At 40.9% G+C, this 124,193-nt stretch overlaps 1 long non-coding RNA gene, 3 pseudogenes and 3 gene segments (V, D, J or C); 1 reads left to right on the plus strand and 6 right to left on the minus strand.

The window, feature by feature from the left end:
* The window catches only part of LOC129013261 (probable non-functional immunoglobulin heavy variable 3-35), a 9,403-nt pseudogene extending 3,614 nt beyond the window's left edge, over positions 1-5,789 (minus strand).
* Positions 5,790-17,658: 11,869 nt separating this feature from the next.
* Positions 17,659-18,344, minus strand: LOC129012406 (immunoglobulin heavy variable 3-66-like; annotated as a pseudogene).
* Positions 18,345-42,071: 23,727 nt separating this feature from the next.
* LOC129012407 (immunoglobulin heavy variable 4-59-like) lies at positions 42,072-42,586 on the minus strand. The segment is given in 2 exon segments: positions 42,072-42,421; positions 42,505-42,586. Coding segments are annotated over 2 exon segments (417 nt in total).
* Positions 42,587-63,873: 21,287 nt separating this feature from the next.
* LOC129012408 (immunoglobulin heavy variable 3-7-like) lies at positions 63,874-64,345 on the minus strand. The segment is given in 2 exon segments: positions 63,874-64,196; positions 64,300-64,345. Coding segments are annotated over 2 exon segments (369 nt in total).
* An 11,242-nt stretch (positions 64,346-75,587) lies between these two features.
* LOC129013262 (homer protein homolog 2-like) lies at positions 75,588-94,153 on the minus strand (annotated as a pseudogene).
* On the minus strand, positions 89,759-91,632 carry LOC129013263 (immunoglobulin heavy variable 3-43D-like). The segment is given in 2 exon segments: positions 89,759-91,152; positions 91,256-91,632. Coding segments are annotated over 2 exon segments (471 nt in total).
* Positions 94,154-103,240: 9,087 nt separating the features above from the next.
* Positions 103,241-109,709, plus strand: LOC129013265 (uncharacterized). Its single transcript, XR_008493818.2, has 3 exons — positions 103,241-103,319; positions 105,025-105,194; positions 109,555-109,709. It is a non-coding gene; the product is annotated as an uncharacterized LOC129013265 (long non-coding RNA).
* Positions 109,710-124,193: the final 14,484 nt, after the last annotated feature.

Consider the following 124,193-nt stretch of genomic DNA (forward strand, 5'->3'; position numbering starts at 1 on the left):
GATGCACAGAATGCCACTACAGTAATACACAGACCTATCCTAGGCTCTCACGCTGTTCATTTGCAGATACAGTGATTTCTTGGCATCATCTCTGGAGACGGTGAATCGACCCTTCACAGAGTCTGCATAGTTTGTGCTACCTACACAACAACTCATAAATGAGACCTACTGCAGCCCTTTCCCAGGAGCTTGATGGACGGCAGCTCATCCAGTACCTACTAAAGGTACTAAAGGTGAATCCAGAGGCTGCAAAAGAAAGTCTCAGGGACCCCCAGGATATAACAAGCCTCCCAAAGACTCCACCAGAAGCACCTCACACTGGACACCTGCAAACACACAGATACCCTGGTCAGAATCTGCCACACATATCCACTGTTTCTCTTACTCGTGTCCACTCACACTCAATATCTCTAGTTCTCCATGAGTCACCTTTTACATTAGCAACAAGGAAAACCCAGCTCAGCCCAAACTCCATAGTGAGTCCTCTGTGTTCAGAGACCTGACTACCAAATGGAAACTCCTGGTACTTCTGGACTGGGGCTCTTCTCCCGTAGACGCAGGCAAGGCTGGTTTTCATCAGGACAGTGAGGGCCCTATTTGCATGTCTCCTCCTCTATAGCAAGCTCTGGGGTGGGACACCAGAGGAGAGAGCCGTGTCCAGAGCAGATGTGAGAATCCTGGAGGAGCTTAGTGTCAATGACAGCATTTGGGAAAATATAATTTCTTATTATGTGATTTTGCCATTAAAATTACTTAGCAATTATTATTTCATTTATTTTTTACATATTTGTACAAAAAGAAATATAACTGCATTAAGCAAACTTTAAGAGACATGGAGAGATAAATAGAAAATAATAAAAATTAGGAGAAGACTTTAGCACCTCACTTTCAATAGTGGATAGAACGTCATTAAGAAAATTCTTAAGAAGCCAGTGGACTTGAAAAACACTATTGAACAAATTGACCTAATAGACATCTACAGAACCTTCCAAACAAGAGCAGTGTAATATGTATGCTTCCGAAGCAAAGACTAAATATTCTCCATGATAGGTCACATGTTAAGTGAAAAAAGGACTCTCAACACTTAAAGAAGTAATGCCAGCCATTCTCTAACCTTTTCAAAAATTGGTGAGATGCCAACCTTCCAGTCTTTCTATAAGGCCAAAATTAGCGTATTTTCAGTAATAGACAAGGTCACAAAAAAGTAAACTACAGACCAATATTCCTAGTAGACATAAATGAGCCCCCTCCACACACCAAATAATAGTCAACTAAGTTCTACAGGACTTTAAAAGGATCATACACCATGACCAACTCACATTTATTTTTGAGATGCACAGACGATTCAAAATCCTCAAATAAATACATTTGGTATGCCAAATTAAATATGAAGAAGAAAGTCCCATTAACTTCTCAGACAGAAAATAACATTAAAAAATTTCAAGGTTTCACCATAAAAACTCTACCCAAAATAGAAATACAAGAAAATAACCTAAACACAATAAAATTCATTATGAAAAGCCATAGCTGTTATCATACTTCATGGTGAAATGTTAAAATATTTTGTCTAATATCTGCAAAATGGCAAGAATAAACTTGGAGGCATTTTACTCTCAGACTTCAAAATTAATTACAAACATAATCAAAACAGGATGGTATTGGCATAAATACATATAGAGAGCTCAGAAATAAACCCACGTATTGATGGCAAACTCATTTTCAAGTTGAGAACCAATATGAAGGCAAACTGATTTATAACATTTTCTACGCAACGGCTAAATCATACTCTCTCCCAAAGAGGGTGTTAGACAAACTGGGTTTTCACTTGCAAAGAATTAAGAATTTTTGGTTAGAATAAACACAAAAAATCAACTCTAGATGGGTTAAACAGTTAAATGTATAGCCTGAAACTGTAAAATTCTCTCCCACCAAAAGGTTAGCAATGATTTCCTAAATTTAAGATTAAAAGCACAGACAACAAAAGCAGAATTGAAGGACTGGAACTACATCAAAATATAAAGATTTTGCAAAGCATGGAAAAAATTCCAAATCTACAGAATGGGAGAATATAGTTGCAAACCAGGCATCTGAAAAAACTGTTAATATTTAAAACATACATGTAACTTCTACAACTCATTAGCAAAATCGTAACAGCCTGATTGTAAAACCATCAGTTTTATATGTAAAAAAATTAAGAATTGTAGATGTCATGTTAAAGATTCTCCATGTATAATAGTAATAGTCTGCTTTATGATATACTTGGCTCAGCTATACTTTGTAGTTATTCAAATACTAATCTAGGTGGTGTTGCAAATTTACTGCCTAGATATTTAACCTGTCATCAGTTGACTCTAGGTTAGGTAGAGTGTCATTCATTACACAGGTGGGCCTGATTCCATCAGAGCAGAACTAGAGAAGATGAAATTCTATGGTGATTCAGCAGCTTCAGCTCTGAGACTTACAGCCTGCACTTATTGAGGGTCAATCTTATGGACATTGTACTTCCCCAGCCATGCCTGAAAACTGTCATCCACTAAATCTTACAGAAATGTGATGTGTCCATCTGCAGCTTGTCAAATCTGAATAACAGATAAAAAGAGACTCTAAAGTAAAATGAAATTATTTGAAGATGGACATTGCAATGGGAATATGCATGGGTTCACTCAGGCAGGTAAAGAAAGATAAAGGTTCAAAGAAAAATGAGGAGGGTTACATAAGCTGTTTTGAGACAATTTCTCCGGGATAGAAGAATCAATAACAAGGGTGGCATCAGTCCAATCTTAAACAGAGAGTTGCTGGGAAGATTCCTCAGAGAAGTAATTCTTTTAAGGTTGTGGGCACCTTTGTGCAAGATTGTGGTTTTAAGAGTCTATTTACGATAGTTCTTGGTATCAGGGATATGAGCATGAGAACATTCCGTCACGGCCTTTCCCAGCTTCATTCAGCAGAGTTTTAACACAAGTGACCCAATTTTGATTCTGACAACTTTCTCAAGTTTTTTCTAACACTATTGTTTAAGAAAGTGACTCTGTGACAGTTTGTACAGCACAGGGTGAATTCCATATTTGTATCTCATTTTGACCAAACAAGCTTGTCCCCTTCAGCTCCCACTGGCCACATCTATTCTGAGATGAGTCTCCACACAATGTAGTGGAGGGCCCTGAGCAATGGGAGAGAAGAAAGTCCCATCAGCCTCCCCAACGTGGCTGCAGGAGCCACAACCTGAGACCCACCTGAGCTCCAAGAAAAGGGCTTGAGCCCTGGAATTTAGACCACACAGAGACAACATCTTTTTTCAGGCAGCAGGAAAAGCAAATGAAAAAGGGACAACTCAAGAAAGAACACAGATTGGGAGCAAAAGAAGCACCAGATCAGTGTTGATGCTGATTTGCACACTTTAGTGTCAGGAGAAGGGTCAGATGTGAAACCTGTGAGGTTCTACATGACACTGACCCTGGCTCAGTCTCTCTATTTTTTAAAAATCCATAAAGCCTGTTCTAGTCATGGAATCTCACTGAGGTGTCTTTCCTGGGTCTGATTGGAGAAGACTCACCAGGAACGCCTGAGATTCCTCAGGAGTCTGATCCTAGTGACCACGATTGAGGACTTTTCATCTCTGTGAGAATCAATCTGCATTTCGTGCAGGTGAGAATAGTTAGTTCCTTACATTAAAATGATCTTTTTTAAATATGTAGAGATGACACTGGTAGGCACAGAATTCTAAACTTAGAGCGGTTCCCTGGCGAAACTGTCAGAAGAAGTTGAAGTCCCACATCCTGGAAGGAATCCAGCCCCTAATCTCCATGTGCACCTCCCTCTGGGGTTGACTCTGATCAGTGGGTCCTGAGCGCCCCCTGCAGCTGATTTCCCCCCACCCCAGGGTTCCTGCAGGGAGGTTTCTGGCTGGGCTCATACTGACTTCCCCTCACCATGTCTCTCACACGGCCGAGTCCTCATCTCTCAGACTGTGCATTTGCAAGTACAGCATGCTCCTGCCATTGTCTCTACAGATGGCGAATCTACCCTTCAGTGTCTGCATAGTATAGGCTACCACCACTAGCACTAATGTATGAGACTCACTCCAGCCCCTTTCTTGAAGCCCGGTGGACCCAGTTCATGTCATTGCTTCTCAAGGTGAATCCACAGGCTGCACAGGAAAGTCTCAGGACACCCCCAACCCCGCCACAGCTGTACCAAGTCTCCCCCAGACTCTACCAGCTGCACCTCATACTGCACACCTGCAAACACAGAGACATCCTGGTCAGAAACTGCCACACATATGCACTGTTTCTCTAATATCCACTCACAAACAATATCTGTAGTTCTTCATGTATCACCTCTTAAAATAGTAACAAGGAAAGCCCAGCTCAGCCCAAACAACATGGTGAGTCCTCTGTGTTAAGTTCTGATCACCAAGTGAAAACACCTGGGAATCCTGGCGCTTGAGCTCCTCTCCCAGAGCTGCAGGGTCACGGCTGGGCTGGTTTTCATCATCAGCAGAGGGAGGGAACTATTTGCATGTCTCCTACTATATAGGTCTCTTGGGCTGGATGTCTGAGGACAGGGCAGGGCACAGAGCAGATGAAGTTTTCTGGTGGCTGGTGGGGCTTGAAGACAATGATAATATTTGGAAAAAAATGTAATTTCTTATTAAAAGATTGTGCTGTGGCAAACACTTAGCATACATTATCATAACACATGAAAATACATTGTCAGAGGCAGATGCCCATTGGTCCTCCATTTACAGATGAGAATGTAAACCCAGAATCATAAGGGAGCTATGAGATGTGTCCTGGAGCTCATATGTGACAAGAATGGGCTCCAGGATCGGGGTCTGTGCTCCTCTCCACCGGATCCCACTGCTCCTTTAACCAACTTTAGCCCAGAGTTACACACACCTGGTGTGGTTTGAAGAAACCCTTCTTGTAATAAAAACATTAAAAAAAAAAAAAAACTGCTGCATTTCAGAATCTACCAAAAAATACAGATAGGGCTAAGGGTTATTCATTGTACATTCAGAAATATCTGACTTTTTATGTGATTTATCCATCTCCCTCACACTGTCCCTAAGAAATTTATACACGTATTTATTTGTAATAGCTTGAATGATATAAAATTATAATTAACACACAAAATGTACAATTTGGAAATTATTGATGTAACCATCACCATTATTAAGATAGAAAACAAATCAATTACCCTCAACATTTTCTCTTGTTCTCTTGCAACTCCTCCTTCCTCCCTCTTTTCTCTCACTTTCTCCATTCAACTCCCAACCTTCATGTCACTTTAGTTTCTATTCTGTAGAATGCATAAAAGTGTAATCATACAGGATGTAGTTTTTTTTTTGGCTTATTTTACTTACATGTACTTGTGAATTTAGTTCGTTTATGCGTCTATCAAACGTTCATTAATTGTAATGATGAGCAGTATTCCAATGAATGATTTTGTTTTCTGCTTTTTGAGACGAAGTCTCGCTCTGTCGCCCAGGCTGAGTGCAGGGGCGCAATCTCGGCTCAGTGCAACTTCTGTCTCCCGGGTTCAAGCGATTCTCCTACCTCAGCCTCCTGAGTAGCTAGGATTACAGGTGCGCACAACCACGCCCGGCTAATTTTTGTATTTTTAGTAGAGACGGAGTTTCACTATGTTGGTCAGGCTGTTCTCAAACTCCTGACCTCATGATCCACCCGCCTCGGCCTCTCCAAGTCCTGGGATTACGGGCGTGAGCCACAGTGTCCGGGTGAATTTGTTAAATTTGGTGTTTAATCTGACATCCTTCTGGATTTGCTCACACTGGAACGTAAAAGAAAATAATTTCCAAGACTTACTTGTAGCCAAAACAAAACCAAAAATTTCCCGTCACTAAGCTACACCTACCACTGGATTTTTAACTGACAAAAGATGAGCCTGAAAGAAATCACAAAAGCAGCTAATTCAAGGAAAAGCCAGCTGAACTTAAGACCACAGTTACCACGAAGGCAGCTTCTCCAACTCCTGAGCTCAAGCGATCCGCCCGCTTCGGCCTCCCAAACTGCTGGGATTCCAGGCCTGAGCCCCGCGCCCGGCCAGGGAAGGCAACGTCTAAAAATCTTCTCACCTCCTGTCACCATTTCAGTGACAAAATCCCGAGTTTTCAGAGGACATGCCGAATCCAGCACAAAACATTGACTCTGAGGAGCTCCCGACGCCGCTGGCGCCTCAGCTGGCAGCAGCTGCTCCAAGTTCGGACCCGCGGGCGGTGGCGGAAGGGCCTTCTCGCGGGCGTCGGGCAGCAGCTGCAGCCCTCGGCTCGGCCGCGGCGGCTCCGCGTCCTTCCTGGAGGCGCCGGCGCGAGGTCCTCACACCCAGGCGACTCAGTGGAGGCGCAGCAGCCCAAGGAGCACGGCCCCCAGCGCCCGCGCCCATCCTCAAGAACTGCATCTGCGCAGGCCCAGAGCGTCCTCCTGGGGCAGGCGAGCCAGGATGGCGCCTCCTCACTCCCAGCAGGCGCCCCCACGCGGCCCGCGCCGAGCCCAGCAACCAGGGCCGCGCGAGCCTGTGGCGAGCCTGCGGCGCACCTGCGTGGACACGGGCTCCTCCGCCTTCCCCGCAGCCAGCAGCAGCTTGTGCCGCCCACCTCACTCTGGCCAGGTCTTCCTGCAACTGGCGCCGGAGGCTGCGGCGGGAGGGCCCAAGGGTCCTTTTCAGAAGACGGGCTTTTTATGAATTTTAACTCAATGTGAACAAGCTGCTTTCCTTTAATAACGCTATTTCCGTCATACACTGGCAACTTAACACCTGAAAAGATAAGATGTTATAAATAGGACTTGTTCATACTTTATACACGGGATATCCATAGATAAATAAAACAAACACACAGACAGAAGAGATGATCATTAATCTCGCCTCCCAGTGCGCACAGAGGCCTAGAAGTCTGCACTTTCTCCTCCTCTCTCTTACCCAACCAGAGCACAAACACAATGTGTGTTGATCAAGCAGGGATTTGGCCATTCCTCCCCACCCCCCACCAACATCGAAATAAAATAAAACACTACATGTAATTTTAACAAAAAGATATTTACGAAATTTATTATTTTACTACCTGTAAGTTTAACATATACCAGGCACTTCAGAACATCTAGAAAGACTAGATATTTCAAAAGAACATTTAGCATTTCCAGTAATGTGTACAATAGCGAGGAATAAAATGCACACAAGAAAACAATGACAATGATATGAAAATGTCTTTTAAATATGAGCAGTCTGGCATGAAACCCTCTTCCCTTCCTGCCCAGGTCTCCCCTCCATGTCCTCTCACCCACTGAACGAACGTGGACGTGTGGTTACTGTGTCCCTTACAGGGGTGGTCTAATAACTCCATTTCAAATGTCATTTCCAGAAGACACCCCTTTGCTATGATTTTTTAAAAAGCACGTGGTAACTTATGGCCGGGCAAGGTGGCTCACACCTGCAATCCCAGCACTTTGAGAAGCCAAGGTGGGTGGCTCACCTGAGGTCAGGAGTTCAAGACCAGCCTGGCCAACGTGGCAAAACCCCATCTCTACTAAAAACTACAAAAATTAGCCAGGCATGGTGGTGCACACTTGTAATCCAAGCTACTCGGGAGGCTGAGGCAGTACAATTATTGAAACCCAGGAATCTGAGGTTGCAATGAGCTAAGATCCTGCCACTGCACTCCAGCCTGGGCGACAGAGTGACACTCCGTCTCAAAAAAAAAAAAAAGAAAAAGAAAAACAAAAGACAAGCACATGGTAACTTACAAGGCATGTAATTTTCTGACTCTATCATACATTGGGAACCTCCTTACATCTAGGCGGGTTAGATGCAGCAAATGTTTACTTTTAAAAGGTCAGGGGAAGGTCGAGAGCGGCTTTTTCAATGTGTCATGCACAGGCCTTCTAGAAAGGGCTGGTAAAGGGTGGTGGGCATGTCCAGTGGGGCAAACGTGGAGGGTTCTTCTCTGTTTCTCCCCATCCATGTCAAGGTCTTGTAGAAGAATGATCACCATCCGGTGGCCGCTACCCGTTCCCCACATCGTCTTCCAGGACTCTGCTAACATTTCTTGCCCTAAGGCCTTTGTCCCTTGCCAGGACTGGGTGGGTCTCTTCCAACATGGACAGGAGTCACCCCAGGATTCAGAGCTCCGGGGCTGCATGGCCTGAAGAGAAGGCGGATCTAAGTCCTAGACTCCGCTTCCCGGCGACCCCACGCGTCCCCGGAACGCCCACGTCCCAGCTGCCCCCTCGCATCCCTGGACCGCCCACAACCCGCCAGCCCCCGCGCGTCCCCGGACCGCCTGCATCTCAGCTGCCCCCGCACCTCTCCAGATCGCCCACGTCCCAGCTGCCCCCTGGCATCTCCAGATCAGCCACGTCCCGCCATCCCCCGCGCGTCCCCGGACCGCCCACCTCCCAGCAGCCCCGCGCCTCCCGGACCGCCCACTTCCCGGCAGTCCCCGCGCATCTCTGTGGCAGCTGCCCAGTGCTTCTCGCCCCGCCGCGCCCGCCCACCCAACGGCGCTGTGTCCAGGTAGGTCAGCGCGGACTTCCTTTAGGTTGTACAGGGTTGGGCCTGGAGACCCGGAGGCCGGCGGGGTCCTGGCTGGGAGAGGCCGCCGCTGCCTTCAGGTTCCCGAGGTGGGCAGAGAGGTTCCCGCTGCTTTGAGGTCAAGGCTGCTCGGTGGCGGCCCTAGCAAAGGCTCCAGTGTCTTCAGGGCAGAGGCCGGGCCTGTCTGGGGACCCCCGGCTCATCTGAGGCTCAGGGCGGAGGGTCCAGTGAGCTGACCTTGCCCCGCTTCTCACCACGCGCCCAGTGTCACTGTATTCAGCCACCACTGCACAAAGGCGGCACAGCTCTGTGCCCTGAGAGGCCCCCTCATTCCCTGAGTGACTCCACAGGGAACACCGGGTGGGCCCCTGGATTCACAGCCCTGTAGGACGCTGCCCAAGGGGCCCCCTTGCTCTCCCACCACCCAGAACACCGAGCCCGTTGTCAAGGCTGAACCATCCGCGGGCAGCTGGGACCAGGGAACATGGTGAGGGGCTCACGGCACCTGACGTGCAGATCCCAGTAGCTGGATGCGGTTCTGCTAATCACTAACAGGCTTGCAGGCTTCCCCAGGAATCCACCCATAAACTTCACAGAACGCCGCGTCTATGAACCACCCAGTATGTGCATTCAGTTTCTAACCTCACTCTGGTCCAGAATCTGCCACCTGCAGGATCCAATTAAAAAGAGCGAGATCTGGTACAAAGATAATTGTATTAACCATAATGGTGAAGGGGAAGTGACCGTATTCCCATCCAAAGCAACCACTTCAATTTTGAAGGAAAGGCAGGGCTTTAAAAAAGGAAAAGTTGATAAGAAAGGCATGCAAGATTTGGACTGAGAACCAGGTCTGTGCCTCTTGTTCTGGCGGCTCTCTGGCGTCCCGGTCCACCTGGATCTTGGGCTGGCATCATCTCGGCAATGCCTGGGTTGTTAACTAGCAACCTTGAAGTCACCTCTGGAATTTTGCATCAGGGTCTCCCGACTTTGTCTATCTGTCTCAAATTAGCTTCCGGAACGTCCAAAAAGGCACATAGTTCAATGCAAACATAAAGTTAGATTAATGTGAAGGGAATATTTATGGTGAAAGGGAGAAAGGTGGATTCTATTTTAAGGCGTAAGAAAATTGATTCTGCTGTTTGCCTCAAGATTATATCTTTACACCCAAGAGAGACAGAAAAGTTTAACCTCTCCTGCCACCATGTATGACTTCCTTGCTTCCCCTTTTCCTTCTGCCATGATTATAAGTTTCCTGAGGCATCCCAAGCCATGCAGAACTGTTTGGTGTGGAGATTACTGAAGAAGGGTTTTACTTACTACTTGACAGAATTCCCCTTGGTGAAGAGGAAATGTCAGAGATCTTTAATTCATGACGATGTTGGATTATTGGCAGTTGGCTCACTAAGGATCCCATGTCCAAGAGCAGGATTCTCCTTCCAAAGTGTGGGTGTGGACTTGAGGAGCAGCCTTGAAAGATGGGGCTCCTAGACTTTATAGAACCTCCTTTGATTCCTTGGAGGTTTGCAATCTCCAGGTTGTCCATCATCCAGGACTTTGACTGTTTGTGAGAAAGAGTGCTTCCTTTTGGGTGAAGAATTCTGTATGAATTTCCTAGGGCTACCAAAATGAAATACTACAAACTGGGTGGCTTAAAAATGACAGGATTGTATTCTCTCACAGTTCTAGAGACTAGAAGTCCAAAATCAAGTGTGAGCTGGGCTGCACTCCCTCTGAGACTCAGGAGAATTCTTCCTTGCCCTTTCCTCACTTGTGGAGGTGACTGGTAATCCCGGACATGCATTGGTTTACTGCTGCACCACTACTTTGCTTCTGCTGTCATATGGCACACGGTATGTCTCTGTCTCTGTGTCCAAATTTCCTTGTACTTAGAAAGACACCAATCTTCCCACATTGAGGGCCTGCCCTGCTCAAGTAAGACCTCATTTTCACTAATAACATCTCCAGCTACCATATTTCCAAATAAGGACATGTTCTGAGGTGCTAGTTGTCAGGACTTTGACATATCAATTGGGTACACAATTTAATACATGACAAACCCTGTTACAGAGCTATCATGTCTAGTGTCTTACACATTTTGTTTGGAGGGGGAGGGTAAAAATAACAATGGACTCCTGTGTGTTCTCTGATGATAGCAATACCAATAGCTAACATGTAATGCCTACTAGTTGTTAGGTACTAAATATTAACCAATTTCATTCTTACAACAACCGTACTTTACATATGAGAAAACTGGGATATAGGAAGTAACTGGCCCATTGTCCTCCAGTGAGCAGTGGCAGAGACAGTATACAGAGCCAGATTTCCCAGCTCCAGAGGCCACATACTTAATACCACCCTGCCTTCTGGACAGTCAGGACAAGCGATTATGCCTATGCTAACCATACTGTGCTGACAAGTAAGGTTACACTTGAAGTGTGGCTTACAATAGAAGGTATAGAGATTACAGGCAATCCATGTGTTCTGGTTATTTGTTCCTATTAAGTCTGAATTAAAATGTAAGTGTGAAATTTTAGGTTTCAAAGAGTATAGAAAATAATATTAAAACCTCAAAAAAATAAGTTTAAAATGCATTTTGAAATTAAGCTTCCTGTATATAATTCCCCACCGTCAAATTCCATTTCGTTTCTATGGAAAACGTGTGTCATAGTCAATCTGACTACTTAGAAAGGGCATAGCTTGTATGTATTGGAAGGGAATCCATTAAACTGGAGTTGGAAATATTCTGGAGTCTCCGGAATTACAGTAGGTGTTTGTTGGAGCATTATGGTGCAAGGACCTAGGAGTTTTTGAGAAGGTCAGTATTACATTCTCACTTAAAGTGCAAGATACCAATAAAATCCACAGCAACTGAAGATAGCAATTAACAGTATACCAGCTCTACTATATATGAAAGTCTTCCATGTGTTAGGAAGTCAACTAAACCATGCTGTCAGAGGGTCCTGAGAGAGGGCATCCATCTCTAGCAGAAATATGGGTATCTAATGCTTGCATAGCTTGAGTTATATTGTGGGACTCATCTTGTATATATATGCAATATTCAGTGTTCATTAATACACAAGTGTTACCTTTGGCTGTAGTTGCAATACCTAGGGTCATATAGCTTCATAGTGTCACTTGTCAAATCTGTGAGGTTTCTTCAGTAAGAATGATGATGGCATGGTAGCTGTTGTTAAAGGGACTGGTGGTATGCTTAGCCAGGGCCTCTACTTGTGATTCTAAATCTCTGACTGCCACCTGGGGGGAAGAGCTGGCTAGTGGGTGGAACAACTAGGATGTCCGTTTATGAGAATAGTGTCTGTCTTTCACACTTTTCCAGTTGACATAAAGAGAATGCAGTTTGGACACTTATGTCCTGGGATATAAGGTCATATCCAGTTGCTTTGTTTCGTCCAGTTGTAAGGAAAGTAGGGCCAGCCATGAGTGCCACAGGCCTATAGCTAACCCCAGAGGGAAGAACAGGTTCCACTCTGCAGGCTGGCATTGCCTTCTCATCCCAGCCACATGTTAAGGGCTCAGTTACATTGCTGAGGAAGCAACCATTCCATATCATGAGTGACAGTGTAGAGTATGCTGTGGTGTTTCTTCATGCATAGCAGTGCTTGACCAATTACTTGGATTCGCACCACTGTCAGCCATCCTACCTCACTGGATATGGCATAGCCTATAGTGGGAGTGATATTAATGAAGTGTCTTCTGTTTTTATAATAGATGGAAAAGATGGCTTCTCCAATGGGTGGAAAATCATAAGTTCTTAAGTTGGGAGCTTGTATTATGCCAGGGCAGGCCTATAGTGGAAGAAATCGGCGAACTTTTTACAGAACTAACTATGTTTTCTTTTGCAGGGAAGCCACCATCTTCCACCCATTCAGCAAAAAAGATTAGTTTTAATAAGGAGAAATAATGTACTTATAACTATAGAACTCATTAAGAATTTCATATTAGATCCCATTTGTCAATTTTGGCGTTTGTTGCCATTGCTTTTGGTGTTTTAGACATGAAGTCCTTGCCCATGCCTATGTCCTGAATGGTATTGCCTAGGTTTTCTTCTAGGGTTTTTATGGTTTTAGGTCTAATATTTAAGTCTTTAATCCATCTTGAATTAATTTTTGTATAAGGTGTAAGGAAGGGATCCACTTTCAGCTTTCTACATATGGCTAGTCAGTTTTCCCAGCACTATTTATTAAATAGGGAATCCTTTCCCCATTTCTTGTTTTTGTCAGGTTTGTCAAAGATCATATGGTTGTATATATGTGGCATTATTTCTGAGGGCTCTGTTCTGTTCCATTGGTCTATATCTCTGTTTTGGTATCAGTACCATGCTGTTTTGGTTACTGTAGCCTTGTTGTATAGTTTCAAATCAGGTAGCGTGATGCCTCCAGCTTTGTTCTTTTGGCTTTGGATTGACTTGGCAATACGGGCTCTTTTTGATTCCATATGAATTTTAAAGTAGTTTTTTCCAATTCTGTGAAGAAAGTCATTGGTAGCTTGATGGGGATGGCATTGAATGTATGAATTACCTTGGGCAGTACGGCCATTGTCATGATATTGATTCTTCCTACCCATGAGCGTGGAATGTTCTTCCATTTGTTTGTATCCTCTTTTATTTCATTGAGCAGTGGTTTGTAGTTCTCCTTGAAGAGGTCCTTCACATCCCTTGTAAGTTGGATTCCTAGGTATTTGATTCTCTTTGAAGCAATTTTGAATGGGAGTTCACTCATGACTTGGCTCTCTGTTTGTCTGCTATTGGTGTATAAGAATGCTTTTGATTTTTGCACATTGATTTTGTATCCTGATACTTTGCTGAAGTTGCCTATCAGCTTAAGGAGATTTTGGGCTGAGACGATGTGGTTTTCTAGATATAAAATCATGTCATCTGCAAACAGGGACAATTTGACTTCCTCTTTTCCTAATTGAATACCCTTTATTTCCTTCTGCCTGATTGCCCTGGCCAGAACTTCCAACACTGTGTTGAATAGGAGTGGTGAGAGAGGGCATCCCTGTCTTGTGCCAGTTTTCAAAGGGAATGCTTCCAGTTTTTGTCCATTCAGTATGATATTGGCTGTGGGTCTGTCATAGATAGCTCTTATTATTTTGAGATACGTCCCATCAATACCTAATTTATTGAGAATTTTTAGCATGAAGCATTGTTGAATTTTGTCAAAGGCCTTTTCTGCATCTATTGAGATAATCATATGGTTTTTGTCATTGGTTCTGTTTGTATGCTGGATTATGTTTATTGATTTGCGTGTGTTGAACCAAAGAGCTTCTGCACAGCAAAAGAAACTACCATCAGAGTGAACAGGCAACCTACAGAATGGGAAAACATTTTTTCAATCTACTCATCTGACAAAGGGCTAATATCCAGAATCTACAATGAACTCAAACAAATTTACAAGAAAAAAGCAAACAACCCCATCAAAAAGTGGGCGAAGGACATGAACAGACACTTCTCAAAAGAAGAGATTTATACAGACAAAAGACACATGAAAAAAATGCTCATCATCACTGGCCATTAGAGAAATGCAAATCAAAACCACAAAGAGATACCCTCTCACACCAGTTAGAATTGTGATCATTAACAAGTCAGGAAACAACAGGTGCTGGAGAGGATGTGGAGAAATAGGAACACTTTTACACTGTTGGTGGGACTGTAAACTAGTTCAACCATTGTGGAAGGCAGTGTGGCGATTCTTCAGGGATCTAGAACTAGAAATACCATTTGACCCAGCCATCCCATTACTGGGTATATACCCAAAGGATTATAAATCATGCTGCTATAAAGACACATGCACACGTATGTTTACTGTGGCACTATTCACAATAGCAAAGACTTGGAACCAACCCAAATGTCCAAAAATGTTAGACTGGATTAAGAAAATGTGGCACATATACACCATGGGATACTATGCAGCCATAAAAAATGATGAGTTCATGTCCTTTGTAGAGACATGGATGAAATTGGAAATCATCATTCTCAGTAAACTATCGCAAGAACAAAAAACCAAACACCGCATATTCTCACTCATAGATGGGAATTGAACAATGAGAACACATGGACACAGGAAGGGGAACATCACACTCTGGGGACTGTTGTGGGATGGGGGGAAGGGGGAGGGATAGCATTGGGAGATATACCTAATGCTTGATGATGAGTTAGTGGGTGCAGCGCACCAGCATGGCACATGTATACATATGTAACTAACCTGCACATTGTGCACATGTACCCTAAAACTTAAAGTATAATAATAATGAATAAATAAATAAATAAATAATAATAATAATAAAAAAAAGAAAATGTGGCACATATGCACCATGGCATACTATGCAGCCATAAAAAATGATGAGATCATGCCCTTTGTAGGGACATGGATGAAGCTGGAAACCATCATTCTCAGCAAACTATCGCAAGGACAAAAAACCAAACTCCGCATTTTCTCACTCATAGGTGGGAATTGAACAATGAGAATACATGGACACAGGAAGGGGAACATCACACACCAGGGCCTGTTGTGGGTTGGGGGGAGGGGAGAGGGATAGCATTAGGAGATACACCTAATGTTAAATGACGAGTTACTGGGTGCAGCACACCAACATGGCACATGTATGCATATGTAACAAACCTGCACGTTGTGCACACGTACTCTAAAATTTAAAGTATATAAAAAAGGATGATTTCCTATATTTCAAATTAAAGGCACAGACAATAAAAGCAGAATTGAAAGGCACAGACAATAAAAGCAGAATTGAACTACATCACAACAAAAAGATGCTGCAAAGTGTGGAAAAAATTCCAGCCTCCAGAATGAGAGAATATAATTCTAAGCCGTGCATCTGAAAAAGTGTTAATATCCAAAATATACATGCAACTTCTACAACTCATTAGCAAAATCATAATTGGGTGGTTGTATAGTGGTCAGTTTTACACCTTAAAACATTTAAGAATATAGATTTCATGTTAAAGATTCTTCCCTCTGGGTAATGGTAAGTTTGATGGTACATTTGGTTAGGGTAGACATTGTAGTTATTCAATCCAACATTAATGTAGGTGATGTTAGCCGGGCACAGTGGCTCACATCCTTAATCCCAGCACTTTGGGAGGCTGAGATCAGGAGTTTGAGACCAGCCTGACCAATATTGTGAAATCCGGTCTCTACTGAAAATCCAAAAATTAGCTGGACTTGGTGGCCTGCCCCTGTAATCCCAGCACTTTGGGAGACTGAGGTGGGTGGATCACCTGAGGTCAGTAGTTTGAGACCAGCCTGACCAATGTGGTGAAACACTGTCTCTACTAAAAATACAAAAATTAGCCAGACATGGTGGTGTGTGCCTGTATTCCCAGATACTGGGAGGAGGCTGAGACAGCAGAACTGCTTGAACTCGGGAGACAGCGGTTGCAGTGAGCCAAGATCACGACATTGCACTCCAGCCTGGGTGACAGAGTGAGACTCCATCTCTCTCTCTCTCCCTCTCTCACTATATATATAGTTATGACTTTACTTAATAGATGATATTAATACTGTCATCAGTTGACTCTAGGTTAGGTAGATTGTCATTGATAAAATGGATGGGCCTGATTCCATCAGAGCAGAACTGGAGAAAATGAAATTCCATGGTGATTCAGCCGCTTCACCTCTCTCTGGGACCTCCAGTCTGCACTTACTGATGGCTGATCTTATGGACATTGGCTATTCCTAGACATCTCCAAAAACTGTCATCCTCTGCGTCTCACAGAAAAGTGGCATGTCCGTCTGTAGCTTGTCAACCTGAATAACAGACAGAGACTATAAAGTATAATAATATTTTTTCTAGGATGTGCATTTCAATTAAAATATGTATGGGTGCATTCAGGTAGGTAAAGGAACATAAAGAATTAAGGAGAACATGTGCACACAGGGTGGGGAACATCACACACCGGGGCCTGTAGTGGGATTGGGGGAAGTGGGAGGGACAGCATTAGGAGAAATACCTCATGTAAATGACGAGTTAACGGGTGCAGCACACAACATGGCACATGTATACATATGTAACAAACCTGCACTTTGTGCACATGTACCCTAGAACTTAAAGTATAATTTTAAAAATAATAAAAAAGAATTAAGGAAAAATGAGGAGGGTGACAGCAGCTATTTTGAGACAGCGGTGTAAGGTTGAACAGGCAGTTGCTGGGCAGATTTACTTGGAGAAATAAATCCTTTAAGGCTGTGGTGGCCTCTGTATAAAAGGTTGTGGCTGTGCAGTCTATTTATGATAGTTCTTCTTATCAGGAATATGTGTGTTAGAACCCTCCTTCATGGCCTTCCCCAGCTTCATTCATTAGGGTTTTAACACAAGTGGATCCATTTTGATGCCGATAAATTTCACAAGCTCTTTCTAACACTACTTCCGAAGAAGATGACTCTACAGTGTGCACAGAACAGGGTTAATTCCACATCCACATCCCATTTTGATCAAACGAGTTTATCCCCTTCACTATTAACGGCCAATTGCATTCCCAGATGAGTCTACACACAATGCAGAGGAGGGTCCTGAGAATATGGGGAGAGAAGGAAGTCTCATCAGCCTCTCCCGCGTGGCTGGAGTAGCCAAGCCTGAGCCTTGCCTGAGTTCTAAGAAAATGCCTTGAGCCCTGGAGTGTAGACCACAGAGACCATGTGTTTCTTTTTCAGGAAGCAGGAAAAGCAAATAAAAAAGGGAGAACAAACACTCCAAAGAAAGAACATGTATTGGGAGCAAAAGGAGCACCAGATCATGCTGATGCTGACTGGCTTTAGGGTCAGAAGGGTCATACCTGAACCCTGTGAGCTTCTAAAGGACACTGACCCTGGCCCAGCCTCTCTATTGGCTGTGATCAGAATCCCTGCCGTTCTGGTCCAGGAATCTCCCTGAGGTTTCTGTCCTGGGGCTGAATGGAGGAGACTCATCAGGCACCCGTGAGCTTCCTCAGGACTGCGATCCTGGTGACAATGGTTGAGAACTTTTCATCTTTGTAAGCATCAATGTGCATTTGGTACATGAGAGGTTATGTCCTCATATTAAAATGATCTTTTGAAAATATGTAGAGATGACATTAGGAACCACAGAATTCTAAAATTAGAGAGGTTTATTACAGAAACTGTTGGAAGAAGATGAAGTCCCACGTCCTAACAGGAAATCAGCCTCCCTCTGCACCTGCCTCTGGGGCTGACTCTGATCAGTGGCTCCTGAGCGCCCCCTGCAGCTGCTTCCTCCCAGTGTTCCTGCAGGGAGGTTTGTGTTTGGGCACACAGTGACTTCCCTTCACTGTGTCTCTCGCACAGTAATACACAGCCGTGTCCTCCACTCTCAGGCTGTTCATTTGAAGATACAGCGTGTTCTTGGAATTGTCTCTGGAGATGGTGAATCTGCCCTTCACGGAGTCTGTGTAGTATGTGCTACCACCTCTACTAATGGTTGAGACCCACTCCAGCCCCTTCCCTGGAGCCTGGCGGATCCAGCTCATCTCATTGCTACTGACAGTGAATCCAGAGGCTGCATAGGAGAGTCTGAGGGACCCCCCAGGCTGTACCAAGCCTCCCCCAGACTCCACCAGCTGCACCTCACACTGGACACCTGCAAACACAGAGACACCAAGGTCAGAAACTGACACACATACCCACTGTTTTGCTCACTCATGTCCACTCACACTCAACATCTGTAGTTCTCCATGAATCACCTTTTAAAACAGCAACAAGGAAAACCCAGCTCAGCACAAACTGCATGATGAGTTCTGTGTGTTCAGTCCTGATCACTGAATGGAAGCACCTGGGAAAGCTGCAGGGTCAGGGCTGGGCTGGTTTTCATCAGGAGAGTGAGGGCCCTATTTGCATGTCTACTACTACATAGCAAGCTCTGGGGTGGGACGCCTGAGGAGAGGGCAGGGCCAAGAGCACATGAGAGCGTCCTGGGGGATTCTGATGACAATGATTGTGTTTGGGAAAATGCTGTCTTATTTTGAAATTGTTCTGTGATAAACATTGAACAACTATCACATTTTTAATTATTTTTACCTATGTATATAAATTATGTTATTTAGGAGTTGGTAGTTTCTTCATTTACAGATGTAAAAGTGAACCTACACATGGAGGGGCTATATATTTGTCCATGGGTTTATATCTGGCATGAGTGAGTCCTAATATCTGGGCCTATGCTCCTCACAACTGGCCTCAGTTGCTCTCTGAACCAAGTCTACGACAGAGCTAAATGGGCCTAGTGTGGTTTGCAGAATCCACTTCCTGTCATGAGAACCTGTGTAATTTTCCTGCATTTACCTAAAAATACAGAGACAACTAGGCGTCAGGCAGATAAATATTTGGTGTATATGATATTTAACATATTTATTTGTTCCTTCCTATCATCCCTTTTTTGTCTAAGTTTTTAGTTGTTTACTTGCAATAAATTTTATGAGTTTTAATTGACAGATAATAAAATTCACATATTTACCCTGTGTAATAGTAAACTTTGAAAAAAATCTCTATTTTAAAGAAGGTGACAAGTCTCCTCAGCATTTCTCTTGTCCTTTTATATTTTTTTGATTTTTCTCCTTCCTTCTACCATTTCCTTGTAAAACTACTGATGTTTTCATATTTCTTTATACTAGCTTTTATTTTCTAGAATTTATAAGAATGAATAATATGATATGTACTCTTATCTATTTGGCTTATTTTTCTCAATAGAAATACTGGAAATTAAACCTTTTATGTTGTATGTGTTTCTGATAAATAATGGGTAGCATTTCAGCCAACAAATGTAGCATAATTTGTTTTTCTATTAAGTTGCTAATTGGTATTTGAATTATTCATTACTCTGGGTCTTAATAATAAATATGCTACTCAGTTTGGTAATGTACATAGATTATAAATTATATATAAATTTTATAAATATATTTCTTTTTGCAACAAAAAAACAAACGAGAATATGCTATTTGGCAAATTTTCTTTAATATTTCAGATAATCAAGTTATGCAATAGAAAACAAACCTGTAAACCAAAGAGTATCTGAGACTAATCTCAATAGATTTAGGAAGTTCATTTTCCAAGATTAAGGACATGCCTGTGACACCACCTCAGGGAGTCCCGACGACATGTGCCCAAGATGGCGGAACACAGCTTGGTTTTATACAATTTAGGGAGACATGAAACATTAATTAATATATGTAAGATGTATATTGATTTAACTCAGTAAGGCAGGACAACTTGAAGTGGGGAGAGAGCTTCCAGATCATAGGTAGGTATGACACAAATGCATTCTTTTGAGTTTCTGATTAGCCTTTAACTAAATGTGCAATTAAAGGAATATTCACATGGGCCTTAGTCTGGCTTAGCGAAACAATGGAGCAAAGGTAGCAATCAGATATGCATTTGACTTATGTGAGCAGAGAAATGACTCTGTCTGTCCTTGGTCCACTAGGGTTCTCCTTTGGGTCAAATTTTGAAGGAGGTATGTAGCTTTTTAAAACCTTAGTAGCTATCATTTTAGGGAAAGAATGGAGGTGGGTTTGCCCTAAGCAGTTTTCAGCTTGACTTTTCCCTTTGGCTTAGTGATTTGGGGGTCCCAAAGATTTCTTTTCCTTTCACAAACATGGAAATCTTGGGAGAAACAAGTTCTTGTAGAGAGAAAAAAGCCATGGTGTTAGCTAAACTGAGGCAAGAAGCTGCCACATGACATATAGCCTATTACAAGATAAAACTACAAACATGTTGGATTGCTTAAATTCCAGTGTGGTAAATGTGTTGCAGTGTGAAATTCTTAGGAACCATATGCTGAAGGGCACTGATAAAGTGCATTAAATATGGCCTGAGAAGGACTCCCTACTTCTTTGTTTCAGTCCTTGTGGACAAACTGTAACCTACCTGAATAGGTGGACAAGATTGAAAACCTAACTTAGGAGTATGCACCTGTAACAATAGCTGAGCCTTAGCCAATTCCAGCAGCCATACCTCAACCAGTCATACACTCTTGAGTGTGCAAACTGTGTTTAAATAGACAAACACCCACCTGTAACCAATCCACCTTTTTCTGTACCTCACTTCTGATTTCTGGACATTGTTTTTAAAATATATATTAATCTTCTTCCACAACATGGCTGCACTGAAGTCTCTTTGAATCTGCTGTGATTCTGGGGGCTGCCTGATTCATGAATCATCCATTGCTCAATTAAACTCCTTTAAATTTAATTTGGCCAAAGGTTTTCTTTTATCAGCATTCCTATCCAGTTGAATCCCTTTGCTCTAGAATGGGGACAATCAGAAAAATCTTCATTTCCCAAAGTGTCTGTATGAGAGAGAAGGAGAACCCATACTTCTGAAATGCATTCAGACCGAATCCCTCATTAGCACTACAGAACCAAGGAATTATCTACCCTGCAGGGGCAAGCCACTGAAACCGTGCTTCCACAGGCACTTGTGGAGCCCCAGAGGAAATGAAATAAAAACAGAGGTTCTCACCAAAGTTCCATGGACCTGTACCTCCTCTCAGTCATGGAATCAAATCCTTAACCTGCAGGGCATGGCAATACAGAAGGTGATGAGAACAGCGGAGAATATTACAGCTGTGGGAGGGAACAACTGGGAAAAACAGGAGAAAATATACATATTTAACTCTGTAGACTTCAATCTATTTCCATGTTAATTAGGTGGAATATTTCATAGCTAAAGACCTGATCTAGCATGAGAAATGCTAGAGAGATGACGCATGGAGAATGCCACGGTGGGAAGCTGAAGTTCAAGTTCTGCTGTTTGTTTACTGATACTTGTCTCCTGGCATGTCCAGAACTTTACGAGTACAGAACTCCTCTAATAGAGAAACAAACTCTCACAGGACATGGTCCTCAAAATGATCTCACCTTCAAATGGAACATTAACAACCTCAACGTTTTTTTGGGTTTTGCCCTCAGCAGGTTGAATTCTTGGCATGAATGTGTCTCTCAGTATTTGTACACATTGGATTGATAAAATTATTTTTGTTCTACATCTTCCAACTATTAAGATATCTGAAAACTCTAAAATTTTCTTTTTTCAAATTTCGTTCTCATTGACTCATTGGGTTAATTTTTTTTTCCAGAAATAAAAATGAAGCCTCACTATTTTTCACAGGCTGATCTCAAACTCCTGGGTTCATGTAATCTTCCCACTTCAGCCTCTCAAATTTCTCGGATTATAGGTGTAAGCCACTGTGTCTTAATTACTTATTTTAACTTTTTAATTGCATTTTTGTTTTGAAATAAGTGTAATTCAGGTGCTGGAAAAATTTTATCCTCAGACTCCTCTGCAGCAGCTCCAGGGCTGACATCTGTGTTGAGTGGGTTCTGGGCCTGCCCTGCAGCTCTGCCCTCACCCTGCAGGGGAGGATGCTGTTTGGGCTCCCAGAGCATATTCTCCCAATATCACTCTCCCAGAATGAAGGGGCTGTCCCCTGGTTCAAAATGCTCTTTCAGCAGCATCTTATGTTTTGAAATTATCTCTTAAACAGTGATTTGGCATCACTATACCCAGGAAACTGCAGGGGGAACCCAAGCACAGATTTTATGAAACCACCAGAGAGTCTCTTCCCTGGGACTGTCAGATGCAATGACACAATCAAGATCATTGGTGAGTCCAGAAATTTTCATAGAATTCACAGGAGTCTCTTATTTATTTTAGAATTCTCTATTCAAAGCTCACACCAAATCGACATGGCTTAAAGCACACATGTACACACACATACACACACACACACACACACACACACACACACAGTGGTATGGCTGAGTTTTACAGTAATTGGCTCCTAATTTGGCATCTTTCCTAGTGCAAACCAAAGAGTTCTGAGACAGATCTCAATCAAATTAAAATTAATTTTGCCAAAGTTAGGACATGCCTGGAAGAAAAGTAAAAGTAATCACAGAAACAGTGTGTGGTCAGTGCCGTTTCCCAAAGACAGTTTTTAGGGCTTTCAATATATAAAGGGGAAAAGCTGGCTAGAGGGGAAAGAAGGACGGTATGAGAATTTACATGTTGTAATGAAAAAGAAGCGCATAGGGAAACAGAAAATTATGTAATTCTCCTGCAGTATTTCAAAAATGAACAAATAGTAGCTATCTGTGAAGCTGTTTAACCTTTTATCTGTGGCTATTTTCTTAGGAATGAAAGGAAAATCAGTTTCTTACATGACTCATCTTTTAGTTTTTTTTTTCGCCTCATGACAGAATGATTTTATACTTTCCCCACCTTTTCTTTTTCAAAATCTTTCAGAGAATGTATTTTACTAAAAAAATTTGTCTCTGGTCTCCTGTGTTGTTGTATCTTTCATGGGTTGGATGGTTTATTCCTTGATAAATAGGTCCCAGTTTGTTAGGATAGCTCACTTTTACCCATATTTCAAATGTTGTGAAGTCTCACAACCCATTAATAAAAAAATAGGGGGAAAGAGAAGAAAAGCATATAAAGGAGGAAATAACCAACAACAAAAAGGGGAAACAATCCTGGAAACTGATATAAGCCTTGTAACTATGAAGGCTGTACATTAGTAGGATAAACAACAAATATCTGATACAGGTCTCAGTCAACTTAGGAAGTTTATTAATATGGTTTGTCTGTGTCCCCATCCAAATCTCATCTTGCACTGTAGTCCCACAATTCCCACGTGTCATTGGAAGGACCCAGTGAGAGGTAATTGAATCATAGGGGCAGGTCTTTCCCATGCTGTTCTGATGATAGTAAGTCCTGGTTTTATGAAGGGGAGTTCCCCTGCACAAGCTCTCTCTTGTCTGCCACCATGTAAGATGTCCCTTGCTTTTCTGACATGATTGTGAAGCCTTCCCAGCCATGTGGAACTGTGAGTCAATTAAACCACTTTTCTTTATAAATTACCCCCTCTTGGTTATGTTTTTATTAGCAGCATGAGAACAGACTAATACACTTATTTTGCCAAAGAACCCAACCCTGACCAGCCTCAGGAGGTCCTGAGACATCTGCCCAAGGTGACTGAAGTACAGCTTGCTTTTATGAGACATCAATCAATATATGTAAAATGTACATTGGTTTTAAATGTAATATGAGACATCAATCAATATATGTAAAATGTACATTTTTTTTTCCTGTAAGGCAGGACAAATCAAAATGGGGGCTTGCAGGTTAGAAGTACATAAGAGACATTAGGTTACATTCTTTTGATTCCTTTATCAGCCTTCCACTGAATACATAATTTAGTCTGGCTCAGTGAGTCTTCATTTTCATATAAATGATAGTGTAGAGAAAGCAATCAGATATGTATTTGTCCAGGTGAGCCTCAGAGGAATGACTTTGAATAGAATGGGAGGCAGATTTGCCCAAAGCACTTTCCAGTAAAGCAGCCTTGTTGTCTGGAATATCACCAGAAGTTCTTTGTCTCATGGACCTGAAAATCAAGGATGCAGACCCACAAAGGGTGAGGTTACAGCAGAACTTTAATAGGTAAAAGAAAAAAGAAGAAAGCTCTCAGTCACAAAGAGAGGTTCCAAATGGGTTGCCGTGCTGAAGTAAAATGTAAGGATTTTTATAAATGTGCTCATGGAAAGAGGGTATCTTATCAACATAGGGTGCAAGAACAGTTAGGATAAGGTGTGCCATCTGCATAGAGCGAAGTCTCTGGCAGCCTCACCTCACAGTTACTTTATGCAGATGGGCTCTTAGCTTGGTCTACTCCATGCTGCTTATCTCCTTCCACCATGCATGTGCCAAAAAGGGGAAGAGGATTTTCCATGCCAGGTCCCAGGTACCTCCTTGCAAGTGCGGGCATCCCAAACCTTATGCAAGTTTCCAGCTTTCCTATGTTATAGTGCCCCCAGAAAAGGAAAGGAAAGTGCTCATTAAGGCCCACTGTTTTTACTAGGACCCAATGTATGTATGTGAAGTTTGGTGATTACACCTAGAAACACCCTCTCTGTGGCAGAGTTGCTTACATATGTTTTACAGCCTGGTCTTTCAGGCTGCTTTTTGTTAGAAGTGATTTCTTTGAACTGCGTGCAAATAGAAAATAAGTAATTGCCAAGCTGATTTTTGTTAGAAGAAAAGTTTTTGCCAGAGACTCTTTCATGCTATCTACCGAAATATTGTTTTTCTATCTCCTGTAACACCAGCTTGACTCTTCCATTTAGCTTAGTGATTTTGCAGTCTCAAGATTTATTTTCCTTTCACAGTAGGCAGGTATAAAAGAGTTTTTGTATATAATTATGTTGCTTATATTAGTCTGTTTTCATGCTGCTATAAGGACATACCCAAGGCTGGGTAAATTATAAAGAAAAAAGGTTTAATTGTCTCACAGTTCTGCATGGCTGAGGAGGCCACAAGAAATTTACAATCATGATGGAAGGGGCAGCAAACACGTGCATCTTCACATGGCTGCAAGAGAGAAGTGCCAAGTGAAGAGGGAGGCCCCTTATAAAACCATCAGATCTTGTGAGAACTCACTAACAGGAGAACAGCATGGAGAAAACAGCCTCCATGATTCAATTATCCCGACCTCGTTCCACCCTTGACATGTGGGAATTATTCCAATCCAAGATAACATTGGGGTGGGGACACAGAACCAAACCATATCATTGATTTTATTTTCTTTAGAGTATAAGATGTCTAGCTGTAAGAAAGCACAGTTTAACTTCTGGTCATTTTAAATCAGGAAAAATATTTTGGAGGCTTATGCAAGTATACATTTTTGTAGAAACTAATATAAATTTTAGAAAATAATATAAATTGAAAAACAAGTGGCCAACATTAGACTATAATAACAGAAGCACTATATTTTATTTTGAAACAATATTTCTCTCTATAATTCCCCAACGTAGAGACACAATCATAGTAGGGCAAATTTATTTGTAATATAAGTTTTAGGTTTATTATACTTGGTCTGATTTTTTGTATAAGTTGCGGCAAAAATAGTAATTTAACATATTAGCTCTCATTTTTCTATTTTTTTTGTACGTAGGCTATTTAATTCATAAATTGGCCTTGCTGGAAATTTTTTATAAGAAATCTAAGGGTAGAATATTTAAAAGCCTAAAGCTCAGCCAATGTTTTATCTGTGCCTTCAGATGGCTATATGAATTGGGTTACTTCCTCTTTTTTCAAGTTTCCAGGACAACTTGGGATTCCTGGGCCTATCAGAGAGTAAAATTATTGACTTACTACAGCTCAGGGCCCTGAACAAAACAGGTTACATGCCAGTTTTCCCAAGGGGCTTTTATCAGCTATACAGCTTAAATTCATTTTATAAACTAAATATGAAAATATGTCATTTAAGTTAAAGTCTCGGTAAAATGAGCATTGTCTCCAATTGTGCCCTGTTATGGAAGAAAGCAGATTTATACTGAACCTATGTGAATTAATATTTTGATATGACAATACTCACAGTTTTCCAATTTTGGAGAAATTATGTAGAGAAGAAGAAATTATGTTTTTAAATTTTCTCACTAGAATATACTATACTCAATTGTTAAAAATGATGAATAGCTTAAGAGTATTTTTTTGATTCTGAAAAACACAATATAAGTAATTTGCAAATGCTTTAAAGAATAAACCATAAAATTTATTTCAGTCTCCTGTTAGTTCAGTTCATGCAATTAAGTCCTGTCCTTCTTGATGTTAGATTAACAATCATCATAAATGCATCAGGTCTCAATGAGAGTCTTGGAAGTTTTTCTCTCTATATCAATGGCACAATTTATAAAATTGTCACAATTGTATATTTAAGAGTACCCCTCAAAATTCTATAAATTATTATAAGCCACCTGATAAAGAATCAAATTAAAACAATTGTGGATGGCTGATGTTTTAGAATAGCCATGGTTAAAGACAGAATTGAGGAGAAAATTTGGTTATTTCTGCAATGAACAAAAATTTTACATAATAATCATAAGTACTACTGACAAAATATACTGATAAATCAAAGTCAATTGAATCTTATATCATTTAAGAACATATACTCTAATTTATATGAATATACTCCAATTATATAGTCCACATTTATACAAATATAGTCCAAAGTTAAACACCATTTCAAATTTGACATTGCTTCCTGTGTAATTTAATTATACCAAATAAGCTAAATATGTTTCTTTTTGGCTTCAGGGGATCAAATATCAAAAAAGAATAATGAGGTCAAATGACTGAATTTAGAATTTTATTTTGTGTAGCAGGTCAAATATCAAAAGTTTATTTACAACACTTGATATTACAAAATGGAATTACAGATTATTATAAAGTAATTAATTTAGCCAAGTGAAAACTTAGTGATTTCTAAAAAAAAGCAAAAACTTTTATTTTTGAAAGAGAAGAATTAATTTTCTATACAATAACCCCTTATAAGAACAGCATGACAAAAATTAAAACTATCTCAATTCTAAGAAATAAATCTATTAAGTTATAATTACTTTTACCATAAAATATAATTTTCATAGGTCTTATAAATTTTTATAATTTTTTTAAATTAAAAAGCAGATTAGTTCTTCAAGAAACCCTTGTCAATCTGTCACAGGGGCCCAGATGCTAGACTTCCATTAGTGTGCATTTAATATTAATGCTTAATTTACAAGAAACTCTCAAATAATTTTATCTCTCAAAATTAGCTTTTACAATCTTACAAATCCACTTCTATAGTAGTCCCTGGGCCTGGAGTTGTTGAGTAGTTTCAATTTCTGGCCTTATGTCTTAAGGGTATGATGAATTTTTATTGTCATTTTCTTCCATGTCTGTAGATGGAGCTTTAATTGCTGTCAGTGTTTAAGATTTAGCAGGACTTGGTGTCCTTTTTATTTTATTTATATATTTTTTCTGAGATGGAATCTTGCTCTATCACACAGGCTGGAGTTCAGTGGCACGATCTTGGCTCACTGCAGCCTCTGTCTCCCAGGTTCAAGCAATTCTCCCTGCCTCAGGCTCCCAAGTAGCCGGGATTAAAGGCGTCTGCCACCATGCCTGGGCAATTTTTGTATTTCTTACAAAGACAGGGTTTTGCCGTGTTGGCCAGGCTGGTCTCAAACTCTTGAGCTCAGGTGATCTGCCTGCCTCAGCCTCCCAAAATGCTGTGTGTCCTTTTTAGACCTAGGAGTCAAAGGTCAGTAATGTGGCAGCACAAGGCCTTTAAAAGTAATGCAGATAGTTACATGAATGTAATAACATTAATTTATGTTTTCTTAAAATCTCAGTAAGTTGAAAAACATAATAACAGTAACATAGGAATTATTTCAATAAAATATAAAATTTGTTTTATGCCAGTTACCAAATGGCGAAACAAAACCTTCTACAGTGTGATTGTTTTTCCCTATGGGGAAATCCATGTAGATTACCTGCAAGTCAACTCTAATGAAAAAAGTATTGGAATTAATTAGACATAAGAAGAATGTGACTCAGATTACAAGAGATTTTGGTTTCATAGAAAAATGTAGACATTTAAAGATAAGCCAAGAGTGCAGAATGTTACATTGAAAGGAAACATTTTATTTAGAACTTAAAGATAAAATGTTTTTAACATCAGACAATAATAGCAGTTAAAAGCTAACAACAGTTAGAAGTTAAGTCAGTAAGAAGCTAACTGCTGTAAGAAAAAAAATGTTAAAGGACCTGAGGAAAAAACGGAGATCCTCTCAAGTCCTCTCAAAGGGAAAAAAATAAAAATGGCAAGATGCAATGAAAGTTAAATTTGGGGGTTAAAAAATTAAAATATCTTATAATTTTATTTTGTAAATCAACACTGTAAGACAATTTTGTCATTCTAACCAGTCTTCAGTGTATGAGTATATTTTTATATAAAAGCCAGATCTCTATAAAGAGTATTATAAATACTTCCCTTTTAATTATAGTCAACTTGATAATATAAAGTTTTTTTAATAAATTAACTTTTTATAAACCTTATTTTCACTTACACAAACCGTTTGCAGCATAGATCAACATCTTCTTTTATTCTAAACGTCACTCTTTCTTAAATAGTCATTTTATTTTAGGATAAAAAATTACCATGCAAGATTTTTTCTCATATAAAATTTTTTTTTATTTTAACCTTTCTTACCAAAAGTACTTCTCTATGTCAATAAATCTCTTTAAATCTATCTTATTTACTTTTTTATGATGTTATATAAACAACTTTGAATTAAATTCTTTTTAAAGAATAAATTTTTTAGAAAAATATTTTCTTATAGTATATTTTTTAAAACAATTAGTAATGACCTATTTAGTCAATATCTATTATTTAATTAAACTTTAGATTTTTAAATTGTAGAACAAGTTTATTTAAAAGGTTTATTTTATTACATTTACCTATTTTATTTATTAAGTAGCTTACCTAGATTATTTATGAAAACTGTAATTCATCCTTTCAAGTTTTTTCTCTGTTAACCATGTTACAACCCATGAATTTCAGGTGTTTGCCTGAGTAAAAACCTTATGATTAAACAAATAATTGTTTTTCTAATAACTATTTACCTGTTTTTTATTAAAACAACAATATTAAACATCTTGTTTGTCAAAAAATTACAAAGATCATTCTGGTTTTAATGAGGTTTATAAATGTTGTATTTTTTAGACGGAGGCTCGCTCTGTCACCCAGGCTGGAGTACAGTGGCGCGATCTCAGCTCACTGCAAGCTCCGCCTCTGGGGTTCACGCATTCTCCTGCCTCAGCCTCCGCAGTAGCTGGGATTACAGGCACCTGCCAGCACACCCAGCTAATTTTTTTTTTTTCTTTTTGTATTTTTAGTAGAGATGGGGTTTAGCCTTTCACTGGGTTAGCCGGGATGGTCTCGATCTCCTCATCTCGTGATCCACCCACCTCAGCCTTCCAAAGTGCTGGGATTACAGGTGTGAGCCACCGCATCCAGCCAACGAGGTTTATAATTTTATCATCTTCATAAAAAATTTTGATACCATATAATATCTAGCTGTGATTTTAAATATGAAATCACTTGATGAATTAATATAAACTATAAGGTGTGCTGATAATTGTTAAAATATCTCTAATTTGTTTTTACCAATAATTTTAAAGCCAACTTATTTATTAAATATTTATTTAAGTCACATGTACTTCAAATGCATTGGGCTCATTTACTTAATTTAAAAATAGTTATTTATTTTAAAGCCAATTTTTTACTTAGTAGCCACAACACTTAAATATATATGTATATATATACACACACACATATTAACACATCTACAAACACACACACTAATACAAAGATACTAGAGCTTTTACTTTGAAACTCTAGCTATGGAATATGTATAGAAACTCAGCAGTCATTTACAAAAAAAAAAAAGGTTTAGATGTAAACAGTGGTTGTCTTAAAACCGGTTGAAAGGCCCTGTGAACTGGAAAACAAAATATTTTTAAGCAAAAAAAAAAAAAAAAAAAACTCATCCTTCTTTATAAACTTCACCAAAAACTAATTGTAATCTCTTACTATTCTAATTCTTAGTAACCCTTATTCACAGTGAGAAACCTAGGATTACTTAATTTAACATGACATGCCTTTAAGATTTTAAATTACTGAAGATAATTATGATACTAAATTTGACAAATTAATATTTGTGAAGTAGTGTAAAGTTTAAAGCTAACTCTAAAAAAACAGATGTATATTTTCTTTACAAAGTGTTCCATTAAACAGAATTAACTTGATTGGTGGTCTTTGAAACACAGCTTAATTAGATTACTGGACTTAGAGTGGAGCCATTTAAGAAAAAAAAAGTGTAGTTTATGCCCAAGAAAACATGCAGTTTTTAGGGCATAAACTACAATTGTTTATGGAAATGTGCAAAGAAATGGGTAGCCTATAGTGATGATCGTTTCCTGCTAACTGCCCTTAGCCACCCCTAACGTAGCTTTCAAAGCCACCCCTAACATTGGAGCTTTCATTCACTATTGCACACACCAAGAATGAATCCTCTTACAGTACAATGTAATTCTGGTAGCATCCAAAGCCAAAAACATTACATAATACAAGAAAGCAGAGCTTTATACATGAGAAGAATCTGCAAATGATTCTTGAAAACACAAAGGAAGCAGGAAAACTCCCAAAAGGTTAGTGGCAAGATCCAAAAGGAACCGCCCTCCCCGCCCGGATCCAGGGACCTGATGTGGATCTGCCTCCTAAGGGAGCAGTGGTGTCCTCAGTGCCCCTTGGTGTCCTCAGTGCCCCCTGGTGGTTCTGAGCGAACACCAGTTTACTGAGTTCACCCTGGTGTCCTGAGAGCCCCCTGGAGGATCTGAGCACCCCCTGGTGTTCTGATCACTCACTCTCTGGTGTCCTGAGTGCTCCCTGGTATTCTGAGCATCCCCTGGTGGTCCTGAGGGCCCGCCATGTCCTGAGCACCCCCTGGTGGTTCTGAGCGCCCCCTAGTGGTTCTGAAATCCCCCTAGTGTCCTGATTGCCCCCTGGTGGTTCTGAGCGCCCCCTAGTTTCCTGAGTGCACCCTGGTGTCTTGAGAGCCCTGGTGGTCCTGGGCGCCCCCTAGTGGTTCTGAGCCCCTTAGTGTGCTGAGCGCCCCCTGGTGGTTATGAGCACCCGCTGGGATCCTGAGCACCCCCTAGTGGTTCTGAATTCCCCCTGGTGTCCTGATTGCCGCTGGTGGTTCTAAGCGCCCCCTACTGTCCTGAGTGCACCCTGGTGTCTTGAGAATCCTGGTAGTCCTGAGCGCTCCCTAGTGGTTCTGAGCACCCTGGTGTCCTGAGTGCCTCCTGGTGGTTCTGAGCACGCGCTGGTTTCCTGAGCGCCACCTGGTGATTCTGAGCACTCCCTCGTGGTTCTGAGTGCCTACTGGTGTCCTGAACGCCCTCTGGTGGTTCTGAGCAGCATCTACCATGCAGTCTCCTGTCTCCCTGCAGGGAGTTTTGTGTCTGAGCTCACATAGATGTCCCCTCACTGTCTCCCTCACAGTAATACACGGACTTGTCCTGGGCTCTCAGTTTAATTATCTTAAAAGAGAATCTTCTGAACAGTGTCTCTGAGGACTGTTAATCTTCTTTGTACTGAAGGAGAGTCCCATTGAGAACTTCCACTTGAATTACTGTTATCTCCCACACCAACCCTTGTCATGAATCCTGCTGGACCAAACTTGTTCTGTTTTCAGTGAATCTAGGGGCTTTGCAGAACAGTCTGAGAATTCTTCGTCTGTAGGCCCTGTCTGACTCCACTAGTTAACTTCACAGAGGACTTCTGCACACACACAGGCAACAGACTGAGAATAGCAACACGTGGAGCAGCCACAGCTGAGCCTGATCCACGGGGAACCTGAATATTGAGAGTGATTACAAGAGAAGCCCAGATCAGCACAGACCCAATGGTGTGGACACTGAGGAAGGGCACAGATGTGGGATGGCTCCTTACCAGGACCTGCAGGGGAACAGCGGAAGAGCTGTTTTTCATTAGCAGGGGAGGGGCCTCAATTCCATGCCTTTCTCCCTGGGGACATTTGTGTACTGCTAAGCAGGGCTCATCCCATCTATATCTCTGGATTCCAGGGAGGGCAAGGTCAAAGGATTCCTGGGACTGGATGTTCAGTGTTGATCTGCCCATTATTCTTTCTTTTTCTCTTATGTGGACCCTGTTAGTATATCTTTGTAGTATCAATGCTTATTGACAAATAAGTACAGTAAACAAAATAAACCTTGCCCAGAGGAAATGGACATCTGCCTGTAGGCTTTGCAATTAGAGCTGTAAACCACTGTCCTTTACAATAAAGCAAAGTCTTCTGTTAGAATTTTGAAAAGGCAGATGTACTAATTGTCAGAACTGGAGTCCATAATTACCTCTATCCTGAGCTCATTTTGCCACACAACAGTTCAGTTTCAGATACATGTGCTTGTCTGAGGAAAAAGTAAATGCAGGGACATTTGTGCTTATCTGAGGGAAGAGTTCACGTAAGAACAGGTCTGATTGTCTGAGGGAAGAGTCCACATGAGGATGAATTTGATTTTCTGAGGGAAAAGTCCATGTAGAGACACGTGTGTGCACTGTTTGATGGTAAATACCCATTCACAGACAGTGTGTGCCTGGACTGAGCTGGAGTTTGAGGGAAATTTTTCTCAGTCGAGGGAAGATGTGAATCTTCTGGATTACTTCCTTGTCAGGAGGGAAACTTGGTTGCACATGAACCCGATTAAAGAAAGCTCTCGGCCAGGCGCCGTGGATCACGCCTGTAATCCCAGCACTTTGGAAAGCCTAGTTGGGCAGATCACAAGGTCAGGAGATTGAGACCAACCTGGCCAACATGGTGAAACCACGTCTCTACTAATAATACAAAAATTAGATGGGCATGGTGGCGTGTGCCTGTACTCCCAGCTACTCTGGAGGCTGAGGCAGGAGAATCGCTTGAAACAGGGAGTCGGAGGTTGCAGTGAGCCAAGATTGTGCCATTGCACTCCAGCCTGGCAACAGAGCAAGACTCCATCTCCAAAAAAAAAAAAAAAAAAAAAAAGGAAGAAAGAAATAAAAGAAGGTCTCTTGTGAATGGAAACATCTTATATGCAAATAGGGAAAGTTACCTCATTCTTTGTTGCCTTGTTGCCTGCATCTCATGCGGTTCCTTCCCCACACTGCTGTTATTTGATATTTTACTTTTATACACTCTGCATTTTATCCTGGGGTTCATGATGTGCTAAATAATTTTGTAAATTGTATATATTTAGATTCACACTTTACATCATAAAATTGTGAGACTTAATGAATTATGTCATGTGTTAACTACTGCAGATTATAAAAATTTTCACTGTTGTAAACAAGGCCTGTTTCTCCTAATGCATACACTCTCTCTAAATTTCTAGAAAATCCTCATATATTTATGTGATTTACAGTTTTGTCTTTTACAGAATGTCAAATAAAATGTACACACCTTCTTCACTGAAGAAGGTGGCACATAAAGTTTCTCACCTAGATAACTTCAGAAGTGAGGGAGTTCTGTAAATCTAAAGTATAAAGAAACTGCACTTAAACACCATATTCTAGTCGATAAACATATTTCCAACAGGGGTACAAGTTAACAGTTCTAATACCACTATGCAGGTATTCCGAAATTGTACAACGAATTAAATGAATGGCATATGGTGGGAGGGGGTTCCTCACTTTGCAGTTGGTGGTTACGCACAGGCAAGTATGGAAGGCTAGAAACATCCATGTGGCATCATAATAAATTGTAGATGCCAGTGTTTTCTGAAGTTTGATGTAACAAAGGCACAGAAGATAAGGTACATAAATAGTTTAGATGTGCCTGTAAACATGGGTTAATATATACACGCACATTTTCTAGGCCTGTTGGCTTAGAGATCCTAGAAACACTGACACCGCATTAACAACACACACACCCAGTATCACAATTTTGTATTTTAATATAATTCTCTAATACCAGGAACCAGAAATCCTTGGAGAAATAACTGATTCTATGTATAGAACATATAATAAAGAAAATGAGCTTGGACTTTCTTTTAATACCAGGAACTAGGAACGTGTTCAAAAACAAAAGGATGGGGTGTGCTGTAAGGATGCAGGATCCAAACTAAATGAGATCACAGCACCTAATAAAGCTGTGGTGATTTGAGCAATAAAATCAATAATGCAGCATCAGATTTTCTACATCGTAAAAAATAAACATTAATGAACCAACACGGATATTAACAGATAATTAATGATGGCTCATGCCTGTAATCCCAGCACTTTGGGATGCTGAGGCGGTCAGATCACCTGAGCTCAGGAGTTCAACACCAGACTGACCAACATGGAGAAACCCCGTCTCTACTAAAAATACAAAATTAGCTGGGTGTGGTGATGCATGCCTGTAATCCCAGCTAATCGGGAGGCTGAGGCAGAAGAATCACTTGAATCTGGGAGGCAGAGGTTGTGATGAGCAAAGATTGCACCATTGCACTCCAGCCTGGGCAACAAGAGAGATACTCTGTCTCAAAAAATAAATAAAATAAAATAAAAATTTTTGAAAAAAAGGATATTTTTATTCAGAGGAATTCCAAACATCTTAATAATCCTCCCATAAAGTAGGTGAAATTTAAACACTTATGCTGTAATTGTGGCCTGAGATTAGAGAGAAGAGTTTTGTGTTAGGGTTGGTTTCATAATTAGTTTTAGATATAATGCGAAAAGTATAATCTCTGAAAAAATAAAATTATCCAAGTTTACACACGCATGCACACACACATGAATGTGTGTATATACATATATATATGCAGAGTATTTTTCTGCCACAGACACTGATAAATCAGGGAAAAGACAACTATGGATTTGGAGAATACACTTGCAAATCACATATTTGTTAAATGACTTCATGTTAAGTTGGTAATTGACTTTTTTAATGGGTATAAAAGGAAACTTACGAATGATCAAAAGAAAACAATGAAATTAAAAATGAGCCAAATATCAAAATAGACACTTCTTCACAATTATATAAGAATAGTTAAATATGGAATTTTAATTACAGACATGTGCATTTAAACAACAATGATATACCACTACTGATCTATTAGAATGTTTAAAATACACAATACTCATAGTGCCAAATGGCAATGAGGATATGGAAGAATGAGATCTATCATGCATTGCTAGTATGAAACCAAAATCATAACTGCACACTATGGAAAACATTAAAACATCTTGATATTTTATATAATGGAGGTAAATGTTAAGTTAGAATGTGATCTAGCAGCTGTGTTCCAAAATATTTACAACATCGATTCAAAAACTCAAGCTCACACTAGTATCTTCAGAGAAATTCTTGTATCAGTTTTATAAATTTGATTGTTTTTCACTCCTTGAATTTTGCTTACAGAATAAACATTGGAAAATTTCTCAAATAATGAGTGCATTCACATTTCTATTGTTCCTTTTCTTCAATGACTTAACCTTACTTTCTAAGAAAGTCTTCAATCAAATAATCCCTGTCATCTCTTCAGCCCCAGCACAGCTGCCTCTTTCCTCAGGCTTTCTGACACTCTCAGGATGTGGGTTTTCATACTGTGTGTCTTGCATAGTAAAACACAGCCATGTCCTCAGATCTCAGGCTGCTCAGCTCCGTGTAGGCTGTGGTTGTGGACATGTCCCTGGTCATGGTGAATCTGCCCTGAAACTTCTGGGCATAGCTTGTGCTACCATCGCCAGGGTTGATCCATCCCATCCGCTCAAGCCCTTGTCCAGGGGACTGTTGCACCCAAAGTATACCGTAGCTGGTGATGGTAAACCCAGAAAAACTACAGGAGACTTTCACTGAGGCCCCAGACTTCCTCACCTCAGCACAAGACAGCACCAGCTGGACCTGGGAGTGGGCACCTGTGGAGAGGACACAGGAGTGGATGAAATTCTTTTTGACTGAAAAGAGTCCCCTCCTCATCCCTGGTACTAGGTGGTCATTTTCCTGTAGTTGCTACCACCAAATAAAGGATCCTCCAGTTCCAGTCCACGGTGAGGAGCTGTGTTCTCAGCTGCTTCTCTAGAGGAGGGACATAGTTGTTCGGTGATGCTCTCAGGGCACAGGCATATCCATATTTACTTCAGTGTATCTCAGGTTATTTGCATATTCATGGGACAGGGCATTTCATAACTCAGGACCTAATCCAGGATAAGAAAGGGAAGATAAATGACACATCATCCATACAAGAGTGAGATGCTGATGGTCCAAGTCATAATCCTGCTTGAGGAAATGCATGTCCTGCTCCATTTCCAAACTCCTTGTGAACAGAGGTACTTTTAATGAAAAACAAGCCTCCACAGGACATGTTTTTCACTGTGAACACACCTTTGATTAGCACAGAGACCACCTCTGTTATTTCTGGGACCGTCACTGTCCATGACACTGAGCAGGGGCTTTGGACTCCTGCTGGTCTTAGGCACCAGCACAGTTCACTGGTGACTCTGAGAAACTGACTGCTGGATGTCCCATGTGAGTGTCCAGCAGGTCCCTCTGATATCTGGGGTGCTGTTAAGACAGTGTCTCCAGTGCTTGGTGTCCTGAGATCCCAGTCTCTTCAATAGAAATACTGTTGGTTTACAGATTTGCCCTGTGATGTGTGATTAGAACTGATTTTCTCATCTCACAGACAATAGGAATCAGAAGATGAAACAGGAGTTTGGAGTTCTTTATGAATTCATCGTCTGAAAATAATTACCAAGTAATTTGTGTTTTGAATAAGTTTGGGTTTTCTTTCCTACTGCATTTATGAGAATTTTGTGAAGTGCTTACATACTTTCAGTTCATATCCATAGATCCTCATCTTTACATATAGGTTTCTCACTCACTTGGTCTGTGCACCTGCCACACTCTCAGATCCACCTCTGCCCTGTCACTCACACAATGTAGGCAACATTACTTAACACTGAAATCTTAGTTCCTTATTCATAGAAATATGGTACCTCCAACAATTCTGTACACATTGAATTAGTAAAATCATTCCCATCTTTCATATTCTCACTATTAAGATATTTATAACCGTAGAAACCCACTTTAAAAAATAGTTCTCATTCCATGTCTTCGGTATTGAATGAGAACTATTTTTTAAAGTGGGTTTCCAGTTATAAATATCTTTGTGAGGTTGGGGGAGGGAGAGCCTTAGGAAAAATAGCTCATTCATGCCTGGCTTAATACCTAAGTTATTGGTTGATAGGTGCAGCAAACCGCCATGGCACACAATTATCTATTCAACAAACCTGCACATCTGGCAGATGCATCCTGGACCTTAAAATAAAAATTAAAAAAGTTCTCATTGCCTTAAGTTGTCTGAATGGTTATGATGTAAAGGGATACATAAAGGCAAATCAGCAAGTTGTTGAACAGTTTTGTTTTGTTTTGTTTTTGTTTGTTTCTTTTTCTGATAAAGGAAGACCTAGACTCTGAGAGGAAACCTCCTCCCAAGCCTCCGGTGCACCTGATCCGGGGCTGGAACCTATGCTGTGTGACTCCTGAGTGCCCCCTCCAGCTCACCCCTTGACTTGCAAGAAGATTCCTGCCGGGACTCAAAGCATTTCCCCCCAGCATCTCTAGACCGGCGTGAAGTGGCTGTATCCTGGTTTAGAATACTCCTTCAGTGACACCATATACTTTTGATAGCATCTCTTGAAACAATCAATTAGCCCTACTAAACCTATTGAACTCTGCAGGGAGACCCAAAGCAAGGATTCTATGACACAGGAGGGAGCCTCCTCTCTGAAGCTCCAGCTGCACTGAATCAGTGAACCCACAATGCACAATGAATCCAAAAACTTGCAGGAAATTTTGGAGTGCTTTGTTTCTTCCTTGGGCTGTTGCAGTTGAATGTTGTATCTGAGAGTACCTGCAGGTGCAGCTAATTTCACACTAAAGCCAATCTCTATCTACTATTCTAATAACACAGATTTTCCCTTCTTATTAGTGCCTAGCCTAATACAAAGTGCCTCCTGCACTGACATTAGGCCCAGGTCTCTGACTTTTTTTCCTAGAAATCTAAAGCCAACAGGATACAAGTGGAGACTGGGGAAGTGCATGCAGGTTGTTATTTTCCTTTTCTGAGCTAGGAACCCTGCAAAGGCCCCGTGATAAAAGAAGCTGAGGTCCATGAAGGCGTTTTCAAGACCTTGGTCTTAAAAATGGTGATGGCAGAAGCTTCAGATTGCTCCACTGTCCTTGTCTAACTCTCTGCCATTGTCTTACAGTTTCCCTGTGTTCTCCTCAGAGTTTGCGCATTGCCACACTTTCATCCTTCATCCAGAGCCATCATCCTGATTAGAAGGGATTGTGTGGGGCAGATAAAATACCTGTGTGACCCTTCATCTTGGACCTCAGATGACCACCTTGAAGAGGGCACTCCTGCTTTGTTTCCATCACACACATGGTATTAGAACTGGAAAGTATGTGTAGCTTGTTTTAGAATTTATCTTAATTATGTTACATTGGATGAAATTAGAATTAGTAAGTGACACTTAGAAATTTAGTTGAGGACATATCTAAGCAAACTGTTGATGGTGTGTCTTCATTTCTCCCTGCTTATTATAGATAAAGTGAGAGGAGAGAGGTAAATTAAAGAGGAAACTATTGACCAATGTGGAATCAGGTACTTTAAAAATAAAGGAGTTTTCACATCTTCTGGAAACCACATTAAATTAAGCAAATTAAGGAACTTTAAGACATTTTTCTGCATTCTAGAGACAGAAAATGAAAATTCTGCAGCAGATCATTTTGCCAAATAGGCAGCTTTAAACTAGTTTGTAATTTGACATAAATATTCAAAGAAAAAACCCCAGGTGCAAATAAGAAATTATAAAATTTCAATGTTTAATGACTGGTTAAGAGAAGCTTGAACTAACCTTATTTTGATGAATCATACCTCAAAAATAAAACTGTGTCCAGTGGTCCAAATTTTCAAGGGGCTACATGAGTGCATAGTTTCTACCTCCCTTACCTGTGAGTCCTGGCACAATCTATCATCCTCTAAAACCTAGGGGCCACTAAGAACAGACAGAAGTTTGAATACTATGAAGTTTTGAGAGACCCACAATTACTGTCTGGGCTGATTGGTGAGGGTGATCTCTATGAGGCTAGTCTTTGAAGAAGTGTATGATGGCTTTTGTTATAAAGAACAGATAACAACAAAGACAGTCAAGGAAAATGAAGAAGCAGGGGAACATGGTCCAAACAGAAGAACAACCTAAAGGTCCATAAACTGACATCAATGAAAAGGAAGAACATGGATTACCTGATAGAAACTTTAAAGTAAATGTTAGAAACATGTTCAATGAGCTAGTGGCAGCATGCAAGAACAATGTGAGAATTTTAATAAAGATAAAACATTTAAAAGATGACTAAACAAAAATATTGATCCTGAAGAATACAGCCAAAAATTTTAACAAGATTTTAGACCAAACTAGATCAAGTAATAGAAGAAAAAGTAAACTCAAAGAAAGATCATTTGAAATAGTATAGACAGAGAAGAAAAATTTAAGTGAAAGAAATAAAAAAGAGTTCAAGACTTATGGGCCAGGAAGGACACTGAGCACTAAATTACACATTTGAGGAGTTATACAAAGACAAGACAAAAGGGGTAGTGAAGGAAGAGAGAGAGAGAGGGAGAGAGGGAGAGAGAGAAGAGATAAATTATTCAAAATAATAGCAAAAAATATTTCCAAATTTGGAGAAGGGAAGCAAATATTCATCCACAATGAAGAAGCTCTATAAATTTTACATAAGATAAACCCAATGACAAAAAATGTGACACAGTTTAAAACCACATTGCTGGAAATAAAAGAGGTTTTAGAAAACAGAAAGAAAAGGAACATTTCTCAGCAGAAGGTTTTCAGTTCAGAAGGCACAGGGATTATATTCAATGGTGTGTGGTTTAATGACAGAGGTTCTTTTTGAGAAATGTGCCTCTGGGCAATTTCATCATTGTGCAAGCATCAAGGGTGAATTTTCACAAACCTACAAGGAATACCCTACTACACACAGGGTATGTGGATTAGCGCAGTGTTCCCAGACAACTAACCTGTACAGCGTGTTACTGCACTGAACACTGCAGGAAACAGAAACACCATGGTAAGTATCTCTCTATCTAAACACATCAAAACATGGAAAAAGTTTAGTGAAAATATGGTATTACAACATTATGTGGCCATAAACATATATGTGGTCTATTGTTGACTGCAGCATTGTTACGTGACACATGACTTTACTCAAATTGACGGGCATTGGGGAGGACTAAAAATAAATAAAACCCTGGCAAGATGAATCTTTACCATGTAAATCCTTTTCAGCAATGAAGATTAGATTAGAACTTTCCCAGACAAAAACTAAAGGAGTTCTTCACCGCTGGGCCTGCCTTAAACACCAAAGGGTCTCAGCTAGGTCTGCAGAATAAGGATGTAGCTGCATCAGCTCCATTCTGGCCTCTGCCATGTGACAGTTTTGTGTGGATTTGCTTTCTAAACCCTCATGACTTTTTTCTCTCTAAACTTCTAAATTCATTCTCCTTTTAATCTGCAGTTTATTGAAAATATTCATATTTAGCTTAGAACATAAAAAAACTTTGGAAAAAATTCATCTTAAACCCACCAAGTCTAATTAACTCTCTTCAGGGATGCCCATTTTTTTCTTGTTTTCCTATAGGATATGGCCCTTGTTTCTATCTCAGTCCAGTCCTTGTTTTCATATGCATGAGGTATGCAACCATCACATGCCCAGGAACACCTTGGAGGAACGTATCCTATCATCCATCCCTTCAGCCTTCATGTGCACAGGGGCCATTCTTTCAGCTGTTGTATGCTTTAGGATTTTCCATTTAAAAGTGTTTTTCAGTAGCCCCCCAAAGAAAGTTCTTGGACCTCAAAACATGATGTGGTGTTGGGGGCATTGACAGCTAAATTTCACTGAAAGTATCTTCTGCCCGTGGTAATTGGGGAAGACTGGGAAGAAGGTAACAAAACTCTGACCCCATGTAGCTCCTCATTTAGCAATAGATTCAGTGCAAATTTAGAAAGTTGAAGAGATAGAGTAATGTTGCTGTGGTTTTCTGTGATATAATAAGGAGATAGCAGAAGATGGTCAGTGGTCAGTTTCCATCCAGCTGGTACTCATTGTCAATTAGTTAAGTCCTAATAAAGGATAAAATGCAACATTTGTGACAAAGCCCCAGGGCTTGTTTAAAAGACCTTGTCCCAACAGGGACATGACAGCTTTTATATGAGAGCTACTGATTTTGCCTTATTCATGTGAAAATCTGAGAGATGTGCCCAGCCTCAGGGTGCTGCTTTTCCCTCCAGGAGACAGAGATAACAGAGTTGTATGGTGTTAGCCTGTCTGCGTCTTCGTAAGAAGACAAAAGGAGTGGGTGGCTTAAACAACAAATATTGATTTTCTTACAATTCTGCCGTCTGAATGTGGAAGATCAAGGTGCTGGCAGGGTTTGTTCTTGGTGCGGCTTCTTCCTGGCTTGAAGAGGCCCACCTTCTAGTGCACTATGTCTCCACGTGGCCGCTTCTCTGTGTGCACATGAGAAATGAGAGGTCTCTTTTGTCTCTTCCTCTTCTTATAAAGACAACAGGTCTATTGCATTAGGGTCTCACTTATGACCACATTTAACGTTAATTATATCATTAAAATTCCAATATAGAGCCATTGGATTTAAAGTTTCAGCATATGAATTTCAAAAAGGGCACAATTAAATTGATGACACAAATCAAGAGATAGTGAGAAGCATTACTATATATATATATATAAATAAGGTATAATGGGCCATGCAGGTACTTGCAGGAAAGTTCTTAGTAATTGGTGAAACTTCAATTGTAACAGAAAAATTTGCCTTACTCCTTTCTTTCCTGGCACAAGGATGTGAGGAAGTAGAATCACAGACAATAAAGAAAGAGGACCTCTACGGAAAGCTGAGGTGCTGGCGGGGAGGGAGACGACTGAGAAGATGAGCAAGCCCAGCTCACCCTGCACCTGCTCCTGACCCGGCCTTGTATTCCGTGAGCTCCGCGCGCCCCCTGCTGGTCCTAAACAGCACCTGCGACCGCCCCCTCCGCCTCCCTCAGGGAAGTTTGTGTCTGGGCTCACACTCACCTCCCCTCACTGTGTCTCTCGCACAGTAATACACGGCTGTGTCTGCGGCGGTCACAGAGCTCAGCTTCAGGGAGAACTGGTTCTTGGACGTGTCTACTGATATGGTGACTCGACTCTTGAGGGACGGGTTGAGGTAGTTGCTACCACCATAATGGATATGCCCAATCCACTCCAGCCCCTTCCCTGGTGGTTGCCGGATCCAGCTCCAGTAGTTACTACTGATGGAGCCACCAGAGACAGCGCAGGTGAGGGACAGGGTCTCCGAAGGCTTCACCAGTCCTGGGCCCGACTCCTGCAGCTGCACCTGGGACAGGACCCCTGTGAACAGAGAGACCCACAGTGAGCCCTGGGATCAGAGGCAGCCTCCCATATCTCCATGTCTGCAGCCTTGAGACACTCACATCTGGGAGCTGCCACCAGGAGGAGGAAGAACCACAGGTGTTTCATGTTCTTGTGCAGGAGGTCCATGACTCTCAGAAAGCATTTCCCATGTGAGCAGGACCCTGAATTTAAGGAAATGTGTGGTGGCTTCCTGTGGGTACCTAAGTGAGGATTTGCATGTGGGTGGTGCCTTTGTACGGAGCAGTGAAAAGGGATGAGAGAGGCGCCGGTCTTTTGGGTTCACCCTGGGAAGAGAATGCTGGCTGTGCCCTTTGAGAACTCAGTTCTCTTCTTGGGGCCTCCCCTCTCCAAGCCCAGAGTCCTCTTCTTCCAGGTAAAGAGATGTGCTGAAGGAGCTGGTCTGAGAGATGAGTGTGATCATGGATCAAGGACAGATTTTGCAATAGGGTCAATACTCTTCAACCCTTAAAGATTCATATAAAACCACACACCCAGGTTATCTAAATTGTCATTTACTATTTCAGACACATTGAAACAACAGCTGAATGTAATAATGGCAGTGACTTCAAACAATACTGGATCCATCCAATGTTTATTGTAGTTCAGAACATCCACCATGGTTATAGGGAAGCTCACTGTCCCTGGAAGTGGGTCATTTTTTAAAAGCACCTGAGAGCTGTCCTTCTGTGTCCTTTTGAAATTTGGGATTCTGTCTGAGATCTCAGGAGAAGGCAGTGGGACATATCTCCATGCTTCTCAATGTGTGACCTTGAAGATGTGGCCTGGCCTCTAAACACTTCTGATTGAAAATAAGTACATTGGGGATTGCAGTGAGAACTTCAGACAAAAACTCTGTAACAGGTCAGCACTGGAGGATAGTCTCATGAAGATCATTAAGATTAGTGCGATTACCTTTCCTGGGAACCAGAGAGGACCTCTGTGATCCCTTCCCTCTGAGAGCACAAGGAACTCTGGTCCTTCCCTGACAGAACACACTTTTGAAACATGACTGGATAATGATACTCAAGCCCAGAGTCCTTACCCACATATTTATCATTTCAGATCCATCTGTCTCTGAAAGACTTTCTCCTCCATTGAATTGCATGAACATACCCTAGGATGTGCGGTATTGCAACTTGGGCATTTGACATTAGTTTGGTGAATTATATAATAAATAATCTATCTCCATGGATGTGGGTAATGGGAGAGTCATCAGAAGTGTGATGTGTTTTAAAATCAGGACAAACCTGGGCTCTCTTGTTAGGACCTGAACAACTGGGCTGACCTGTGGGACAACAGAGGGAAAGAGACAGACCCCACATCAGAGCCAGGTGAACTCCTTACTTGCCAGATGGTCTCTGGGCATTTTGTTTGAACAGATCGAGAAGGACCTTCCTCACTCTCAGGAGAATTATGAACATTGAAGGAAATTGAGATAAATTTTTATTTACAGAGAATAATTCATAGGCTTGTAGACATCTATGTGGGTGTGTACAGGGTTGCTAGGACATGCTCATACACAGAACAGAAAGAATTATATTTTGTGGAAAGAAAAAGAGGTTCTGAATTTGTAGGTATTGTTTGCACAATGTGTCAGATCACTAGATCATGTTATGATGCTGGAGGTAAAACTTCCCAACATTGTCAAGGAGACAAAATGCAAAAGAGTAAAGATTCAAGTGAGATTCCTCTGAAAAATATCAGTAATGAACAGGCCAAAAGAAATGAACCATTATGGAAAGAGGGGTAATGAAATGAAACAATAAATTCCATGTTGAGGTGACAGGGAAGTTCCATCTGAAAGCTCATTTTCACCTCTGTGGGTACTGAGTGCCCCCTGCCACCCAGCTCCCACCCTGAAGGGAGGTTTCTGTCTGAGCTCTGTGAGTGAGCTGGAGTCATTGTGAGCCATTTAGAAAAGCAGCTGTGTGCCAGGGTGTATGGAGTCCTCCCGAGTTAAGAGGTGCTGAATATACACCAGTTTCACTGCCGTCATTGTGTTTTATTCTCTGGACTCTCTTGATGTCCAGATTTGAACACATAGAGCGTTGAAGGAACTCATCGTGATTGGGAACTTTTCAGTGAAGATGTAGGTAACATGTGGGTGTAATTAAATTTGGGTTGTGAAAATATTATCAAAAATTTCAAAGTCAGTACCTATTAATTTTTCTTTTTTAGATTTTACAGATGAAGACTTGCTTGGTTGTGCAGGCTGGAGTGCAGTGTCATCTATTAATTTTATAGCATAAAAATGATCAGCCCAATTTATGTAGTCATGTTATATCCATCAAGTATTTAGGTCCTGTGGCCTGTGACATAGCTCTAGTCACAGAGTGAAGAGAGGTGGTTTGTTGAGTTGATGCTACTTCTTCAGAGGAAAATTTAAACAATCAGCTCCTCACCTTACCTAGTCTATTTTCATATCTATGCATGACCCTTGGGAATGCAGTCACCATTTCTTACATAATGGGAGTTGACTGTGCCGTGAAGGTAACAAGAAGACATGTAAATTTCAAGTCTGGGTACATAAACTGCTGAATTACAAAGCCTGGAGCCAATCACATTCTGGTATCTTGTTTAATTAGTTGTGAATTTGTTTCCAGTTGTTTAGTTCAAGTTCCCATAATTCACTTTCTGCTAAAATAGTCACATACGATAATCTTGAGATATTAAATTGAAAAAAATAACTAATTTGCAAATGAACCCAGCTTCTAGGAGAGGTGAAAATTCCTTTGTGGTGAAGGGTGTGAAGGGTGGAGACATGGCTGAATACCGAGGTTGTGTTCACAATTGTTTTAATTAGGGGAAGCTCTATACATCCTTTCTATTTATTAGAAACTCCCATTGAGAACCTTGAACTAACATAATTTGTTGATAGATTACACAAAAACAATGAAGCTGAAGGTTTTTAAGCAGGAATTGCTATTACAACATTAGCTTTCCTTTAGAACGCATTCCTCTACCTGATGTGAAATTAGCCCAGGTGCACTGATGAGAGCTTGTCAGTTAAGCAAAGACCAGGAAATGGGCTCACATGTGTCTAGAACAGGGCATGGCTTTGGGTTGCTTTGCTAACAAAGTGGCTTCTCACGTCTTCTGGAAAACCCATCAAAATAGGCAAGTTAAGGATCTCTTAGGAACACCCGTCTACCCCAAGTTCTTAGCTAATATAAAAGTAGAAGATGATGCAAAATGAGATCAAATGGAAGTTAAAGAAACTGCTGCACCACTGCCTCAGCTCAGCACAGCTGCCTCCTCCCTCAGGGTTTCTGACTCTCTTAGGATGTGGGTTTCCACACTGTGTCTCTCATACAGTCATACATGGCCATGTCCTCAGCCTTTAGGCTGCTGATCTGCAGATATGCCATGCTGACAGAGGTCTCCATGGAGAAAACAAACCGTCCTGGGAAGCCATGGGTATACCTTGGGTTCCCAGTGTAGGTGATGATCCATCCCATCCACTCAAGCCCTTGTCCAGGGGCCGGTCACACCGAATTCATACCATACTGGCTGCATAGTATTCCATGATTTACATATATCATATTTTATCTAATCATCCACTGATTGACACTTAGATAGATTACTTGACTTTTCTATTGAAAATGGTATTGAAATAAACATAGGAGTGCAGGCAACATTCTCTGATATAAAAGTTTGGGAGGAACATACCCACTGGGACGGCTTAATGGAAGAAATGGTAATTCTAATTTTAGTTCTTTGAGAAAGTTCTATGTTGTTTTTCATGGAGGTTGTACTAATTTACATTCTCACCAAGCATATATAAATCATTATTTTTCCTATGTTTGTCTGCAAACACCTGCTGTTTTTTATTTGTAATAACAGCCATTCTGACTGGTGGAAGATGCCATATCATGTTGTTTCTAATTTACATTTATCAGATGATTGGTGATGCTGAGTATATTTTCTAATTTGTGTTGGCCACTTTTGTGTATTCTTTTGATAAATGTCTGTTTTTGTCTATTCTTTACTGAAGTTATTTGTAATTTTTAGTTGACTTATTTGAGTTACTTGTAGATTCTATATATTAGCCCTTTGCAAGATGAATAGATTCCAAATATTTTTTCCATTTGCAGATTGTCTGGTCACCATGTTGGTTATTTCTTTTGCTGTGCAGAAGACCTTTAGTTCAATTAAATCCTGTTTGTCTACTTCTGTTTTTATTGCATTTGCTTTTGAAGTCTTAGTCATATTTTGTTTGCTTAGACCAATGTCCAGAGGACTCTTTTTAGATTTTATTCAAGTATTTTTATAGTTTTAGTTTATAAATTTAAACCCTGAATCCATATTCAGTTAACTTGTGTCTATGGTGATATGGAAGTCTCGTTTTATTCTTCCACATAAGGCCATCTAATTTTCCCAGCACCACTTATTGAATAGAGGGTTGTTTCTCCAGCGTATATTTTTGTCAGTTTTTTCAAACAACAGTTGGTTTTAGATATTTGGCTTTCTTTCTGGGCTATTTTTTTCTACTAGTAGCATGCTGTCTTTCTTATTATATTCATGTAGTATAATTTGAGGTCAGAGAATGTGGTGCTTCTAGCTTTGGTCTTTTTGCTTAGGATTGCTTTTGCTATTCAGACTCTTTTTTGATTCTGTAGGAATTTTAGTACTTTTTTCTAAATAGGTAATCAATTATATTGGTCATTTGATAAAAATAGTTTTGAATCTGTGTAATGCTTTGGACAATGTGTTAGTCTCTTTTGCATTCCTATAAATTAATACCTGAGGCCAAGTGATTTACAAAGAAAAGAGGCATATTTGGCATACAGTTCTGAAGGCTGTGTGAGAAGCATGGCACCAGGATCTGCTTTACAATCATGGTGGAAGGCAAAGGGGGAACAGGCTATGTCACATGGTGAGAGATGGGACATGAGTGGCAAGAAGGGTTGCCAGACTCTTTTTAACAATCAGATCTCATAGTAGCTAATACAGCAAGAATTCACTAAGTGCCATGGGGTGGTTCCCAAGCCATTCCTGAAGGCTCTTTCCCCATGACCCAAAACCTCCCAGTCGGTCCCACCTCCAACATTGAGAATCACATTTCACCATGACATTTGGAAGGGAAAACATCTAAACTATATCATTGCACTCTTGAGCCCCAAATTCTCATGTCCTTGCATTGCAAAATATGATCATCTTTTTTCAGTAGAGAAGCAAGAGCAAACACATTCAAAAGCTAGCAGAAGGCAAGAAATAACTAAGATCAGAGCAGAACTGAAGGAAATAGAGACACAAAAAACCCTTCAAAAAATCAATGAATCCAGGAGCTGGTTTTTTGAAAAGATCAACAAAATTGATAGGCCGCTAGCAAGACTAATAAAGAAGAAAAGAGAGAAGAATCAAATAGACGTAATAAAAAATGATAAAGGGGATATCACCACCGATCCCATAGAAATACAAACTACCATCAGAGAATACTATAAACACCTCTACGCAAATAAACTAGAAAATATGGAAGAAATTGATAAATTCCTGGACACATACACTCTCCCAAGACTAAACCAGGAAGAAGTTGAATCTCTGAATAGACCAATAACAGGCTCTGAAATTGAGGCAATAATTAATAGCTTACCAACCAAAAAAAGTCCAGGACCAGACGGATTCACAGCCGAATTCTACCAGAGGTACAAGGAGGAGCTGGTACCATTCCTTCTGAAACTATTCCAATCTACAGAAAAAGAGGGAATCCTCCCTAACTCATTTTATGAGGCCAGCATCATCCTGCTACCAAAGCCTGGCAGAGACACAACAAAAAAAGAGAATTTTAGACCAATATCCTTGATGAACATCGATGTAAAAATCCTCCATAAAATACTGGCAAACCAAATCCAGCAGCACATCAAAAAGCTTATCCACCATGATCAAGTGGGCTTCATCCCTGGGATGCAAGGCTGGTTCAACATACGAAAATCAATAAATTTAATCCAGCATATAAACAGAACCAAAGACAAAAACCACATGATTATTTCAATAGATGCAGAAAAGGCCTTTGACAAAATTCAACAATGCTTCATGCTAAAAACTCTCAAGAAATTAGGTATTGATGGGACGTATCTCAAAATAATAAGAGCTGTCTATGACAAACCCACAGCCAATATCATACTGAATGGACAAAAACTGGAAGCATTCCCTTTGAAAACTGGCACAAGACAGGGATGCCCTCTCTCACCACTCCTATTCAACATAGTGTTGGAAGTTCTGGCCAGGGCAATCAGGCAGGAGAAGGAAATAAAGGGTATTCAATTAGGAAAACAGGAAGTCAAATTGTTCCTGTCTGCAGATGACATGATTGTATATCTAGAAAACCACATCGTCTCAGCCCAAAATCTCCTTAAGCTGATAAGCAACTTCAGCAAAGTCTCGGATACAAAATCAATGTGCAAAAATCACAAGCATTCTTATACACCAATAGCAGACAGAGAGCCAAGTCATGAGTGAACTCCCATTCACAATTGCTTCAAAGAGAATAAAATACCTAGGAATCCAACTTACAAGGGATGTGAAGGACCTCTTCAAAGAGAACTACAAACCACTGCTCAACGAAATAAAAGAGGATACAAACAAATGGAAGAACATTGCATGCTCATGGGTAGGAAGAATCAATATCGTGAAAATGGCCATACTGCCCAAGGTAATTTATAGATTCAATGCTATCCCCATCAAGCTACCAATGACTTTCTTCACAGAATTGGAAAAAACTACTTTAAAGTTCATATGGAACCAAAAAAGAGCCCGCATCGCCAAGTCAATCCTAAGCCAAAAGAACAAAGCTGGAGGCATCACTCTACCTGACTTCAAATTATACTACAAGGCTACAGTAACCAAAACAGCATGGTACTGATACCAAAACAGAGATATAGAACAATGGAACAGAACAGAGCCCTCAGAAATAATGCCACGTATCTAAAACTATCTGATCTTTGACAAACCTGAGAAAAACAAGCAATGGGGAAAGGATTCCCTATTTAATAAATGGTGCTGGGAAAACTGGCTAGCCATATGTAGAAAGCTGAAAGTGGATCCCTTCCTTACACCTTATACAAAAATTAATTCAAGATGGCTTAAAGACTTACATGTTAGACCTAAAACCATAAAAACCCTAGAAGAAAACCTAGGCAATACCATTCACAACATAGGCATGGGCAAGGACTTCATGTTTAAAACACCAAAAGCAATGGCAGCAAAAGCCAAAATTGACAAATGGGATCTAATTAAACTAAAGAGCTTCTGCACAGCAAAAGAAACTACCATCAGAGTGAATGGGCAACCTACAGAATGGGAGAAAATTTTTGCAACCTACTCATCTGGCAAACGGCTAATATCCAGAATCTACAATGAACTCAAACAAATTTACAAGAAAAAAACAAATAACCCCATCAAAAAGTGGGCAAAGGACATGAACAGACACTTCTCAAAAGAAGACATTTATGCAGCCAACAGACACATGAAAAAATGCTCATCATCACTGGCCATCAGATAAATGCAAATCAAAACCACAATGAGATACCATCTCACACCAGTTACAATGGCGATCGTTAAAAAGTCAGGAAACAACAGGTGCTGGAGAGGATGTGGAGAACTAGGAACACTTGTACACTGTTGGTGGGACTGTAAACTAGTTCAACCATTGTGGAAGTCAGTGTGGCGATTCCTCAGGGATCTAGAACTAGAAATACCATTTGACCCAGCCATCCCATTACTGGGTATATACCCAAAGGATTATAAATCCTGCTGCTATAAAGACACATGCACACGTATGTTTATTGTGGCACTATTCACAATAGCAAAGACTTGGAACCAACCCAAATGTCCAACAATGATAGACTGGATTAAGAAAATGTGGCACATATACACCATGGAATACTATGCAACCATAAAAAATGATGAGTTCATGTCCTTTGTAGGGACATGGATGAAGCTGGAAACCATCATTCTCAGAAAACTATTGCAAGGGCAAAAAACCAAACACCGCATGTTCTCACTCATAGGTGGGAATTCAACAATGAGAAAACATGGACACAGGAAGGGGAATATCACACACCAGGGACTGTTGTGGGATGGGGGGAGGGGGGAGGGATAGCATTAGGAGATATACCTAATGCTAAATGACGAGTTAATGGGTGCAGCACACCAACATGGCACATGTATACATATGTAACAAACCTGCACATTGTGCACATGTACCCTAAAACTTAAAGTATAATAATAATAAAATTTAAAAAAATGTCTTAAGTTGGTTAGCCTCCAACTCAAATGTCTAAAGTCTCATCTGAGTCTTAAGGCAATTTCTCTCCATCTGTGAGCTTGCAAAATTAGAAAAAAAAACCATTGCAAATGTTGTGTATTCCAAGGTACAATGATGGTACAGGCATTGGATAAATTATTCCAATCCAAAATAGATAAATTGGCCAAAGGAATGGCCAACAGCCCCCCTCCACACACACATAAAACCCAGTAGAGCAGATATTAAATCTTGAAGTTACAGAATAACCTCTCTCAAATTCATGTAATTCAACCAGGGCACACTGGGACAAGGGTTGGCTCCCCAAAACCTCAGGCAGCCCATCATTGTAGTTTTGCTGGGTGCAGTCCTTGGGGCTCCATTTATGAGTGAGAGTCAAGTGCTGTAAGCTTTTCCAGGCTGATGGTGGAAGTTGCCCATGGATCTACCATTCTGGGGTCTTGAGGTTTGTGGCCACATTCCCACAGTTCCACTATGCAGTGCCCCAGTGTGGACTTTGAATGGGGGCTCCAACCCCATCTTTCCACATCTTTGGCACTGCCCTAGTAGAGGTTCTCTGTGGTGGCTCCACTCCTGCAGCAAGCTTTTTCCTGGGCACATAGGGCTCTCTGCACATCTGAAATCAAGGTAGAAACTGCCCAGCCTCCTTCACTCTTGCATTCTGCGTATCTGCCAGAATCCAGTTCTTCCAGCACCATTTACTGAATACAGAGTTTTTTTCCCTATGGCTTGATTCTTGTCAACCTTATCAAATATCAAATGGTTTAGGTGTGTAGCTCTATTTCTGTTTTCTGTTTTGTTCTTTTTTTTTCTGTGTGTCTGCTCTTGCACCAGTACCAAGCTGTTTTTCTTACTTTGTAATGTTAAATCTGGTAGCATGATGCCTCTGGCATTGTTCTTTTTGCTTAGAATTGCTTTGGCTATTCAGGGTCTTTCTTGGTTCCATATATATTTTAGAATATGTATGTTTTTTTTATTTCTGTGAAGAATGACGGTAATAATTTGATGGAAATAACATCGAATCTGTAAATTACTTTGGGCAGTATGACCATTTTGGCAATATTGATTCCTCCAATGCAGGAGCATGAAATTTTTTTCCCATTTATTTGTGTCATTTATGATTTCTGCAGTGTTTTGTTGTTCTCCTTGTAGAGATCTTTCATCTTGTTTGTTACCTGCATTCCTAAGCATGTCATTTTCTTTGAAGATATTGTACATGGGATAGGATTGTGTACTTGATTTTATTCTCAGCATGGATATGGTTGGGATATAGAAATGCTGGTGATTTTGTACACTGATTTTGCATCCTTACACTTTACTAAAGTTATTTATCTATTCTAGAATTACTTTGGGGGATTTTCTAGGCATAGAATTGTATCATCAGTGAAGACAGATGAATTGACTTATTTTCCTGTTTGGATGCTGTGTTAGTCCATTCTCAGACTATAAACACCTGAGACTAGGTAATTTATAAAGACAAGAGTTTTAATTGCTCATGGATCTGCAAGTTGTACAGGAAGCATGGCTGGGGAGGCATCAGGATCCTGACAATCATGACAGAAAGGGAAGCATCATGTCTTACATGGCTGGAGCAGGAGGAAAAGACAAGGGGGAGGTGCCACACACTTTGAAACCAGATCTCCTGAGAGCTCTGTCACCAGAACAGCCTGAGAGAGGAAAACACAACCCCATGATCGAATCACCTTTCACCAGGCCCCACCTCCAACACTGGGGATTACAATTTGACATGAGATTTGGGTGGGGACACAAATCGAAACCACATCAGCTGCCTTTCATTTTTGCTCCTGCCTGATTGCTCTAACTAGGATTTCTAGTGTTATATTGAATAGGAGTAGTGAGATACAGCATCCTTCTCTTGTTCCAGTTCTCAAGGTGTTTGAGCTTTTGCTCATTTAGCGTGATGTTTACCGAGTTTGTCACAGATGGCTCTTATTATTTTGAGGTATTTTTTGATATCTAGTCTGTTGAGGGTTTTTATCATGAGTGGATGTTGGATCCTATCAAATGCTTTCTCAGGATCTACTGAGATAATCCTATGTTTTTTGCTTTTATTCTGCTCACATGGCGAATCACAGTTACTGATTTGTGGATGTTGAATGAACCTTGCATCCCAGGGTAAATCCCATTTGATCATGATGTATTACATTTTAAAGTGCTTCTGGATTCTATTTGCTAGTATTTTGTTGAGGACTTTTAGATCTATGTTCATCAGGAATATTCATCTTATATATTTTTTTCATTATGTCTCTTCCTGATGGAGTGTGCCAAGAACACACAGTAGAGAAAGGACAGTCTTTTCAATAATGGTGTAAAAACTGGGCATCCATATAAAAAGAAATAAAATTAGACCTCCTCTAACATGATATAAAAATCAACTAAAAATGAACATAATACCTGAAACCATAAACTCATAGACAACATGGAAAAAGAAAAAACTTCCTGTCATTGATTCAGAACGGATTTATTTGAATTTAATACCAAAACACAGGAAAAACGATGTGTAATTATATATCTAACAAGAAGTTCAAACGAAATATATAAATAAGCCATACAACTCAATAACAAATAATAAGTGACCCGATTAAAAAAGGCAAAATTCTGGATAGATTTTTTTTCAGAAGACACACACATGGCAAACGGAAAATGAAAAGTTTCTCAACATTCCTAATTATCAGGGGAATTCAAATAAAAAGCACAATGATATATCACTTCATACCAGTTAAAATGGCTATTATCAGCAAGACAAAACTTTAAAAATTTTGGCATCAATGTGGAGAAAAAGGAATCCTTATATGATGTGGTAGGATTGGTTACTCAACAAATTGAAAATAAAACTATCTTATGATCTGGTGATTCCACTTCTTGTTATATATTAAAAGGAAATAAAATTATTATGCAAAAATGTTCATTGCAAGATTATTAATAATAGTGTAGATTTGTAAAATAATTTAAGGGCCATACATTGATAAATGTATAAATAAAATATGTATACATAAAACTAAATTTATGAAGCATTGAAAAGAAGGAAATTCTGACATTTACAATAAAATGGATGGACCTGGAGGACATGATGCTAAGTGGAATAAGCCAGATGCAGAAAGACAAATGCTTCATGATCTCATTTACGTGTGAGATCTAAAATATCCAAGGTCTTAAAAGCAGAGAGTAGACTAGTGGGTGTCAGGACCTGGGAGGAGAGGGAATTTGGATGATGTTGATCAAAGGGTACAGAGTTTCAGTTGTGCAGGGTGAATGAGTTCTGGAAATCTAATGTACAGCAATGTTCCTATAGTTAATACTTTACTGTAAAAATGATTTTTGCTAAAAGGGTAGATTTTAGGTGTTCTCATCAGACACACACACATATGCAGTAAATTAAAAAAAATAAAATTGTAGCTCTGTGAGATGATATATATACAAATTACCTTGACTATGATGATCATTTTACAATGTGTATCTGATATGGTTTGGATCCGTATCTTGACCCAAATCTCATGTTATATTATAATCCTCAATCCTGAAAGTAGGACCTGCTGGAAGATGACTGGGTCATGGGGTAGGTCTTTCATGAATGGTTTAGCAACAACTCCTGCTGCTGTTCTCATGACAGTGTGCGAGTTCTCACAAGATCTGGTGTCTAACAGTGTGTAGACCCACCCCACCCCCACCCCCCGCACGCTTCCTGTGGCCTGCTCTGGCCATGTGATTGGCCTGCTCCCCTTTGTCTTCTGCCATGATTCTAACTTTCCTGAGTCTCCCCAGAAGAATAAGCTGCTACATTTCCTATACAGCCTGTAGAATCATGAGCCAATTAAACATCTTTTTCTTTTTTTCAAATTACTCAGTCTCAGGCATTTCTTTATAGCAATGTGAGAATGGTCTAAGACAAAGCATCAAGTGGTGCATTGTTCCTCAACCATATACTTTTAAAAAATTTTTTCAGATATACCTCAATGAAACTGAAAAAAGTTAAAATTACTCTTACAAGAAAGAAATGCATACGTCATGTTTTCTCAATAAAAATGAGACAACATAGGAAAACTTACACTAAGGTATTTGTAACAGCTTTGCTTAAAATATTCATAAACTAGAAACAAATTTAAAGTCCATCAACAAAAAATAGATCAATATATTGTTATGTATGGGATGTCAATGTCACTTTATTACATTCTTTATTTATTCTTTTAAGTTATCTCTAAAATCTCTACAAATTAATTTTTCCAAAGCACCACTCAAAACCAGGGTATTATTGGAACTTGTGGGTGTAATCGTTGGACCAATATTAATAATAAATTCAATTTAGTTCACATGCTCTCAAATATCCTTTTTTCTTTAAAACTTGTTCACAGTTATAATATCAGACAAATATTAGTAATCTATACTTATGACACAGGTTAAAAAGTTGTTTAAATAGTTTAATGACATTTGATTGGAAAAAAGAATACATGTTCCACATATGTCTTGACTACTTTTTTCTTCTCTATGAAATGTATGCTTATTAATTTTGAAGTTACGGATGTTACTCTTATCTTTTTATTTTCTGGAAGTTAATTTCAGTAGGTATATTTGAATGGATTTTATTAATTCATATAATAATTTTCATTACTGAATGTTTTGGATAGGCATGTAATGTCATTTTTATTATGTTCTCAATTTTAAATTATTTTATACATTATTTTTTGTTTTTATGAGAAAATTTACATATAAGAAGAAATGCATAGATCTAAAATGTATCACTAGAGAGTTTCTGGCAAATGTGAATACTCTTGTCCCCAACACCTAAGGTAGCCTGAAGAGCAAGTCCATCCCCCAACACAGGTCTTTCTCTGTGCCTGTGGTCAACTTCTGAGTAGGGAAATGTTTAGATTTCTGACAATACAGATCCATGTTTTTCTCTTTTGAACTTCTCATAAGTGGAATCTAACATTATAGAGCTGTTTTTGGTAAGGGGCTACTTTTGCTATTGTTGAGGTTTCTTCATGCTATTTAATGTATAAAATTAGATCAACCTATTATCATACATTCAATGAATGGACTGATTCAACTGAAACCTCAAAGTCGTTATGTATATATGTAGAGAGAGAGGAAGGAAAGAAATTTTATATCTGAGTTAGTCCATTAAAGATTTATTCTTAATATTGGTCCAACGATTACACCCACAAGTTCTAATAATACCCTGGTTTTGAGTGGTGCTTCGGAAAAATTAATTTTTAGAGATTTTAGAGATAACTTAAAAGAATAAAGAATGTAATAAAGTGACATTGACATCCCATATCAGAAAGCAATTGAAAATAAGTAATACATATAAATTCCTGAGAAGAAACCTTGAATTATAGGTAGGGTATCATGTATAGTAGGTTGTAATATGTTTATTGTTAAAATTATCACCTTTATGTTGTTTTGAAAAATTAAAGGTGAGCATAAGAAAATAAAGTGCTTTTGTGTTTATTTGGGGCAACAACAGCATGTTGAGAAAACTGAAGAGCCCTGTAATCCTGAGGAGGTGGCCTAATCTAAGGAGAGAGAGGCTCCAGGTCCTGTGGACACACAAAGTTAAACCGATTCTGCCCATCTAGGAGCTACTTCCTGAAGCCTTTTTTTTTTTTTTTTTTTAATGAGACGGAGTCTTGTTCTGTCGCCCAGGCTGGAGTGCAGTGGAATGATCTCGGCTCACTGCAACCTCCGCCTCCCGGGTTCAAGCGATTCTACTGCCATAGCTTCGGAGTAGCTGGGACTATAGGCACCTGCCACCACTCCTGGCTAATTTTTTGTATTTTTAGTACAGACGGGGTTTCACCGTGTTAGCCAGGATGGTCTCGATCTCCTGATCTCGTGATCCGCCCGCCTCGACCTCCCAAAATGCTGGGATTACAGGCGTGAGCCACCGCGCCCGGCGGAGAGGAGATTTCTACTCTGGAAAGGAGTGAGTGGACGGCACAACTGGTTTGGAAACACGACAAACTGCATCTGCATTTACAGAAGCAACGAACACAAGGAACGTCCTAGCGCCATCTGGTCTCGCACACATGCTTGGGACTCACGGTGGGGATCCCGGGCCTCGGCCAGCCCTAGTTGTCGGTGCCCAGCTTGGGAGGCCCGGGCGGAAGTCACGCAGGTCGCGGATCTCTCCCGTCCAGCTCCTCCAGGAAGCTCTTCACCTCCACCTCCAGGTGGCGCTGTCGAGATTTATTCTTCTCAGTGTCTGTCTTTAGGGAACTGTAGGTTCATCCAGGTTCTGGAAAATCTCATTTCCTATAGGATTTTTTTTTTTAGAAGGCTCTTGGTACATTTCTCAGTAATTAATCCTCCCCAATTCAGACCCATAAAAAATTATTTGGATTTTGTACCTGAGAATCTGGAAGATTTTGAAAGAAAGTCCAGAAGACTATGGAGTGTAGGTCCCCAGGAATCTCACCCTAGTCCACATCTGCCGTTCAGGCTTTCATAGCATTTACCATGTGTGTGCTCTCACCAACTCGTGCTTTCTTCAAGTTCTGTTCCAGTTCAGCCAGTGTCAACTCTGATCCTGGACATGTCTGTATCTTCAGTATTTGGAATGGGTAATTTCCCTTGCAATTTCAATTCTTTGATAGATTTCAAAAACTGTTGATGTTCAAATTGTGCAGATGTTTTTTGATATAAGAATGAGCTTGATGACTTTCCTAATCTTTACATGTTGGAGCATGTAAAGGTGTTCTCATGTGTGTATTATGAATGCTATGTGTGATGTTATGTATGTAAAGGTTATGTAAAAGTTATGATGTAAAGGTTATGTATCAGATGATACCATGTTCTTATAGGCATCCTTAGTCCTGGGCTGGATCCAGTGGGAGAACCTGGGCCTTTGCACCTGTGACAGGAACTCTCATTCCTTAAACACAAGGCATTCTAATGAGAAAGCTGATATCAGGTGAGGTGCAAAGCAGTGGCGAAGAGACAGAGGTGCCCTTTAATTTCAAGAATTGCTGGAACTTGAATACCAAGGTCATCTCTGAAAGGCAGTGGTCTACTGGTGAGGATATCAGTCAGCTCTGCCTTCAGGAATCTTTGTATGTGTGGAAAGGATCAGGGGTGTGATTTATTTTCTTCCGCTCATCCAGTGTATTTCAGAGAAAAATAAAATGCAAAGTAAGTAAGCATGTTCAATATACATGTTAACAGAGAGAACATGTATAATTCATGGCAATAGAAGTGCTCACTTAATAGCTTGCAGAAGGAGCAGGTGCACAATTGACAGGAGGACGCTCCCTGCCCCAGGAAGCAGGTGCCTTAGAACTGCACTCTAGATGCCTTGCATCAGTGGAACCTGGGCACGTGTCTGGGATCTTGTAGGTAGTGTGCAGAGCAGAGCACAGCTCCATTTCTCCTCACTCTGTGACCTAGCATGCGGCCCCTCCCTCTGGGCTTTATTCTAGTAAGGTGTTAATTTGAAATAGCAGCAGTGGCTTTACCTGCAACCTTTCAATGAAGGGCCAGTGCTGTTCAGAGTCGTTATTACTATTGTCCCCACCCTTGTAAACCAGAAAAATACCTGTGTAACCCTCAACTCAGACCTCAGATGACCCTTTGCAGAGGGAGCACCTACTTTGTTTCTGTCACAAACATGTTACTGTATACTGGATAATATGTGTAACTTGTTATAGAATGTATCTTAATTATGTTACCTTAGTTAAAGTTAGGATTAGTATATGACCCTCTGGGAATTTAGCTGAAGATATTTCTTAGCCAAGTGTTGATGATGTGTCCTGATATCTCATTGCTTATAATAGTACAATATGAAAGGAGAAAAAAATTAAAGAGGAAATGTTGGGAACAGACCCCCCAAAATATGGCCATAAACTTGCCCCAAAACTGGCCATAAACAAAATCTCTGCAGCACTGTGACATGTTCGTGATGGCCATAACGCCCATGCTGGAAGGTTGTGGGTTTACCGGAATGACGGCAAGGAACACCTGGCCCGCCCAGGGCAGAAAACCGCTTAAAGGCATTCTTAAACCACAAACAATAGCATGAGCGATCTGTGCCTTAAGGGCATGTTCCTGCTGCAGATAACTAGCCAGACCCACCCCTTTAATTTTGTCCATCCCTTCATTTCCCATAAGGGATACTTTTAGTTAATTTAATATCTATAGAAACAATATTAATGGCTGGCTTGCTGTTAATAAATACATGGGTAAATCTTTCTTCAGGGCTCTCAGCTCTGAAGGCTGTGAGACCCCTGATTTCCCACTTCACACCTCTATATTTCTGTGTGTGTCTTTAGTTCCTCTAGAGCCGCTGGGTTAGGGTCTCCCGACCGAGCTGGTCTCAGCAAGGAAACTATTGAGCAATGTGTTACCAGGTATTTTATACACAAGGGAGGTTTTCTCATCTTCTAGAAACTCCATTGAAATGAAAAATTCGAGAAAATGTAAGACATATTTTTACATTCTAGACACACGAGTAATATAAACTTGAATTTAAATGCAAAAATGCACAGCAAGGAAGTCAAAATTCTGCAGCAGATCATTTCACCTAGTAGCCAGCTTAAACTAATTTATAATATTACCTAAATATTCAAAAGATAAACTTCAGAGCTATCCAAATAAATAGTTACAAAATTTCAATGTTTAATGACTGGTTGAGAGAAGATTGAACTAACATTATTTTGATGCATCACACCTCAATAATAAAACTATGTCCAGTTGTTCAAACGTTTCAAGAGGATGCCTGAGGAAATAATTTCTATCTCCCTTATTTAGGAGTGCTGGCACAACCCAACATCCCCTAAAACCTGGGGTCTACTGAGAATAAAGACAGAAATTTGAATTAGCATGAAGGATTTAAAGGCCTCACTCACTGACTGGGCTGATTGGTGAAGATGTTCTCCATGAGGCTACACTTTGAACAGTGGGTATGGTCTCTGTTTGTTTGAATGAAAGATAATGAAGAAGACAAAAGGATTCATGGATCAGGAACCACACTGAAAACTAAATTATGCACTTTAGGAGATTTACATATGAAACACCTGAAAATGAATTATGCCGTTGCATTCTCTCATTTGTATTTGATATGAGACATATTTTCTTTTTTAGAAACCTATTTTAAATCATGGATTTACATCTCTACTGTGATAGATTACTACCGCCCCTGGTGAGCCTCATTACTGAGTCTCTAATGTGCACTTGGCATGTGCAGAGAGTTGGGAAGAAGTGGCCATTGAAGCTGAAGTTCTAGGAGAGAGTCTGTGAGAATGTAGACAATACAAGACAGAGGGCAATGTTGGGTGAATTTCTGAGGAATAGGGAAGAATAGCAGAATGAGGCAGGGATCAGGACACCATTCAGCTTGAATTTCTCTATGTGCATTCTCCTAGTGGAATCAGAGAGATACAGCTTAGGACATAGCCCCAGGGCAGCTTTCAGAGACTCTGCACAGAACACAGCCCAGCAAGGTAGTGACAAGTTTTATCTTTGTGTTTGTCTTCCTGCCTCCATCACAATAAATTCTGAGAGCTGCCTGCATTTCTCTTGGGTGAAAATGCTGTGCACCAATCGCCATAGTGTGAATGAGAAGTGAGAGGTTAAAATTATTCTTGGAGGACAGGGAACTTTGTGAGACAGAGGTGAGAAACTGATTATAACAACATGGGGACACGTGTGCTTGTCAGAAGAAAGAGTCCACATGGGGACATGTTTGCTTGTCTGAGAGAAGAGTCCATATGTAGACAAGTGTACTTCTCTGAGGGAAGGGTCACAATGGAGACAATCATGCTTGTCTTAGTGAAGAGTCCCTGTGGGAATATGTGTGCTTTCCATGCGGAAGAGTTCACATGGGAAAATGCGTGCTTGTCTAAGGGAAAGGTCTACAATGGAGAATGGGTGTCTGAGTGAAGAGTCCCTGTGGGAATATGTGTGCTTTCCATGTGGAAGAGTTCACATGGGAAAATGCGTGCTTGTCTAAGGGAAGAGTCTACAATGGAGAATGGGTGTCTGAGTGAAGAGTCCCTGTGGGGACCTGTGGGCTCATCTGAGAGTAGAGTGCACATGTGGACATGCAGACCTATCTGAGTGAAGAGGCCGTGAGGAAATATGTGTGCTTGTTATACGGGAGTTCACATGTGGTCACGCAGACCTATCTGAGTGATGAACCCGTGAGGAAATATGTGTGCTTGTTATACAAGAGTTCACATGGGAACATGTGTGCTTGTCATATGGAAGGGTTCACATGGGAACATCTGTGGTTGTCTAAGGGAAGAGTCTACCTGGGAATACGTGTGCTTGTCTGAGGGAAGGGATTACATGGGGAAATGGGTGTTTGTCTGGGAGAAATGTCTATGTGGGGACATCTGGGCTTGTGGGAGAAGAGTCTACTCAGGGGAAAATGCATTTGTGGGAGGAAAATGTCCACATGAAACAATGTGTGCTTGTCTGAAAGTACAGTCCACAAGAAGCCACGTGTGCTTGTGTGTGGCAAGAGTCCACGAGGGGACAGACATGTTTGTCTGAAAGAAGAATTCATGTGCAGACACATCTGCTTGTCTGAAGATAAAGTGCATGTGGGAACATGTGAGCTTGTCTGAATTCATGAGGAGTGGGCTGGAATTCGTCCTCTGCTCATGATGTATGCACCTGACCCACTCCCGTGCTTTCCATCCAGTGCCTACAGGAAGCACTGATTGTGATGGAGAATCCACAGGCAGCACAGGTGAGTGAGGGGGTTTGCAAGGGCTTCACTAGGCTGATAATTGACTGAGAAACACAGTTGTTAGTGTGCACAAGTTCTGGACAATACATTGGAAACCCTACATACACACATTTTGGGAAAAATAATAAAATCCACTTCTGTTCAATTTGTGAGATTTCTAGACCAATTCAGTTGATTCTGAGGTTAGATTCAGGCAAATATGTAATAAACTTGCACTAAATTAAAAACAAGGATGAAATGCTGTCAGGGAAATGGATATTGAATTATTTCCATTTTCTATGATGAGGCTGATTTTTAGAATAGAAATGGTTTGAGAGCCCAATGGTGTCCTAAATCTGAAATCACAGTTAGATCTGAGCAGCAATCACAGGAAGTGGAGGTCACACCCCCCATGAGAAAACACCTGTGGCTATAAAACTGTACTGGGAGGTCTCTGCAGGCTCTGAGGTGTGTAGGACTAGCTCCTACCCCAGACTCAGGAGACATGAAAATCTCTGCTCTTTTTGTCGAGAAGGTCAGAGTTAGTGTGCAGAAAGAAGCAGATTACTCCACTTAAGATCTCTGCACATGGACAGGAATCAAAGAATATGAGAAACAAGTGATCTCACTCTAAATTTAACAATCCCTCATGAGAAAGGCTACTATGTGCCCAGACCCTGCACAGAAATAAGTTATAATTCATTTGGGGTAAATGTGAAAATTACAATTGTTTGTAGACTGTATGCTTGCTTCTCTATGTCATATGAAAGAACCGAATAAAATTAGGTATTCCATGAGATCCAGTCATTTGCAACAACATGGATGGAACTGGAGGTCACTATGTTAAGTGAAAAAGGCCAGGCACTGAAAAAAAAGCATTGCAGGTTCTTACTTATGTGTGTGCTCTGCAAATCAACAGAATTAAACTCTGGAACATGGAGGGTAGAAGGATGGTAACTGGAGGCTGGGAGGCTAGTGGGGGCCTGAGAACAGTGGATATGGTTAATGGGTACAAAATATAGAGTTAGAAAGAATGAATAAGTCCTACTATTTAGTAGCACAATAATGTGACTATAATCAATAATGACTTAATTGCACATAATAAAATTACTTCAAAAGTGAAATTGGGGCCGGGCGCGGTGGCTCATGCCTGTAATCCCAGCACTTTGGAAGGCCGAGGTGAGCGGATCACGAGGTCAGGAGATCGAGACCATCCTGGCTAACATGGTGAAACCTCATCTCTACTAAAAATACAAAAAATTAGCCGGGTGTGGTGCTGGGCGCCTGTAGTCCCAGCTACTCGGGAGGCTGAGGCAGGAGAATGGCGTGAACCCCAGGGGGCGGAGCCTGCAGTGAGCCAAGATCGCGCCACTGCACTCCAGCCTGGGGGACAGCGAGACTCCGTCTCAAAAAAAAAAAAAAAAAAGAAATTGGAATGTTTTTGTAAATCAAAAGACAAATGATTGAAGAGATGAATACCCCATTAACCATAAACCAACAAATAAAATGTGTTCTGAAGTAAATATCCCTAGAGTATGTGTTGGCCCAGAGAATGCACCTCCCAACCCTCCAACATCAGGAATCCCATGGACCAGACACCCAGCTGCCCCTCTCTGACATCCATGACCTGGTTTGTGCCAAAGCCCCACATCTTGGGAGCTTGTCCTAGACAATGACTGCACAGTGGAGGTACTAAGGTGTGGCTGCTGTTGAGCACATGGGTTATCCCTGAAGGGCAACTGTGGTTAGGGAGGCACTGAGGGTCTTGCTGGGCTCAGCTTGAACCATACCGTAGTTAGGATGATCCATCAACCTCCTGCCCTTTCTCCTGCACTTGTGGTGAGATTTACATCCTGGGCTGACAGTGTCTACAGCCTCACCTGGCTTCCTGGGCATTTTTTCTGCCTCCATCAGTGACACCTGCAGATGAGAATTTTTCCTCCTAGAATAATGAAGTTTTTTTGGCTGGGCACGGTGGCTCACGCCTGTAATCCCAGCACTTTGAGGGGCCAAGGCGGGAGGATCTCCTGAGGTCAGGAGTTCAAGACCAGCCTGGCCAACATGGTGAAACCCCGTCTCTACTAAAAATACAAAAATTAGCTGGGTGTGTTGGCAGTCACGTGTAATCCCAGCTACTCGGGAGGCTGACGCAGGAGAAATCGCTTGAACTCGTGAGGTGGATGTTGCAGTGAGCTGAGATTGTGCCATTGCACTCCAGCCTGGGGCACAAGAGCAAGATTTCGTCTCAAAAAAAAAAAAAAAAAGAAAGTGTTTAAACTTAGCAACCTCATTAGTGAGGTTAGCACAGAAAAATAAATATAGAGTCTCACCAGGAAACCGTTAGATGCAGAGGAAGCCACAGTCCCTCTTGACCTTCATCTGCACCTGCCTTTGGACTGTGCCTGTCTTCTGGGGATCCTGGGCACCCCCTGGTGGCCGCACGTACCCCTGCAGGGAAGTTTGTGTCTGGGCTCACACTCACTTCCTCTCACTCTGTCTGGTAGAGTAATACATGGCCGTGTCCTCAGCTTTCAGACTGTCCATTTGCAGATAGAGCATGCTCTTAGAATTGTCTCTGGAGATCGTGAATTGGCCCTTCACAGAGTCTGCATAGTATTTCTGACTTCCATCATTCCATATATGTACCACCCACTCCAGCCCCTTGCCTAGAGCCTGGCAGACCCAGTCCATGCCATAGCTACTAAAGGTGAATCCTGAGGCTGCACAAGAGAGTTTTACAGACCCCCCAGGCTGTACCAAACCTCCCCCAGATTCCATCAGCTGCACCTCACACTGGACACCTGTAAACGAAAAGTAACTGTGGTCAGAAACTTCCACACATATCCACTGTTTATCTCACTCTTATCCACTCACACTCAATTTTTCTAGTTCTCCATGAATTACCTTTTAAAATAGCAACAAGAAAAACCCAGCTCAGCCATGACTCCATGGTGAGTCCTCTGTGTTCAGGCCTGATCAAAAATGAAAGCACCTGAAAGTCCCAGAGCTGGGGCTCCTCTCCCAGAGCTGCAGGATCAGGGCTGGGCTGATTTTCATAAGCAGAAGGAGGGCTCTATTTTCATGTCTCCTACTACATAGCAAGCTCTGGGATGAGAGGCCTGAGGAGAGAGTGGGGCTCAGAGCATGTGAGAGTGTCCTGGGGGAGATTTGTGATACTGATAGCATTTGGAAATTGTGGTTTCTTATTGTAAGTTTGTTCTATGATAAAACCTTAAAACCTATAAAACTTATACTTTTGTAATTTTTATTTTAAATCAGTTTTATTGAGGTACAATTGATCTACATAAACTGTGTATTTAAAGTTTGCACCAATCATCTTTTATTTTTACATATGCACAGAAACCATGATATGTAGTATCAATGTTATTTCCATGTTACAGATGAAAAATTACCAGCAGAAGCACAGATGGGTTGTACAATTTCCCCAGAGCTCACATTTGGTCAGAGTGAGCCTAGGTATCTGGGCCTGTGCTTCTCACCACTGGACCTGACTTCTCCCTGAATCAAGCCCAGCACACAGGTGGTTGCACCTAGTGAGGTTTGCAAAATCTTTTCTGTGTAATGAGAACGTGGTGTGATGTGTATGCACTGTTGCAATTACCTAAAAAAAAAAAAGTAAAAAAAAAGCATGTTTCCTACAGTTTTATTTTCTTGATTGTCATACATTTATCATGTGTCTATATTTCCATCAATCTTAATTGAACAAATTATCCATCCACTTATTTGCAATACCCTTATTGAGGCATTACTGCCATGTAATAAATGCTGCATAAAGTGTCTAGTTGAATACGCACTGAAGCTGAGCATGGTTGTGCACACTTATAGTCCCAGCTACATAGGGCAGAGGGAGGAAGATTGCTGGAGACCCAGGGTCTGAGGCTGCGAAGAGCTATGATCTCACCATTGAGCTCTAGCCTGGATGACAAAGCAAGACCATGTCTCCAAAGGAAAAATATGTAATTTCACATGTGCTCACCTGTGCATCCCAAATAACAACCAAGATAACGATGAGTTACACTTAAAAGCTTCCAAGTGTTACTCTAATTCCTGCCTCCCAGTCATTTTCCTCTCACCATACTGAGTCAATCTGTCATCTTTGTTACTTTAGATCTATTTTTCAAGATTTTGTTCAAGTGAAATCTTGTAGGTTCAATTTCATTCGTGTGGTTTGTTGCTCAGTATAATTACTTGTGAGCCAGTTATTTGGTTCTGTATAAATAATGTGTTTTTTAAATTGTACTTTAAGTTCTGGGATGCATGTGGAGAACATGCAGGTTTGTTACATAGATATACATGTGCCATGGTGGTTTGCTGCACTCATCAACCCGTCATCTACATTAGGTATTTCTCCTAATGCTGTCCCTCCCCTTGCTCCCCACCCCCTGACAGGCCCTGGTGTGTGACGTTCCCCTCCCTGTGTCCATGTGTTCTCATTGTACAGATCCCACTTATGAGTAAGAACATGCGGTGTTTTGTTTCCTGTTCCTGTGATAGTTTTCTGACTATGATGGTTTCCAGCTTCATCCATGTCTCTGCAAAGGACATGAACTAAAGAATGTGTTGATTCTAATGAGGAACAGTATTCCAGTTAATGAGTGCACCCTTACTATTTATTTACAATGCTCCTTAATAGATGTGTTAATTCTAGTTACTGAGTACTACAAATAAAGCTTCTACTCAGCCTGGAGATGTATGCATCCCATAAAAACATATTATTTTTGGCCGGGTGCAGTGGCTCATGCCAGAAATCCCAGCACTTTTGGAGGCCAAGGCTCCTGTAGTCCCAGCTACTGTGGAGGCTGAGGCAGGAGAATCGCTTGAACCAAGTGGGCGGAGGTTGCAGTGAGCCAAGTTCACACAACTGCACTCCAGCATGGTGACACAGCAAGACTCCATTTCAAAAAATAGATATATTTTTACAGAAACAACTAACTTTACTGATCTGCAAATTAGCACATTTTCTTTAATACTTCAGATTATTGATGTTATAGGACAAAGAAGAAACCTTACATCTTGCAAATGTCAGTCACTTGCAGGGATAAACAGGAAGAGAATATGGCCTTATCTGGGGCAATGGCCAGCAAATGTCACATAAGCTAATGCAAGATTAAATTAGACATATTTATTGGATTGTTTAAAATTGAGTATAATAAATAAGTTATTGTTTAAATTCTCAGAGAACATATGACTGAGAGATTCCTATTGCTGTTGAAAACTTTTCTCCCAGGATTGAGGACACATCACTAAAAGCTCTTCCCTCTAGTTCCCAAGACGGTTCTGTGCTGAAAAGCAAAACAGCAACTGCAGCTGAAATGCATCCAGACCCACCTCCACTGTCACCACTACATTGCTAAAGAATTAACATGCAGGGGCAAAGCCACTAACACCTCTGTGTTACTGGTACTGGAGGAACTCATAGAAACTGGGATAGAAGAAAGAAAAGCTCCAAAGCTCTGTTCATTCTCTCAGGAATAACAGCCTCATCTCCTACCTCCTCTCTCTTTCTTCAGGAATAACAGCCTCATCCTGCTGGGAAGGGCAGAAAAGAGGAAGCTGAAGACATCAGTGGGAAGACATAGTGGCTGCTGGAGGAAGATCTGGGAAAAAACAAGGAGACCCTCTACCCAGGAAGGGGAGGAAGATGCATGGATCAGCATCGCACCTGTAGGAGGGGCAGGGATACTTGGAAGGACACACCCTGAGCCAGGACTGTGATGTCTGCCTGGAGTATGGCTCCCTCAGAAGGACGGAGTGTGCCCGTTCAGTGCAACCCTTCCCACCACATTGACAATTGTCAGGTCCATGTGGCTCTAGAATGACCTGGGGGATCTGAAAGACAGAGTCTCTCTGGATAGCACAAGACTAAAGCCCGAAGCCAAGCAGGAAACAAAATTAAGGTGTTACTGGAGGAATCTGAGTGTCTGCAGAGGAAATCCACTGCAATTCTGGCAGCCACTGCAGTAAGGACTTTCAAATGTAGTCCTGAGTAGTTTCACACAATTTTCTACAATAAAGGCCTAGAAAAGATAGGGTGTTATCACCTACAAAAAATGCAAAAAATCATAAAACAAATAATTAGCTGATATAATAAATCTGATAGAAGTATCTGCAGAACATAAATATCGAAATAACTTGCATAAATATGTTGAAACACTTACACTTGATCCCATTGTTAGTCTATGCCTAACTTCATAAGAAATTGCCAACATGTGGTATACCCAATACTATTATAACTAATACTATATTGATTTTATGCTTGTAACAAAGACCACAGAGTAGGTTCTGTAAGAACTATTGATGAAAAAGTCAACTTTGCAAAATATTTAGAGAGATTTATTCAAGCCAAATGTGAGGACCATGCCCTGTGACATAGCCCCAGAAGATCTTGAGAACATGTGCCCAAAGTGGCTTGATGGCAGCTTAAATTTAATGTCTTAGAGAGACAGACATCAATCTATACATATGAGACGTGTTGATTTGGTTCATAAAGATAAAAGAGCTAGAAGTGAGGCAGTGTAGGGAGGGGATTACAGCTTACAGGTGAATTCAAAGATTTTCTGATTGGCAATTGATTGAAAGACTTAACTTTTTATCTAAAGAGCTGAAATCAGTAGAAAAAATGTTCTGTGTTTGAAGGGGGCCAGCCCCTCCACAATTGTGGGTATTTCTCTTCAGGTGGGATGAGAGACTGAGAAAAGAAGACACAGAGACAAAGTATAGAGAAAGAACAGTGGGCCCAAGGGACCAGCACTCAGCATACGGAGGACCTGCACCGGCACTGGTCTCTGAGTTCCCTCAGTATTTATTGATTACTATTTTCACTATCTCAGCAAGGGGAACATAGCAGGAGAACAGGATGATAGTGGGGAGAAGGTAAGCAAGAAAACGTGTGAGCAAAGTAATGTGTCACAAATAAGTTCAAGGGAAAGTACTATCCCTGGATGTGCACGTAGGCCAGATTTATGCTTCTCTCCACCCTAACATCTCAGTGTAGTAAAGAGTAACAGAGCAGCATTGCCACCAACATGTCTCACCTCCAGCCACAGGGCGGTTTTCTCCTATCTCAGAATAGAACAAAAGTACAAAGTTGGGTTTTATACCGAGACATTCCGTTCCCAGGGACATGCAGGAGACAGAGGCCTTCCTTTTATCTCAACAGCAAGAGGCCTTCCTCTTTTACTAATCCTCCTCAGCACAGACCCTTCATGGTTGTCAGGCTAGGGGACAGTCAGGTCTTTTCTGTCCCATGAGGCCATTATCTCAGGCTGTCTCAGTGGGGATAAATCTTGGACAATACCCGGCTTCTCTGGGCAGAGGTCCCTGCGGCTTTCTGCACTGCATTGTTACCCTTGGTTAATCAAGAATGGAGAATGGTGATGACTTTTACCAAGCATACTGCCTGTAAACATACTGTTAACAAGTCACATCCTGCACAGCCCTAGATCCCTTAAACTTTGATTCCATACAACACATGTTTCTGTGAGCACAAGGTTGGGGCAAAAGTTACAGATTAACAGCATCTCAAGGCAAAACAATTGTTCAGGGTACAGATCAAAATGGAGTTTCTTATGTCTTCCTTTTCTACATAGAGTAACAGTCTGATCTCTCTTTCTTTTCCCTACATGGGTTAGGATAACGGGTTTTGGAGAACAAGATTCTTATTATGTAGATGAATTCTCTTATGTGGCCACCATTAGAGGCAGTAGATGGCAAATGTTTTCTACCATGACATTTAAAAGATGCTAGACTCTCAGCTAATCTCCTCCTTATAACAACTAGACCTGGAAAGGGAAGCAGATTCGCTACAGAACGTAAATTTCTCTCTCAAAAGATAACTGTGCAGGGCGATTTTAAAATATGTCAAATAAATATATTTTAGGGTAAAAGTCTTTGATTCTTTTCAAGGCCTGCTCTCTGTCATGTGATCCTATTCTTGAGTCAGGTTAGAATTTGGTATCTTACTGCTGCAAAGAATCGGTTTTCTGAGCCTTAAGATCTGTTTTATTGAAAAATACTGGTTAGTTGTACTTGAATTCCAAAGGGAGGAGGGTATAATGAGGCATTTCTGAACCTCTATTTCTAACATGAACTGCACTACGTTTTCAAGTGTCTCTGGAACTCCTCTTTGACAAGAAAGGGTACGTTCAGGGAATCTGCAATTAGCTGGATTCCCCTGTATTGGTGTTTTTAAATATCTAATTTATATAGATACATAAGAGTTCAAAACCTTTATGGGGTATATATTATATTTTGATAAAAGATTATTATGTGCAGTGATTAAATCTGGATAACTGGTATATCTTTCATCTCCATCATTATTTCTTTGTGTTAAGAATTCTAAATCTTCTCTTCTAGCTGTTTTGTAATATACACTAAATTATTAACTTTACATGTCTATGTGCCATTTCAGCATTACCACCAGCAAAGGGTGAATGTTCCTGTTTTTCAGCTTCCTCATCACCATTTGGTATTATCTATATTGTGTATTTCACCCATCCTCATAAGATAGTAGTATTTTTTGAATATTAAACATGCATTACTTAATGAAAATGAAGTTGATCTCTTTTTATATTTATTTTTAGATGCAGTTTCTATTCAGATCTTTGCCCATTTTAAAATTAATTTGTGTGGTTTTGTTGTTGTTCAATTGTAAGGTAATTTGTACATTTGTGATAAAAGTCATTTTCCAAATATTTGATTTGCAAGCAAATTCTCCAAATCTAAGACTTATGTTACTTATGTTTTCACTTTCATGTAAGGGTTTATTTTCAAAGGCCTAAGGTTGCTAGACTAAGCCATGGCCATAGGATTATGGAACACATTTCTCTCCACACCTTACAATGACATCGCTAAAGGCCTCTTTACAGCAGTTTCTTTTACCTGGTACATAATTTCTGGCTATAAAAAAATCACGAGACATACTAAGAGAAAAATACCACAGCGTGACAAGACAGAACAAGCATTAGAATGAGACTCAGCTATGTCATGTAAGTTGGAATTACCAAACAAAGAATTTAAGATCACTGTAACTCATATGCTAAGGGCTGTAATGAGTTAAGCAGAGGGCATCCAGGAACAGTTGTGCTATGCAAGTAGAAAGATGCAAATTCTTAAAAAGGAAAAAAATGTAGATATCAAGAATATTGTAACAGAATTAAGTAATGCTTTCAATGGACTTATATGTAGATGCAGCATGGCTGAGGAAAAAGTCTGAAATTAAAAATATCTCAATAGCAATGTCCCAAACTGAAAAGAAAATGGAGAAATTTTTTTTTAAAAAGTAAACACACAAATACACACACAAACACACAAGTACACAAATAATACCCATAAGAAACCAGAACAGCTTATCCAAGAATTGTGAGACAATTATAAAGGTATAACATGCACATAATGGGAAAGAGAAGGAACAGAGAAAGGCTAGGAAGAAATATTTAAAGCGATGATGACTGACAGTTTTTCCAAATTAATGTCAATCACCAAACTACAGACTCAGGATTATGATCATTTCCTCTACAGAGATGGTCTGACACCCTCTCTTCCTGTTCTGATGCTTTTTATTTCTTTCTCTTGCCTGCACACTCTGGCTGGGACCTCCATGACTATGATGAACAGGAGTGGTTAGAGTGGGAATGCTTTTCTTGTTCCAGTTTTCAGGGAAAAATGCTTCCAGCTTTTGCCCATTCAGTATGATTTTGGCTGTGGGTTCATGATAGATGGTTCTTATGATTTTGAGGTATGTTTCTTCATGCCTAGTTGAGGGTTTTGGATATGAAACAATGTTAAATTTCATTGAACACCTTTTCTATGTCCATTGATAGCATGGTTTTGTTTTTAGTTCTGTTTATGAAATGAATCACATTTACCGATTTGTGTATATGAACCAATCTTGCATCCCAGGAACAAAGTCTACTTGATCATGGTGGATTAGCTTTTTGATGTGCTGCTGTGGTCAGTTTGCTAGTATTTGAGCATTTTTGAATCATGAATATTGGCCCAAAGTTATCTTTTTTTTTTAGTCTCTGCCAGGTTTTGTTATCAGAATAATGCTGGTCTCACAGAATAATTTAGGGAGGAGTCCTTTATCCTGATTTTTGGGGAATAGTTTCACTAGGATTGGTAGCAACTCTTCTTTATACATCCGAATAAATTCAGCTGTGAATCTTTCTGGTCCATGGCTTTTTCTGGTTGGTACCACCTATCCATCTTGATTTCTGACCCCTGCCTGAGCCAGTAACAATCACATTGAATTCAGACAAAGCTGAATCCAATCCAATGTTTATTGTAGTTCTTAACAGCTTTACTGGCTCACTCAACTTCAGTGAACATTTCTTCACCCCAAACAGTTTCACTACCAATAATATTTAAGGATTTCCATTGGATTTGTTTTTCATGTCATCCAGTGATGAAACTTATTTAAAACAATGTTGACTTCTCTACATGCACAATAATCATCCTACTATTGTTGAATGGGCCAGCAACCCTCTACTCCTGCTTCTTCCATCGGCATACCAGCTTGCAAGACCTCCCTGGAACTCAGGTTTCTATTGTAGGGGAAACTTTGAGAAATGTCACATCTGCTCAGTGCTACAAATAGAAAAAGCTAATGGAAGCTCCTCTGCCCACTGACATGTTAGGCCTGTAATGTATCCCAGAGCCTCCCTTTATCCCCACACCTATCCCAGAGCCTCCATTTATGTCACTGCCAATGAATTTTGAGTTATTTTTAAATATAATTTTAATAGACAATAATTGTAAATATTCATGAGGTACATACTGATGTTTTGATACATATAATGCATAGGGGTCAGATTAGGGTAATTAGCATATCCATCATCTCAAACCATTTCTTTTTGTTAGAAACACTCAATATCCTTCTTCTATTTAAAACTACATATTATTTTTAACCGTATCCATCCTACAGTGGTAAAGATCATTATAATCTATTCCTCCTCCCTAGCTCTAATTTTGTATTATTTAACAAATCTCTGCCTATCTCATCCTTTCCCCTACCCTTCCCAGCGTCTGGTATCCTCTGTTCTATTCTTTACTTCTAGGAGACCAATTATTTAGTTTCCGCCTATGAGTGAGAAAACAAGGTGTATTACTTCCTGTCCCTGGCTTATTTCATTTAACATAATGTCCTCCAGTTCCATCCTCATTGCCACAAACAACATGATTTCTTATGGCTGATGAGTATTTCATCATGTATATGCTTCACATCGTCTTTAACCATTATTCTCTTGTGTCCAACACCTGGGTTGATTCCATATCGTGGCTGTTGTGAAAGGTCCTGCCATATACACTGGGGTGCAGAATTCTCTGATATAACGATTTTCATTCCTTTGGATAAATTTGCAGTAGTGGAATTGCTGGATCATATGGTAGTTCTATTTGTAGTTTTTTGAGGTACCTCCACACTGCTCTCCATAGCGACTGTACTAGTTTACATTCTCCTCAACAATGCATAAGAGTTTTCTTTTTCTCTGTATCCTTACCAGCATTGGTCAGTGTTTTTGTGTGTGTGTTTTTAATATGAGCCATCTTAACTGAGGTGAGATGATACCTTTTACCATTCTGCAGGTTGTTTACTCACCATGTTGATTATTTATTTTTCTGTGCAGAAGATTTTTACTTCAGTTAAGTCCTGTTTGTCTCTTTGTGTTTTCATTGCATTTGCTTTTGAAATCTTAGTCATGTTTTATTTGCCTAGGCCAATGTCCCGAGAACTTTTTGCATTTTCTTCAAACATTTTTGTAGATTCCGTTTATATTTTTAAGTATTGAATCCATATTCACTTAATTTTTGTCTATTGTGAGACAGAAGTCTGGTTTTATTCTTCTATGTGTGGCTGTCTAATTTTCCCAGCACCACTTATTGAATAAAGGGTTGTTTCTCCAGTGTATATTTTTGTCAGTTTTGTCAAATAACAGGTGGTTGTAGGTATTTGGCTTTATTTCCGGGCTGTCTATTCTGTTACATCAATCTTTATTTTTTGTCAGTACCATGATGTCATTCTTACTATATCTGTGTAGTATAATTTGAAGTCCGGCAATGTAGTGCTTCCAGCTTTGTTACTTTTCCTTAGGGTTGCTTTTGATGTTCAAGCTCTTTTTTGATTCCATATAAAGTTTATGGTTTTAAATATGCAATCAATTATATTGGTTACTTAATAGAAATTGCATTGAATCTGTATATTGCTTTGGACAGTGTATTCGTCTATTTGGCTTATTTGGCTGACAGTTCTGCAGGCTATGTGAGAAGCATGGCATCAGCATCTGCATCATGTGAGGGCCTCAAGAAGCTTACAGTCATGGCGGAAGGCAAAGGGGAAACAGGCTATGTTACATGGCGAAAGGGAGGACATGAAAGGGGAGGATGGTTGCTAGATTATTTTGAAAATCAGATCTCACAGTAGCTAATACAGAAATAATTCACTAATTACCGTGGGGTGGATACCAAGCCATTCTTGAAGGATCTTTCCCCATGTCCCAAAACCTCCCAGTTGGCCCCACCTCAAATGTTGTAAATCACATTTCACCTTGAGATTTAGCGGGGACCATCATCTAAACTATATCATTTTACTCTTGTGTCCTGATCTCATGTCTTTCTTAGATTGCAAAGTTGTCTTTTTTTTTTTTTTTTTTTTTTTAATAGTTCCCAAAACTCTTCACTTGGTCAACCTCCAACTGAAAATGCCAAAGTCTCCTCTGAGTCTTAAGGCAATTTCTCTGCAGCTATGAGCTTGCAAAATGTTTTAAACAGGCTGGGCGCGGTGGCTCACGCCTGTAATCCCAGAACTTTGGGAGGCCGAGGCAGGCACATTACGAGGTTAGGAGATCAAGACCATCCTGGCTAACACAGTGAAACCCTGTCTCTACTAAAAATACAAAAAATTAGTCGGGCGTGCTGGTGGGTGCCTGTAATCCCAGCTACTTAGGGAGGCTGAGGCAGGAGAATGGCGTGAAGCCAGGAGACAGGGGTTGCAGTGAACCGAGATCGCACCACTGCGCTCCAGCCTGGGCGACAGAGCGAGACTCCGTCTCAAATAAAAAAAAAATGTTTTAAACAGTTATTTACTTCCAAGGTGCAATAGTGCCACAGGAATTGGGTAAATATTGTCAATACAAAAGGAATAAATTGGTCAAAGGAACTGCCAACAGGCCCTACACACACCTAAAGCCTAGTAGGGCAGATATTAAATCTTAAAGTTACAAAATAATCTCTCTTGACTTTGTGTACTTCCACCAGGGCACACTAGGACAAAGGAGTCCCAAAAACCTCAGGAATATCATCCCTGTAGCTGGGCACAGCCCATGGTGCTGCTTTCACAGGTTAGAGTCAAGTGCCAGAAGGTTTTCCAGGCTGAGAGTGCAAGCTGCCTTTGACTCTACCATTCTGGGATCTTGAGGGTTGTGGCCACATTCTCACAGCTTTACTATGAAGTGCCCTAGTGGGGACTCCGAATGGGGGTTCCGACCCCATCTTTCCCCATCTTTGGCACTGTCCTGATAGACACTGTCTGTGGTGGCTCCACTCCTGCATCAGGCTTCTTCCTTGGCATATAGGGTTCTCTATACACATCTTCTGAAATCTAGGTAGAAGCTGCCCAACCTCCTTCAGTCTTGCATTCTGCATATCTGCCAGAATCCAGTTACCATTTATTGAATAGAGTTTTTTTCCCCATTGCTTGTTTTGTCAGCCTTATCAAATATCAGATGGTTGCAAGTGTGCAGATTTCTGTTTTCTCTTTTGTTCCACTTTTTCTGCATGTCTGTCCTTTTACCAGTACCAAGCTGTTTTCGTTACCATGACTTTATGGTGTAGTTTAAATTCAGTACCATGATGCCTCTGGCATTGTTCTTTTTGCTTAGGATTGCTATGGCTATTCAGGGTCTTTTTTTTATCCCATATAAATTTTAGAATATATTTTTTTCTAATTATCTGAAGAATGGTGGTGAGTGTTTTATGTAAATAGCATTGAATCTGTAAATTGCTTTGGGCAGTATGACAATTTTTACAATACTGATTCTTCCAATCCATGAGTATGAAATGTTTTCACATTTATTTGTGTCATTTGTGATTTCTTTCTGCTGTTTGGTAGTTCTCCTTATAGAGTTCTTTCACCTTGTTTTTTACCTGTATTTCCTGGCACTTCATTTTTTGTGAATATTGTAAGTGGGATAGGATCGTGTTCTTGATTTCACTCTCAGCTTGGATGTAGTTGGGATGTAGAAATGCTGGAGACTTTTGTACAATTGATTTTTGTATCCTGAGACTTTACCAAAGTTGTTTATCTACTCTTGAATTATTTTGTCAGATTCTTTAGAATTTTATAGGTATAGAATTATACCATCAGTTTGCACAGATACATTGAATTCTTTTCCCATTTGGATGCTGTATTAGTCCATTCTCACACTACAAAGAAACACACAGGACTGAGTAATTTATAAAGATATTTAATTCTTTAATTTAGTTTAATTCATGGTTCTGCAGACTGTACAGGAAGCATGGCTGGGGAGGCCTCGGGAACCTGACAATCATGACAGAATGGGAAGCATCATGTATTACATGGCTGGAGCAGGAGGAAGAGGTAAGGTAGAGGTACCACACACTTTGAAACCAGATCTCCTGAGAGCTCTGTCAGGAGAACAGTGTGAGAGAGGAAAACACATCCCCATGATCTAATCATCTTTCACCAGACGTCACCTCCAATATTGGTGGTTACAATTCGACATGCTATTTGGGTGGGGACACAAATCCAAACCATATCAGCTGCCTTTTATTTTTGCTATTGCCTGGTTCCTCGGACTAGGATTTCCAATACCATGTTCAATAGGAGTGGTGAGATGGCATCCTTGTCTTTTTTCAATTCTCAAGGGGGTTGAACTTTTGCTTATTCAGTATGATGTTGACTGTGGTTTGTCATAGATAGCTCTTATAATTTTGAGGTATATTTTTCTGATGCCTAGTCTGTTGAGGGTTTTTATTATGAGTGGATGTTGGATGCTATCAAAAGCTTTCTCAGCATCTATTGAGATAATCGTATGTTTTTTGCTTTTATTTTGCTTACATGGTGGATCAGTTACTGATTTTTGGATGTTGAATGAAACTTGCCTTCCAGGGGTAAAGCCTACTTGATCATGATGCATCACATTTTAAAGTGCTTCTGGATTCTATTTGCTAGTATTTTGCTCAGAACTTTTAGGTCTATGTTCATCAGGAATATTCATCTGATGTTTTCTTTTTTAATTATGTGTCTTCCTGATTTTGTATGCCAAGAATACACAGTGAAGAAAGGACAGCCTCCTCAATCAATGATGTAGAAAATGGTCATGCATGTGCAAAAAAAAAATGAAATTAGAACTTCTCTAACACCATATACAAAAATCAACTAAAAATGAACATAACCTGAAACCATAAACTCATAGACAACATGGAAAAATCTTCCTGTCATTGATTCAGAAATTATTTGAATTTAATACCAAAAGCAAGCACAGTAAAAAAAACTATGTGCAATCATATATCTGACAAGAAGTTCTATCCAAATGTATAAATTACCCATACAACTCAACAGCAAATATCAACTGACCTAATACAAAGGGCAAAAACCTAGTGAGATTTTTTTTCAGAAGACACACACGTGAAAAACAGACCCTAAAAAGGTTCTCAACATTCCTAATTATCAGGGGAATTCAAATAAAAAGCCCAATGAGATATCACCTCACACCACTTAAAATGGTTATTATCAGCAAGACAAAAGAAAACAAATGTTGGCAAGAATGTGGTGAAGAGGGTATCCTTATATTGTATGGTAAGATTGGTTAGTCAATAAATTGAAAAATAAAGGTATCATATGATCTGATGATTCCACTTCTTGTTATATCTTCAAAGGAAATAAAATTATGATGTCAAATACATGTTAATTGCAAGATTATTTATAATAGTGTAGATTTGTGAAAGAATTTAATGATCATAGATTGATGAATCTATAAAGAAAATGTATATATATAAAACTGAATTTCATTTGGCTTTCAAAAAAAAAGGAAATTCTGACATTTGCAACAACATGGATGGAGCTAGAGGACATGATGCTAAGTGGAATAAGCCAGATGCCGAAAGACAAATGCTGCATGATCTCATTTACATGTAGGATCTAAACTATCCAAGCTCTTGATAGCAGAGAGTAGAATACTGGGTCCCACAACCTGGGAGGAGAGGGAAATTGGGTGATGTTGGTCAAAGGGCACAGAGTTTCAGTTGTGCAAGTTGAATCATTTCTGGAGATCTAATGCACAGCAATGTTCCTGTATTTAATACTGTATTGTAAAAGTGATTTTTGCTAAAAGAGTAGATCTTAGGTGTTGTTATCAGACACACATACACACACACGCTCTACATTTAAAAAAAAATTAAATGGTAGCTCTGTGAGAAGATGGATATTACCTTGACTATGATGAGCATTTTACAATGTATATCTGATATGCTTTGGATCTGTGTCCTACCCCAAATCTCATGTTGTATTATAATCCTCAATTGTGAAAGTATGACCTGGTGGGAGGTGACTGGGTCATGGGGTGGGTCCTTCATGAATGGTTTAGAACTGACTCCTGGTGCCATTCTCATGACAGTGTATGAGTTCTCACAAGCCAATTAAACATCTTACGTCTATTTTTTTTTCAAATTATTCAGATTCAGGCGTTTTTTTTTTTTTTTTTTTTTTTTTTTTTGACAGAGTTTCGCTCTGTCACCCAGGCTGGAGTGGAGTGCAGTGCTGCAATCTCAGCTCACTGCAAGCTCCACCTCCCAGATTCACGCCATTCTCCTGCCTCAGTCTCCGGAGTACTGGGACTCCGGCACCTGCCACCACGCCCAGCTAACTTTTTGTATTTTTAGTAGAGACAGGGTTTCACCATGTTAGCCAGGATGGTCTCAATCTCCTGACCTCGTGATCCTCCCACCTCGGTCTCAGGCATTTCTTTATAGCAGTGTTAGAATGGACTAATACAATATCAAAACATCAATTGGTGCACCTTAAACATATATATTATAAAAATATTTCAATTATGCCTCAATACCACTGAAAAAATATTAAACTTACTCTTAGAATAAAGAAATACATACTTCGTATTTTCTCAATAGAAATAGAACATCAGAAAACTTACACTAAGATATTTGTAACAGCTCTGCATATAATATTCATAAACTGGACACAAATTTAAAGTCCACTGACAGAAAAATAAATGAAAACATTGTCATTTATTTACTACTCAGATATAAAATCTCTCTGCTTCCTCTCTTTCTCTTTCTCTCTCTCCATGTACATGAAAATTTTGGTGGTTCATATCACAGTCAGTCCATGAATTGAATAAACGACAATATGCTGATCTAATTTTATATATTAGCTAGCATGAATTAACCTCAAAAATAGAAAAGTAGCCCCTTACCAAAAACAGTCTCTAATGTTTGATTCCATTTATATAAAGTTCAAAGCAGAAAAAAATACATCTATAGTGTCAGAAATCAAAACCTTTCCCCATGCAGGATTTGACCGCAGGCACAGAAAAAGACGCATGTTGTGGGGATGGACTTGCTCTTCAGGCTACCTTAGGTGCTGGGGACAAGGGTATTCACATTTGCCAGAAACTCTCTAGTGACACATTCCAGATCTATGCATTTTTTCTTATGTGTGAATTTTATCTCATAAAAAAACAAAAAAAGTAGAAAAGTTTGAAATTCAGTAAATAGTAAAATATTAAAACCCTATCCAAAATATGAATATTATATGAATTAATAAAAGGTATTCCAGTATACCTACTAAAATTAAATCCCAGAAATAAAAAAGATAATGGTAGCATCTGAAACTTAAATAATTATAAGCATACATTTTATAGAGAAGGAAAAAATACTCAAGACATGGGGAACATGTATTTTTTCCCATCAAATGTCACTAAATTATGTAAACAATATTGTAACCTGTGTCATTAGTATAAATTACTAATATTTTGTGTAATATTACAACAGAACAACTTTAAGAGGAAAAAGGATATTTGAGAGTATATGAACTGAATCGAATGTATTTTCAATTGTGGTCCAACTATTACACTGCTAATAATACCCTGGTTTTGAGTGGGGCTTTAGAAAAAAAATTTTTTGAGATGGCATTTTGCTTTTGTTGCCCAGGCTGGAGTGCAATGGCACAATCTCCACTCACCGCAACCTCCGCCTTCCGGGATCAAGCGATTCTCCTGCCTCAGCCTCCCGAGTAGCTGAGAATAAAGGCATGCAACACCACTCGCGGCTTTTTTTTTTTCGTATTTTTAGTAGAGATGAGGTTTCTCCATGTTGGTCAGGCTGGTTTTGAACTCCCGACCCCAGGTGATCCGCCTGCTTCAGCCTCCCAAATTGCTGAGATTACAGGTGTGAGCCACACAAACATTTATTAAACACCTACTTTGTGCCAGGCATTGTGCTAGGCACCCTCACTGTGTGCTGTTCCCACACCACAATCATCTGCTCAGAAATTAAAACCAAGAAAAGGAACATTGTCACAACCATACAAACTGGGGGGCAGAGAGCAATATCTTGGATGCAGGTGATCCCCAGGCCAGAAAATGCACCCACCAGAAACCTGTTTGCCATCTCTGGATAAGTCTCCACTAAAGAGTTGTTTTAAAGTCTCTCGTTGTTGACGGAGAGGAATGTTGTTCTCTGTGTGCTCCCTGGGGCTGGCGCCTGGTGGACATTCAAATACCCTTAATGCTATTCGATAAAAGGAGCCCGATGGCCTGGTGTAAAGAATATCATTATTTGGATTAGAAAATGCTTTTTTTCAGTTCATATGGTTTCAACAGCCCTTACAAAAGATATAAATATCCCTGGCCTGACTGTGTAAATGTTGAAGGTAGACCTAGTTCTGGATTCCTGAGTCAGAATCTTCCAGTTGTCCACAACGTCACAAGGCCAGAGAACCTCTCTCTCCTGGTTCAAGCGATTCCCCTGCACCAGCCTCCCGAGTAGGTGGGACTACAGGTGCTTGTCACCACGCCCGGCTAATTTTTTGTATTTAGTACAGACGGGGTTTCACCATGTTGGCCAAGATACTCACGGTCTCCTGACCTCGTGATCCTCCCGCTTCAACCTCCCAAAGTGCTGGGATTACAGGCGTGAGACACCGTGCCTGGACAAGAGATTTCTATTCTGGAAAGGGGTGAGTGGACGGCACAGTTGGTTTGGAAATACAAGAAACTGCACCTGCATTTACAGAAGCAACGCACACAGGGAACGTCCTAGCGCCATCTGGTCTTGCACACATGCTTGGGACTTACAGGAGGGGCCTGGGCCTCGGCCAGCCCTAGTTATTGGTGCCCAGCATGGAAGGCCTGGGCGGAAGTCATGCAGGTTGTGGATCTTCCGGTCCAGCACCTCCAGGAAGCTCTTCACCTCCACCTCCAGGTGGCGCTGTCTGGATTTGCTCTCTTCAGTGTCTGTCTTTAGGGAACGCACTTTGTTTTCCAGGTTTTGATCCTCTCTCTGCCGCCTCCATCTTCTCAGAGACACAGTTGCACTCTGACCTGAGCTGAGGTGTAGTTTCACTTTGTTTTCGGAGACTTCCACTCTGTCTCCTTTTCTCGGAGCTCGGCCTCCAGCTCCTGGATCCTCCTCTTCAGCTGCGTGTTCTTCTCCTCTCTGTAGATCTCACGGCCTCTTCCTCTGCTCCGCGCTGGCCACCGAATCCTGCAGCGCCGCGGGCAGCCGGGCGTCGCTCTCCCGCCGGGTCTGCAGCTCCATCTCCCACCTCTTCCCGTGGGCAGCTCTCTGCGTCGAGGCCGCCTTCAGCTTGTGGTTCTCAGACTGCAGGTGCGTGTCGGCTGCAGCGGCCTGAGAGGCCTTTCATCGTCCGTCCCGTTGACACTGGATGCCAGAGTAGAAGATGGGGCTTCATGCCCGGATTCTCGGGATTATTACTCGAGGGCTCCATGTTCTCCTGGGTCTTGTCTTTGGCTGTCTTGGCCGCTTCTTCCACCTCCTGGAATTTCTCTGCAAACTTTGTCAGCTGCTGCTCAGAGGAAAACCCCAAACCAAACACCGTGTTGGCTCTGCTGTCGGCCCACTGCCCAGACGTCTGTGACGTGTTGATGAAGGTCATATTCGGTGTGATTGTGCTGTTTATGGTCACCTTGGCTCCGTCCACACTGACGATCCCATAGATGTTCCTTGTGACATCACAGAAGCAGGAAATGGTGGCCGCCTGTTGCTCGCAGGCATCCAGTTCTTTTTGGTGTTGGGGTCAATCTGGAAGACCTGTGCTCCGGTGGTGAAGATGGGCTGTTCTTCCATCCCCGGCACTGCTTCGGCGGCCACTCCGACCCGGCCTCTCCTCGCGCTCAGTCTCCGCCCGCATGGCGTCTGCTCCCCGTGCGGCACGTGCGGAGGCCCCTGAGGCCTGGCTCAGCCCAGGCGCCGCTCCATTCCACCAGGCGGGGACCCTGGAAAAATCATTCTAAGAGATAAATTAAAAGAGTAATCTGCAATAAGAGGAATCATCTGTAATAAGCATTCTAACTCAGAAAAAAACTGAATATATGTAATACATACAAACTCCTGAGAAGAAAGGTTGAAGCACAGGAAAGGTTTCATGTATAGCAGGTTGTAATATGTTTATTGTTAAAATTATTACCTTTATGTTTTTTTTGAAAAATTAAAGCAAAGTATAATGAAATTAAGTGTTCTTATGCTTATCTGGTACAACAGCCTGTTGAGAAAACTGAAGAGCCCTGTAATCCTGAGGAGGTGGCTTAATCCAAAGAGAGATGCCCCAGGTCCTGTGCACATGAAAGATTTGCCTGCTTCTGCCCATCTAGGAGCTTACTTCCTGAAGCCTTCAGGAGGCAGGAGGCTGAATGAGTTTCTCAGGACAATCTAATCATATCCTGACAGGGAGAAAAAAATCATGACCTATGACGGATTAAAAAATGTATAATTAAAATTTCATTGAAAATTGAGAAATTTTGACTATATATTTATAGAGTGCAAAGCTATGTTATGATTTATGAATGCAATAAGGAATAATTGAATCTAGCTAATTGACATATATATCAACTCAAATCCTCAAATCCTTATTGTGTTTGTGTGACAAGGACATTTGAAATTTGTTCTTGGCCATTTTAAAATGACCAATACATTATGTTTAAGCTTACAAATAGATATCAACTTATGTAAACTATAGAGAATCATTGCAATGAATAATGGATTACTATAATTTATATTTAGCTAATTTTCATTCATTAGGACATATTTTATAATTATTTTATTATATTAAATATAAAAGACTACACATGTATGCATAAGTTTGTATATTTACACATGTCTATAGATGTAAATTAATGTCCCCATAGCTATGTAGTTGGAGATATCAACAGATGTTAATACAACCTAGAAGAATAAGTGCATATTATTAGGAAGAATTATTTTTGAAGGTTTTTTTTATTCTTTAAGTTTTAGGGTACAGAGAAATGCAAATCAAAACCACAATGAGATACCGTCTCACACCAGTTAGAATGGCAATCATTAAAAAGTCAGGAAACAACAGGTGCTGGAGAGGATGTGGAGAAATAGGAACACTTTTACACTGTTGGTGGGACTGTAAACTAGTTCAACCATTGTGGAAGTCAGTGTGGCGATTCCTCAGGGATCTTGAACTAGAAATACCATTTGACCCAGCAATCCCATTACTGGGTATATACCCAAAGGATTATAAATCCTGCTGCTATAAAGACACATGCACACGTATGTTTATTGTGGCACTATTCACAATAGCAAAAACTTGGAACCAACCCAAATGTCCAACAATGATAGACTGGATTAAGAAAATGTGGCACATATACACCATGGAATACTATGCAGCCATAAAAAATGATGAGTTCATGTCCTTTGTAGGGACATGGATGAAGCTGGAAACCATCATTCTCAGCAAACTATCGTAAGGACAAAAAACTAAACACCGCGTGTTCTCACTCATAGGTGGGAACTGAACAATAAGAACACACGGACACAGGAAGGGGAGCATCACACTCCGGGGCCTGTTGTGGGGTGGGTGGAGGGGGGAGGGATAGCATTAGGAAATATACCTAATGTTAACTGACGAGTTAATGGGTGCAGCACACCAACATGTCACATGTATACACATGTAACTAACCTGTGCGTTGTGCACATGTACCCTAAAACTTAATTTTTAAAAATACCCCTACATATAAATTTTAAAATTACTAAAACACAAATCCCAATTTAAAAAAATCATGATAAATAACCATAATAAAATATCAAAACCTCATAAGACTCCAGATTCCTGCAAAAACAAACCCGCCTCCTGCAGCTGAGAAAGGAAACCTCCCCCTGCACCCGCCCCTCGGACCTGTCCCGTCCTCAGTGGGTCCCGAGCGCCCCTAGTTGGCCCTGTGCACCCCTGCAGGGAGATTTGTGTAGGGGCCCACGTTAACTTCCCCTCACTGTGTCTCTAGTACAGTAATAGATGGCCGTGTCCTCGGTTTTCAGGGTATTCATTTGCATATACAGTGTGTTCTTTGAATCATCTCTTGAGATGGTGAACCTGCCTTTCACAGATGCAGCGCATTCTGTCACGTAACTGTTACGTTTGGTTCTAATACGGCCAACCCACTCCAGCCCTTTGCCAGAAGCCTGGCGGATCCAGTGCATCCAGAAGTCACTGAAGGTGAATCCAGAGGCTGCAAATGAGAGTCTCAGGGACCCACCCAGGCTGTATACCAAGCCTCCCCCAGACTCCACCAGCTGTGCCTCACGCTGGAAGCCTGCAATCACAGAGACACCCTGGTCAGAAACGGCCACACATATCCACTGTTTCTCTCACTCATGTCCACTTGCCCTCAACATCTCTCATTCTCTATAAATCACCTTCAAACTCCGAAACAACATTATACTGAATAGGAATATGTTGAAAGTATTCCTCCTAAGACTCAGAACACGTCAAGGATGCCCACTTTCACCACTCTTAATCAATATAGAACTTGAAATCCTAGCCAGAGAAATTAGGCAAGAGAAAGAAACAAAGGCACTCGAATTGGAAAAGAGGAAGTCAAACTCTTTGTGTTTGCTGATAATATGATTTTGTACTTAAAAAAAACTAATATTCTTTCAAAATACTGCTAGAATTGATGAGTTAATTCAGTAAAGTTTTAGAATAAAGGAAAAAAGCATACAAAAACCAGTAGTATTATTATACACAAGTAACAATCAAGTAACAATCTAGCAGAAAGCCATAGATGAGTGGAACAGAATAGACATTTCATAAATAAAGTCAAATGCCTGCAGCCAAACTGACTGTGACAAACTAGACAAAAAGCATACACTGGGAACAGGTCACCTTGTTAAATAAATTGTGCAGGAAAAACTGAACAGCCATTTGCAGCAGAATAAAACTGGACCCGTATCTCTCACTATATCCAAAATTAAGCCAATATGGATAAAAGACTTAACTGGGAGACCTGACAGTCTGAAAGTTGCAGATGCTATTCTAGGAAATATTGTTCTAGAGATTGTCCTAGGCAAAGAATTCATGACTACAACCTTAAAAGTAAACAGAATAAAAACCAAAATAGACCATTTGGACTTAATACAAATAAGAAGCAAAGCATTTGAACAGCAAAACAAATAATCAACAAACTTAACAGAAAGCGTACAGGATGGGATAAACTATTTTTAAACTCTGTATCTGACAAAGAGCTAATATTCAGAAACTACAAGAAACAAAAGCAACACAAAAACCCACAAATAACCACATTAAAAATGAGCAAATTACTACAACAAACATTTATTTTTCAAAAGAAGACATAAAAATCATCAACCAGCATATGAAAAAATAATCAATGACATTAATCATCAGAAAAATGCAATTTAAAGACACAGTGAGATATCATCTTATACCAGTCAGAACAGCTACTATTAAAAAGTCAAAAAGAAAAACAGAACAAAACAAAAAACAGATGCTAGTAAGGATGCAGAGAAACAGGAGTGCTTTATACACTGCTAGTGGAAATGTAAATTACTATAAGCTCTATGGAAAACAGTATGGAAATTTTGCAAATAATTAATATTGGAACTAATATTTCATTCAGCAATCCCACTACTGGGTATCTACCCAAGGGAAGATAAATTATTATATCAGATAGATGCCTGCATTTATATGTTTATTGCTGCTCTATTCACAATAGCAAATACATAGTACCAAACTAAGTTTCTATTAGTAAATGATTAGATAAAGGAAACAGTTGTATATGTTCATAGATATACATGTATGTACACACACATTCCCACACATACACACACTATACATGTGTATGTATATATACACGTGTATGTATATATACACATTTAATTACTACTCAGTAATACACAAGGAATGAAATTATGTATTTTGCAGTAGAATGGATGAAACTGTAGTCCACTATCTTAAGTTAAATACCTCAGAAGAATAAAGTTGAATACCACATGTCATATATAAGTGAGAGCTAAATAATATGTACACATGGATATAGAGTGTGGAATAAGAAATACTGGAGACTTGGAAGGTTGGGAGGGCGGGAGTGGCATGTGGGATGAGAAGTTACTTATGGGTACAATATACACCATCCAGATGATGACTATACTCAAAGCCCAGATTTTTATCCCTCAACAATATATCCATGTAACAAAATGGCACTTTCACCCCATAAATTTATACAAACAAAAGGATAAGTGATACATATCCCAATTATCACAAACCCACTCCAGAATGTCTTATACATACACACACAGCATTACCACTACTTTATTGTAGTGTTCCATTTTTTTCACTTAAAAGAGAAAGGCAATCTCCATTGTCAGGGTAAATACACTTTGGAGAAGCTGTTATCCAGTAGGCCAGGGCAGTGCAGCTCTCCCATCAGTAACCACAAAGCTTTGTGTTTGGGTCATGTACATTCATCTACTATTGTTCTGTAGTAGTCTCTGGGCACAACATTGGCCCACACATTCTCCTCCATTCTAAGGGACTCAAAACAGAATCCACTTTTACACTAGTCATTCTCCAAATCCAGATTAACAAAAATTATTAAACAAGCGAAAGATAAAACTCAAAAAGAGAGAAGCCATCTCACTATCCTCCCATATTTCAGTCGTTTCATGCCTTACCCTTCCCATTTCACCACCTGAACCACCTTCTGGGTGGGTAGAGTTTGTGAAGCTTTTATCTTTTATCATAGTGTAATTGCTAACTCTAGTGGTCATGAGCTCATCAGCCCTAAATGAAAATGGTCAAAATCTGAGGTTGGTGCAGTACCCCTCTCCCTGCCAACTCTCTCCTGGATTTTCACTTAGTTCTCACAGATGGAAATTGCATATATAGGCTATTTCTAATCATTTCACATTTCATTATGTATTGATTGAGCCAGCTCCTTGGGAGTTGGATTTATAATTTCTAAATTCCATTTACCTCCAGAAACCGATTTCAGCTCAGCTGCTGTAATAGATTGTAGTATTCTGTCACTCCCCAGGTATCAAATTTTGCCATTCCATACCTGAACACTTACGTTTTCCATGCAATGCTTCAGCCATGTATCATCATCGAGTCAGGGTCTCTCTAGGAAATTCTTCTTCTAACATAACTGTGTTGAGAGTTCTCATATGCCACCTGTAGGCTGAAAAATCAGTAAAAACACAGGACTCATAACTGTTCTATTCACAGGAACAGTTTATTACAGCAAAATGATACAATTTAAAATAAGTAAAGACAAAAAGCACAAGGAGTGAAGCCCCGGAGAATCCAGTCACAAGCTCTCAGGGGTCCTCTCACAGTGGAGCCTCCTACACATGTGTAATTGTTCAGCTGTGAGGGAAGATGGCTTGTGTGAAGTGTTGACAACAAGGGGAGTGCCGCTGACCTTTCTTGTCCAGGGCTGTGTTTGGGGAATGAATCATAGACTATGGAACACCTGGGTAACTGACCACAATACTCAGATGACAGCCCTCTCCAGCAAAACAAAAGTAGACATTCACTATAAATCACTGTGATTAAACTTGTACCGCATGTCCCAAAGCTACAGACATCCACAGACACTGTTATCAGGTGCAATAATTTATGGACTCGGAGATCTCATCACAGTAGGTAACAGAGAGAAAGAAATGAACAATGGTTTTGGTTTTTTTTTTTTTAGTTATTTATTTTTTAGGAATGTGCAGGGTTTGAACAATTCATACCTGCTGAGTTAACCCACTGCTATACACAAGTCCAGATGGGATGGATTGTGGATGGCCAGGCTCAGAAGAGAGAACAGAGATGGCCAAGTTAGGACCCCAAGGAGGAGCCTGAGGGAGGGAAATCGAGAGCCTCTGGAGGGGCCCATGGGTGTGCCTGATCTGTGAGTTAAACCAAAGCTGTGATATTTCCAAGGAGCCCAAGAAAATGGTGCTACAGTGAAGGGTGTGGGGAAGTGGCTGTAAATAGGCAGTGGATGGGCGCAGGAGGGGAAGGGAGCTAAAGGGGTTAAGAACTAGGAAGGAGAGCAAGGGATCTGGGCATTCCTTAAAGAAGTAGGTTCAGAAATAAGCTGTCAAATGCCTCTAGCCTGGGCTTCCATCCGTATGTCAAAGATAAATTCTAGGCATGTCTCCCATCTGACAAATACCACAGTGTGAGGAAGGAGATGGAGGCGTTGCTAGGAGAGAACACCCTGGACGTGGCAGCAGCCCCTCCTTGTCCTCACATAGCCCTGCCTGTCCTTTATCACCACAGCTTGGAGGTTCTCATCCTTGTCCTGTTGTGGAAAAAAAACACCCTGTTCTTGGAATCCTAAGGAGACCTCCAGACATATGTGGGTGGTAAAGTCTACCATGAATCTGGCATTTCCAAACAAGTCCTCTATCTACTTTTCATCCATGTGTTCATGAAGCTTCAGGTTAAGTGAAATATGTCAGTCACTAAATAGTAAAAACAAAAACAAATCGCCAATTTACCCACGTTGGGATGACTCCTGGGTTTCAAAATCAAATAATTGGACCGAGAAGCAAAACTGTTTGTGCTCAGGACTTCTGGACACCACACATGGAAATTGAAATTCACACATACACACATAGTAAAATGGATAATCGCACTTATCTTATTTTTTGAGGTTCCTTGAGCAATTTAGGAAGCACTAAAGGTAGATTTATTAAAGAAAAAATATCAAGTAAAGACACTTGTTCCAGCACAGTAAGGAAGACTTTATCCAGGGTCCTCACGGTAGGTGTTGGGATCAGGGCAATGGTGTTTTGCAGTGAGGAGAGAGATTCAGCTGAACTCCAAATGCAGAATGGAAACGTGGGGATTTAAAGCCAAGCAGCAGGGTGGGGTCTGAAAGATGGAAAATTACTAAGAGGAAACATCAGGGGCGCAGCAAATCCTGCTTAAACCAACCTGCCAGAATTCTTGATATTGGGCCAGGGTGATTAGACGTCACCGAGGTATGGTGAAGGGCAAGGAAACTGATCAGATACCCAGGAAAATCAGACAGGGACTATGGGGAAATCTGGCAAACCAACACATCAGAATTCCAGGTAAAACTGAATTTCACATGAAGTGCAGAGAGAGGGGCTGATGAGAAGTTTTAGGAGCCTCCTAACTTCTGTTGAAGCAGATGAGCTTCATCAGTTTGGGACCCATAAATGGTAGCACTTTCTGCTAACCAAACTCACAACTAAGTGAAATGAGAAAAATTTGTCACAAAAATGTATACTCAACCATTTCCTGAATTTCTGGAGATTGTGAGTGGCAGAATGAGCTGAGGTGTGATACATCAATGGGTGTCCTAATTCTGAACCCACATTTAGTTCTAAGGAGTGTTCACTGACAAAAGAACAGCTCAAGGTTCCCACATGTACAAACACCTGACCCCATGAATCTGCAGCTGGGGGTCTCTGCAGGCTCTGAGGTTCAGAGGACAGATCCCACCTCAGATTCAGCCTCAGGTAACTATCTGCTCTTCCTGTGGGTAGTAGAGGAACAGTGTGGAAGGAGGGTCAGCTGTACTCTATTTAGGAGCTCTGTACATGGAGGAAAACCATGAAAGTAGGGATCACACGTCCTCAACACATGTCATAATTCCATATGAGAAAGGCAATTCTGTGCCTGGACATTCTGCAGAATCAAGGAATAAAGCAATTGGGGCAAATGTAGGAATCACCATTTTTTATAGACTGCATATCTGTTTCTATGTCATCCACAAAAATGAAGTAAAAGCGCATGTTCTGTATAGAACCCACAGTCTCTGGGCCCTGAGTCAGCACTTCCCTCCCTCCATCTGCAGGGAGCACAACACACCTGACCCAGGCACCCAGGACTGCTCTGTCTTCCATGCCATGGCTGGTGATGGAGCCATGTCCTGTGCTCTACTCTCAGGAGAAGAACAAGATCTGGGCCACTGCTGGGAGTCACTGGGTCCCCGATGGGAAACTATGACATGACTCTGATCCAGTGACCTTGCTGGACCTTCATAGAACAACACAGAAGTTTAGGAAAGTTCCACCCAGTCCTCCTCCCTTTCTCCTTCACTCAGGGACCGACTTCTCTCACATGCATTCAGCTCCCCTAGACCCCTTCCACCACCTCTGCATTTCCTCTCAAAAGAGTGGACAGGTTCCTTAGGAAACTGTACACAAACCTAATCCAGTCACAGAGTTTGCTTCTCCGAAGACCAACACTAACACACATATTTTGGCAAAGCTGTTTATAATACCAGCCAGATTCTATTGATAAATATAAAATATGAACCAACCATGATAGTCATCAGTTTTATGTGTCTCCTTGGCTAGACCATAGTCCCAATGATTAAATCAGACACTAATCTAGGTGTTGCACTGATGGTTTAATATAGGTGTTATTCAAGCCTGCCATCAAATTTCTCAAGCTAGGAAGATAGTGATAGTTAACCTTGGTGTGCCTGATTTAATTCTAGCAGAACAGAAGACAACAAAATTCCCTGGTGGATGGCAGGTGCACCTCTTTCCAAGAATTCCAGCCTGTCTTTCCTGATGGCCGGCCCTAGACATGCCTAGACAGAAGACACAATTGCTGTCACCAAGAAATCCCACACACTGGAGTGTCCACGATTAGCTCCCCCAAAGTCACAGGTGAGGAAGGTGACACAGGCAGTTTCAGCAGATCCAGATCACAGATTTAGACAGGGTTCCTGGGGAAACTGTTAGATGGAGAAATTGCTAAGACTCTGAAAGGAAACCAGCTCTTAACCTTCCTGACCAACTTGTCCCAAAGTTAACCCTGTGCTGAGTGTCTCTTGAGCGCCCTCTGCAGCCCAGGCCCCTCCTGTCTTCCTGCAGAGAGGTTTTTGTCTGGGCTCTCACTGACTTCCCCTCACTGTGTGTCTTTTGCACAGTAATACAAGGCCGTGTCCTCAGCTCTCAGACTGTTCATTTGCAGATACAGGGAGTTTTTGCTGTTGTCTCTGGAGATGGTGAATCGGCCCTTCACAGAATCTGCATAGTATGTGCTACCACCATTCCAATTAATACCAGAAACCCACTTCAGACCCTTCCCTGGAGCTTGACGGACCCAGTGCATGGCATAATCATCAAAGGTGAATCCAGAGGCTGCACAGGAGAGTCTCAGGGAACCCCCAGGCTGTACCAAGCCTCCCTCAGACTCCACCAGCTGCACTTCACACTGGACACCTGCAAACACAGAGACACCCTAGTCAGAAAGTGCCACACAAATCCACTGTTTCTCTCACTCATGTTCACTCACACTCAACATCTCTATTTCTCCATGAATCACCTTTTAAAATAGCAACAAGGAAAACCCAGCTCAGTCCAAACTCCATGGTGAGTTCTCTGTGTTCAGTGCTGATCACCGAATGGAAACACCTGGGAATCTCAGGGCTGGGGCTCCTCTCCCAGAGCTGCAGGGTCAGGGCTGGGCTGGTTTTCATCAGCAGAGGGAGGACCCTATTTGCATGCCTTCTACTATATAATGAGTTCTGTAAGGGATGCCTCAGAGTGGGCTGTGTCCAAGAGTGGATGTGAGTGATTATACTTCATAAGTAATTAATTCTCATTAGCATTAATACTTTTACATGCATATGAAATATATTCTTTGAGAGTCAATGTTTCCTTCATTTACAGATGTGAATGTAAACCCCCAAGTATGGAGGGGCCATGTGACGTGTCTAAGAGCCAGCCTCAGTGTCTGGCCTGCGTTTCTCACAATTGGATCCAACTGTTCCCTAAATTAACTCTAGGAAAGAGCCAGAAATTCCCAGTGAGGTTTACAAAACACTTTTTTTTTTGTAACCAGATTTTCCTCTTTTTTTTTTAATTATACTTTAAGTTTTAGGGTACATGTGCATACCAAATGTTAAATGACAAGTTAATGGGTGCAGCACACCAACATGGCACATGTATACATATGTAACAAACCTGCACATTGTGCACAAAACATTTTTCTTATAATGATATCGTGATATTATTTGGCTGTATCTTGGTGTTTTTATAAGTAATACAGAAAAACTGAGGGTTAATTCATGTGAGTATTCAGGAGTTCATGACTTTTCTTGTATTATTTTTATTTCTCTCTTCGTCTTTTTCTACCACATTAGACTTTTATTTGCAATAGCTTTAATGAGGTAATACGACATATAATCTTCACACAATATGTTCACCATTTGACAAACATTGACCTAATGACTATTCACAGAGAAAACAAATCAATTCGCCTCTCAATTTTCTCTTTGTCTCTCGCAATTTCTCCTTCCTATACCTTCGCTTCTCTTACCATGAAGTCAGTTAGTGATCTTTGTTATGTAATTTCCAATGACTATTCACTTTGTACAGTTTATAAAACAGAATCACATGTATGTGCTTTGGCTCATTATACTTATCATATGTACTTGTGAATTTAACCATGCTGTTGATCGTATCCAACATTTACTGATTGTAGTAGTGGGTACTATCCCAATAAATGACTTTTCCACAATTTGTTTACTTATGAAGGTGCTGATTAATATTTGGATTGTTTTCAGTTTCTGTGTATTTCAAATAAAGCTGCTGCTCAGCTTAGAGGAGTACACAGCTGAGAAACATGTTCCTGATCTTACAACAACATGAACAACAGCTAAACTGGTCAGGTTGCAAATGAATCAATATTCTTTAATACATCAAGTAATGTTACGGCACCCCGTGTGTTTGTCAGTGTGTGAGAGAGAAAGAAAGAAAGAGGGAGGAAAGGAGACTGAAAAAGAAAATGATTCTACATAATTATTAATTTGTGAGGTCCTCAAATACAGGGACTTATTCCTAATGAACAGGGTCCACATAGGTTGAAGAGGTTAACTTGATGCACCCATAGATGGCTATAGATTCATAACATAAATATTATTCTCTAAACACATGAACACTCATACACATTAGAATAGATGTGCTGGAGGGTGTTTAGTAATGAGAAGGTGACACTAAACTCCGTCTTCAGAGCCTTTCCCCACCTGCTACACCTGCTCTGAGGCTGAGCCTTGAGCCTGCCTGACCACTGAGCCCCACAACGGTCCTGAGCCTTCATGCGGTGCCAAGTGCCCCTTGGGTTTCCCTGCTGGTTCCTGGGTGCTGGCTTCTGTCCTCAGCACCCACTGCTTTTCTGTAAACTCCCACAGGAAGGTTTGTGTGTGGGCTCATACTGATGTCTCCTCACTGTGTCTTTTGCTTAAAAATACTTGTTTGTGGCTGGGCACAGTGGTGTAAACCTGTAATCCCAGCACTTTTGGAGGCCGAGTCGGGCGGATCACAAGGTCAGGAGTTCAAGACCAGCCTGGCCAACATAGTGAAACCCTGTCTCTACTAAAAATACAAAAATTAGCCGGGTGTGGTGGTGAGTGCCTGCAGCCCAAGCTGCTTGGAGGCTGAGGCTGAGATCGCTTGAACCCAGGAGGGGGAGCTTGTAGTGAGCCAAGATTGCCCCACTGCACTCCAGCCTGGGTAACACAAGACTCTATCAAAAAAAAAAAACACCAAAACAAAACAAAACAAAAAATAAACATGGTTGTGTGCTTGTTGCTCACATCACTCAGCCATAGGAAGAGCTATTTTTTGGACATAGATCTGGAGGTGGTGACTGGACTCTTGAGGAGTGGGTTGGAATTTGTGCTCCTTTCATGACCTGTGCACCCGACCCACTCCAATCCCTTCCCTGGGGGCTGATGGATCCAGCTCCAGCAGGAAGCACTGGTTTTGTTGGGGAATCCAGCATTTAAACCTAAATGTTATTGTTGTTGATTCACTAAACAAAATGTGGTGCTCATTTTTATTGTGTTGAGATACACATGACATAAAATTTACAGATTTAGCCACGATTAAGTGTACGGGTCAGTGATACTTTACACATTTGCAGTGTTGTGCAAATATCACCAGTATTTGGTTTGGGAACATTTTCATCACAGAAAAGGAAACCTCAGCTCCATTAAGCGTCACTCTCCGTTTCCCCTCCACTCACCTCCTGTGATCTGTCTCTAGGGATTTTCCTCCTCTGCATACTTCATGTCAATGGGCAATTCGCAATGTGGACTTCCGTGTCTCCCTCAGTTCACTCATCCAATGTTTTCAAGGCTCATCCGAGTTGCAGCCTATGTCAGTGCTTCACTCCTCTTTAAAGCTGCGTTACAGACATATAGACGCACCACAGCGTCTTCATCCCTGTGGGTTACAGACGCACAGATGCACCACGGCGTCTTCATCCCTGTGGGTTACAGACCCACAGACGCACCGCGGCGTCTTCATCCCTGTGGGTTACAGACCCACAGACGCACCGCAGCGTCTTCATCCCTGTGGCAGTCGATGGACACTTGAGTTGTATTCTCCATCTACTTCTGTGAGTGGTGACACTAGGTACATTTGTTTATGAGGTTTTCTGTGAAGACCATTTTCCAAAGTTGCTGTCCCATTTCAATACCAACATGCAAGCCATGACCATTCCAAATTCAGTATGTCTATACCTACAAGTGATTATGTTTTTCTATTCATTTTTCTTTTCTGAATGCTGATTATCTTGGTGTGTGTAAGGTGGTAATTCATAGGGAACTTAATCACCAGCATAAACCAAATAACCCCATTAAAAATGGAGAAAGGACATGCACAGAAACTTCTCAAATACAAACATAGAAGTGGCCAACTAACCTATAAAAATGCTCAGCATATTCAGTCATCAGATAAGTGAGAATCAAAACAGAATGAGATACTTTCTCACATATGTCAGAAGTGCTATCACTGAAAGATCAGAAATTAACAGATGCAGGCAAGGCTATAGAGATAAGGGACCACTTACACACTTTTGGTGAAAATGTAATTTGGCCCAAGCACCATTGAAATCAATCTGGAGATTTCTCAAAGAACTTAAAACAGAGCTACCATTCCCCTCAGCAATCTCATTACTGGGTATATGTCCAAGAGAAAACCAATCATTGGAACAAAAAGACACATCAACTCACGTGTGTATCACTGTGCTATTCACAGTACCAAAGACATATAATGGAACTAAATGCCGATCAGTTATAGACTGAAAAAAGAAAACATGGTACTTATACACAGTGGAATATCATGCAGCTGTAAAAATGAATGAAATCATGTTTTTGAAGCAACTTGGATTCAGCTGGAGGCCAAAATTCTAAGCAAACTGACACAGAGACAGATGATAAGAGTCAATGGGAGATGAAATGGACAATTTGGGTGTTTCTTTGTGTAAAAATGAGTAAAGAAATCCCCTGGTTGCATGAACTCTAGAAATAGACAAGCCTGGAGACGCTGATGTCCTGACTTCCATTACCTTAGGTTGTGCTTTTTCTCATTTTTAGTCAGTTAACCTTGCTTTCCTTCACTGTTGGCTAAAATAGCCACACATAATAATCTAGAGACATTAAAATACAAATAACATATTTGAACATTAGAACAAGTGTTAACTTTTAGGTCAAAGTTAGCGTGAATTCAGTGTGACAGACAGGAGACATGGCTTAATACTAGCAGTGTGCTCACAGTAATACTATCTAAATTAGGAAAGTTTATTTATATCTTTTAGATTAGATTCCGATTGAAATCCCTGATCTAATATCATCTCTGATGAATCATACATCAGTAACAAAACTGGAGGTTATGCACTCAATTGAGGAGTGCATTCAGAATCTGTTCCTCTACCTGATGCCAAGTCAGCCCGCATGACAGAAGTTATTGTGGTCAACAGAGCTCATCAATAAGCCAAAGACAAGGATTAAGTACATGTTTTAGAGGAGTGCCTGACTTCGGGATGCTTTTCACGCAAAGAAGTTTTTCACCTCTTCTGGAACATGTAAAAATTCTCAACAAAAAAATAAATTCTAGATGCACGCCTATATTTTAGGGACCTGACTAATGTAACTTAGAAAGTAAAATTCTAAAGGAAAATGAAATGGCGTAACAACTAAAAGTATACATATTGTAGTGGGTCATTACACCAAACAGTCTTATTTATAATATTATCTAAACACAGAAGGCATTAGCATTACTTATATAACTCAGCATCATTCCCATCCACAATCTTCTGAAAATGTTGAAGAAAATTGTCATACTTGAACTAAACTTGTCAAAACCTTAAGAAAATCTTGAACTTCCTTGGCCAAAGTCTCTCTCCCTAGCACTAGAGCACTATAGTCAAGTCCCTCAGTGAGACATCAGTTATCAGCCTATGATTTGGTGGCTGGAAGGCCCATACATTTAGAGATTTACCCGCAGTGCTCACCTCTTCCTATTACATGCACGCATGACAAGTATTGAAAGTGATGACTGTATTTTACCCACTCCAGTCATCAACAGATTAAAGCTACCATTTTCCTACATATTTTCAATAGCCTCTAATGACATTAAAATAGGGAATGATATCTACTGGAAGAAACATCAGGGTAGAATATTGTTCTTGAACTGCTTTGAAGGGAATCTTACCAGGTAATTTTAACCACAACACAGCAGTGAATTTGCACAATGTCAATACTTGGGTTCATATTTATGAACTGTAAACTAAAAATAAAATCCTAAGTGCCCCAACTGACTAAATAGTCCATCTGTTCATCTAAGGGACTCCAGAAAAGCCTAAAAACTGAGATCCCAGCCATGACAAGATCAGACGCGCCTCTTATACTCACTCCCCTTTGCGGTTTAGACACAACAATGACCAACATTAATGTTAAAATAGAGATCAAAAGAATGACAGAACAGAATCTCTGTGGCAATAAGATGTCAAATTATAAACAAGACATAAAGCCACGTCAGGCAAGGGTTCTGCCACTCACTTCTACAATTGAAAGGTAAACTGTCCTCTAACTGCCAACAGGTTATTTGTTTTCTCTAGTGGCTCAGTAAGCACTGGCACTGAGACAAGCACTATGAAGACAATTGCAGCCCATCCCCTGACGAACTGACCCCCTGTTCCACAAGCCATAACCCCAGCTTTGATTGAACACTAGACTGATATCAGGACCTTTCTCCTGATCAGAGACCACTGATCATGGCCTGGCTCTGGCCATTTACAGAGGCTGCACACTGAGTGCCTTTGTGTCTCTGCTTCTGCTATTGGCACATAGGGCCTGACTGCAATGAATTTAAATGCTAAGGCTCCACTGGTAAGTGAACAGGGCTCATACGTTACAGGCATGTTTGTTCAGTATGCATGTGTCAGGACCACCTCCATGAACATCCACAGCCCCTCCTGTAACCTGTTGATTATGTCTGTCTAGCCAAACCCTTCAGCATAAAGCTTCTGCCCTACCCCTTCTTCGTGGGAGTGCCTTTCTCTCGTCTTTACCAAAAGCTATGCTTTCCAGCATATGGGATGGCTGCAACCCTTGATAAAAATAAACTCTCACTTTCCTAAATTGTAGATTGTGTTTTTTTTTTTATTTAACACAACTGAAGATTAAATTCAGAAGTTCATCTAAGGCTACTTTAGTGAAGAATGACAAACCGAGCATTTTCACATATACTGTAAGGGCCTGTGATATTTTGAAGCAGGAAGCTGACCTGAGACCTTCAGAATAAACTGATGACTGTGGATAATGAAAAGGCCCCCCCAGGACATTGATTCAGCACCCCTGCCTGTCTCATTCATTCTTCTCTTTCTTTTTAATAGGTGCTTATAGTAATAAAATTTTTATTTTCTTTAGACCTGTTTGCTTTTCACACATAGTGGACTCATCTCTCTTTTTCACTCATTTTCTTAAGCTGCTAGGGAGAATAAAGTGTCAGGTCCTATTTCTGGTGCCTCATTGCTGACGAATTAAGGTTTATTCTTCCTCCTCCTCATCCCCTGCATGTGGTACATCTAGTAAGAAATCACAGAAGCTCCCTTATCTGATGCCAGTGTGAGGTTTAAATCACACAACCTCCTTCTCCTGAGTAGAAATGCCCCCCACTGACCCAACCACCAAATCATTATAAAGCCCTGAGCCAGCCTTCTTTCCTGCTCTACTGAGGAAATTCCAGTTTGAAATTTCTTGAGAGGCCTGTGCTGCTCTCAGCAGACACCTCAAAAATAGAGTTAATAAATGTTTTCATATTCACCTGGAGTATGAGTGTGGAACCATCAGACTCGACATCCACACTAAGCATTGGTGGGGTCTCTCTTCCTTTGCCAGGTATCACCTACAATTGGAACTGCAGGCTTGGAGCCCTGACAATGACCACCACGGGGGCTTTCTTCTCTTGCACTGGATGCTAACTCCCTCTGCCCCAATGACCAGCATGCACTTTATCCTGCCTGCTGCTCACTGGCCCTTGGAGTTCTGTTGAGCTGGGCTGCCATGCTGAGTTAAACACCGCACCTTTTACAGATTTAGCTGATTAACTTCAGAAGCATTGATACCTTATTGACGTTTAGAAACAGGAGTAAGTGACTGTAGGTGACTCTGCCTTTGGTGCATGTGAGAAAGTTTTTCTCTTGTTACGACAAATGTTTCTTCTTCAGAGACTTCACAGGAAGAACAGGATAAGGAATCCAGAGATGTGCCACAAAGGAAACTGTTTTATGGAGAGGAAGCCACAGGGCTGACAGGAAACCAGACCTTAACACCCGTCTGCACCTGCCCTGAGGCTGGCTCTTGTGCTCAGTGGGTCCTGAGCGCCCCCAGGTGGTCCTGTGCCCACTTCAGGGAGGCTTGTTTCTGGGCTCACACTGACTTTTTTTCTAATTGTTTTCACAAAAATGGAGACAGAGTAAACGGTGAATCCAGGTATCTCAGAGAACACAGAACAATAGCATAACACCCCTCGACACACACACACACATTTGGGTGAATCTTATTAAAATTGCTGAAAACCAAAGACAAATAGAAATACATGCAGACAAGTAGAGATGAGTTGAGGGGGCATTCCTTCTAAAAGAACAGGAAAGATGATGATAGCATTCTTCTGGTTAAAACCTTATAAGCAAGAGGAAAATTGATGGTGTCTGTAAAGTGTTGGAAGAAAAGCCAACCCATTATTTTATAACCTATGGGTGTTCGCTAAAAAGTGAAAAAAAAAAAAAAAAGACTCTACCAGCTGCACCTCATACTGCACACCTGCAAACACAGAGACATCCTGGTCAGAAACTGCCACACACATCCACTGTTTCTCTAATATCCACTCACAAACAATATCTGTAGTTCTTCATGAATCACCTCTTAAAATAGTAACAAGGAAAGCCCAGCTCAGCCCAAACAACATGGTGAGTCCTCTGTGTTAAGCTGATCACCAAGTGAAAACACCTGGGAATCCTGGCGCTCGAGCTCCTCTCCCAGAGCTGCAGGGTCATGGCTGGGCTGGTTTTCATCAGCAGAGGGAGGGAAATATTTGGAGGTCTCCTACTATATAGAAGTCTCTTGGGCAGGATGTCTGAGGACAGAGCAGGGCACAGAGCAGATGAAGTTTTCTGGTGGGTGGTGGGGCTTGAAGACAATGATAGTATTTGGAAAAAATGTAATTTCTTAGTAAAAGATTGTGCTGTGGTAAACACTTAGCATACATTATCTTAACAGATGAAAACACATTGTTAGAGGCAGATGCCCATTGGTCCTCCATTTACAGATGTGAGTGTAAACCCAGAAGCATGAGGGAGCTATGAGATGTGTCCTGAAGCTCACATGTGACAAGAATGGGCTCCAGGATCGGGGCCCGTGCTCCTCTCCACCGGATCCCACTGCTCCCTTAATCAACTTTAGCCCAGAGTTACACGCACCTGGTGTGGTTTGAAGAAACCCTTCTTGTAATAAAAACATTAAAAAAAAACTGCTGCATTTTAGAATCTACCAAAAAATAGAGATAGAGCTAAGGGTTATTCATTGTACATTCAGAAATATCTGACTTTTTATGTGATTTATCCATCTCCCTTACACCGTCCCTAAGAAATTTATACACGTATTTGTAATAGCTTGAATAATATAAAATCATAATTAACACACAAAATGTACAATTTGGAAATTATTGATGTAACCATCACCATTATTAAGATAGAAAACAAATCAATTACCCTCAACATTTTCTCTTATTATCTTGCAACTCCTCCTTCCTCCCTTTTTTCTCTCACCTTTTCTCCATTCAACTCCCGACCTTCATGTCACTTTAGTTTCTATTCTGTAGAGTGTATAAAAGTGTCATAATACAGGATGTAGTTTTTTTTTTTTTTGGCTATTTTACTTATAGGTACTTGTGAATTTAGTTCGTTTATGCGTCTATCAAACGTTCATTAATTGTAATGATGAGCAGTATTCCAACGAATGATTTTGTTTTGTTTTGTTTTCTTGAGACGAAGTCTCGCTCTGTCGCCCAGACTGAGTGCAGTGGCGCAACCTCGGCTCAGTGCAACTTCTGTCTCCCGGGTTCAAGCGATTCTCCTGCCTCAGCCTCCTGAGTAGCTAGGATTACAGGCATGCACCACCACGCCCAGCTAATTTTTGTATTTTTAGTAGAGACGGAGTTTCACTATCTTGGTCAGGCTGTTCTCAAACTCCTGACCTCATGATCCACCCGCCTCGGCCTCTCAAAGTGCTGGAATTACAGGCGTGAGCCACAGTGCCCGGGTGAATTTGTTAAATTCTATGTTTAATCTGACATCCTTCTGGATTTGCTCACACTGGAACGTAAAAGAAAATAATTTCCAAGACTTAAAATAGCCAAAACAAAACCAAAAATTTCCCGTCACTAAGCTACACCTACCATTGGATTTTTAACTGACAAAAGATGAGCCTGAGAGAAATCACAAAAGCAGCTAATTCAAGGAAAAGCCAGCTGAACTTAAGACCACAGTTACCACGAAGGCAGCTGCTCCAACTCCTGAGCTCAAGCGATCCGCCAGCCTCGGCCTCCCAAAGTGCTGGGATTCCAGGCCTGAGCCCCGCGCCCAGCCAGCAAAGGCAACGTCTAAAAAACTTCTCATCTCCTGTCACCATTTCAGTGACAAATTCCAGAGTTTTCAGAGGACATGCCGAATCCAGCACAAAACACTGACTCTGACAAGCTCCCAACGCCGCTGGCGCCACAGCTGGCAGCAGCTGCTCCAAGTTCGGACCCGCGGGCGGTGGCGGAAGGGCCTTCTCGCGGGCGTCGGGCAGCAGCTGCAGCCCTGGGCTCGGCCGCGGCGGCTCCGCGTCCTTCCGGAGGCGCCGGCGCGAGGTCCTCACACCCAGGCGACTCAGTGGAGGCGCAGCAGCCCAAGGAGCACAGCCCCCAGCGCCCGCGCCCATCCTCAAGAACTGCATCTGCGCAGGCCCAGAGCGTCCTCCTGGGGCAGGCGAGCCAGGATGGCGCCTCCTCACTCCCAGCAGGCGCCCCCACGCGGCCCGCGCCGAGCCCAGCAACCAGGGCCGCGCGAGCCTGTGGCGAGCCTGCGGATACCTGGGCTCTGCCGCCTTCCCCACAGCCAGCAGTAGCTTGTGCCGCCCGCCTTCCCCTGGCCAGGTCTTCCTGCAGCTGGCGCCGGAGGCTGCGGCGGGAGGGCCCAAGGGTCCTTTTCAGAAGACGGGCTTTTTATGAATTTTAACGCAATGTGAACAAGCTGCGTTCCTTTAATAACGCTACTTCCGTCATACACTGGCAACTTAACACCTGAAAAGATAAGATGTTATAAATAGGACTTGTTCATCCTTTATACACAGGATATCCATAGATAAATAAAACAAACACACAGACAGAAGAGATGATCATTAATCTCGCCTCCCGGTGCGCACAGAGGCCTAGAAGTCTGCACTTTCTCCTCCTCTCCTCCCCTGAACCAGAGCACAAACACAATGTGTGATCAAGCAAGGATTTGGCCATCCTCCCCACCCCCCACCAACATCAAAATAAAATAAAACACTGCATATGAGTTTTAACAAAAAGAATTTACAAAATTTATTATTTTACCACCTGTAAGTTTAACATATATCAGGCACTTCAGAACATCTAGAAAGAGTAGATATTTCAAAAGAATACTTAGCATTTCCAATGATGTATACAATAGCGAGGAATAAAATGCACACAAGAAAACAATGACAACGATATGAAAATGTCTTTTAAATATGAGCAGTCTGGCATGGAACCCTCTTCCCTTCCTGCCCAGGTCTCCCCTCCATGTCCTCTCACCCACTGAACGAACGTGGACGTGTGGTTACTGTGTCCCTTCCGGGGGTGGTCTAATAACTCCATTTCAAAATGTCATTTCCAGAAGACACCCCTTTGGTATGATTTTTTAAAAAGCACATGGTAACTTACGGCCGGGCACGGTGGCTCACACCTGTAATCCCAGCACTTTGAGAGGCCAAGGTGGGTGGCTCACCTGAGGTCAGGAGTTCAAGACCAGCCTGGCCAACGTGGCGAAACCCCATCTCTACTAAAAACTACAAAAACTAGCCAGGCATGGTGATGCACACTTGTAATCCCAGCTATTCGGGAGGCTGAGGCAGTAGAATTGTTGCAACCCAGGAAGCAGAGATTGCAGTGAGCCAAGATCCTGCCACTGCACTCCAGCCTGGGCGACAGAGTGAGACTCGGGCTCAAAAAAAAAAAAAAAAAAAAAAGGAAAAGGAAAACAAAAGACAAGCACATGGTAACTTACAAGACGTGTAATTTTCTGACTCTGTCATACATTTGGGAACCTCCTTACAACTAGGCGGGTTAGATGCACCAAATGTTTTCTTTTAAAAGGTCAGGGGAAGGTTGAGAGCGGCTTTTTCATGTGTCATGCACAGGCCTTCTAGAAAGGGCTGGTAAAGTCTGGTGGGCATGTCCAGTGGGACAAACATGGAAGGTTCTTCTCTGTTTCTCCCCATCCATGTCAAGGTCTTGTAGAAGAATGATCACCATCCGGTGGCCGCTACCCGTTCCCCACATCGTCTTCCAGGACTCTGCTAACATTTCTTGCCCTAAGGCCTTTGTCCCTTGCCAGGACTGGGTGGGTCTCTTCCAACATGGACAGGAGTCACCCCAGGATTCAGAGCTCCGGGGCTGCATGGCCTGAAGAGAAGGCGGATCTAAGTCCTAGACTCCGCTTCCCGGCGACCCCACGCGTCCCCGGAACGCCCACGTCCCAGCTGCCCCCTCGCATCCCTGGACCGCCCACAACCCGCCAGCCCCCGCGCGTCCCCGGACCGCCTGCATCTCAGCTGTCCCCGCACCTCTCCAGACCGCCCACGTCCCAGCTGCCCCCTGGCATCTCCGGATCACCCACGTCCCGCCATCCCCCGCGCGTCCCCGGACCGCCCACCTCCCAGCAGCCCCGCGCCTCCCGGACCGCCCACTTCCCGGCAGTCCCCGCGCATCTCTGTGGCAGCTGCCCAGTGCTTCTCGCCCCGCCGCGCCCGCCCACCCAACGGCGCTGTGTCCAGGTAGGTCAGCGCGGACTTCCTTTAGGTTGTACAGGGTTGGGCCTGGAGACCCGGAGGCCGGCGGGGTCCTGGCTGGGAGAGGCCGCCGCTGCCTTCAGGTTCCCGAGGTGGGCAGAGAGGTTCCCGCTGCTTTGAGGTCAAAGCTCCTCGGTGGCGGCCACAGCAAAGTCTCCAGTGTCTTCAGGGCAGAGGCCGGGCCTGTCTGGGGACCCCCGGCTCATCTGAGGCTCAGGGCGGAGGGTCCAGTGAACTGACCTTGCCCCGCTTCTCACCACGCGCCCAGTGTCACTGTATTCAGCCACCACTGCACAAAGGCGGCACAGCTCTGTGCCCTGAGAGACCCCCTCATTCCCTGAGTGACTCCACAGGGAACACCGGGTGGGCCCCTGGATTCACAGCCCTGTAGGACGCTGCCCAAGGGGCCCCCTTGCTCTCCCACCACCCAGAACACCGAGCCCGTTGTCAAGGCTGAACCATCCGCGGGCAGCTGGGACCAGGGAACATGGTGAGGGGCTCACGGCACCTGACGTGCAGATCCCAGTAGCTGGATGCGGTTCTGCTAATCACTAACAGGCTTGCAGACTTCCCCAGGAATCCACCCATAAACTTCACAGAACGCCGCGTCTATGAACCACCCAGTATGTGCATTCAGTTTCTAACCTCACTCTGGTCCAGAATCTGCCACCTGCAGGATCCAATTAAAAAGAGCGAGATCTGGTACAAAGATAATTGTATTAACCATAATGGTGAAGGGGAAGTGACCGTATTCCCATCCAAAGCAACCACTTCAATTTTGAAGGAAAGGCAGGGCTTTAAAAAAGGAAAAGTTGATAAGAAAGGCATGCAAGATTTGAACTGAGAACCAGGTCTGTGCCTCTTGTTCTGGCGGCTCTCTGGCGTCCCGGTCCACCTGGATCTTGGGCTGGCATCATCTCGGCAATGCCTGGGTTGTTAACTAGCAACCTTGAAGTCACCTCTGGAATTTTGCATCAGGGTCTCCCGACTTTGTCTGTCTGTCTCAAATTAGCTTCTGGAACTTCCAAAAAGGTACATAGTTCAATGTAAACATAAAGTTAGATTAATGTGAAGGGAATATTTATTGTGAAAGGGAGAAAGGTGGAGTCTATTTTAAGGCATAAGAAAACTGCTTCTGCTGTTTGCCTCAAGATTATATCTTTACACCCAAGAGAGACAGAAAAGAAGTTTAACCTCTCTCTTCTGCCACTATGTATGACTGCCTTGCTTCCCCTTTTTCTTCTGCCATGATTATAAGTTTTCTGAGGCGTCCCAAGCCATGCAGGAGTGTTTGGTGTGGAGATTACTGAAGAAGAGTTTTACTTACTACTTGACAGAATTCCCCTTGGTGAAGAGGAAATGTCAGAGATCTTTAATTCATGACGATGTTGGATTATTGGCAGTTGCCTCACTAAGGATCCCATGTCCAAGAGCAGGATTCCCCTTCCAAAGTGTGGGTGTGGACTTGAGGAGCAGACTTTGAAAGATGGGGCTCCCAGACTTTATAGAACCTCCTTTGATTCCTTGGAGGTTTGCAATCTCCAGGTTGTCCTTCATCCAGGACTTTGACTGTTTGTGAGAAAGATTGCTTCCTTTTGGGTGAAGAACTCTGTATGAATTTCATAGGGCTGCCAAAATGAAATACTACAAACTGGGTGGCTTAAAATGACAGGACTGTATTCTCTCACAGTTCTAGAGACTAGAAGTCCAAAATCAAGTGTGAGCTGGGCTGCACTCCCTCTGAGACTCAGGAGAATTCTTCCTTGCCCTTTCCTCACTTGTGGAGGTGACTGGTAATCCCGGACATGCACTGGTTTACTGCTGCACCACTACTTTGCTTCTGCTGTCATATGGCACACGGTATGTCTCTGTCCCTGTGTCCAAATTTCCTTGTACTTAGAAAGACACCAATCTTCCCACATTGAGGGCCTGCCCTGCTCAAGTAAGACCTCATTTTCACTAATAACATCTCCAGCTACCATATTTCCAAATAAGGACATGTTCTGAGGTGTTGGTTGTCAGGACTTTGACATATCAATTGGGTACACAATTTAATACATGACAAACCCTGTTACAGAGCTACCATGTCTAGTGTCTTACACATTTTGTGTGGAGGGGGAGGGTAAAAATAACAATGGACTCCTGTGTGTTCTCTGATGATAGCAATACCAATAGCTAACTTGTAATGCCTACTAGTTGTTAGGTACTAAATATTAACCAATTTCATTCTTACAACAACCCTACTTTACATATGAGAAAACTGGGGTACAGGAAGTAACTTGCCCATTGTCCTCCAGTGAGCAGTGGCAGAGACAGTATACAAAGCCAGACTTCCCAGCTCCAGAGGCCACGTACTTAATACCACCCTGCCTTCTGGACAGTCAGGACAAGCGATTATGCCTATGCTAACCATACTGTGCTGACAAGTAAGGTTACACTTGAAATGTGGCTTACAATACAAGGTATAGAGATTACAGGCAATTCATGTGTTCTGGTTATTTGTTGCTATTAAGTCTGAATTAAAATATAAGTGTGAAATTTCAGGTTTCAAAGAGTGTAGAAAATAATATTAAAACCTCAAAAAATAAGTTTAAAATGCATTTTGAAATTAAGCTGCCTGTATATAATTCCCCACTGTCAAATTCCATTTCGTTTCTATGGAAAACATGTGTCATAGTCAATTTGGCTACTTCTTAGAAAGGGCATAGCTTGTATGTATTGGAAAGGATTCCATTAAACTGGAGTTGGAAATATTCTGGAGTCTCTGGAATTACAGTAGGTGTTTGTTGGATTATGGTGCAAGGACCTAGGAGTTTTTGAGAAGGTCAGTATTACATTCTCACTTAAAGTGCAAGATACCAATAAAATCCACAGCAACTGAAGATAGCAATGAACAGTATACCAGCTCTACTATATATGAAAGTCTTCCATGTGTTAGGAAGTCAACTAAACCATGCTGTCACGGGGTCCTGAGAGAGGGCATCCATCTCTAGCAGAAATATGGGTATCTAATGCTTGCATAGCTTGAGTTATATTGTGGGACTAATCTTGTATATATATGCAACATTCAGTGTTCATTAATACACAAGTGTTACCTTTGGCTGTAGTTGCAATACCTAGGGTCATATAGCTTCAAAGTGTCACTTGTCAAATCTGTGAGGTTTCTTCAGTAAAAATGATGATGGCATGGTAGGTGTTGTTAAATGGACTGGTGGTATGCTTAGCCAGGGCCTCTACTTGTGATTCTAAATCTCTGACTGCCACCTGGGGGGAAGAGCTGGCTAGTGGGTGGAACAACTAGGATGTCCGTTTATGAGAATAGTGTCTGTCTTTCACACTTTTCCAGTTGACATAAAGAGAATGCAGTTTGGACACTTATGTCCTGGGATATAAGGTCATATCCAGTTGCTTTGTTTCGTCCAGTTGTAAGGAAAGTAGGGCCAGCCATGAGTGCCACAGGCCTATAGCTAACCCCAGAGGGAAGAACAGTTTCCACTCTGCAGGCTGGCATTGCCTTCTCATCCCAGCCACATATTAAGGGCTCAGTTACATTGCTGAGGAGGCAACCATTCCATATCATGAGTGACAGTGTAGAGTATGCTGTGGTGTTTCTTCACGTATAGCAGTGCTTGACCAATTACTTGGATTCGCACCACTGTCAGCCATCCTACCTCACTGGATATGGCATAGCCTATAGTGGGAGTGATATTAATGAAGTGTCTTCTGTTTTTATAATAGATGGAAAAGATGGCTTCTCCAGTGGATGGAAAATCATAAGTTCTTAAGTTGGGAGCTTGTATTATGCCAGGGTAGGCCTTTAGTGGAAGAAATTGGTGAACTCTTTACAGAACCAACTATGTTTTCTTTTGCAGGGAAGCCACCATCTTCCACCCATTCAGCAAAAAAGATTAGTTTTAATAAGGAGAAATAATGTACTTATAACTATAGAACTCATTAAGAATTTCATATTAACAGAAGGGTATTACCTATCTGTCTTCTTGTCTCCTCTTTATCAGCAACTTCAGATTTTCCTTAGGCTTATGTGACCAGGTAGTCTGTTCTCTGGGGTCAAATTGAGGTGGGGCAGGTTTTATCCAACAGCGATGCACTCATGGCTTTACATTGGATAACTTAACTGAACAAGGGTTAATCAGTAGCACATCGTGGGGTCCATTCCACCTTTCAGTCAGCTGCTGATCTTGTTTTTGACTTTTCCAAGACTGTAGTAGCATCTTGTCTCTTGGATGGAAGGGGTGAAGAGGCTCACTGTGGAATAAACAGGCCTGGAAATAGCAAGCTGATGTGCAGTTAGCAAGGTCTGCACCAATCTGCACATATGGTTTAACTCTGGGCTTGTTTACCAGCTCCAAAGGTGCTGTTACTGGCAAGAGGTCTGGAAGGGCCTCCTATATATAATTTCAAAGAGACTTTTCCCAAGCCCACTTCAGGGCACCATTCTGCCCCAGAACAAGGCAATAAGAAAAAATCTATCCCAACGCAGGTCAATTTCCTGCCTGAGTTTGGCTATTGTCCTCTTCAAGGTGTTGTTTATCTTTTATTTCTTTCCTGCTGACTGTGGTCTCCATGATGACTGTGGTTTCCATTTGATTTGCAGTGCTTGACTTACCTTTTGAGTAAACTCTGAAATAAAAGAAAGATCATTGTCACTGTGTATAGTGCATGGGAGTCCAAACCTGGCAACGATTTCCTTGAATTATGCCTTAGCCACTCATGTGGCTCTTTGGGACTTGGTGAGATATGCTTCTACCCATCTTGAAACAATGTCTACAACAATCAGGAGGAATTTATAGTTGCCACTGGCCACAGGCATGCGAGTGAATCCACTTGCCAATCTTCCAAGAGTCACAGTTCTCTGTGTTGTACCTCTCCATTGCAAAGATTATATTCAGTCTCAAAGATATTTTTGGCACACAAAACACACTCCTGTGTGACTTTCTGAATAGTTTTCTGACCATTCTGACACATGGTCATACAAAGTCTGCAAGGGAATCTCATTCAGAGTGTGTGCCTTCATGTAAATGTTTTTAAACTGTGTAGACCAGGGCCTCGGAGAGTAAGAATAATCCATAAGCATTAGTTTTTCAGAATAAATCTGGATCTGTTTTACCAAATCCCCAGTCGCAGGCATGCTTCTTGTCTATTTAGTATAATAGAGTTTGAAATATGGAAACTCCAGATGCGGAATCAAAGCTCATAGCAGGTGTGCATCCTGCACTGCTCACTTCTCAGCCTTTTCTGCAGTCTGATTTCCTTTAGGTGCCAATGAGTCATCTTTTTGGTGCTCAGGGCAATGCATAATGGAGGATGAGAAGGATGAGAACACACCTCTAGTAGTTTAACACCATTTCCATTGGCTGTTTAATGTCCTTATTTCCTGATGAGACGAGGCCTCTTTCTTTCCAGATCCCCCATGAGCATGCACCACCATGAAGGTGTACTTAGTATAGGTGTCAATGTTTACTCAACTTGGTGAGGGTGATTAGCTCAGGTTTTGGACCAGAGGTACTGGCAGAAAGGGCACAGGCTTCTATTACCCAGTCAATAGTCATGATCGCACAACTGGCTCAGCATTTTTCCTCCTCCATGAAACAGCTCCCATCAGTTTAAATTTCCCAATCTAGAGCACTTATTGGCTGGGCTTCCAGTTCTGGTCTATTGAAACTGACTGCATCAAAAAAATTTCAAACAGTCATGCGCTAAATCAAAATCAAGTGCTGTAGCTGGGAGCAGAAATTTAAAATTACCTTTATTTTTCCTCTATCACCTCCCCAACACGAATCCATCAGAAGATACATCATTCATTATTTCAAAATATATTCTACATTTATATATCCAAAGAAATGTTACTGTGGAAATATTTCATCAGATCTTCATTGTGAGACTCTGTGAGGACAGAGACCTGGCCTCACCTCGCATTAGCTCCACTCCCACACTGGAGAGCTTGCAGTTCCTGAGCCTGCAGAAGCTGAGCTGCATGGCCAGCTTGGCTTGAGTGAAGGAGTGAATGTGTGTTCCCCTCCACATGGGGTATGTGAGCCTGAGGGTCTGGGAATTAATATATTCCTAAAAAAATACATCCTATCTTGTATATGGTGGGTTCAGGCTTTCTGTTGATCTTGATTCCCCTGAGTGATCCCCATCTTTCCAACTTTGTGGAAGACAAAAATGAAATAACTATTGGGACAATTCTTCCCTACAGACAATGGAGACTCTGAGAACATCCAGAAATATCCATAGGACTGGAGAGGCTGTGGGCTTTCAACCACCATGAGGGGCTGTTTGCATATGATTCTTCTAAAATTGACATCAGTGAAATGCCTTGAAGATAATAAAGTGTTGAAGAAATAAACAAAATCAGAATATGTGGGATCAGTTAGAAAGCTCTTATTTAAGATGAGTTTATGAAATGAAGATGATTGCACTTGTAAATTCTTAGCATTCTTAGAGTGATTATGTAGATTACAGTTATTCCAGTACCTGGCCCTTGGTAAGTTTTGCTTTCACACTTATGATCTTATTCCTCCAAAATGAAAGGTACATCTGTTTCCATAGTTTAAAAATATGTCCGTGTCTGCCTGGCTTGTCAGAGGTTTACAAGGCATGGAGATTAAAAGCCCTTCCCTGGGGAGGAGCCCTGACCCCCACCTCCTGTGCCTGACCCGGTTCAGTGGTTCCTAAGCACACCCTGGTGACCTGATCCTTCCCCTTGTGGTCCCAAGAACCCCTGCAGGGCAGGTTTGTGTCCGAGTTCACTCTGGATTCGAGTCACAGTGCCTTGAGCAAAGTAATACACGCCTGCATCCTCAGCCATCACACTTCTCACCTGTAAGTTTTCTTGTTTTTCACTATGTGTTTCTGGAGATGCTAGCTCTGCCCTGAAGGTTGGGGCTGCAGTTAGTGTTTCCCTTAACCCATATCACACCAACACACTCAAGACCTTTTGATGGGAGATGGTGGATCCAGGAAACAATGTTCAGAAATTGAATGTGCGTAGGCGGCACTGGTGAGGCTGAGCATGACCAAGGGGACCACTACTTCTTCCTCCCATTGCACAAGGTGGTCCTCACTGTGAACCCCTGAGAGTAGAGAACATGTGTGAGTCAGACACATTTGTCTCATCCCGTGTCTCCCCACGTGTGAAACCATGAGTAACTCACCACAGAGGGCAGCCAGCAGGCAGAGAAGGAGTAGCGGAGCGGCCACGATCTATGGATGTGGAGAGTGCTGCTAGAGACCCCAGCTCAGAGACAGCACACAGCATAACGCTCACAGCCCTGCCTCTATACGTTCTTAAACCCAGGACTTATTTGCATGGACAGAGCACCAGGGGCATAGGGTGAAGGGGTAATGTGAGGGGGAGCTCACTGCCCCGAGCTCTCCTCAGACAGGGTCATAGAATGGGGTCTTGTCTTGTAGAACAGTGGAGGGAATCTCTGGGTTCCAGGAAGATGAAAACTTAAATATATCTCGGGACTCTGGAGCTCCCTTTAGGAGCCTCTGTTTCTGTCTTGCTAAATATTCTCAGCAAGAGCAGCTGAAATTCATCATTAGGAGAGGGAGTTCTTAGTATTCTTTGGCTGGAAAGAAGGCTCTTCGCCCATGACCAACTAAATAAGCAACCAATATAATCTAATATAAATTATCAATGTCACATGAGTCAACATAGACTGCTTTCTTTATTTTTTTTCTTTTAAGCATATTGTTCAACATTTGTTCTATTTTAAAATTTTCAAGAGACATTCATATGAAAATATAGCTTAAATATAGCCTCATTGGTGCAGATGATAAAGCATGAAAACTTTGCTTTTTCCGAAACATGGAGGAAATGAGACCAAGCAATGAAGTAATGTTGCAAAATGACATATTTGAGTAGTTCATACTGGTGGAATTTTCCTGGCACTCTCATGAGTTGAAAGATAAATCATTAAAGACTCTGGCACTTGAAACCATGATGACAGCTCCGTTTCTTGCAGTCAAGGGAACTCTGAGTGTTTTAGCCTATGGGTTCTGTGGAAGCCAGACCCCTTGTCTTCCTTGCTTCAGCCCCCTTCGCACAGGAGTTGATGAATCTCTTGCCTCACTGGAGTTCCCGGAGCCAGAGTATACAAAGAAGCCACACACAAAGCTCCTAAAGAGAGCTCCACAGTCCTGAGACATATTAAATTGTCATCTTCCTGGAACCAAGAGATTCCCTCCATTATGAAAATGTTACACAGCCTTATTATGCAACACACACTGTTTTACTCTATGTGAGTTCCACTCCCACTGTCACAGCTCTCTCAGCAGACCCTGAGGCCTGGGCATCAATTTCAAATCTTCATGGAGAGCCAATGCTGTGGGAAGTGTGTCTTTTAGTCTGTGATATTCATGAGTGAGGGACAGAGCTGGACATTTTAGTGAATCTCAGAGCTGCAGGGAAAGTACTGTCTTCAGCTACTCTTCTCTGGCTAGACTTTGGACTATTCTATAATTTCCTTACTGGATTAATAATCAGTATCCGTTGAATCCTGTGTCCACTGTTCAATATAACCCAGTAGGGTGGAACAATCAGAAAATCATCTGCTTTATGCCTGCATCCTCTCCTGGCTAAGATTTCAATAGGTCCAGTTGTGCACATTATGTAGAATTGTCATGTCTGAAGAAGGTAGTATCATTCTTGTTTTGTAGTTTATTCTGTAAGGGTTTCTAATTACAGCACTGCATAACCAATGACCATAATCAAGAAGAAGACATTCAGCATGAGACTCCACAGAAGGTGCTAGTCTCATAGAGAAGTAGACCTCCATTGAGAAGCTCAGATGTAGGGACCAGCCCCACAGGGTCGGCAGGTTTTTCTCCCCGTGTGCAGAGATGAGAGATTGTAGAAATAAAGACACAAGACAAAGAGATAAAAGAAAAGACAGCTGGGCCCGGGGGACCCCTACCACCAAGACACGGAGACTGGTAGTGGCCCTGAATGTCTGGCTGCACTGATATTTATTGGACACAAAGCAAAAGGGGCAGGGTAAAGAGTGTGAGTCATCTCCAATGATAGGTAAGGTCAAGCAGGTCACGTGTTCACTGGACAGGGGGCCCTTCCCTGCCTGACAGCTGAGGCAGAGAGAGAGAGAGGGAGACAGACAGACAGCTTACGCCATTATTTCTGCATATCAGAGACTTTTAGTACTGTCACTAATTTTGCTACTGTTATCTAAAAGGCAGAGCCAGGTGTACAGGATGGAACATGATAGCAGACTAGGAGCGTGACCACTGAAGCACAGCATCAGAGGGAGATGATTAGGCCTCCAGATAACTGCGGGCGGGCCTGACTGATGCCCTCCACGAGAGGTGGAGGAGGAGAGTCTTCTCTAAACTCCCCCGGGGAAAGGGAGACTCCCTTTCCTGGTCTGCTAAGTAACGGGTGTTTTTCGTTGACACTGACGCTACTGCTAGACCACGGTCCGCTTGGCAACGGGCATCTTCCCAGAAGCTGGCGTTACCGCTAGACCAAGAAGCCCTCTGGTGGCCCTGTCCAGGCATAACAGAAGGCTCGCACTCTTGTCTTCTGGTCACTTCTCACCATGTCCCTTCTGCTCCTATCTCTGTATGGCTTGGTTTTTCCTAGGTTATGATTATAGAGCGAGGATTATTAATAACATTGGAATAAAGAGTAATTGCTATAAACTAATGATTAATGATATTCATATATATTATCATATCTATGATCTATATCTAGTATAACTGTTCTTATTTTATATATTTTATTATACTGGAACAGCTTGTGTCCTCGGTCTCTTACTTCGGCACCTAGGTGGCTTGCCACCCACACTCAGAGACCTTTCTCCCTGGGTAAGGTGTGCAGTCCACCAGGGTGCAGACATGCTCTAAATCCATAGGCACCTGATGTGTCCTAGAAGTAAGGAGCATAGGTATGAGCAACCCTACCCCATCCTCTGTAGCTGACATCATTCCCAGTGATCACTTGACAAGTGTATGGTGCTGCCCAGCTCACTGATGCTTCTCATGTAGGAGACTAGCAGGCCAGGGAGGAGCCACCATCTTGGCAAAAACAGCTGAACCTGTCATTAGGTAAGGGATGTTTTTCCATAATAGAAGACATAAATTTAACTATCATTACGTCCTCTAGGTTGCCATTTGAAACTGCCCAATATTGATAGCTTATGGACAAATGAAAACCTCAATAAATAATTAGCTGAATGACGTTTAATGTATTGTAGTGTGACCTACTGATGCTGAGCTACACGGTAGTTGTGCTGAAATGAGGGTGGGTAGAGGTCCTCCTCCACATGGTGTAGGTGAGCCTGAGGGTCTAGCAACCAACATGTACCTGGAAAAGATGCCCATGGGCAGCAGAACTTGTTATAGTGGGTTTGCTGAAAGTATCTATTTTGGTCCCCTCTATTATGTCCCCACAAAGCATGTTCTGGCTTTCTGACCTTCAAGAGGGCAAAAAGCAGTGAAATGCTGAGAGAATTCTTTCTGTCTCTTGAACCTGAACATACTGAGAAGCCTAGAGAGAGCTCAGAGCTCCTAGAGACGCTTATGAGATTTTACCACCCAGGAAGACTCTTTGCACATTATCTCTCTACGTAAACACTCATGTAACACTTTAGTAAAGATAAAATGATAGAAGAAATTGTCAAATAACTTCAATTCAGAATATTTAAGTTTATTTAGAAAGTCAGCAGCATGCTGTTTTATTATTATAGTTTCATAGCATATTTGCAGTTCAGGTACTAGGAAACCTCCCTCCAGCTTTGATATTTGTATTCAAGGTTACTTTGGACATCTGGGGTCTTTTGTGATTCAATTTTATGATTTAAAAAATAGTTTGTTGAAAATGTCATTTGTATAGAAATTGCTTTGGATCTGTAGATTGCTTTGGGTAGTATAGACATGTTAACAGTATTATCTTCAATCTGTGAATATGGAATAGTTTCCCATATATTTGCATATAGATTTATTTATTTCATCAATGTCATATATTCTTCAATATATGACATTTACCATATATTTTCACTTATTTGACCAAAATTTTTTCTAAGTGATTTTTAGAAATAGATATTGGTCTTGCTGTGTTGCCCAGGCTGGTCTCAAACTTCTAGCCTCAAGTGATTCTCCCCTACCTCCCTCCCAAAGTACAAGAATTACAGGTGTAAACTACTGTGCATGGCCACTAAGTAAGTTATTTAATATTATTGTAAATGCAACTGACATTGTCTTATGATTTTTAAGTAGTTAATTGTTAGTTTTTAGTAACACTACTGAGTTTTCCATATAAATTTTGTATACTGCAATGTTACTAAATTTGTTTGTTAGTTTTCAGTAGCTGTTTTTTCAGAATTTTTGATTTTTTTTTGAATTTATAAAGTTATATTGTCTGTAAACAGAAACAATTTAACTTATTCCCCTCAATTTGTATGACTTTTACTATTTTTTTCTTTGTCAAATTTCTATGGTTAAAACTATCATCAATATGCTGATTAGAAGTATTAAGACTGGGCATTCTTTTCTTATTCCTTATCTTAGAGGAAAAGCTTTCCATTGTTCTCAGCAGGAAGGTTTATGTCTGGACTCACACTGACTTCCTCTCACTGTTTATCTTGCACAGTAATACAAACCATGTCCTCAGATGTCACAGAGCTCAGGTATAGTCAAAATTGTTTCTTGGATGAATCTCTGGAGAAGGAGAGTTGGCTCTGCAGAGATGGATCATCGCGTGTGTCACCCTTGCAATGTGTTCCTGACAGCCCATGGAAGCGGGCTAGTGGATGCAGCTCCAGCAGTAACTGTTGGTTGGGATGGACAACCCAGAAATGGGGCATGTGAGGAACAGAAAATGAAAGTGGATAGCCTGTTACTGAAAACTGCTGGACTAAGACACTTGTAAGCCTGTCAATCTCAGTGGCCAACAATGAAAAAAATTTCCAACATCATTAATCATCAGAGAAATGCAAATAAAAACAACAATGAAATACCATCTCAGACCACTCATAATAGCTAATATGAAAAAAGTTAAAAAAAAAAAAAAACAGCTGCTGGGTGGGAAGTGAAGAAAAGGGAACACATACGTGGGTGGTGGGAATGTAAATTAGTTTAGCACTGTGCAAAGCAGTTTAGAGAATTCTCAAAGAACTTAAAACAGAGCTACTGTTTGACCCAGCAATCCCATCATTAGGTATATAGCCAAAGTAAAATAAATCATTCTACCAAAAAATGCACATGCACTCATGCTTCTTGCCATACTATTCACAACAGCAAAGATATGGAATCAATCTAGGTGCCAATCAATGGTGTATTAGATGAATAAAATGGTATGTATGCAATATAAAATCATAAAATACCACACATTCATAAAAAAAAAGTGTGGTGGCTCACACCTGTAATCCCAGCACTTTGGGAGGCTGAGGCAGACGGATCATGAGGTCAGGAGATCAAGACTATCCTGGCCAATATAGTAAAACCCCGTCTCTGCTAAAAATACAAAAATTAGCTGGGCATGGTGGCACATGCCTGTAATCCCAGCTACCCGGGAGGCTGAGGCAGGAGAATCACTTGAACCAGGGAGTTAGAGGTTGCAGTAAGCTGAGATCGTGTCACTGCACTCCTGCCTGGTGAGAGAGCGAGACTCTGTCACAAAAGAAAACAAAATCATGTCCTTTGCAGCAACATGGATGCAGCTGGAGGTCATAGTCGTAAACAAGTTAACACGGAAAAAGGAAACAAAATACCACATGTTCTCACTTGAAAGTGAGTGCTAAAGGTTGAGCACATGTGGACATGACCATGGAAACAATAGGCACTGTGAACTGCCAGAGTGGGGAGGGAGAGAGAGGTGCATGGGTTGAAAGACTGACTATTGGCTATTATGCTAACTCCCTGGGTGAGGGGATCCATACCCCAAACCTCAGCATCACACAATATGCCCATGTAAAAAAACCTGCATATGTACCCCCTGTACCTGAAATAAAAGTTGAAATTTTAAAAATAATATTAAAATTATAATTAAATAATTTTTCTTCAATTTTTTGAATAGTTTAACAATAATCTGTTTTCGTGATTTTTTTTTAAGTTAAGTAGAACACAACCGTGAAACCATCAGGTCCTGAACATTTCTGTGATGGGAGACTTTTCATTATTATTATCTCCTGTTATTCATTGTTCTGTTTAGGCTTTCTACTTCTTCTTGGTTCAGTCTTGGTAGTTTGCATGTGTTCATGAATTTATCCATTTCCTCTAGGTTCTTGAATTTTCGCTAGCATATAGTTGTTCATAATACCCTCTAATGATCTTTTGTATTTTTGTGGTATCATTGTGATGTCTCTTTTTCCATTTCTGATTGTATTTATATGGGCATTTTCTCTTTTCATTTGTAGTTAATCTAGATAATGCCTTCTTGCTTTTTTATGTTTTCAAGAAAACAACTGTTTTGCTCATCCCTTTTGTTATTATTTATTAATTTATTTTTGGAGACGGAGTCTTGTTCTGTTGCCAGGCTGGAGTACAGTGGCGTGATCTCGGCTCACTGCAACCTCAGCCTCCCAGATTCAAGGGATTCCCCTGCCTCAGCCTCCCAAGTAGCTGGGAATATAGGCATGTGCCACCACGCCTGGCTAATTTTTTGTATTTTAGTAGAGACGGGGTTTCACCATGTTAGCTAAGATTATCTCAATCACCTGACCTCGTGATCCGCCCGCCTTGGCCTCCCAAAAAGCTGGGATTACAGTCATGAGTCACGGCGCCCGGCCTTGCTGATCCTTTATAGAATTTTTTTTCTGTATTTTAAAATTCTGCTCTGATATTTACTATCTATTTTTTCTACAATTATGAATTCTGTTTGTTCTTGCTTCTCTAGTTCTTAAGACACATAGTTGGGTGGTTTTTGAGAAATCTTTCTACTTTTTTGATTTAGGTGTTTATTGCTAGAAACTTTTCTCTTAATATTGCTTTAGCTGTAACCAGTAGATTTTGCTATATTGCATTTCTATTTTTATTTATTTCAATAAATTTTTAGTTTCATTTTAAGTTATTCCTTTATCCAATGGTCACACAGAAGCAAGTTGTTTAATTTTCATGTATTTGTATTGTTTCAAATATTCCATCCTCTAGGGTTTCTAGTTTATTTCATTGTATTCGGAAATGATACTTGATATTGCTTTGATATTTTTATAGTTTTGAGACTTTTTTGTGTCCAAATATATATTAAATTCTGGAAGATGTTCATCGTGCTGTTAACAATAATGTGCAATCTGCTGCTGTTTGGTGGTGTTCTGTAAGTGTCTGTTGAGTCCATTCAGTCTGTGGTGCAATTATTATTTTTGAGATACAGTCTCGCTCTGTTGCCCAGGAGGGCGTGCATGGGTGCCATCAGGGCTCTATGGAGCCTCTATCTCCCTGGGTTTTGGTGATTTTCCCACCTCAGCCTCCTGGGTAGCTGGATCTTTAGGCACATGCTACCACACTGGCTATTTTTTATTATTTATTTATTTATTTTTTTGTAGAGACAGGGTTTTGCCATGCTGCCCAGGCTAGTCTCCAACTCCTGCGCTCTCTACCAATCCACCTGCCTTAGCCTCCCAAAGTGCTGGAATTACAGATGTGAGTTATTGTGCCTGGCCTCTGGTGCAATTTTAATCTGAATTTTTCTGTTCATTTTCTCTTTGGATAAACTGTGCAATGCTTTCAGTGAGGGATTGAAGTCGCCAGCAGTTATTGTATTGGTGTCTATCTCTCCTTTTAGATCTGATAACATTTGCTCTGCATACCTGGGTACTGTATCATTGGGTATATATATCTTTAAAATTCTTATGCCTTCTTCCTGGGTTGAACTCTTTATTTATACATAGTGTCCTTCTTTGTCTTTCTTTACAGCTTTTAACTTAAAGTCTGGTTTATCCACTACAAGTATAGCTACTCCAGGTGAAGTTTAGTTTTTATTTACATTAGTTTTTATTTGCATTACATAACTTTTTCCATACCTTCATATTCAACATAAGTGCATCATTACAATTGGAGTGAGTTTTTTGTAGGTAGCTGATATAGTTTGGATACTTGTTCACTTCAGATCTCATGTTGCAATGTTATCTCCAGTGTTGGAGGTAGGACCTAGAGAGAGGTTTTTGGGTCATGAGCACGGATCTCATAAATGCCTTGATTCCCTTCCTGTGGTAACGAGTGAGTTCTCATTCTATTCGTTCACATGATACCTGGCTGTTTAAAGAGCATGGCACCCACCCAACAACCTTGATTTTCTGCCTTTTCTTCTCTTCTCTGGCCATTGACACATGTGCTCCTTTTTCACCTTCTGCCATAATTGAAAATTTCCTGAGGCCATCGACAGAAGCAGATGCCAGCACTATGCTTCTTGTACAGCCTGCAGAACTGTCAGTCAAATATACCTTTAGTTTATTTTATTTTACTTTACATAATTTTATTTCCATAGGTTTGGGGGGAGAGGTAGGTTTTGGTTACATGAGTAATTTCTTTGGTGATGATTTATGAGATTTTGGTGCGCCCATCACCCGAACATTGTACACTGTACCCAATTTGTAGTCTTTTATCCCTCAGCCCCTTCTCATCTATTCCAAGTCCCCAAAGTCTATTGTATCATTCTTATGCCTTTGCATCCTCATAGCTTATTTCCCACTTACAAGTGAGAGCATACAATGTTTAGTTTCCCACTTCTGAGTTACTTCACTTAGAATAATGGTCTCCAATTCCATCCAGGTTGCTGTGACTGTCATTATTTTGTTCCTTTTTATGGCTTAATATTCCATGGTAAATATATATGTGTATATATATATACACACATACATATATATATACTTATATATATACATATGTGTATACACATACATATATACACATATAAACACACATATATGTGTATATATAAAAATATGTATATATAGAAAATATAAAATTATATATATATATATAAAATGGTGTGTGTGTGTGTGTGTGTGTGTGTGTGTGTGTGTATCACAATTTCTTTATCCACCCATTGACTGATAGGCATTTGGGCCAGTTCCATATTATTGCAATTGCTAATTGTGCTGCTATGAACGTGCATGTGCAAGTATCTTTTTTGTATGGTAACTTCCTCTGGGTAGATCCCAGTAATGGGACTGCTGGATGAAATATTTGTTCTACTTTTTTTCTTTAAGGAATCTCCACACTGTTTTCCATGGTGGTTGTACTAGTTTACATTCCTGCCCGTGTTCCCTTTTCACTGCATCATCACCAACATCTATTTTTTTATTTTTTGATTATGACTATTCTTGCAGGAGTAATGTGGTATTGATTTGCATTTGCATTGTGGTTTTGATTTGCATTTCCCTGATCATTAGTGATATTGAGCATTTTTTTCATGTTTATTGGCTGTTTGTATATCTTATTTTGAGGATGGTCTGTTTATGTCCTTAGCTTATCGTTTTATGGAATTGTTTTTTTTTGTTGTTGTTTTTGTTGTTGTGGCTAATTTGTTTGAGTTCCTTGTAGATTCTAGATATTTGTCCTTTGTCGGATGTATAGATTGTGAAGATTTTCTCCCACTCTATAGATTGTCTGTTTACTCTGCGGATTGTTTATTTCGCTGTGCAGAAACTTTTTAGTTTAATCAAGTCCTACCTATTTATCATTGTTTTTGTTGCATTTGTTTTTGGTTCTTGGTTATGAAGTCTTTGCCTAAGCCAATATTAAGAAGAGTTTTTCAGATGTTACCTTCTAGAATTTTTATGTTTTCATCTCTTAGATTTAAGTCCTTAATCCATCTTGAGTTGATTTTTGTATAAGGTGAGAGATGAGGATATAGTTTCGTTCTTCTACATATGGCTTGCCAATTATCCCAGCACCGTTTGTTGAATATGGTGTCCATACCCCACCTTATGTTTTTGTTTGCATTGTTAAAGATACATTGGTATAATATTTGGCATGATTTCTGGGTTCTCTATTCTTTTCCACGGATCTATGTGCTTATTTTTATACCAGTACCATGCTGTTTTGGTGACTGTGGCCCTATAGTATAGTTTGAATTCAGGTAATGTGATGCCTCTGGATTTGTTCTTTTTGCTTAGTCTTGCTTTGGCTATCCAAGTTCTTTTTTGATTCCATATGAATTCTAGTTCTGAGAAGAATGATGGTGATATTTTGATGGGAATTGCAGTGAATTTGTAGACTGTTTTTGTTTTTAAAGTAAATTGTCCAGACTCAGGTACTTCTTTATAACAATGCAAAATGGGCTTAACATAGCAGCCTATAGTTGGCACTTTTGTTTGTTTGTTTCTTTTTTTCTTTTCTTTTCTCTTCAACTCAGTCTATGTATTTTAAATGAAAAATTTAATCCACTTACTTTCAAGCTAATAATAGATAGAAGAGGTCTTCTTTCACTTTCATTGATTCTTTTCTCATTGTTTTGTGTATCTCTTGTTTCTTATTCTTAACCTATTGGTTATTTTTGTAGTTTTGTAATTTTTGTAGCGATAAGATTTGATTCATTTATTTTCTTTTTTGTGTATTGGCTTTACTAGTGGGCTTTATGGGTTTTTTTAAAATTTTTTCATAATTGTGGCTATTATGTTTTCTCTTCCAGATGTAAGAATCTCGAGCATTTCTTGTAAGGCCAGCCTGGAGGTGATGGATTTCCTGTTTATGTTAGTCCGATAAACATTATATATTTGTTTGTTTGTGAATAATAATGTTTCTAGGTATTATATTATTGGCTGGATACTTTTTTATTTCGATATTTTGAATATACTATCCTACTCTATCATGCTCTGTCTTTGTCTTTTGATAATTTGAGGAAAGCATTCTTCAGAGAGGATCTGTTTAGTTTTAATCTGATTGGAATATTTGAGTTTCCTGGATCTGAATAACCATCTATCTCCCATGATACGGGGAGTTTTCTGCTCTTGTTTTATTAAATATGTTTCCTACATCATTTTCATTTTTTTCCCTCTGGAATTTTCCCCTGGATTTTCCATAATTCAAAAACTTGTTTTCAAATTGTGTTTTGAAAACTATAGGGTTTCTATGTTTTTAAAATTGTATCTTCCTTCGTTTCTTCCTTCCTTCCTTCCTTCTCTCTTTCATTCTCTTTTTTTTTCTTTTTGGTCTGCTGGAATTATTTTGAAAGACTTGTCTTCAAGCTCAGAAATTCTTATTTTTGCTTGTTATTTTCTGTTATTGAATCTGTAAATTGCATTTTTATTTTATTCATTAAATTCTTCAGCTGTAAGCTTTTTGCTTTATTATTTTGTATGATATCTCTTTGTTGAATTTCTCTAGTCTTAGATGTTTATTCATTTCTGTGGTTATTTCACGTGGGGTCGAAGAGTGTCAGGCACATTTAGTCAGCTGTCCTGCTAATTTTTTTTTTTTTTTTTTTACTTTTACTTAGGTTTTTATAGCTAACCTGGATATTACAATTGGTAATTCAGATTTATAACAGAGTAGTTTACATTATGATTGCCTTAGTTCAATAGTGCATACAACTCTGCTTCTCTACAGCTCTATCCATTTTCGCTTATTGTGTTGTTACATATTCATACTTTATAAATTATATGCACATTATTCAAATTTATAATGAATTTTATAACCATAAATTATAGGCACATTATTCAAATTTGTCATTACCATTATATCCATTTATTTTTTTAAAAAAGGAGGAATAGAACATGAGACTCAAGGCAAAAATAAAACAATATTGGTTTTCATTACACAAATGTGATTACTGGGATACTTTTCTTGTTGTTGTTGTTCTTTTAGGTGTAAGATTTTTAAATATTCTCCACTCTCTTTTCATTTCAGCCTGCAGGACTCTATTTAGTATTTCTCATTAGGAATTTGTGGTTTTGATGGACTCCATAGCTTTTGTTTATTTCTATTATCTTGATTTCTCCTTCACTTTTGAAGGTGTTCTTCCTAGTATGGAATTTTTGATTGACAGTGTATTTTAGCACTTTTGATATGCCACTCCAGTGAGCTTTGGCCTTCCTGATTTTTGGTGAGAAATCAGTTGTTAATCTTATTGAGGGTTTATCCTAAGCAACAAACTATTCCTTAGATTCTAAGGGCTCAAACATACCTGGTATTTTCAGACAAATGATATTGAGGTCAAGAGACAAGTTTCTCAAAGCGTACATAACAACACTCCACATGCACATAAACATGCTCACAGACTCACACACACCCTCAACACCTTCACATGTAGAGTCATAGGTAATGACTCACCCAAACAAACTCACATAGGGGCACACAGTCACTAAGTAATACAAGTAACACATTCACACTCAAATAGCTCTGCACACACTAGCATTCAAACAATTACGTTTACAAAAGTTTTATACTTACACACCCTCAAAAAATTCATGTTCATGTAAATTAATAGGCTCAAATACTGAAGGACCCAGACACACACATTCAATATAACATACCCTTTTACAAACTAACTCACAGACACAGGCATGCACATTCTCCCACCCACTCCCTCAAAGACACAGTCTAACGATCAGAAACTATATTACTCATTTTAAAATAAAACACAGACACACAAGCTCACACACACAAACACAGACACTCACAAACACACAGACACAGTTATAGGAATCCTCCCACTTACACACAATGGTCCACATACACACAGAATCATATTAAGACTATTCCGTGATCCCAGGATTGAGACAGTAGCCATCCCCAGTCTCCATGGACGTCACACTGTGGTAAAGGCTCAGTCTACCTTCTAGATTCTTCTCAGAGATGGCCAGGACTCGAGTTCAGGTTCTCACATATTGTATAACTTTTGGGTTAAACCACACCTAAAACACTGAGTGGATGTTGTCTTTCATCACTTGATTATCATCGGCATTTCAATTGATGCAATTTTTTACCTCATTTTGAAGGAAATAAAATAAATTCATAGAGTCTACCTAGGCTAGATTGATGTATCTCTGTTTCTCCTGGTAGCTTCAAATATGGTACCTTCCAAAATATGACAGTATTCACTAAATACTGCACCCCTTACAACACTTTCTTGGTCAGCTGGTCCAACAGCAAGGGAACCCCAGTAGAACAATCATTTTATGGGTCTAATTCTGTACCCACTGTGAACACATACCTTCTTATGTACCAGGACCTCCAGTCCATCACAACGTATTGTTATGGAGATGGAAAGAAACATTCTCCAAATTTTCATCATAGATTTGGCAAGAAAACCTGATATTTCTGTCCATTGGTTTCCAGACCCAGGTGTTGTAGCTCCTGGCCACAAGGCACTATAATACTCTCTGTTATGGGTATTTGCAGCTTCCTGGAGGATGGTATTATCTAAAAATGGAATTTCTTTAGAGATTATATTTTCTACTATAAAACAGTGGCAGAAAACATCTGGTATAAATCTCACATTAGACTGTGGAGACTAAAGTCAATCATTTCATTGTTTTAGTGGTGTCTCTGTTTTGGGGCAAATGTGAAAGAGGAATGTCTGCTGGATCCCTGCTCATATTCCATAATCACATCTCCTCTCCCTTAACAACAGCTGCATTCCTTCATGTTGAACACATTCTGTAGTAACTCATGCTAGGAAATAAAATATTCAGCAACTTGGACTGTGGCACTAGTAGCTTCTCTGTGATAAAAAAACACATGTAGAGACAGCAGTCTAAGGATAAATGACTTCTAAGGATAAATGACTACCTATCAAATTTAGCCTTCATTTATATTATTCAAATTGTCTCCATATCGCTGGTAGGTAACCTTACAGGGTGTCATTATTTTCTTAGACAAATGTGATATCTATGACTGTCAGCTCAGGCTCAGTGAGAGACGCTAGGTCAGTCTTGA

The sequence above is a fragment of the Pongo pygmaeus genome, chromosome 15 (genome assembly GCF_028885625.2).
Source record: "Pongo pygmaeus isolate AG05252 chromosome 15, NHGRI_mPonPyg2-v2.0_pri, whole genome shotgun sequence".
Taxonomy (NCBI): domain Eukaryota; kingdom Metazoa; phylum Chordata; class Mammalia; order Primates; family Hominidae; genus Pongo; species Pongo pygmaeus.